The following is a 121,896-nucleotide window of genomic DNA, read 5'->3' as shown; positions in this document are numbered from 1 at the left end:
TAACCAAGAAGTGCATAGCACTGAATTCATCACTTTGGCTAGCACAGCTCAAACAGGGGCAAGGAGACTACTTATATATTTCTGTGTAGAGTATGTAACATTCATTGGTAACATCCATGTAGCAATCTACGTGCAGATAAAACCTATAACATTTTCAACTATGTCGAGTGTAGTCTGTTGTGTATATACAAAATCAGAAAAATATATTCCTTTTTTTCTTATATACACTATATAACATAGGAATAAAATCTGTAATAGTTTGCAGTAACTTAGATGAGACCAGACTTCCATGATACAGAGCTTTAGAAACTTCCTCAGCATTTTTTATCTTGCACCATTGTGATAAAAAAGTTGCAGAAAGAAAGCAGGCTTTCTGGACAGTATTCCTCAGCCACCTTTTTCTGATCAATATAATCTATGTCTTCAACACAGTCTTGAGGACTGTGTTCTAGCTTTTTTTCAGTCACAGAGGTAGCTGCTGGAGTCTGAACAACTTCTGTTGCATGACGAATTATGTTCCCTTTCACAGGACCCACTGATGTTAGTAGGCTTGAGCGGGTCAACTTGAGATGAGTGCTTCGTGGGCTTTTCCTACATACTTTAGATTTTAGGACACTTTTGGGGTCTTGACAGATCTGTTTCTGCTTCTTTAGGGACCGGGAAACTTGTTTCCAGTAGGATTTCTGGTTTGCTGCATATTGTGGACAGGTGGAAGGGTCTCCAGAGAATTCGCACCAGAACTTCTTGTCACCATGCTTGCACTCTACATGCACAGTAGTAGCATTCATGTTGATCACTGCCCAGGTGCACTCAGCATTTTCTTTGGTTTTAAACTTGCCTTTAGGAGATGATTTTCCTCCTTTTGACTTCCTCCCTTTTTCATTTTCTTGGTTAGATTCAGTTTGGTTTTTTCCACTGTCTTCTATGCCTTGTCTTCCCTTTTTTCTTTCCTTCTGTCTTTCACAGTTGGCTAGTAGCATCTGGGAGACTAGAATCAACACACAAAGAAGTCCAAAGCTTTTGATCCTCATGGTCTTGTTTTGCTTGTGTTATCTGCCTTCAAAACAAACAAACAAACACACAAAAATATAAAAACATTTTCACTTAATGCTGGACTCCATTTGACAGTTGCAGTATTTCAGACATGGTATTACACTGTTCTTTGATACCTATTGAAATGATGTTACTGGAAAAATCCTCTGTCCTTTGTGTGAATAATACCTGGTTTCTAGAACCAGTATATATTATCCTTGAGAAATCTAGATGGCTATTGAGTGAGTCCTTCTGATCCAATTACTTAGTTATCTATGCAATGTGGAATAGAAAAGAGACACTCCCAGAACATGCTACTGCCCAGTGACTGAGGTACCTTAATTAAAATCTCCTCTGCAATCAGAGAAGGAATTTGAACCTAGAATTTGTCAATCTCAGATGGATATCTCAAGTTATAACATATAAAGCCATTGTTGTTCCCATGAACTCCAATTTTGTGAATGACGATTTTGACTCCAACCTCTGGCTTTTCTTCAAAAATATGCCAGACAGAAAGAAAACAATTTGTTTCCATCATAGCCATTTCTGTAGCCAAGTTTCTGTGTTAGAAAGCAGAAATTCATGTGTAGGCATGCTAATAAGGAACCTATTTCAACATTCAGCAATCTGTAAATATCTTCAGTTATATAAAATTAGAATCTAGCAGAAATATGTAGCAGCAGATGTGAGCAGGTCCTATTTTTGCATAGTTCTTATTTGACTTGCTTCGTGGCTTATACTATACACAGAGATTTTCACCCCATAAAACCCTCTTTATAGAACATCATGTAGAGAACCGTAGCTCTGTTGCAAATACAGCAACTAATAACATTAAAGGCAAGTGGAACAGTAAGATAACCAAAAGACATACCTTGCACAGGGCTTGGAGATATCAAATGCAACTCCTGATGCAACTCGTCTCTTTCAAAAGAATCAACGCTAGTTGTAAAAGCAGTGTGGTATTTATAAAGGCAGAGACACACCTTCAGGTTTCCAGCAAGACTGTTACAACACAATAGGATACTTCAGTACTAGGTTCGTTTACCTCTGACACACCTCCTTGGGAAAGTGCCAGGACTCATTCTTAGCGGGGGGGGGGGGGGGGGGGGGGAGCTACTGTGGGGTGACAAGGTGTGTTTGCATAAATTAGATGTTACTTTAGCCAAGTCCTTCTCTCTTCATGAATAATGATAAGAACTTTATTAGAGCATGAGCTCTTCTAAAAGAGCTTTTCCCAGCCACTGAGGGATGTATCCTGCAATGCCCTCAACAAGTTGCACTACCATTGTGTTTAGCACAACTTGGGTAATGTTCAGTGACTCTTTGTGAACTGAAAACCATTCCACAAAGCATTTCAAAGTTACATTTTGAACATTTTGTTACCTCCTGGCACAAAAGGAGAACATTTAAAAATCAAAATAAGTAGTTATTCTGCATTAAGGACAGAATTCATTACAGTGAGATGGTCATAAGCTCAAAGTTCAGAAACAAATACAGGCTCCCTCAGAATTAGTGACTTGTAGGGGTCTAAGAGCAGGGATCAACTGTGCAGCACTGATCTATGCTCCTCCCTCTCTACCAGCTTTTGTGTATGTAAAGAAGTGGGTTACATCACAAGGTTTCATTATGGGACCATGTCCAATGCATATTAACCTGAAAAAGTTGATGACAGTGAAAGAACAAGCATTAGACAAATATAAAAATGCATTCAGAGTTGGGAATAGGTGTCACAAAGGATGGCTAGAGCAGCTAGTGCTTTTGTAGCTCAGTTGCTTCAGGTGGTTTTACTGGAGAAAAGTAAGTGTGACATTTGTAATATGTGCTTGGGAAATGTTTGCAAGAATAAAAGGTGGGATGCAAGAAGAGGTAGGAGTAGAAATTGGTGTAAAATATAGGCAGGGAGACAGGGAGAGAAAAGGCTGTGCAAGAGATTTGCCTTTCTGCTGCTTTGATATTGCTGCCTGAGGTCGTAGCAGGCTGGACACATGTTAGCTCTTCCCGTCTTTAGCATGTAGAAACTTCTGTAGCAAATTCTGCAGTTGAGTGCTTGTTGATATGGGCAGTTACATCTTTGAGATGATTCATCTTGACCCAGCTGGACCTCTTGCCTAATATCCTTAGATGATTTCAAAATCCCAGTAAACCAAGATTTACTTATTTAAGTGCATAAAATACAGTCTCAGCCTATGGAGGCTGGCCTGGATACCCTGCAGTTTTATTGCTATGCCCCCAGAATGTCTTTTTGTTTTGTTTTAATTAGACATGAACTGATGTTTTATGGATGTCTTTTACCTACCTGGGCAGATAGTGCATATTCATACTGTACCTCAATAATCCTGCTGGGAGCTGTCTCATCACTATCTCCAGGTGATCAGAACATTTGTTTTCTTCATCTTGAAAAGAAAGTACACAAAATTAAAGTAGGATGTCCCTTTCTTAGATGCTTAATTAACACCTAATTTTCAACAAAAAATTGCTGCAAAAACTTCTTTATAATGTGATTTCCGATAAAGTAGTTTTTTAGTTTTTTTCTGTCATGCACATTTTAAAACATACCTCAGCCTTTGCTGAGCTGAAATGCTGTTTGCTTGTAAACTGCAGGTGCAGTTTTGCCACAGAACAAACAGTGCAGACTGACAATCAAAAGACAATTTGATCCATGCAACATATGGCGAACTTGAACAGCTAATTTGGCAAGATCAAGTTTATGGGGAGCTGTTTAGTTATTAAAATAGAAAGGCACAGAAAACATTTGGCAACACTAGTAAATAAAAGTAAGTCACTGAGAATTACAAACATGGATGCCTAAATCCCAATATGAGTTTTGTATAGAAAAATCTTAATCCAGATGTATTCCTGCTGTCTTTTGACTGAACCTTGGGAGAGTTAATCAGCATTTTTAAATTTTAATTAGAACTGTTATAATTAAAACTAGCTAGTGTCTTTCTGCTGCTCAAGCAAAGAGAGGAAGAGGTTTTATCCTTATTCCTAACTGTGATTCACTGACATGGAAGAAGTACAGTATTTTCTAAATTAGTCCTTATTGCTGCTTATATATTATCCACAAATGTATGTATTTTTAGATAGGAAATTATTATAATTTGAATTATTAGTTGCGTTGGTGCATTATTTGCAAACTGAAATTTGCTTGTGGTGTCATCTATGTGGCTCCTGTTCATTTACAGGTTTTTTGCCCATAGAATAAAAAGTTAATTTTATATACAAATATTAAAAATTTAATTTACAAATAATAAATGATCAATGAACTCCCTTAACCACCTACACATATGGCTCCATATAAGAATATCAGGTATTTGTCAGTCATATGTGTAGATGTCAGGATGTTGTTCTCCATGCAAATGCTCAGGCAGAGTGAGTTAAAACAGATCCAGCATCAGAGAAGTGAACAGCTGCTTACATTTCAAATGAATGTCTGTGTGTATCGTCCTGCAGCATTCAAGCAATCCTGATGATGGAGAGTGACTCGCTGAATCAGGTAATATTCCAAGGATATAAAAGGAGGACTTGATTTTAATGGGACTCCAGGGATATGTGTAGAATCAGTCCTTCTGTCACAATTTTCCTTTTAGCTTAAACAGTTTGCACACAGGCCTCCTTGAAAACGGTGTCACCTGGCACACCGTACCTCACAGTGATTCTCTACAGTAAGTTTGCAAACTTTGTTCAAAGAACAGGATCAGGCACATGTACTATAAACCTCACTTTCTACTTTTACATGTACACTAGAAGTGAATATGTATTTGCTGCAAGACCTGAAGAAAGAATGACGTTCAGCACTCTACATCTAGAGTTCCATTAAGAATTACCAGCCTGACCAAAAGGATGAAGTTAAATTGCAGTTACTTTCAGGGGCGGGGGTGTGTGTGGGTTTTTTTGTTGTTGTTGTTTTTAATGTGACTAGCATTCCAGGTGTTCCCTGCAAGTAAATTAATACCATCAATATATGTAAAGAAGACATTTTCTGTGTATAGGTACACATATCATTAATTCTTACTATAATTAAAACTGACTAGCCTGTTCATGTGCTGCTTACTAACGAAATATAATAATGTACAGGCTGTAGGTGTACACCATTTTGCTGAAAATACCTGCTGAAAGACTAAGTATATTAACAAATGTGGCAGTCATACCCCTACCTCCAAGGGCAATACCCTTTTTACTGTGGTGGTGGGTTGTTCCCTGGCACCTCACTTGCAACCCTACACAAACAAGCTTCAGGCAAGGAACTCTAACTTTATTGACTTTCTAATTCTGTGAATCTAGTATCTACAAAAGACAGTAAGCCAACAGGCCTAAATGTTGAATCCCTCCTACATAGCAACAAAAAAGTTGTCACGTGGGCAGTGGCACCAGTGCCAGCCTTTCTGTATCTCCCTGCCTGTGCCCAACGCTTCAGAATAATATTCTACAGCCTACTGGCATTTCTCTGGAAGATGCTAGTTAATTTAAATCATGGTGATAATTTCAGTGCACTGAGATCTGCTTACTAACTATTTTACATGGGGGCAAAATTATTTGAAAGGAGGTTGAGGAAAACTCATCAGTTAACAATAATTTTCAGTTACTTCTGATCTGGAGTCAAATTCATATTAGTTAAAGAAGTATGAAAAAAAGGCACCAGTTTCTCTCTTCACTGACTCCTTAACAGTGTCCAATTATTTCACAAACTGGCCAAAACTGACAAGTGAATTTGGCAGAACCACATCCACATGAAAACTGACATCATGAAACCCAAAGAAGAAAGAAACAAACCCTAGCCAATTCAAACAAGTGCTAACTTCAAGTTAATCACAAAACAATAGAAACTGTATGACTGCTGTATATTAATTATAAGCTAAAAAAAAGAAGAGCATCTTATCTGTGAGTGAAACTAACAGCTTAATCATTTTATCCATCGTTTGTAACCCTAGTGCTAATGATTACCTTCCTCATCTATGAATTCAGTAGTTCTTGCTTGCAGTGTTATTCTTCATTTACTTGCTGCATTATGTTGGCAACATTTTGATTAAAATATCCTGAAATTCATTACTGCCAAGGTGTAGTTTCTCTTCAGCAGAGTTCTAACCCTCCTGGCGCCCAGCTCATGCCTGGCAGTCAGCAGTTGTTCATCTGTCTCATGCACTCAGAAAAGGGAGTTTGTTTTCAGACCTGCAGAGTATTGCTTTATTGTGGTAGGCAAGGACAGTGGTGTTTTCAGAAAAATATAAGTGGTTTTAATTAACGCAAGGAGATCCAAACTAATGATGGAGCATGACCACTAGGAATGTGTTTCTGAAATGATGAGGAAATCCCTCATTTCATTAGATAGTACAGAAGAAAATTCTGTGGACCACATGTATAGAGGAGGCAGAAAACTTTGATGCCAAATGGGGTTGACAGAGTGTTTTGCCTTGGCAGGAGGAGGCTTTCCAAAGCCCCCTCCAACAAGGATAGGAAAATTTTAGATGCATCTTCTCCCTTAATTTTATTGTGAAAGTATGTGGAACCAACCTTAAAGAAAGATTGCCTTGATTTTGAAACAATTCAAAGACAAAGAAGTATAAATAATTGCCACTGCTAACTAAACATGATTACCCTCTTCTATACAGGATGTTAAATGCTGATACCATGATAAAGATGATTATTACTATACAAGAGTTAGTGGAAAGCATATCCCAATCTGAGCAGATCCTAAGATTTTGGTTCCTGCATATCTGCATCTGATAGTGCTATAGGGTCAACAAAGAAGAGATGGGATTAAATAGATAAAAAAATCCATTTTTTTCCCCCTCTTCTTTAGAATTTAGCTTTCATATAACACAAAGGCTATATTTTATAAAGAAAAAAAACTTGGAAGAAAAATAATGTAAAATAGAGGGATACCACACTGAAATGTGTTTCATATCGATTCTTCCAGTACCACGAAGAACTTAACTTCAAAATCTTAATTTTACATATTTTCATTTAATTTTGGCTCTAATGGAAGTTATCACTTCTCAATCTCCATCACAGCTAAAGACTCTCCAAGCACAATCATTTCATTCTCCTGTGATTTTATTTGAGCAGGCTGGCTACTTGATTTATTAGCATAGATTCACTATATTCAGTGCATGCTCAAGTTGTTTTGGTAGCCAGGGGAAACAACTATTGAATAATTGCCATCTGAACTATTTAGTCTGCTAAGATTTTTATAGCTTAGAGCAACACAAGAGCCTGCCTGACCAGAACAGCTTCAGAAATACAATCAAAGAGTTCTCTCTTACAGAAGGATAAAATGAGTAAAATCATAAAGACATGCCATTGTAAATTACTGCCTGCCATTAGACTGCAGTCTACTCAGGGTAATGGCAAGTCATGCATATCTTTGAGAAGGAAGAGTTTGACACGTTACATGAAATCATCAGACTTGTATCGCTAGAACACAAGGGACTGTCTTATGAGCAGCACTGTTTACCATAAGCATTGAGCTTAATGCTCCAACCAAAAAATTCTTTCAGCTGTCACGAATGCCTTATCTCTCGTTAAAGCATTGAAGTAATAAATTCCCCATATGCTTATTCAGATGAATAGCTTAAAAAACGCCTTTGCATTAAGGCAATACTAGTGAAGTTACTAAAGGCACACAAGGGTAAGAAATGGGCTTCAGCCCTCTTCCAGTGCTAATGCACCTTCTCATAAAGGTAAGATTTTTTTTCTTAGTGGGAATTTGAAATTACTGAGGCACTTGTTTTAGGTTTTTTTCGGATGTATACACAGCAGTCTCAATTGAATTAGTTCCTTTACAGGCAGAAAAAATACTAATTGATCCTGCATAGGTGAAGGGAACCAAGATCAGCTGAGGGTTAGAGTATGGTTTGGAACATTTCAAATATTGACCAGATCAGTGGTGAAATTCTCCCACACTTTGGTGTGGTTGCAGAGTGATACAGGATGGATGTGAATTGAATTGAAGACAGAGTATGCACGGGACAAGATGTGGTACGTTAGAAAGACATTCTTTCCAACTGCTGACCACATATTTTGAGGTGTGTCTGGGCTTCTGTAAACCACATATGATCTGAACTGATATAATCAACAGTATTTTTTTCAATGAAGATGTAGCAATTACCTTTTCTATCTTTTACTTTAAGAAATCAAAGCAACTTAGATTTCCTTCCTGATTTTTCTCTAATGCAGTCCTGGTCAGAATAGATGGACTTTCAGAAGTCTGTTTTTGATATTGGTGGTAGCTCTGGTCTTTATCTGTTCTCAGAATCCTTTCCATAAAGCTTAAAGCTGCTCTGTAAATAAATTAAGACGTACCAATAAATATTCATGTGCATATATACACAGATGTATATATAATACAATACAATATAATAAGCATTGAATAGTTTTTTCCCTTCCATTATAGTTCATTAATATTAGTGGTTTTATTTGTATATTTGTTGAAATAAGGCATGCATATCTGTGTGTGGAGAGACAAGAATAGATGGATCTACCCTGACTAAGAAAGTATACTGCATAAACTCTTACGAGTTTATCAGTGCCTGGTAACTCTGGGGCTTTTAGCATTGGTTCCAAGCACAGCAAAGTGCTTCTAGCACTTGCTATGGAATAGGCATTCATTTCAAGTACACTTTTTAAACATAGCAGGAAAATGGAAACAGGAACCAAGAAATTGTTCCAAGAAAAGGAAACCAGGAACCAGGAATGGAAAAGCAGGAGACTCTGCTGGATCTGGCTGGGACGGAATTAATGTTTTATGGCAGGCCATATGGTGCTGTATTTTAAATGTGTGACTAGAACAGTGCTAATGACACACCGAAGTTTTATCTATGGCTAAACAGCATGAAGGCCTTCTCTGTTTCTCACTCTGCTCCTCTCCAGTGAGTAGGCTGGGGATGGGCAGGAGACTGGGAGGGCACACAGCCAGGACAGGTGACACCAGCAGACCAAAGGGACCTGGGGGTATTCCACACCATATGACATCGCACGCAGCAATAAAACTCGGGGTAGACTTTCCAGAGTAGCTGTTACTTGGTGACTGGCTGGGCACCAGCCTGCTTGCAGGAGGTGTAGAGTGAATGTCTTTGCATCACTTGGTGGTTTTCTTCCCCTCTTCCCTTCACTTATTAAGCTGTCTTTATCTCCACTGACATTTTTTTCTCTCTTCTGCTCTTTCAATTCTCTCCTCCATCCCACTGGGGAGGAGGAGTGAGTGGCTGGTGGGTGCTTCATTGCTGTCTGGGGTCAGCCCACCAGAGAGACTTCAGTCCTGCAAATACCTAACAGAATTTTTATTTCAGTGGATTCCACGTGCAGAACTTCCCTCTTGCTAAAAATACTGGTGGCCGAGCTAGACTGACACTGCCTTGGCTCCATGCCTCTAAATCACGACGGTTACCACAGCAAAGACAACAAGAAGGTACAGTCACAGTTGTGACAACTCCTTTGCTGATTTAGACTACTACATTTGAAGAAACTATTTCAGCTACATGGAAAAAGTGATCCTGGGCTAACACAAGCTATGCCTCCACAAGTCACGTCAGCCACCATAGCCTGACAGGTGTAGCCATAAAGTTTATGCTCCATAATCTTTGGGTTATCCTTGAAACATAGTATAAGCATCCTTTAAATGCACTTCGGCTGTAAGGCCCCTGGAAGGGGCTCTGAAAAGTCCTGCTAAAAGCTCAGCAAGTCAGAAAGATGGCTATAAAGGTCTGCGTTTCACAGCTACTGTGTGAGGTGGTAGATCTCGGGATTTTCACATCTGACATAAGTCTCAGAAGGCACAGAGAAAGGACAAAGGGAATGGACAAATCTTATTTGCCATTTTCATTTTACTGAGATCAACATGTGCATAGAAGCTGTTAACAAAGAAGAAGATTTCTCGACCCATCTTTCCCAGCTAGAACTTGGTTCCAAGTTAGAACTCTAGTTAGCACTAGAGTGCAACTTGTTACGGTTAGCAAAAGCTGAAAGGACACACATCCTTCAACATTTATGATGGATTTGTGGTTTGCTCAGTTAGCCAGGAGAAGATATGATGTCTCTGACTATATTGGTCTTTCAAAACTTAGTGGTTTTTCTTGGATCATTTGTAACTCTACAGCTCCTCCATGTGGAGATCATTAACAAACAAGAAATTAATAATATTAAACACTATCTATTAATACTTCTTTAAATGGGTTTGCAGAGGACTACCAGTATTCTAAATATTTAGGACATTTTTTAGAGGTATTCAACCCTGCTCGGCCATAAACCATTTTCTGAAAACGGATGAAAAGCAGTGCAGTAATTCCATACATGAGAATTCCACTGCTAACGCTGTGACATTACAATTCCAATTCTAGTTTAAATTACCCTTTTTCCTCTGTTAAAACGTGAAGTACACAAACTACCTTTTTACTCATGTTTAATTCTATTTGTTCCTGTATGCCTGTATAGGAATCTCACATCTATGTCCTACTTCATGCTATCAGGGAATTTGGGGATTTTTTCCTGTGTTGGTAAAGAGGACCTAAACCCTGGTTAACTGACCTGCTGGTTGGGAACAGGCCTGAAGGCTGTATCTAGTTAAGAACAGTTTTGCCATAACCTCTTCCCACACTGCCTGTCCACAGCCTTCAGAAACTGTGTCCTAGATTATTTAATGCTTGAATGCTTATTTAAAGTTATCTTTTAACACTTTTATTGAAGGTTTGAGGTTGAATAGGAAATGGAAGAAAATATGGAAAGAAGAGAGACTTCAGATGCTGCTACATTTGGCCTCCAAACCATCCTTTTAATAAATGTTCAATGGTCTTAACTCACATCCACTATTGATTAGTACAAGAGTGCATCTCACACATGGTGAAGCAGTCTGTCCTCATGCTTTTATAGTGTTTCCTTAAGCCAGGCCTCAGAGCAGGTAGGGGCGGTTGTGGGATTCTTTCTGTTAGCTCTGGTCAGGTTTTGACCTCAGATAGTAAAATAAATGGAGCTAGGCAATTCCTTTTGAGAACAGTATTTTATAGCTTTTTGAGTATAGTTGAACTCAGCAAAGAAAGCTTAGTCTTTCCTCATTTCAGCACCGCTAAAAGCCCAAAGCTGCTGACTGAAGCGTTCTGCCTAACTACAGTTTACGGCCCAAAAGGGCTCGATGGCTGCCCCACCACTATGGTAGGGAGAGAGATGGGGTGCACCACACAGGCTTCCTTCACTCCAGCATTAGGTTGAAATCAAGAAGAAAAATAATATTTTGACAGTTTCTGCTCTGAAAGAACAAAAAGAGATTTTTGAAGACTGACAAAATTTATGAAATGATCTCACAAAATAATTTCCAACCCATAATTTGTTTTAAAGATAGCATAAAATAGAATGACTACAAAGGGCAAAAGCAACCTTTTTCATTGCTGTCTTCTCACCATGTAGACACTTGTGAATTTTAGTTTTGGAATAATCAGTGAAATCTTGGCATTCTCAAAGGCCCTTTCCTGTTAACTCATCAATACGTACTCCATTCCTCCAGCTACCCCAGACCAGTTGCTTACTATTTGTACAAAGCTTTTTTTTATATAAAAACACAGACTAGGTTTTAGATATTATTTTTGTTCCTCTCCTTATCAGCTCTTACGCCCTTCTCTGAATCATTATATTTAAGGTAATGAACAGAAAAAATCAAAGAGCAATGGTTTTAATTAAGTATAAACACAGCTAGACCAGAGAAACACAGTTGCATTCAGGTGGGAGATTTACATTAAACTGCGGGCTGGCATACATAGGCAGGTCTGTATTCACTGTGCACACCATATATATTAATCTGCACTTTGCAGCATGACAGATTTATGGTTGGAAGAACTAATGAGATGCAGACAAACAGATATGCAAGCAGACAAAATTGTAAGCAGCAAGACCTGAGAAAGTGATGGGGTTCGCAGTGCAGAATTTAATTATTGTGTCCATATGCATAACCTACTGATTACAGCCACCGTAAAACTGTGTGACGGGCTGGCTCTGAGAGCCCTCAGTGCATGTTCAAGGTCCAAAACTGGGGCATGTGAGGGATAAATTTTGTTCCCATGTTTGTACTCAGCTAGCAGAACTACAAAAATATGTGTTAATTTTTTGTTTCTGCTTAAATACACACCTAGTACTGCTTAACGTACTGTCGAAACACCCGCTGCCAGAGGTCCCTTTACGTGCCTCTGTTTTCGAACCCTTTAAAGGTGGATAATGATACTTGTCTGTCAGAGGCATGAAAGAAAGTTACCTTTATATTTCTTTTTTGTAAACATCCTGAAATGTACAAATAGAAGGCAATGTGGGAATAAAATGTATTACAATTTTAAACAATTTCTACAACTGAGAAACTAACTTCTAGCTGAGTTCAGTATTTTGTTGTATTCAGTTTTCCCTTCCAAGTCTACAGGCTGATGAGTGATGCACTTACACAAAGCTGTTGTAGAAAGCACACTAGCAATTAAATTGTTATATGTCTCTTTAAATAGCAACAATTATTTTTGTTTTGAATAACTTTTAGATAATGCAACATTAGAAAACATAGACATGATGATGACATGGAAAATTAATTACCTGAGGATTGCCTTTGCAGATGGATTTCTTCCTCTCTCAGACATTTACAACGTGTCTTTCTTCTCACAGATGCTGAAGGCAGTCAGTTTTCTATGCTGCTCTCTGTTCCTTGACAGGGTATTTTCTTTGCTTGTGTAAATTATGCTGAAGCTGCAAAGTAGTCTTATAATGCTGTTTGCTATTCAAGTTCAACTAATAGGTAGATGTTTAAAAAGGGCCACGATAGACCCAGAAGAATAATTCATCTGGTGGTAAGGATTGAAGGTAATCTTTAATTTTGTATGCTGGGTTCTTTCCAAGTCAGAAACACTTACGACATGGTTCTCCACAAAGAAATGATTAATAGTGAGGAAGAAAAAAATTGCCTGTTCCATCAAATCACTGTGATTGATCTATTGTACTTCAAATGAAGTATGTTCCTGCCAAAGGACACTGCTGCTGCTGGTAAGGTGAAATATGTAGTGTTCTATAAAAAGTTTTATAGTTCCCTAAGCTGAAGGAAAATAGTGTTTCTGATTTCTTTCACCCTGAGCCAAGATGATGTCCAGACACCATGCGATCAGTATGAAGCAAAACCAAAGGCTATTGAATTGATTCCAACTATGTAAAAGATTTCAGGCCCAAGAAGGCAGGGGTGGCAGACGGCTACAGATGGTGTTCCTTGTTGGTGCTACTCAATGGCTCTTACCTCTTCTTGTCTGCCACATTGTGAAAAATATCTCCCGTCATCCTGCTGTAGCTTACCTTCATGGCAGATGCAATGTGGATTTCTATGGACAGCTTTTAACAACAGGTCTCAGAGCATCTTTCTGATGAGAGAAAGTGGCACGGGTCACGGGGGACAGCAGTATGTGAGGCAGGTCTTAGGGAATGACAGTGATCTTGTCCTGATGAACCATGTCTCAACAGCGGCTCTGGCATCCACCTTTGGGGCAAACTCACTGCCCCATGGCACAAGTTCATCAAAACGACTTGAAAGACATTGGTGTCTCTCCCGCTCTGTCCTCCAGTCCCCGGCAGGGTCCTGCCAGGCACACCTCCCCTGAGCACCGCTGCTCCTGGCCAGACCCTGCAGAACAGCCAAAATGCCTACATCTGCCAGCAAACCACCCTCCTCAGCACCGCTCAGGGCCCCAGAGCCACAACCCAACCCCAGCGCTGCAACATGGCGCCACAACACAACGGCACTCCCCCAGGGCCTGCCTAGCCAGCTCCCACCTGGGACACGGGCAGTTCCCTCAGGGATGACTCTCATGGAGGCCATGCCACTTTTTCCCCACGCAAAAACAGGTGCTGGTCAAATGCTTGAGCTTCATTTGTGCCATGTGAGACACCAAAGAGCCATGACAGTCTCAGGTAATGTTTTCTGCACACAGAGGTGGAAACTCCACACTTCCCTCCTGTCACGCTCCCACACTGACCAGTTTCCCGTGTTACTGCGAGGGCATCAGCTAACATTCCCCACCTGCAAACGCGAATTTGTGGATTCCCACATTAAATTTCTGGAGTGTAGAAGACAGGGGATCATCTCAGTACCTTGGCGACAGCACCCATGCGGCCTGTGCCTGCCTCGAAGTGGGGGCAAGGGGAGAATGGTGGGCAGCATGCCTGCGGGCAGCCGGCCAGCCTGCCGGGCGCCCCTGGCAGAGGAAACGGTGAGGCCCCTCTCAGAGTTCAGAGCCCGAATTTTGCTCCCCATCTCCTTTGGTGGGAAGTTTCTAGCCCTCTTCCGTTCCTAGGAAAATTCTTAATTCTATCACAGCCACGTTTGTGGGGAGACCCCCCTCACACACCACGTTACACTGGTAAGACAAAGAAAGGGGCAACCAATTTCAGCACTTGCACGTTAATTTTTACAGGCGGCAGGGACAGGTTAACCTCTGCAGCCAGCGGACCTAAAAGGACACCTCGGCCTCCCCTCCTGACTACAAGCATTGTAAGCCCGGTGGCAGCGGGAGCATACCATGGGTTGGATGCCTGTGGCGAGCAGCCGGTTACACAAACAGTTTTATAAGCTGCCAAGGAGAGGGAGGCGGGGGGGAACATGAACGTCCGCTCCAAATCAGACATCAGCTTATTTAGCTTCATTTTTTTTCTTGCTCTGTACGTACTGTAATATAGCTACTCTGGAAATCCAGTGCCCAGCCTCCAGCTGAACGTTTATGCAGTTAACTTTGCATACAGGATGTGAAATAGATTCTCAGTATGTCTGATATGACGTGTCTGTGAGACAACACCAATGTCTGATCTGCATCTGACTGACTACTGACTGCATCTCTTCCGCTTTGTTTTCCTATTCCTGTTTTTGTATATATATCACATACTTTTTGTCATTATGCAATGATCTGTGAAGTCTGATGAGAGCAATTCTCTTGACTGTAAGGGGAAGAGCAGCGAGATGCAAAAGAAGTCTCCTGTGCTGCATCTGACTTCTCTTCAGACAACAAAGTAGAGGTTGGGAAAAGTAACAGCAAGAGAAACAGGAAGAAAAAAACAAACAAACAAACAAAACTCAACAACCATAAAGCTCCTAAAGAAGCAGGAAGGGCAACCGGCAACTTAAAGAAAAACGTAAAATTTCCTGTCATCTTATTTTTGTGGAAGATCTCTGTCCCTAAAATCAATGCCATATCAACTAGGACACCTACTGAAAAATCAAGAATGCAAAACGTAAGACTGCAAACCATACAGGAGTGACCAGACAACATACCTAAACAATTCTCTCAGAAAACACCAGAGTGCACTACTGCACAGTTGAGATGATTTATAGGCAAACTAAGCAACATTAGCATTGAGGTGTGGATTTGTTCTATTTTAACACAAATGACCTACACACTGCAAACAGCGATTTTCTTCATTTCAGATACTTGATTTTAAGGCAAATAGGCCTGTTCAGTGTCCCTTAACACCTGAATTTCTTGTTGATTTTCTCTGCTGTCAAAACTGGGCTAAATAAAAGTATGTACCAAAAGACAGAGGCACTGAACATGATGTTATTCCACTTAATAATGGCATCTGCCATCAGAACATACTTAAGAAAATTCTCTCTCTCATTAGATTTGAGAGAGTTAGAACGGCTGATCCAAGAGCATTTTTTGCACTTTAAGGAGACACAGATGCTAACAGAGGCATTCATTATTAAATAACCAGAACTTTTAAGCTTTCTTCTCTGTTTCCACTGTAAATTATAGAATCATTCAGGCCAGAAGGCACCTTGGGAGGTTTGTAGTCCAACCTCATGCTCAAAGCAGGGTCACACTGAATTCAGACTACATTGCTTAAACTTTGTCCAGTTGGTCTTGAAAAGCTCTACAGATGGAGATTCCAGAGCCACACTGGGGAACTTGCTCCTGTGTTTTTCCTCCTTACAGTGAATGTTTTTCCTTATACCAACTCAGAACCTCACCCGTATCAATTTGTAACCACGATCTCTTTTTTTTCCCCATCACATAAGTCAGTGAAGAGCCCAGCTCCATAGTATCTGTAGCCTCCTCATATGTATTGGGGGGTGGCTATTAGGTCCCCCCTAAAGCCTTCTCCAGGCTGAAAAAGACCTGTTCCCTTGGCCTTTCCTCACAGGAGTGTGCTCCAGTCCCAATCACCTTGGAGGCTCTCTAATAAACTCGCTCCAGTCTTTCTTGGATCTTAACTGTCTGTTAAATGCACATCCTTTTATACACAGGTTCTCCAAAAGCATCGTTTTGCTTTTCTTCAAGGCTTACCTCCAAGAGAAGGTAGTGGGCCTGAATATCAGGGGTCTCCCTGGTTGCAGGGCTCCAGACAACATTTTTGCCTGCTCTTCCTCTGGCAAGAAAATAAAGACAAATTCCATCTCCACTTGAGCAGATTTCCTGAGGCACTTAACGTACACGTGGACTAACAGGTTAACCTACATGAATGCAACAACAGGTTTCATTAAACTCACACGCTTCTCAATTCATCCTTTCATTAATGAATAGCACTTTCATACCAAGAAGGTAACTGCAATGTCACGACTGTGTTTCTAGTGCTAAACACAATTAAATGGTAATGTAGCTGATACAGTCATAGCGCTGTTAGACTAAGGTGGAGTATTTCAGTTAACATCAGATTTTTAAGTATTTTGAAAGCAAGATCATTATCATCACCACTGACTTGCTGAGGGTGCATAGTGTTGCCTAATGAAATGCAGTCGAAGGCGTGCATCACCTTGGTACCAAAATCTTCACCTTTTTGTAAAATTTAGTGCTTAACTATGTATTTTGGATCCTGGGTATTTTACAGAAAGCATTTCATGAAAGAGGGGTCCTTGGTGCAAGACTATTTGGTTTCTGGTTTCCACTTCAACAGTGAAGCTTCAGGTGGTCATTCCAGACAACACAGTGCCAAGCACAGAGCCCTGTGCAGCAGAGATCTGCTCTACCAAACGTAGATATGAGCTCCCTAGGAAACAGAGCACTAGGAAGTATATGTGACATTGTCCCTACTAAGCAGAATCAATGATGGCCACGTATTTTAGACTGCATCATCGAGAGTTCTACAAAGCATCAGACAACTTTGCTGCCTTCTGTGCCCAGTGCATCTGCATAGAAGAGGGCACAAAGGGGAAAATTTTCTTTTGGTGAACTGATGAAACGTCCGCTTTTCTCATGCTATCAGTATGGTGGGTAACTGATTCTCCCAGACCTCTCTCTGCAAGACATTGTGTCTCAGTTTTGAGGTCATTCATGTTGTAGTGGACTACTGCAGAATATTCACTCTGCACTGTGGATTTTGCATCATACAAAAGAGGAGTTTTAAAAAATTTTAAAAACACACCTCAAGAAAACCCTCAACTTCCCCTTAACATATCCAAATAGTTCCCAAATATCACTTTGATGCGTTTTGCACATTTGCGAACCAAACCATTATATTTATCTCTACGATAGAAATAAGTGAATAGGTGTACTACTGCATTTTTTACTCACAGCACAAGAGCCTGGCAAGGGTAATTGAAGTTACAAATGAAGATTAACCACATTAGATTTATGGCTGACAAAAATACAGACTTGCTTGAGCTTGCATTTTATCAGCATTCAAGCTGTATTTCTGCCTTGTACATACAATCTTCTGCACTGATTCATTACTTGCTGTTCCTTTCCATGTATTTCAAGAGGTTTTTGGACAGAAAAATATTTCAAGTTTTTTTGGTACAAGGCACAAAGTTTAGTGATTGGATCTGGAATTATGAAGTGAGAAACACAAATCTGTGAGTAAAGTTGGAGAAGTACTTAAGTCTAACAATGCCTTGCACAAATTGTTTAACGGCAAATGCGTGGTACGAAGTTTTTCCAGTTACATCCCTGCTGTGAAGCTCACGTGGGAACAAAACGGATCATTGTTAAAAAAGAGTCTGAATATAAATGCGTTGTCAGAGTTTACAACAGGCTGTTAGGTCTTGCTTTGTGTTTTGATGAGATTTATGCAAGTGCCCAAGTGCATAGATATGAGTTACCTTTCAGAATATTTACTGAACCCAAACATTAATATTACCACTAACAGATCCTAGCAACACTGGACTCTGCAGATGCATTACAGATAAACACTTCTCATCTGCTATCTTCAGAAATGTATTCTTACATTACTCTTATTTCTCCAGTCTTTCTCCCTGCTGGCTGAAACTTCTCATTGTAATATAAATGTAATAACATTGAAAATATTAGTATTAATGAAAACATGTTCACAGTGGGAAAGTAATAACTCAGACCTGTAACTATTCTTACACATTCTACCAACAATCTCTTATGAAGCAAGTATCAAATACCATGACTTTATACAAGTAGCACCATTTAAAATCTTAAGAAAGCACACAGAGCATGTTTTCAAAAATCTATTTTTATTGTTTGCACTAACTGTAGCATCATTTACAGCTTTCACCTCTAACAAACTGAAGGGAATCAGCACACACAAAAACCTGTTCGAGGTCAGCACTATTAAAGTGGAACCCCGGTTACATAAATGCAGTACACCTCGGTGTGTAACAGACCTAGGAACAGTTAGTTCATCCTAACACTTTAAGTACAGTCACTCCAGTTTCATACATTTTTCAGGGCTGTTAAAATGTTTCTTGTTAGGGGTGCAAAGAGAAAAAAAGCTACAAGATATATAAAGATGACTCATTTTTAAACCAAAATTCTTACATCTAGATTATTAAACTACAGCAAGGACCCTTCTTCAGCTGTAAAAATTTTGCTCTGCAAAACAAAAAAGAAAAAAATTAGTCACTTGCTGTATTAAGCACAAGTAAAATCATTAGCAGCCTAAACACTTGCTGGCTCATGCTGCGCATATTCCCATTTCTGCCAAAAGTTTGCCAGGTTTAGTCACCTGCTCCTGGCTTTCTCTCTGAGCTGAAATGGAAGTGGGTATAAAACCCATCACTTCTGCGAGAGCTTTGCCTTTTGTAAATCCTGGCTGAAAACCTGAGACTTACCAGAGAAGCGCCTGCATACGATCCCCTACCACCTCTCCAGAAACAGACCTGCAAACCAAGACAGTCCATTTGGTTTTACTCATTTCTGCAAGTTGTTTATGAACTTATTTTAAAAATTAAAATGCTTAATTATTAACTAGAAGTTTTGATGAACAAGCTTTAGCATCTCAATTTCTGAATATAGCTCTAAATTGTTCTAGCTGATGCATTTATTTACCTTATTTCACTGGCTTAAATCCAAAAGTCAGCAGAAGAGGGAAGGAATGATGGAAGGTGGAAAACAAGTCCAATTCAAAGAGTTAGAACCGACATACCATAGGATTAGTAAAAGATAGGACAAACATCTTTATACATACTAAAGACCTCACCGGAGGCTGTCAAGGAGTCCTGAACTAGTAGCCATCACTGGGAGTTTAAGCTGTCCAGCCCCTCAGAAGCCACAGTAGAGGCTACGCCACGTTAGATTTTAGTAAGCGAGCCTAGAACCTCCCTGTCCACACCCCTGAGAGACCCCCAAAATCAAAATAAAACAAAACTACAACAGGATTTCTCTTAGGTATATTCTGCTGTGCTTCAAGATGGGAGTATTACCTGTAGCAAATCCTTAACCTCTAAAGATGCCAATAATGTAGGAGCAGAAGCCGTGCAGAGATTCCCAGCAATGTTCCCGTGCCAGTTTCATTGCTTCCGTTTCATTTTCAGACCCTTGACCACGCTGGGTTGGTTTTATAAGGGGTAGTATTGGAGGTTTTCCTATTTTCTTAACAGAGCTTCTCCCTGCTCCTCTCATAGAAGTGGAAATTTTCTGGACTGATTTGTCCTGGTTTGCTAGATCTTCTGGCTCCATACCAGCAGCTATTTGTTTCATGAGAGCCTCTGTGGGAGCCTTTTGGCACATGGTGGTCTTCAACACTTGTGTGGATTCGCAAGCATGCGGGAGCTTTCTAAGTTCCACGGCGATCTGATTCCAGTAAATCTTTGGATTGTTTCTGAAAGCACGACAGACTGATGGCTTGCCAGTGAATTCACACCAGTAGGACATGCCTTGGCTTTTGCATTCAATTCTAAGTTTCATCTCCTCATCCCCACTCATGCTCATTGTGCAGACATCTTTGGTTTTAGTCCGAAAATTGATTTCTTCACCATCGCTTCTTTTCTTCGGCTTCAGCTTCTGTCCCAATCCTCCCATGCCAGAGATCACTACTAGGAAAAGAAGAGCAAAATTCTTCATGGTGAGAGGAGCGGACTGAGATCCTTGAGCAACACGATCCGAAAAAATGAAAGCAGTAAGTAATTGGCTGCTCACAATTTAAAGGCTTGGTGCACAAAGAAGCCTCTTTCCAGAGAAATGCGGGATATAAGTTGGTTTGGTTTTTTTTTTTTTAATAAAAATAATAAATCACACTTCAGTAGGCATGTACCCATAATATATAGCCTGAGGGAGTGTCGAATAACCTGTGAACTCCCAAGAAGGTAACAAGACAAATCTTGTGAATGCAGTTAAACACAGAACGATAGTTGTATAACCAAGAAGCACATTCCTATCCAGGATGAACATGTCATATTTGATTTTTATCATATATTTTTCATTCTCCAGCTGCTTTAATAGTTACTTTCATGCCAGAGCTTGTAAGACCATATGGAAGTAAAAAAAGAGAAAAGTCCCAAACCAATCTATGCAGCTACATCTGCATGATTATAAATGTGTCCTATTAATAAAGGCTGATTTGTGGAACGGGTTTTCTGTGGATTTGCACAGTAAGGATGCAACTTGAGTACTTAATTTTGTCAGCACGTGGTATACAGTGGGGACACATGGAACAATCTACACATTCTTTGAGCCATGAAAGATTTTTAGACTTGCAATATTTAAGCAAGATAAGGAATAAAGCTTTAGCAAATTAAAGTATTACAGGTCTATAAACATAAACCAAACATTTGGAAGTTTTATCATAATTGTCACACCATGGGTTGTTTTCAGCCAACAGAGCAAGACAACAGAGCTAGCTTATCATGGGTCTCAGCAGCAGGGTATAGACCCCGGAGCATGTCAGACATATTTGTGCTTTATCAACTTTCTTTTTTTTTTTTTTTTAAATAGATATTTTCCTGTTCATAATGAGCGAGCTGTAAAAACGCCATAAAACAAAGGCAAGAGAATAGAAATATTTTAGTGCAGAATCCTGTACTAGCAGTTTCTGCTGCAGCAACTGAAAGCAGAACTAAGGAAAATCATGGTAACTCCCTTGGCATTCAGGAGGTCATGAGGAAAACATCTCTTGCACGCTGTTGTAAGCCACAGTAGTTTTCTGGCTAATAAGACCCCACTAGGCACTTCTTTTGAAGACGTGTATGCTACACCCAGCCTAACCTGAACAGCTTCTGGAAGGGGTATCATATTATTTAGGTATGCTTGAATGACTGTGGGGTGCTAGAAACCCTGGGTTTAAGAATAGCCATACATAAGGGAATAGAATACACAAAGTGGTATCTATCCATTCAATAGATATCACTAAAGAAAATACCAAGGCACAAGCATTAATTTAACACAGACAGTGAAGCAGAACACAAAAATAGAATTGAAAAAAAAATGCTTCTCTAATACTTGACAATAGAGTTCCTAACTGCTGTGGCACCTCAGCTAGTCTGAGAGCTGCCTGTTTGAAGACGGAGCCACCTGGAACAGCCACTCTAGGTAGCCTGAACCTTGATCTTCCAGTGAATGTGTCATGAAGTTCCCCATGACTAAATACCATTTGATGGAGAGAACAACATTGTTTTCCTATCAGCCCCTCTCTAAGGCTATTTTAGTAACATTTTTAGTAGAGGTCTCAGTTCTAGCTTCTTGCCATTTGTTCCTCCTGACTGTCTCTTTCAAAGCACAGTGGTGTGGCTCGCCAGTCAAGCCTTAGGAGAAACAGCAATGGTACAAGTCTACTTAAGATTTACAATTCACTCTTCTGTTGTTTTCTCGGGAGTCTTCTCACCCATCATCCAGACAGACAGAAGAATCTTGTTGCCCACCTCACACTTCATTTCAAGGATTTAAAATCCGTTGAGTGCAAGCACTCAAAGAAGTCCTAATATTTGACTAACAAATGATGTATTATTTACACTTGGTTATGCACAACAGCACTGACAGTTCCTAGATTAGAAACTAAAGGCGTTTGTCTCTCTTGTTCTAATAATTGTTAAAGAGTTCAAAACTACTTAGAAGTTACTTTATACCAGTTTCAGATCTCTTATTCTGAAAAATTTTAAAGTGTATTCATGAAAACAAATCAGACTACAAGGATAAGGACAAATACCAAAGCTTGGGCTCAAAAGCTCCGGTATATTTACGTATTACAGTTAATATGTTACTGCCAAGTGTTTGTCTCACTCCCATTCAACGTTTGTGTCTTCTGCCTGCCTGTGCTTCAGATGAAACAGTTCGTGGTCTGTTTTATCAGTGGAAAACAATTGTCCTTTTACATGTTAAGATAGGATGCCAGCAGTAAACTATGGCAGCTGAAGAACTGGCAAACGTTTAATTTTGCTGTCAGTGCTACAGAAACAACAACAGAAGCAGGCAGTAACACCTTGAGTACTTGCAGGGTATGTGGATATCCTCCACAACTCATTAGCTTGAATCCTACCATCTTTGCTTAAATCACATCCTTTGTGGAAGTCGGAAGTTCCCTCACCCAGAGGCAATGTTCTTTCAGTCCTTCCTGCTCCAATTCTTGGTCTCTTATCTTGCTTAAGCTGAAGTCGTCAATAAAAGTAAAATATAGCAGAAATTTTTAATCAGGATAAAAAAATTAATTTTCATACAATTTTAACTCAGTACAACTCTTCTGAGACAGGTCTACACAAGAAAATGACTGAGAATTAAACATCAGGTAGTTAAGCAAGTTCTTTTTTATTTAAATGAACTGGGAACATTTTCTCAAATTAAAAATAGAAACTTTTAAAAATCTGCAGTTCTGAACATTACATATACACATATGCTACATACTGTCAATTAGAAATGTTTCCATATATGACCTAAAAATGAAAAATTTAAGGTTATTCCAGATTAAAGACTGGTATCACTTTTCAGCATTTCTTTAAAATTATATGACTGATTTACAGGATTATCCCTACTTCAATACAATGAACCTTGTTGGAAACAAAGTTTACAATACTGATATATGAAGAGACACTATTTTAGATCAATATAGCCCGTTACTTCACCCGCCAAAATGTTTTTACACTATTAACATAGGTACTTTTGGCCTTGTTGATGAATTCTGCTGTTAACTAATTCAGCAATGCAACTGTATGCCTAAATTCACGGCAATGATTCTAATAGTACAAATGTTAACTCCAATTACTAAAAATGTTTGAATTTCAATATTGGAAATAATATTTTGAAATTATTTAGCACAAATAGTATCACAGCCCTCTGAAAGGGCCACAACTTAACAGAGATACTATTAGGACATTACAGAGATGAGTGTGAATGAGGAAAAGGGAGACAAAGTAAAGCATTCTAAAAATCACCAACATATTATGTCTCTCATGCTCTTTTTGAGTACTACTGAACTCTAGAAAGCTTAGCTTTTTTGCTATATTACACATCACATACACTCCCAACCCTCCCACCCAAAGAGTTTCAAAACAAACGTCTCCAGAAAGTCTCTTTTAGGTCTATATTGCAAAAAACACGAAATATTAAATAAGTAAAAGAAGAGGGAGAAAACAAAACTGCAACTGAACTTTTCAGAGACACAGGGAGACACTGTGGATCCCATTACTTCAAATTTAGTCCAAAGTGGTCATTGAAGAGCACCAAATAGCAACACTGATCATGCTGGTAAATTCATTTGTGAAGAATATTATACAATATTAAAATCTTAACTAAACACTTATAAGTGTTAAGAAAAATGTATATACAAAAGTCTCTGTATATAAAATGTATTTTTATGTAAACGTGTATGTAGTGTACTTAACACAAATCAACAATTTAAGATAAAAACTTGACCAATTGTCAGAGGATTGCTAGGCAAAGACTGTTAATCTAGTTAATTTATAAATTGTGATGTAAGATAGAAAGCCCAGTGTAAAAAAGTAAAAAACAAAAACCATTTTAATTCAAGCCTTGAACAGTGGTATTTGAGAGGCAGTGCCCTGATCACAAAGTATTCTGTACAGTAGTTTATGGCATAACATTCAATAGTACATTTGGGATTTACAGTACAGGTGACACAAGTGGCTCAGGATTTGAAAGATGAATGCCAATGCCAATACACTTGGAAGAACAATGATATATTCCCATAGAAGTATCTTGAGTCTCATTTATATAGCCTGAAAATAATCACAAAAGCAATTCAGGAAAATTTGATTAAGGCAGAATTATAATGTAATTTAAGCAGAATGAAGGCATAGATTTTCATATGAACATCAATACGGTTCAATAATTTTTTTTATTTTTTAATTTTAAACCTTACAGCACTCATGTTACTGAAAGCTAAGAAGCCTTCTTAAAAATAGTAAAGTAGTAAGAGACCTAGTAGTAATAGACCTAGAATTGACTTTAAAAGCTTATTACTTACCCCTTGATGTTTCCAGTATGTGTTACCACTGTTCCACAGAGCTATACAAGAAAAAACACAAACCAAACCCATCATTTTCTTTTGTCCGCAAATGGAACAGAAATACCAGGTCTAACTAAGGTGAGACTAAAAGCTCAGTTGGCACAAACTGCTCTCAAACTTTTACCCATTTAATCAAGAATTTTTCAAACAAGAAGAACTAGAGTCATGGTTTTCTCCACCAACCTTTCTGGTTATCTTTGTTCCATGATAGAAATGCTTGGATTACCTATTCAACACCACTCCTTTGAGAACTTAATCCAACCTCCAATTTTGCTCTCACAAAAATGGTGGCTGCATTTGAAGCTATTTGTATCTTCAATATGTATAGAAAAACACCTGTGTGAGATATCTATACAAATATAAATATATCTCATATAGATCTCATACTTGTATTTACATATCTTATATTTATAAAGAAAGATATTTGCATCTCTTGCCAGCAAAATAATCCAGTTGATTTCAAAGGACAAAAAAACCCTATGCGATTCTTTATACCTGCAAAAGTACAGGTGTACAGAGATGTATTTGAAGTTCTATCTCTCAAAGTATCTCCCACAATAATTTGAGGGAAATGAGAAAAAGCAAGGATAGCATAAAAGCAAAGAGTTTGCTGAAATGAAAATTAAAAACAAGACTCTATTGCTATGGGAATCCCAGGCTGAGAAATTCAAAGCACATGTATCATATAATTACCAGTTTTTCAAATTATCTCAGCACATCAGAAAACAGCATTGCTTCAAACTGAATCCTTACATTTTATTATAGAAGGCCATTTTGAGTAACTTAAAATTTAGGAAAAGGAAGTCAGGACCAAACTAGTGGGTCTTTGTTTAAAAGACTATTTTATGTTAGTGATTTTTAACTTATTCAGGAACATTGTGTTAAACTACTCATCAATCACTGAATATCACAGAAAACATGCTATGAACCTCAAGAGTATTAACATTCATATTAAAGATTCAAAGATCAGAAAGGGACTTCTAAGGCCTGAGCAATTATTAGTTTCCTCTTATGTAAAATATCCAAAGTCCTTAAAACTGAGTCATTAGATATGCCAGTGGAGAGTACTTTTGAATTAAACACCTTGTAGGTTAATTTAGGGAGTTCCCTTAAATTGCAGAACAGACCATGAAAATCGTCATCATAAATATCACTAAAAACATTGTTATATATAAATACTTCCTTCAGAAGGAAATGCAGAATCAAGATCTGGTCAGTAAATAATTCTTGTAAAATACAGTTCTAATAAAGAATAATATACAACTGATGCAGCCATAAAAACTGGCAAGACTTCCAAACTTTGAGCTCTCTTGGGATTTACCCACTACTAAAAGAATGGTGGTATCTTACTTTTCTGCCACTAGTCAACCTATACTTTCAGTCACGAAGTTGCAAATTAAGGCACAGTGAGCTACAGATTTCAATCATAAATTAGATCCTTCCTTAAGCAACTCGGATATTTTGGAAACCCAAATTTTGAAGTTGTGGGACATGCTATATTACCCCTATGGAAACTGAGTCTCTCAACTCGCTACAGTTTTACAGCACAAAGGTTTTAGAGACAGGAAAGAACCCAAATCTCCTTTTTAAACATAACTGGAATTTCTTGTTTTGTGATGTTATACTAGTTCTACCCATGCAGAAACACGTATTTTCTCTGTTCATGTTTTGTGCATACCCTGGATCACCTGCCTTTTGCACAGGAAAAACTTGTCTCCTCACCATCTAAAAAACAAATCAGCTCATCCTATCACTTTCAACTGCTATCAGATTATTTTAATATGTTTATCAATTTAGGATCACCCACTGTGCTAGATAAATACCCAATTACCTGGATTTTAAGATCAAATTTAGGCAATTGCTTTGTTAAGTTGCTGGAAATTACTACGATATCTGCTGTTATGTAAAGAATAGTTGAGAAATATATATCATACAGCATTTGCTGTAGTGAGTAATCATGCAAAAAAACATAAATAGAGAACTAATAATTCACTTTAAAATGTGCAGAAAACTAGACAGGTGATTAATATAGCAGATTAAGTAAGGACACGTGAAGGCATGCAGTTTCAGGCTTGGTTTACCTTGTAAAAACAGGATTGTGTATACCATATAAATGCTCTTTATGATAACCATTATTACCATTTTCTGTACTGTAATAAAATAAATACACCAAGAAAGACCATGTTAACTATAAGACGTACTATGTACAGCATGGCTTCCAAGACATGTACATGGATGATGGTATTATATGCAAAAATAAACTGTGTCTGTACAATAGAAGATAACTTTTCCTTTGTAACATTCAGGAGTTATGGCATAATTATAATTTTACATTTTTAATATTTTTATATTGCCCACAAATTAATTAATTAATTAGCTATTCTGGTTGAGTTGGATACTCTAATATAAAGTCTGGTGAAACAGAACGTTACCTCTCTTGAAGTAACAAGTTGCATTAAAAATATAAACCCTCCCACCTGAATAAAATAATTTTAACAAATACCAGAAAAAATGTCTTACATTTTCATGGGTATAGTTTTGACACTAAAAAACACAGAAAAGGAAGAGTAATTAACTGGACACTAATAAGTGAGTAATTTTAGCTGTACGTGCCTGTTTCTGCTCTCCTGACTTGTGAATGTGTAATGAAAAATGACCAGTGTGAAATTTGAGAAATGCAGTGCACAAACTAACTGAGCAATGAGCAAAACAAAGCATAGAAAAGAAAACAGTAAAAACAAAACCGATGGAAAAATATGTAAGAACAGTTATCATAAAGTAAAATGCCAAGTCCCTGAGACAGAGGAACTGCAATTGAAAAAGGAAAGACTGGTTAGGAATAACTAAGACAGTAAGAAAGCAAATAATTAATTCAAGGAGATTACAAAGCAGGCATAATTCACCTTAACAGGTCATGTAGCAAAGCTAATCACTGGCACATTTGGAAGATATTTATATAAACACTGTACAAAAAGCTCTGAAGATCTCATTCTGAAATAAGTTTCTCAAAGTCAGAGCTGGCAACATCTGCACAGAATCACGGCAAGTCAAGGCAACCAAAGCCCACCAGCATGAAGCACTTTGCAGGCACCAACCCAAACCTGCAGCATTTCACAAGAACATCCAGTTCTAATCTGACAGCACACAAGGTTTAAGGATTATAAGCGCTTTCATGTGAGACACTAGAAAAAACATTTCAATTCATTTGCCATTTAGCTTACTTAGGAGTATATACTTACTCATCATATACATCCTCTGTATCCATTCTACGATAGTGTTTGGAGAGTTTTACAGCAAAAATGATGGCAGGAATTAAAAATATTGAAGAGCCTCCCAAACCAAACCAGAAGGTATTCTGAAACAAAGCAAAATCCAGGGAAAAAAGATCACAGAGAAAATTTATCAGAAAAGTCCTGAATCCTTGCTTGACACTCTAAGCATTGTTACTGGAAGAACACATTAGAAATTAGTGGCACTCAATCTTGTGGACTGAGGCTCCTTATACTAGTGTGGAACAGAGCACGTTAAGCATCCTCCACCGTCAACGTGAACTAAAGAAAGAACACCACTGTCTTACAAATGTAACCAAACAATATGTCCAAAGTTGCTCAAAGCTACAGAGCCACAGTAGCCTAAGAAGTTATTTCAACATCGTCAGCCTTGGACTGGAAAGTAATTTTGTGTTTCAGCATTAATTTACCAGCCACATTATTTCTTTTTCCATGCTTGAAATTTTAAAGTATTTGACTTTCTTGCTGTTCTTGTCAAAATCTGAGTTTCCAGCACTTTCTCAATGTACTTTTTAACTTGCTAACTGCAGCCTGTTTGTGTAACTAATTCCATTATCATACAGTTGAACTGAGTTATCACCAGATGTTAAAATAATGATTTTTCAAATTTGATTTGTATTGGCTGGAGGCATTTTGACTTATAAGTCACTCAGCTAAGTTCTATCATCAGGAAAATCATGGTCCATCTCCCACCAGATGGTTAGTGGCTACACAAAGGAGAACAGAAGCTCTAAAACTTATGAGATAATCACCGAATACAACATGATTCTGGCAGGTTAGGAGGTTTTCATGGCTAAACATTATCAAAGTTAAGCATTTCATGGTTAAACAGGATCAAGGTTAGAGTGCTCTGGCTTTGATTACATGCATTTACTGTTGGTATGATTAGAACCTGGCTAAAAGTGCCATAAAGCTAAGCAATAGCTAGGAGAGGTTTTAGGTGGTTTCCAGGCATGTGGTTCCTTATTGTATTTTTAATACAATACAATTAATTTTAATATTTTAATGCTGTCCTCTTTCCAAGCTCTTTTGGCAAGATGAAAAAGCTAATATTGCCCTTATACACTGCTACGAATCATGCTCAAAGTCTCCACTGTACAGAAATGAATAAAGACCTGTCTGCTACAAGTCAAGTGATAAAACCTCATTCAGGTTTTCTAGATTCCAGGAAAGGCAGTTGAGAAAGTTTTTCCTTGGTATTTCTCACTCACTTCCTGCCCCCATCCCCATTCCCTTAAATTAGAAGTGGTTACAGTTGAAATGTCAGATCTTTATGCTTTTCCATTTCAAGGTAGTTCAGAATCAAGCAATCAAGCTGAAATCCACCCTTTCCAGAATTTTTATGCCAAACCAGTAGTACCATATTTACTTTGCAATTCAAGCTGGAAGAAATTTAAGAACAGTTAATTTTACAGAATTCTTGCTAATAGAAACCTGAGTTTAATGGGAACCTAAAACAAGTCCAGCACTGGTTTGGCTTTGGACTTGATCCAGATCAGAACATATTTTCCTTGCATAACTTTGGATGTGATACTTTATTATCATACCTCAGAACAGTCTAGCCAGAATAATTAAATGCAGATTTATGTTCAAAGAATTTCCCAGTTGATGCCCCAATTTTGAGTAACAGAAAATATTTCTTACCACAGAATCAGTTATATAGCTGCATAAAAAAATATCTACTGCTGTATCTATCACATTGGCAATAGGCTTGCATGCTGCTACCTCCATGGCAATCTGAAAGACAGATTAAAAAAAGGTACAGTTTGAAGTATCTAACAGAATAAGGTAAGAATCACAAAACTTGCTTACACTTACAGATACTGTTTACTAAATTGTTATCTCTCACCCTATCCAAATTCATAGAATCATGGAATTGTTTAGGTTGGAAAAAACCTTTAAGATCACTGAATCCAATCATTAACCTAGTCAATGACTAAAACATGTCCCCAAGCACCACATCTACAGGTCTTTTAAATACCTCCAGGGATGGTGACTCAACCACTTCCCTGGGCAGTCTGTTCCAATGCTTGATCACCCTCTCAGTGAACTAATTTTTCCAAATATCCAATCCAAACTTCCCCTGATGCAACCTGAGGCCATTTCCTCTCATTCTATCCCTAGTTACTTGGGAGAACTGACTGACATCCACCACGCTACAGCCTCCTTTCAGCGATAATGTCTCCCCTCATCCTCGTCTTCTCTGGACTAAACAACCGCAGTTCCCTCAGCCGCTCCTCGTAAGACTTGTGCTCTAGTCCCTTCATGAGCTTCGCGGCCCTTCTCTGGACACGCTCCAGCACCTCAATGTCTTTCTTGTCATGAGGGGCCCAAAATTGAACACAGTATTCGAGGTGCAGCCTCACCAGTGCCAAGTACAGGGGCACAATCACTTCCCTGCTCCTGCTGGCCACCTGATACAAGTCAGGACACTGTTGGCTGCCTTGGCCACCTGGGCACACTGCTGGCTCATATTCAGCCAGCTGTCAACCAGCACCCCCAGGTCCTTTTCCACCACCAGGCCACTCTTCCCCAAGCCTGTAGCATTGCATGGGGTTGGTGTGACCCAGGGGCAGGACCTGGCACTTAGCCTTGTTGAATCTCGTACAGCTGGCCTCGGCCCATCGATCCAGCCTGTCCAGGTCCCTCTGTAGAGCCTTCCTGCTCCCAAGCAGATCAACACTCCCACCCAACTTGGTGTCATCTGCAGACTTACTGAGGGTGCACTCAATCCCCTCATCCAGATTATGGATAAAGAAATTAAAGAGAACGGGCTCCAATACCGAGCCCTGGGGAACAGCATTTGTGACCAGTCACCAACTAGACTTAACTCCATTCACCACCAACTCTTTGGGCCCAGCCATCCAGACAGTTTTTTACTCAGCGAAGAGCACACCCATGCAAGCCACGAGCAGCCAGTTCCTCCAGAACAATGCTGTGGGAAATGGTGTCAAAGGCTTTAGTGAAGCCTAGGCAGACAACATCCGCAGCCATTCCCTCGTCCACTAAACGAGTCGCCTTGTCATAGAAGGAGATCAGGTTCAAACAGAACCTGCCTTTCATAAACTCATGCTGACTGGGCCTGATCACCTGGTTGCCCTATACATGCAAAATAAATTCCAGTGGGATATGCTATCAACAGAACATACACATCTTTAAAACATCAGCTTACTTCTCTGCAGCTGAAGAAAGAAAAATAAAACAAGACGCAAATTACATCAATTTGAACTAAGCAGGGTCAAGCTCAGTGCAATATTAGCACAAATGGTAGATTTCAGGCTAGCCCTGGAAAAATGATATTATGTTAAATTTCCATTTTATTCCAATCAAGACAGCTCATAGTTTCGATTCTACTTTGCACACAACAAAGGTATTTATAGAAGTTTTCCCCGTCATAAGTACAAATATCTTACAAACTGAAACTGTAAAAGACACCATCAAAGTAACATTTGTATTATTATTTTTATTGTTTTTATGTTTTTTTTAAATGCAGCTTCTCTCAATGAAGTAAATGCACCTTACCGACTGCTTGACCCACTCAACGTATTGCTCAAAGTAGCCAACTACGGTATCCATGAACTTTTTTGTCTCCTAGGAACAGACAAAAGTAAGTGAACAAAAGTAAGTGAACCTCTATCTCCACGACATCATAAATTAATGTACTTTAATCAAATAAAGCTTACCTGGACAATAACTAGAGAAGCGTTGTTATTTATGAGAAGCTGGGCAGCATTAACAGCGCTAATGACATTTTTCACCTTAACCTGGAGAGGAAGAGATGGCATTTAATATAAATAAATACCTTTCAGGCTGTTACAATGGCTCTGCAGCCATTGTCAGGAACCTCTTGATAAACCAGCGTCACTGTCCTGTCAAAACATGCAATTCCAGTAGGAAGAATCCAGCCACCATGCAGGCTGGTGGTGACAGAAAGCTTTGCTGACAGAAAAGTAGCCATCCTGTTATTTATTCTCCCAAAGCTGGCAGAGCATGAAGGCAGCTGTTCTCACTGTGGTGCAGGCACTAGCTGCTACTTCGAGGGGAAATGCGGGCTGCCCTGGGGAAGTCTCTATACAGATCCAGGTTTCCACAGCGAGGTTGATGCTGCAGAAGCAGGAAGGTAACGAGTACAATGCTAAAGAAACATGACCCCGTGGGAGTTGGACACTGAGTAAGAGGTGGTTAAGGATGTGAGTCACAAAGCTCTCTCTTCTCAGTTGTACTTTTGCATTTGGTTTCTTGGTTGTCCCCACCAAGTTTTACATTCAAGGATTCTAGAAAAAACAACTATATTTTTAGGAACACGAATAACACAATCTATGGGACTGTACTGAAGCCTATTTTATTGCGTGACAATTAAGTTTACAATTAATACTTCAAAAAATATCCCAAACGTTGTTTTTTTTCTTCTTTTTTTTTCTCCTCTATAAGGATGGGAAAGCTAGGGTAAAAAAAAGCTGTGCAGAACAGCTATCTAAATCCTTGTTACTACCTCAATGCATTACAATCTCTTCCAATAACACAACAGCTAGAAATAGAAAGAACCGTACTGAAAATATATGCCCTGCATGTAAAACGGATGGATTTAACACACATAAAAACATTCCTGTTGCCAGAAAGAAAAGCTTACCATAAGTTCAGATGACGTCCTCTTCAGTAACCTAACGCTCTGATTTAAAGTGCTCTATTAGAAAAAGGGTGGGTTGGAAAAAAAGATTCAAGTCATTACTACAGGTAGGAGCCCACCTGTTTTAACATTATATGCATGCTTTGACCTTCAATAGACTATTTTGTTTCTAATACAACATATCACATTATATATAGTAACAACAGTTGTATTAAAACTAATATATTGTGGGTTTAATTGTTTAATCAGTATTTCACTGACAGCACTAAGTAGTTATGAATGGTATACTGGAAGACTTCAGGTTTAACTAAAGTTAGTAGCAACAAACTGAGTAAGACTTATTTGGAAGGAAGAGAGAACAGTTAAAATCAGAACCAAGCGTTCAGAGAATTCTGTGTTGTGCAATTTCAGAAGGGAAAAAGCACTTACCCTAGCTTTAACATATTTCTTGACAGTCAGTTTTGTGAAAGAAAAAAGAGATTAGAATAATTAGGAGTTAATTAGGAAAGAACAGCATAGAATCAGAGTGGAACAGAAGACCTAATGGTTTTCTACAAGGCGGCCTTTGATAGGGGCAGAAATACTGCATCAGATGCTAGGATAAACTAGAAGTCTTCATATTATGTAGAGGAAAAAGCAACACCTAGCATGTATGAGATCCGCAGCTTGGTACTATACAAATGAGTGCCTGGCCAATCAGGCAGAAGCAGCCCTTTCACATCTTTTATCACATCAGTCAGAAAGATTTATCTTTGCCTCTAAATACTACTGTCAGGAGTTTCCAATTCCAATACTGTTAGGTGATTGCTACCTCCAAGAAATAAAGTGTGAAAGTGAGAACCATTTTTATTACTGAAGACAAATGGTAAGCAAAAAAGAAAATGAGCAATTTAGGATTAGAACTTTGTAAAGTTCTCCCCTGTTTCCTCTTCTATTCATACGTAATCACAAATAGATACAGAAAAAATGGGGAAGAAAAAGGTCATGATTTTAGACAGTATTATAAAGTGTTAATATTATATGTAGGATAACTATTTATTAAACACATACTTTAACCAGATTACTCTTCAGTGACACAATACAAATGCGATGTGTGCTTATATAATTGCAAAAGTCCAGCTTTCCAAACTGTATTTAAGAGATTTAGAGATTCATATTTCCTAAAATTATGTTTTAATATTGCTTTAATATTTTACCATAGCTTGCTCTAGCGGAACAACTTGCTGGCTATGAATCATTCGAATGTTGTTTGCGTGTCCTTTTAAGGCATTTTCCAGTGCTCCTTTTGGCTGAAAAAAATGCAATTATGCAGTATTGTTCAGTAGTCTCAAAGCTTTCCAACAAAGCAAAAAACAATGAAAGTTGCACATGATACTCATCCACTGCATAACAACTGATGCTAACAATGGGATACGGCAAACTGAATTCCTCAACACAAGGAGGGGAAAAAAAACCACCATATTAATAACCCAAACCTCAGCAACCAAAACAAATATATTATACTGCTTCTCTGGCTATGACATTATCAGCACAGATTTAACTTAAGAGAACTTTCACATGGTGCATTAAGTCATTTTAAATACAGAAGAGCAAACACATCCTCCTCTCACTTCCCACAAGCCAGACTTCATTGCAAGAACCCTGCAGCACTGAACCCCGTCTGGGATAAGCATTTCCCAATCATGGGTACTCACTTTTGTTTTGGTCACTGTGGACATTGCCCTGAGGCACTCTCTGCTTTCTAGGGGGCACAGAAGTTTAAATATTTTCAGCCAGTAACTTAGAAAGGCATCTGTGAAGGCTCTCACCTTTCAGTCAGAAGGTATGAGTTTGTGCTCTGATTTTCAAGTCCAAATGCCTGCCTGGAGCTCACACTTGTTGCAAAATACTGTAAAATTTGATTTTACTCTCAGGAATAAATTTCTTTTCCATTTCCTTTCGGTGGCAAAATCACTTGGCTCCCTGCATACACAGTGCTAATTCCATTTTGGAAATGTAATAAAGGCAGACCTCAATGCTCTGAGCTGCGTTTGCTTCCTGTGAAGTGTTCACATAAGCGGTCAGCTGTGGTCACTGAGCAGCTTCAGGATGCTTCCTCTGCTGTACTGACAAGCTGAATCCACTTATTTAACACCTGGGAGTGGTATTGCGCCCTCCTCCATACCCTGACCCTTGGTTTGAAGTTTTATTCCATCTGCTCCTTCCAGTGTAAAAACATACCTTCAACTCTGTGTAAGGTGCCAGAAAATGCAAACTATACACCCAAAGTTAATTAATTCAAAAATTTTTAAATTTATTTTTTAAATGTATTGTTCTTGTAAACTTTAAGAGCTATCACTAACAACAAAGGGGGATTATAAAATATCCTTGGAAACTAGTATCAATTTTGAAACAATCTAACTTTTGTAATACATCGGGGGTTTGGGGTTTTTTTTTGGCAATGTGTGGCTCACCCATGGTGCTTGAAGAGAATGCTAACTAAGATATAAAAAACCCCATGAGCAGCCTAACCTTGACATGAGTGCACATGTGGCAGAAAATAAAAATGCAATCGGTGTGATAAAATTATGCAAAAAGCTGGAGTAAATACACCAGGAGCCTCTACTGGTACCCTCCTCTCCCTGTAGGAGGGACGGATATCTGATGAATTCCAAACAGCATGGTGTCACTCTGCTGTCTGTATCCCTTAGTGATCAAAGTGATCGTAGTATGTGTGCAGCATAACTCTTTCTCCCATATCACAATGCAGGAATCTGTCTTGGGCCAGTGGCCAAACTATGACTCTCATTTTGAAAAGTAAATATAATGTGACCTTGACATGCATACAAACATATCAACTGAATATTCACTATCGGTTAACACAGCTGTGTCAATCTGCAGATGCATTTGCAGGCAATGTTGTTAGCTATACCCTCTGAACATTGTCCATGTGTCTGCATTCAGAAAGCCCTTCAGAACAGACAGGATCTATTTTGTGCATTCTCCCCCCACAATGGAGCCCCAGTTCTCTTTAGAGCCCTTATGAGCTGCCACAGTATTACTTTTATTGTTAACGGCAAAATCTTCTACTCACTAACCAAAAGAAAATTAATTCAGATCATCTTTTCCATCATGATCTAACCAATTTTTCTTCCAACTGGGACTGTAAAATATAGACAGCATCACAGGAAGTACTCAAACGAAGTATTCCCCTCATTTCTTAAGCAAACAGTGGAGTTTAAGAAATTATACTTCCAAAGCAGAAATTGTACAACAGTTAGCATACAAAAATCAGTAATTAGCAACGTTTAAAATGCAGCTTATATGCAACATTGTTCTTCAAAGTTTTTCCTTACGTGACGATGCATCATGTATTATAAGTACAAGAATTCTCCCATAGGAAGTCTAAATACTTGGCTATGTAGTTATATAGTATATAAAACAACACATTTTATGTATTATTGTATTAGTGAATTATACTGACCAGCTGGTCTGCTCTTGCTTCTAAGTCATTAGCAAATGACAGAAGATCAACCTTGGTAACACTTTTGTTGATCTGAAACAATATGTGAACAGTAGGGAAAGAAAAAGAGCATGTTATTATTGCATATACAGACTGTTTGCACTTAAACCATGCCACCTACTTGGTGTACCCTTTATTTCTGTAAATGTTTATTGATCTTAACTTCTGAAGTGCTTTTGATCCAAGTTTTGTGATTCCTCAAAACATGCCATTTCACATAAAAGCAGATTTTTCTCCGGCTTGCCCATTGTTAAAGAAACGTTTGAGTTTATGCTTTGTCCCAGTTTTGCCTCTAGTTTACTCCAGTCTCACCTCTGTCAAATATGCTGCAAAGTTTATCCCTTCTATTCCCGAAGAGCTGAAATTCAGAAGATTCTCCTTCCCAATTTCATCCAGCAGAATGATCTTGCTGAGGTTTATCTGAATATGTTCAATTTTAAGTGCTACATCTTCTGTATACTGAAAGGGAAACAAAATAAAGCATAAAAGTAGTTTGCACCCAGCGCATATTCATCTATAGCCCCACCCTGCCCCAAGCATCTTACTTTTGCTGACTCATTACTTCCATGAAGAAGCACATATTAATTTTGGTTTATATCAGTTATTATTAGTTATTATTATTCAATTAACTTTGATAGAATCCACCAGGTAATGTTCTTCCCTTCCCTGCAGTATCCACACAGTCTAGCCATGCCATGTTCTAACCCACCTATGCATCTTTCATACCAATTAATTACTTGCCTTCCATTATGTTTTAAGCAGGCTTCTCTGAATAGATGTTAGTCCCTCCTAAGAAGAGACTGAGATAAAACAGAATTCTTTTTCCCTCCAGAAGTGTTATCCTTAAAAATTTTAAAGTTCCACCCCTGGCCCTAATCAAGGAAAACTAGAGAATTCATTATCTCAGCTGTGGCCAGGACAGACACTGTCTGCTTTATTGGCCATGGGACTGGATGAGACTCCTCTAAATATGTTTAATGGTGACTAAAGGTGACTTGCTTATTGTTACCTGAAGTCTTCCTGCACTGCATCCAAAACTAAAATGTCATCTGTCCTGCACAGGTCACAGAGCAATAGATGAGGAATCTGGAAACCTGACTTCCTTCCCAGCCTCCATCATCAGTCTGTTGCAGAAACTCAAAATAATTTTCCCTCTTTGTGAATCTTCCCTGTTCATTTTAATTGTATATTATTTGGGGCAGGAACTATATCTATTAAGTGTGTGTACAGTGCCTGGCAGAATGGAATGTGGGTCCCCTAGGGGTTGCTGTAATGAAGATCAGTATTAGAGGCAACCCCAAAATTAGTACAGTCATGTAATGACAGTGCAGTCATCTATTACTACAGCTTAACTGAAAAGATTTTATTCTATCCCAACCCTTCCCATCAACATCAGAACTATTCTTGGGAGCACAGCATATCACATCTTGGATCAACATAAAACTGATTGGAATCAGAAAAGAACACAGCAGGAAAGGCATTTATATAAAGACCAAGATTCTCATCAAACACCGTAAGCAGCCTTTGAAAGGTGCTCAATTTGAACCTTCCAGCCAAGTTTCAAAATTAAAATCAACATCATTACCAGCATCCATTAAAAAAACATGTCAGAAACCCTGCCATGGCCCACTGAGACTGGTAAAGAACATCTTATTTGTAAATAGATTTATTTCTTTCAAATTAGCTTGGACAGTTCTTGCCTCCTTGCAGGATGTATTGTATATAAAAACGAAAATCCCATAAAACCCAGACATTCTATACTGTGTTCAAAAGCAAACACCACTCCAGCCATCAAACAGAATCATGAACTCACTCATACTTCTTTACTTACCACACTAATATTTAGAAATTCATTGATGTTGAACAGGTGTTCTAGGTGAAGAGAAGTATATATTCCTTTGTTCTCCTTGCAATCGCTATAAAAATAAAAATACATATATCAGCCTAAAAACCACCTTGAGGACCAAGTGTTAAGAGAATGATTAACAATGTTTTCATATTCTAAGAAAATCAGCCCTTTAAAAAATAAGTTCTGGCTATATTTTTTGAAGTCAGTCTATAAGAAAGCAAGTAATTAGCAATTTCTGCCAGTCTCAGAAGTGCAAAATACTTTTTCAAAGAGCTCAAATAGTATCGTTATATAATATTACTCTAAGACTACATATAATAACTCATATATAGGAGAATATTGCTTTTGCTAGTGATTCACTAGAAAATCAGAATGTCTCCTGGAACACGTGCTATTTCTGCATGTGCTTGAAATATGAAGCATGGAAGATACCACAAAAACAGTACGTATAAATTGAATTAAAACTTGACCGTAACTTTACTACCTGTACACTTTTTCAAAAGTCAGGTTAATATTCGGATTTTTAAACAGGATGCCAGAAAGATAGTTTTTCCAGTGTTGATTTAGTAAGTAGGGAGTATCCAAAACCTAGAAGACAAAATTCAGTAAAGTTACTATAATTCTGAGTTTTCAATTCATTAATTTATTCATACACGATCTTTTAACACATACCCACATTTAACCTTATCACCCACTAATGGAAATACAAGCAAAAAAGGCGAATTCAACCCCTCTGGTGAAGAAAGTGAGTATTAAAGCTCCATGTCACCAAGAAATGCTGAATCACAGAAAAATTTATCTCCAAAGGAAGACAAGCATGCAGTATTTACACCGCAAAGTAAGTTAAACCAAGAAAGGATGAATGTCTATTCAGTGTGTAAGGGGAAAGGAAAACCCGATCCAAATTCACTGGGAGCCTCCCATAAAAAATAATACGCTGTACATAACTGACAAGACCATTGGGACTCATGGGGATTCTATTCATTGTTTAATAACAAATAACTTCACCTTGAATAAACTTCTATCTTCAAAGGGCTCACAGACCAGTTTTTCTACATTTCCACCCGTGACAAAAGTGAGCACCACTACAATCATCAGCACCCAGGAGAAAAGAAAACTGAATCCAACACCACTGAAAAAGAAGTAAGTCAAGTAAGCTTTTGCTTTTTAAGAACAACATATATATACTTCGGGCAACAGTGAAGCCAACAGTTAACACCGATAACAGAGATATAAAAACTGGCAGATGGTTGAAATACTTCTGTTTTCCAAATATGTTCCTGCCCTCTGAAACATATTATGCATTTCAGCCCTGTAAAATCTTCATCTGAAGCGCATCTAAAATGCTCACATTTGCATTGGGCGTGCAAATTCTTTTACGAGTTAAGTTTAAGAGCCACAAACGCATACAGTTTTCTTTTTTACATTCAACTCTCTAGCCTTGTGCTCTAAAAGGAGTTTTAGACAGATTTCAGATGCAACAGAAATTACATCAAATCACTACTGGGAACTTCCAAGAGCAATCCCAAACCTCCTAAAGTGCTCTGAGAAAGTCAAGTGTTTGTCTCCTCGCATGGCTTTTTTCTGTTGAGCAAGTGCTTAAGTAGACTAAAAGGCTACAAATATCCTTTATATTTTCAATTATCTGTTTCCAGTTTTTGCAGTTTCCAAATGGGCTTACATAAAAATTAATTAGCTACAGCACTCACCTTAAAACAGTAGATTGAGGGTTTTATCCTTCAGCTATGATCCTCAATGAAAGAGGAACCGGAAATCCCCAAGTCCCTCAGTGGAAGTACGTGAGATTAATATTTAATTTCATTCTATTTTTTTTCAGCACATATACACACGTAACAAAACAAATTCTTTTTATACATACGTCCATCAAAATCAATAAAAACAACATTCTACAGATACCTTGATTTTATTTTTCACCAATAAGTGAAACTTACGCCATAAGAAAATTTCCTCCAGTGTTGGAGATGCAGCCTCTGGTTGTTGGAGAAGAATGTTTATCATAACCACAGGTGCCACATAGCAGCCCAAGATAGTAAAAGACCACAATCAGGACCACCATGCAGCACAGAATGAGACAACCCAGCCACCTAAGGAGTAAAAGCCAAAGTGTTTGATTATTAGCATGCAAAAAACACACCGGAGACCTGCAGAATACATCAGGCAACACTATATTCCCAAGTGGCCCACTCTTGATTCTGTTTGAGCGACAAATGATAGCAATGAAAAAATGATTTTCCTACACTAGCATATATTTTGGGCCAGAATATAGTCGCTGTTGGATTATAGACAGCTGCTACTGAAGGGTTGGGGAACAAACATCACAGGAACAAGATGTTCCCAACTCCAGTTACTGCAGGTGGTCTGTACCGAATTGCTCCAAGTGGAGCAAACAAGGACTCAGAGGTAGGTGCTCAAACAGTAATTTATTCAAGAAGCAACAGAGGAAATGCAGAATGTGGACTGGCCATTGGTCATGAAGTACATAACTGCTCATACTGTAAGGCTTACTACTTTTTGCACACAGTGTGTTAGGCTTGTAATTGTAAATAACTATTTAAGGCTATTAAAACCTAGGCTTTGTGTGTCTGTGGTGGAATGCTTTCAATGTATGGAGAAGTTAACAGAACCTGATCAGGAGAAAGACCTTGGATAGGAATTGAACTTTCATTTTTATGAATTAAATCACATAACAGTTCTATCTGTCCACATACTTGGAGCCCATCCATTTATTCACACATTTTATATCTCATTCTAGCCTTTCACCCTCTCTTAATTCTCTCTACTCTTCCTTTTCCTTTTTGTCATCACTTCTCCCAGCCTGAATTTCTTAAGTTCCCTTTTCTCCTCCCTGTACCTTTATGGAGAGAAAGCAGGAACCAGAAGAATCAGAGAAAAGAATATCATAATGACTATGCACAGCCAATAAAGAGAAAGAAAAATATTAATGGTGACAGGCACATTCATAAAAGAATACTTAATAAGAACTACAAATAATGCACCTGTAATTAAGAAAGGGATGGATAGAAAATAATTTGGACAACTACAGGCTTGTTGGATTCATTTGTACTTCAAGCACTACTACATTAGGTTTGACAAGAATGGGTATTTAAGTAGATGAGATATATTTCTCCACTTCTTTGAATCTAAATACAAGATTAACAGAGGCATACCATAGCAGAACAAAGCAATACATTTATTTTGTCAAATGCAATCTGAGCTTCAAAGAAAATACTGTCAAATTTCTCAAATTAAGGCTCACCACAAAAACTCCCAGGTAAGGAATAGGCTAAAGGTAAGGTTATAAGTAAGGTTCTTAAAGTTCATTCTTCTGCTCACTTTTATTTAACATTACATTAAAGCCATTAGCACACACATTTTGTAGCAGTGAAACTGGTTATAACACAAAGACAGAAGCAATAATCAATAAATGCGATGCTACAGGCTTGGAGACGAGTGTCTGGAAAGCTGCCCAGAAGAAAAGAACCTGCGTTGACAGCGGCTGAACATGAGCCAGCAGTGTGCCCAGGTGGCCAAGAAGGGCAACAGCATCCTGGCCTGTATCAGCAATAGTGTGGCCAACAGGAGTAGGGAAGGGATCATGTCCCTGTGCTCGGCACTGGTGAGGCTGCACCTCAAACCCTGTGTTCAGTTTTGGGCCCCTCACTACAAGAAAGACACTGAGGTGCTGGAGCGTGTCCAGAGAAGGGCAACGAAGCTGGGAAAGGTACTAGAGCACAAGTCTTATGAGGAGCAGCTGAGGGAACTGGGGTTGTTTAGCCTGGAGAAAAGGAGGCTCAGGGGAGACCTTATCGCTCTCTACAACTACCGGAAAGGGGGTTGTAGTGAGGTGGGTGTTGGTCTCTTCTCCCAAGTAACAAGCAACAGGACAAGAGGAAACAGCCTCAAGTTGTGCCAGGGGAGGTTTACACTGGATATTAGAACAATTTCTTCACCAAAAGGATTGTCAAGCACTGGAACAGGCTGCCCAGGGAAGTGGTTGAGTCATCATCCCTGGATGTATTTAGAAGACGTGTAGACATGGCGCTTAGGGACATGTTTTAGTGGTGGACTTGGCAGTCCTAGGTTAATGGTTGGACTCAATGATCTTAAAGGTTTTTTTTCCAACCTAAACAATTCAATGATTCTACATATGATTAACTGAAGCATCAAAATGTAGGTAGAACTTGATACGCTTGAGGACTGAAATAACTAAAACTGGAGTAAGTTAAATGGTATGAAATGAAAAGCTTTATGCTCAAAATAAGAAATTATTACTCAATTATGGGAGTCACACGAGTCTCAAATAGGAAGAGTACGTCTTTCTCAAAGTACCATCAACACATGCATTCACAGGGACAAGTACTACACCAGTAGGAACAAGCAGGGCTGCGCAAAGATTTACAAGGTGTGAAGCACAATCCCTGCTACTCCTTCTCTGTTGTAGAAAGGATGCACTAAAAAGGGGTTGGTTTCAAGGTCTCTCCAAGTCCTATGTTCTCGCAACTTACTTGCAACTCAACAACAAGAAGCCCTAAATAAGAAGTTGCCCTGGCATTGTGAAACAATCCATTCCTTTATGCACTACATCTTTGACATCCACTTACATCTGTCCTTCCTGAGAAAGGCCTGAAGGCCTACAGAGCAGAAACTACCTCTTGCTCTGTAGTGGAACAGCACCAAGCTGTCGATTAGCTGCATCTTTGGCTTTTACGAAATGCCAGTAACAAACAATTGCCTTATAGCACCTTTGTTTCACTGTGTTCATCATTAATAGTTTAGTTGCCTTTGCAGAACATTAGAATATTACAAAGTATTAACAACAGGTAGTGTTTCACTCCTGCCTTATTTCCTGTACATACCTGTAGAAATCGTACTGCTCCACTACTGGAAAATAATCTTGAACGTATGCTTCACTCTGTGTAAGATATATTGTCAAATCTGCTAAAGTCTTCTGCACAGGGAGTGTTTTTGTGAAGGTAGTGATATTTGAACCAATAGATTCCAGCACATTTTTGATATCTGAAAGAATAACATTATTGCACTGTTACAGATTTGTAGAGGAAATCTACATTCCACGTACGCATTATAAAATGCTGTTAAGCCATTTGCGACAGGTAACAAGCAAGCCATGAAGACAAGCGTGAGGAAGACACAAGCAGGCAACAAAACACTGAACTTCAAAGTAACACAACTGCATTTTAAAACACGCACTTTATTTTTAGCATTCAGTTTAATGATGAAAGATGTAGATGTCGAGCCAGAGTTCTCTCTTTCCTTTCCTTATAATGAATGTGTCACTTTTTATCTAGCCAGATTAAATCTTGCTTTTCATGCAATATTGCAAATGGTAACACCAAGCAAGACAATTAGCCACTAAGTTTGCAAAGGAGAAGATCAAAACCTACTTAAACTCCATCGCTTGGGAATACAATACTGTGAAAGAAATTAGACTGCCTATATTTAGAATCTATACTAGTTATTTTCAATCTTATTAAAAAAGGATTACTTTAATAAATTCTTTCCAATTAGTTAGCAACACGCTTGAGATAATGATCAATTAAGCCATTTTTTTCCCTCAAATTATGAACGAACATGCTACCCTATACTTACAATTTAGGTACAGACTATTTAGATACACAAAGACATGATTAATTCACTTATACATATTGTCTATCTGTAAAATGCAGTTCCTGTTTACTGTTCCCCGTCTTTCAACTTGGAACATACTTGAAACAGCAGGATGTATAACTATAGGTTGCTATTTGGTAGTAGGCAACACCTTCCACTTCCTCAACCAACCACCGGACAAGTTTTTGGCTGATTGTTTTGATGTTCACTCTTCTAAATTCAACCAGAATTGTTGAACTACACACTCTTCTTCTAAAATTTTACAAATAAATGCTTTTTTTTTTCTAGTAAAACTGTTATTTTTAATTTGATTTGTAACTCAAACTCAGTTTTTATAAAAACAAAGCCTCAACAATTTACAAATAGATAAAATAAGATGGCCTGTCTGTGTTTATGCATATCAGCAGATACTGAAAATTACTAAATCTGCACTAGATTTCCTAATGAAAAGCGTAACATCACTTTTAGAAAACTGCCTCATTTTCGGCAAGTTCACACAGTATACTATGCTTGTATACATACTGTGTTTCATTTTGCCCAGGGGAAAAAAAAAAAACAACAACAAATGAGAAAAACTTACAAGGAACAGCTGTTTATATATGCAGAACAGGTCCATAATGCAAGCACAAAAATTAAAACAGATTAGTATACACACACTATACTACATTTTATTCAAATGTCAAGTGTCCAGGTACTGTCAAAGAGTAACATTCTAAAACCCAAGTAACAAAACAACTAAGACAGACATTTACATGACCCTTAAGGCATGTTTTTACCTCCCCTTTGCGATCCACTACATTTTAATACAGCAGCAGGCAGATTTAGTTTTTTTAACATCACACTCCTAAATATGTCATAGACACATCGGTCAAGGAAAATTAGCTTTTCAACCAAATAAAGACAAAGCGTCAATGTGCAGGTGGGATACCAAGATTTCTCATTACCTAAGCAGTAAAAAGCCTAACGAATAAAACTCCTCCATAAAATACCATGTGGTCTATTTTTAGATTTAATTTGGGTCCTCATTAAGACAAGGTTGCTTTCTATGTTTTTTTGTGGCACCAAATTTTAAAAAAAGTTGTTTTACATTTCTGTTTTTGATGATCTTTAGCCCAGAAAACACAGTATCAATAAAAGAAAACAAAAACATTAGTGTTTACACTGTTACATCAGTATGTGATGTAAAAACATCAACATTAAACAAAGTGAAAAGATAGTTTGTCCTCACCTGATAAAATGTTCCTGGTTTGATTTACCACTAAGTCTGGAGTATCATTAAATGCTGCATAACCCTAAGAGTAAAAGTTGGAAAAATTATAGTAAGTTTCTCATTGCCAAATTACTTGCAATTTTTTTCCTTTTATACAAGGAGTAAAAGTATACACATGCTAAAACATACATGGTAACACTATGAAAAAATACATTGTTATCACCACACATTAGAAAAGGTCAAAGCAAAATAGGAACTCAAGTATATTTCAGATTCAGTTTGCTATCCAGGATATTCCTTGGAAAAAAAAGAATCTACATTTATATATGCGTGAACCAGTCACAATCATCTCAAACTTTATAGTACTGTTGCTTGTCAGATCTATCTCATACAAAACTGAAAACGCACATATGAAGACTCACCAAGTGAAAGGAGTTACTGCGTACCAAACACTTTCAATTTGCAATTCTATGCCTTCTTAACATGAAACGCGTGTTACAAACCACGAAATCCAACTGCCTCTAAAGATATTGCAATGATTTCTTTAGTGAGACGGGGAAAGAAAGGGTCTAAACTGTGGGGACCAAGCTCAGTAGCTCATCTGGACAGAAAGGAGAAGCCACTGCAGTGGATGCTTGAAGTCTTACTTCCTGCAGGCCTGATCACTTGAGAAGCAAGCAGGGGTCTGAGCCCCCCATACACAGCCTCTGGTTTCAGAAAATGCCTTCTATTCCTAGCAAACGTTTTCAGATTTTTAAACTGCTCAAACCAAGCCATTTTTTCTAGGTTAAAATCATGGTGTTGTGGATTGTCTTGCAAAAATACTAATAGTAATTACATTAGGTCCATTGCACCAGATTTAATATCAAATATGCACACAAAGAATTAGAAAGACATATTTCAAAATAGCTGGAATACAATACAACTAATTACAAGAGCATAGTCTTTTTTTTTCTGTAGTTTGAACCAAAAAATATAGAGCATGCTAGCAGATCTGTGTTTCTGCCTTTTTGTCTTTTAAGGATTGTTCTTCCAAGCAGACAATTAGCAATACATTTTTGATCTCTAGTATCCTGGGGATATAAAGCACTACATTCATACTTTCAAATATTAAATCTTGGCCAGCAATGGGAAAAGAGGTATTCACCATGAGGCAGGATGAGGCGAGGACAAGAGAATTCTGCTTGAGAAAGCCAAGGGAAAACAAGTGATACATAAGCATCCCAGTTTATTAATTAACAGTTTACAACCCTGTCAAGAAACGTACCTTTTGAACCAGACTAGAAAGGTCTATTTTAAGGACATCATTGACCTTGGCAAGTTGCGAGCTCACTCCTGGCAACTAGGAAACAAAAAGCATTCTTGAGTCAAATCAAAGTAGTAGTCTTGCAAATTGACTAAATATTTGAAAGATAGGAGGGAGGGTAAAGAAACTAGAATGACACTCCTGAAACCTTTGCTGTACAAAACCAAAGCTTAACCTCAATATTTTTGGGAGGGCAGATTATTTCACAGCCCTTTAATGTAGCTGCTTGACACACACTTTACCCTCTTCTACACAGAAGATGAAAACAGCGACTGGAATTACCCAGAAACACAGAATAAGGGAAGGTCACTTATCTCACAAGTGGCAGCACACACTAAGCCATTAAGTTGCAGAGATACTATTGGGCTTATTCAAGGCAATCACACTGCAAGAGTCTGAAAAATATTCTCTTACCCCAGTAAAATTGGCATTGATGTTCAGTTGATTTAATGAATTCCTGATGATATTGCAAGTTGAGGCAGCCTGAGCTGCAGAGCATGCAGAATCATTGAGGGTATTGCTTAGATGTGTTTTAACATCTGTCAAGTTTGCATGAAGCCTCTCTGTTCCCTCCTGCAAAACCTCTACAGAGACGCTCACATTTTCCAGTGCTTCCTTCGTTTCTCTGATGGCTGCAAGGATGTAAAGTTTTTTAAAAAAGATTTAGTTAGAAGTCAGTCTATAGATACAAAGAGAAAGGGCACATGCATAAATGCTATGATATTCTTAACAATACTGATTTAAATAACCCTGCCTCCCTCCCAGAAAAAACCTCTAGCACAGCATACGTATTTATTGCACATAAAAATACTTCACGTGTATTCTCCTACAAACAAATAAATGTTCTCAGGCTACTTTTATTGAGATTCTATCCACTTCCCAGATTCCTCTTTTCTACCCTTTCCCTACCTCTCCTTACCCAGTGGTTTCAGTAAAGAACTTTAAAACTTGGTCATTAGAAATTAAAAGACAGTCCATATCCACAAAACAGTATTTTCAGTAGTTTGGTTATAATCCAACTCAAATTATGTAGCTGCAAGATGAAAGGGAAAGAGATCATGTTTCATCAGCAAGCATTAATGAGTGTTCAACACTGTCAGCAAGCATTAATGAGTGTTCAACACTGCCTGGCTTTTAGAGTTCATCCCAATCACACCAAACAAAAAAACCCAAACAACCACTGGACAGGTGTTTAGTAGACAAAAAAAACCACACAGCTACAACTAAAAATACACGAGTTACGAAAATAAAGTGCACTTCACACAACACAAGGTTTTATTGTATTTTTTACCTTTGATAGCCCTTTCCACTTTGACTTCAAGACAAATAAGAGAAATAAAGCAAAAAAGGAGAACGATGACGAGTAAATGAGAAAGAATACATGGGTAAAAAAAAAGCCAAAATGACTCAAGTTTAGGGATGCCTTTCCCTTTGCTCTATAAGCTGCAACTGATTCCTGAAAAAAACCCTTAAATAGAAAAAATAATAAAAGAATATTTTCTTTAAAGGGAGACAGAACTAACCGTGAGCAATGCTAAACTCAAAGATATAATGAAGAAATGATGGTTAGCACTCTCATAACAGGCTTTGCAGTGTACAGCACAGGACCATTGTATGATCATTCCCTGGCCTGTCGAAGACTAACCTGCAAAGAGCTATGGGCAGCTCAAAGCACAGTTTTCCTAGTCTCCCTTATATTCAAGGGCAAGGCAAAACCACCTATAGCGGGGAATTCAGATTTCATCCCTCTTCAATGACTGCTGAAACTAGGTATCAACAATGGCACATAAATCTTTTAGTTTTTAAATATATTTATAAACCTTAAAATACCTGAAATCCTCAGTTTAAAAGAAACATCAAGGCATGTAGAAAAATGTTAAGTTAAATCACAGTACTGCATAAAGCCATCCCATGCTGTGCACTAGAAAGATGATGCCTGTCTTACCATGGCAACAGAATGTTAATACAACAATATGTACATCTTTACCTCCTGCCATTGTTAGAGCCGCATCAAGTGCGGGACGCACTTCTTTTCCTAGCTGTTCTTGAACCCGACTTCCAAGCAAAGGTCCAACATCTGTAGAATGGAGAGATTAAAAGAACCCATTACACACTAGTTCAATTTAAACTACCTCTTAGCACAGGTGCTGTCAGACTCTTACTTAAAGCACACATATATGATTAAAATTTCTCTAAGGCCTGACAGTCAGAACATTGTGACAGAAGATAACGCAGGAAGACGGTTCTCCTTTAGCTAGCTATCGCCCTATAAATGAAAGCAGTAAACCAAAATATGGCAGAGAATATTCACTAGCACTTGACCATATAGGTGAAGACACATTAACATTTCAAACTCCAAAATATGCATTTCATTGCATTTACTACTTTTTTGGAAGTAGATTTTTTTCCCCACAATCTATCTTAAAGAGGTCCAGCATCTGGACAGGAATTTTGTGGCATACCCTTCCACTACACACTATGTTTTTGTAGTGCATGAGAAATGAGAAACAAGAAAATGAATTCTTTTCCTTTCTCCTGTTTCTCATGTATCCAGCAATGTCAAGGTCACCCACAACCCAGCCATCTCTTTGAAATCCCTTAAGCATGTTAAGCACACGTCTGCCAGTCCCTGCCCGCTCAGGCGGTGCATTCAGCACTGATGCTTACAGCGCTGGCTTCACGCTTCCCCACTTGTCCCACCTCCAAACCCTCCTCTCCCACTGCCCACAAACAGAAATGAAGCTTAGTTCAGTAAGACGACAGACGAATGCCAAGCAGAGTTTGGTGACGCATCTTAATGTAACATATCCTTTAGGTAGTTGCTGGGTTCCCCCCATTTTCAGATCATGGTAAACTGCTTTTTGACTTTTTTGCTCTTGATGAGATGGGAATACTGCATGGTACAGAACCATCCATTACTGTCAGCACTGTCACATCTGGCTCCGGATGAGAATTTTTATCAAGGAGAAAACACTTTTCAGCATTTTCCTAGGTGGGGCAAGCTGAATCTACATTTCTCTTGAGCTTTGTGATTGAAAATGTAGAATTAAGAATGAAATCCTTAAGAATGAAATCCTTTTGTCCCCAGGTGTCACACATTTAATTCTGGTATTTCAAGAAAATAAAAGCTATCTTTATTTATTGATGAGCACTCTCACCACAGATCCAGCTAGGTTCCTGTTAACTAACGCAGATTGACATTGAGAAGAAATAAATATTTAATTTGAAATTTCGTTTGGAGTGCCTGGGAAGCTACAAGCTATTACTTGAAATGCAGATGTCACATTATTAGTATTATTATAGACTTAAACACAACACATTTTTTTTAGACGAGAGTGTTCCCGTGTAGTATTAAGTAGGAAGACTACTACTACTACTTTCACAACCACATTCAGTGTGCTTTAGTAGCCTCATATAGACAAGACACATTGGCCTCAGGGTATGCCAAGCTGGCTGCATTAAGAACTACCTTTAAAATATGTTTTAAACCTAGATGTGCCTAGCAGCACAGATTCTGGGCACTATCAATTCATGATACGTGGCATGCTGCCACAGTTGCATAGTTTGATCCCAGCAACAATCCTCTTTCAAATCAGTTTTGGTATTTCTGTATTTTACTTCAGTCTGAAATGCAGACCTGTACACATTTATTAAGACCTGCTAACCATGCATCTTGAATTCTAATCTGCACTGAATATGGTCAGTCCTTTCTATTAATATGAGTTTTGGAAAGTTACGCTTAAATTAAAAAAAAAAAAAAATCAGTGGTTTAGTTGTTTCTGTTTACTGAGAGCTTTAAAAGGTGACGCCTCGTATTCTAACTGTGATGAAGGGGAACGTACAGCAGTTGTATTTCAAGTTTTATCTCCTGCTCTTCAACTGCTCATTCTGAAATGGCAAATAAGCTAAGCAGCTTTAGAAAGAAGATAAACTTACACCTCAAGTTCTAGCTGGGTAGAGACAAAGGTATAACAACAAAAATAAACAAATACAGAGAGATCTCACTCACTGGAATCATCAAAACAGCTAGTAGCTCTGCTCCTTGACATTTGGCTCCACAGTTAAAAACTGGGGAATAATATTCTAAAAAAGCATTAAGTATTAGTGTTTACTGAACTATGAAAAGGAAAATCAAATATTAGCCTGACTTATTGTATATGCAATTTAATAAAAGACTTTTATTTCAGGAAATAATATGCATTACATCAGCTCCAAGACATTTTATGTGAAATGAATTTTAGGTTTTAGTCTCATTTACCACTGAGAACAGCACTTCTGCTTAAAAACCATATTCTCATAAACAAAATTTCACTTTGCATTATGAGCTATCTACATCATCATCTTACCGAAGTCTTTAAATACACATTGCTAACCTCCGTTAAATCAAAGTACTTACTATTTAGGTCAGAGAGTGCTTTATCCTTAGTTGTGTTGTACTGGCTCACCAAGTAGTCAATTTGCTGAAAAGATGATCGTAAAAAAAACTGTTAAAATGACTGGGAAAAAGTAACACTTTTAAATAAGAAGTCAAACTGCCACTTTGAAACAATCAAAATATTTGTGCAACCCCCTCAAATCCTCTACTGTTTTCAGTTAACTAAGTACTTTAAGACCTTGCTTGGCTGAACTGCATGTAATAAAAGATGTGCTTAATGGGGAAATCTACTTAATTGGAACATCTCTGGGGCAAATGATTCAGCTTAAAAGTGTTATGTAGAAGGAACTGTGGCCTTACAAAGGCTTCAAGTCAGTCAGGCCAATAAGCTTTTGCATGTCTTCATCTCTGTTATTTGATTTTTCCAGTGGCATTAGTTCCTCCACGGAGAGGCACGTAGCAACTTAATGGAGTGGTAATTTTGAAGCAATCCACCAGACTGGCTTGTACCTGGGCAGCCTCTCAGAGCTTCTCTTGTGGAAAGGAGATGGCTGCTCTGTCTTAACCGAAATGGTTTTCCTTACCCCCAGTGGATTTGGCCAAGTCACAACTTGGGCTCTACCAAGACACTGTAACAATATGAAACAGCAACTTAAGTTATCACCAGATCCTGGGTTTGGATCCAAAAGAACCATCCCAAGTGGAAATCTTACTATGCTAATTTTGAAAAGACATTAAATAACCTTCATTGATTTCTGCATGTTTAAAATAATGCATTATGAATCCTACCCCAATTGAGTTAAAGTAATATAAAAGTTAACAGACTTGACAAATGGGGTTCCAATTATAACGTGACTCAAACGTGCACCAAAAAGCGTACCTGGCTTGCAGTCTCAAACTTTCTGTGGAGTAAAGAAAAAAATAACATACAAAAAAGCCACCCTCAAACGAACCTATCAATCATACAGCAGTGGATGTAATTAAATGACAAAGTATGAGACAGACCTCCTTTCTCTAAAAAAGGAGAAAAAAAATTGAGAGCTTCTTACCAAGAAGGCTGTAGGTATATTTTTGTTTGTTTGTTTGGTCTTCCTAGGCTAACCTGAGGACTCAAATTTTGCAGGGCTACAGGCGTTGCATTGTCTCCAGCAATGCCACAGACAAAAGGCAATTCTGTGTAACTAACAGTGTTATCACTCAATACTCATGATGTGAAAACCTTCTATGACATGAACTCTTAACATGTGACTTCTTTTTACAAATCCTCTTATGTGCTGTACACCTCATACTGATGAGTCAAGGACATCATTTAGGATTTCAGAGCTGTATAGTCAATTAGTTAGACACTACAACTCTTTCAAGAAGCTCAAGTCTTCTCATATCCTTAAGAAATTCTTACAAACGTGTGTATAAATGATACCCATGTACCTTGTCTGGCAAAATGACTTAGAAGATATATCTGATGACTGCATCACTAAGTACCATCAAGTCTGAAAAAGAAAAATTAATCCCCCTGCACAGAAACTAGAAACCTACTACCTAAGACTTTGAGAAACCCCTGGTACAAATGTTCAAGTCCTGACACCTTTAAATTCAATCTCGGGCATTTTTATTAACTTTTTAGCTAGTGTCTATTTTTTTTCTCTATTGAAATAGTTACTTCTATGTAACAGATTTTCTACTCCGACGTTTCCCGTTGTCGGCACTCAGCGTGCTGTGAAGGGGGGTCTGGCGGTTTCTGAGTCAACTGGATTATGTCTTTCTGTGCCCTGAGTCAGCTCCGGATTGACGAAAGGCACTCTGTTTCAAGAGAGACTGTTGGCATAACCTCCACGTCCTGCCATGTACCTTCACCACCAGACTGTTGCAACACCATGCGCAAATGAGTAATTGTATAGGGTACAACTCCAGATATGGAAACATTTAATGGCATCGCCCGGGTGTCTCCTGTTCTCATACAGTCCTGTCAGCAGAAAAACAGCTCACAGGTTATGGGAGCCCAGAGTTACTGCGACTGGGATGCTATCACACTCATGGATCCCACATAACTGTGTGAATTCCACCTATTTCAAATGTATCAGCCACGTGCAAGTAAAACAGATTCATTAAATTTAATTAATTAAAATTAATGAAAGCCAAGAGGATACAACTGTTGGCCTTTTTTTTCATATTAATGCATAAAGAATTTAAATTTGTACATGGGAAAGTTTACAAGTCTTCCTTACTAGCATTTCTTGTTTTCTTTCAGTGGAAAAAAGACATGCAGAGGACTGCTTTGGGGGCTTTAAGGAACGTTTGAAAGTAGAAAGGAGAGATTTTTTCCTGTTCAGCATGGCACAGTGTGACACTGGTTTAAAGAAAAAATAGTCAAAAATAATTCTGGAAGAGAAGTTATTGTAGCTCACTCCCAGAGCACGTACAAGTAAGTTCAAAACACAAGGAAACAGGAAAGAGCAACAGGGAATCCAAGTTTTCAAGTAGTATCTTTTTTTATATGTATTCCTTTTAAAACTATAGTTTTTCCAAATGATTCACCTTCTGCTCATGATCTACACTCGTTCAGTAGGAGGAAAAGGGCCTACAAGCATCATCACAGCATACTCCAGGAGTACAGCTCAAAGACACTCAAAGGATGCTGATCCATCAGGGTAACTCCCAAACATTTACCGCTACGTGAAAATATCTTACCTTGCATCATTTATTCTACTTCACGAGACTGACACACAAAGAATAAACAAAATACCACAGGTGTGATTTATACCAAATAGAAAGGAACAATTGTTTTCTGCAATACTTTTTTATACCTCTTCCCCCCGACCCCCATTCCCCATAAACAAAAAATTCTTTACCGCTGGAGTGTCGTTAAGGAAAAGTTTCAGATCTTTAAAATTACTGTTAACCAGTTTCTTTGCTCCTCGGACTTGGTTAGTTAAATGCTGGTTGGCAGCATATGCACACAGTACTCCAACACTACAAAAAATACAGATAAAAGATATTTCTTTATTACTGTAAATGACCATTCCGACATAAAATAGAACTAAAATATGACACCAAAAAACCTCAACATTATCAAAATAAAGGTCTCCATAAATTTACACACACTCTTTTTCTTACTACAAGTTCTCATATGCACGAGACGGAGTAGAGGAATTAGCCATAAGGGCCACTGTTGTACTACTAATTCAAAAAAAGAAGGGAAAAAGCAATGATAACCCAAAGTCTTCAAAGGTTAGTAATGTATAGCTACCTATCCATTTGCACTGAAATGGTCAGAAAATGTGTATTGCCTGGGTAAATTGTACAAGACTTAGAAATGTTAGGCACTTTTAGAAGTATCATTATCCTTGACACAGCTACAAGCAAATGCTCATAAAATAACTGTAAAAAGAAATATTTTACATTTGAAAACTTCAACAACATTTACTCATAATGGCCCATTTTATTTACATAAATGCATAGACATTTTAAAAGCACATGGATAATCCCTATTAACATTAAAATAATATCTAAGCATTTCCTGATAGTAAAACAAGAGGTAGAAAGTGAAACAGACTTCCAGTCGGCACTGCTGCTGATTATTTTCTATTTGATCATTCCCTGCTGTAAAATTCTAATTACAGCATGGCAGATCTGCACAGACAGTAAGTAAAAAGGCAATTAAAAGTCCCATGAGAGGCTTCAAAAGCTCTCTCATGACCCTTAGTTTTTAGTTTAGTTTAGGTGTAAAATAGACTTAAACAGAAGGATGACTTTTTGTTTTTAAACATCTCGCATTCACAACAGCTAACCTTTCAGACAAGCACCAGAAAAATCAAGAGTAGCCACCGGAGTGGTAATAGCCTCAAAAGCAGATGACTACAAACCCACTTGATGGGTTAAGCACTAACTTTCCACAGATTTAACTGGCAGACAGCACAGATCCACCCAACGCAGGCATGACGCATCCCCAAAGGGCAAACGCTGCCTCAGGGGCTGCGGTCAGGTGCATCACAGGGAATTGCTGGAGGGCACAGTTGTTCAGTCTCTTATTTTGTGTTGTAGTACAACTGCTCAATGCTAGAGAGGCAGCACCCTGAAAGGCCATTATGGACATCCAAACAACAGGATAAGGGAGTCAACAACATAAATGGTACTGTACTCTTCCCAGATTGCCAAACTTCCTGAGTTGGGGTGTCAAGGACCTAAATACTAGTATTTTTAAATAAGACCTAGAGAAAATCCATACTAGGCTCCCTACTGGGCAAAATAGATATGGTAAGTACGATTCTTGCTCTGATTAATGTATGTTCAAAGGAAGCCATAATACAGCCACATAAATGAGAAATGAGTTGGTGGAGAGCAAATGGGTACCTACAACAATATGATCTGCATATCCTGGCAAGATAGGAGCAAACACCCTGATGATGCTCATCTCCTTTTATCAGTGATCCAAAACCAAACCTTCACCTTTATTTTGTTTTTCCTATTTTAGCTTTCCCAAACAAGGTAAAGGCTTGTTTTCCTGGTAAAAATGTTCTCAAGTATAAGAATTTTTGCTGCTCTGACAAATACTCTCAATAGGAAAACCCTGATTTCAGAGCGTGATACAGGGAGAGATGGCAAGACTATAGAGTACAGGTGCTGGTTTATTAGGATTGCTTCACTAACATTTTGTTCTATGTCCAAAAAATATTCAGAACATGTTGACAGAGTTTGACATAAAGAGGTTGCTTCTCTACCCAAAGTTTCAAAGCTATGTCTTCAAAACTGGCTGTTAACTACCTTCCCAGAAGTCACTAATGAACAAAGGAACACCAACATTTATCTTACTACTTATTTAAACTAACAGCAAATGCTGTAGTTTTATTTCCACTATGACCAACACTTGAGCAGCCATTACCATCAGCTACTACCCATGAAATGAGAACTCAGAATGCATAAAATGCCAGGAAACTAACTTTGAACATAAGCAGAAGTAAGGGGTTTAATTTTGGACACATGCAATATATTATTTCTTTTCACTCTACAGTGATGATGATTGTTTTTAAAACTTTTTTTTTTTCCTTCTCAGAAGACAAACTATCTTAAGCTATCTGGAAAAGTAAACATTTGTATATCACGCTCAGGTTCAGAGTTTATAACAACATCCTTGCCCTTTGGACAGACAGCATTTTTATGTCCTTTCAATGTCATGCTCACAGAGCAGAAAGGTCAACTGGAAGCTAACAAAACAGTACTTTGTTAGACTTGAGGACAATCATTTTTCTCTTCAGTCTCCTAAATGGAAGGAGTGGGAAGCAACAAGACGGTGGAGATGCTTCAAGCAGACAAGGCACTCGGAACAATTGCGACTACATGCTGAATGTAACTAAACAAATACACAACATGAGAGAGGAAAAATCTGTTCGTCATATTAATTGAGCCTTGAGTCAACATTCAATAAGCAGCTACAAGGAGAGAGGCATAGAGCAGGAATAAAAAGGACAAGCCTTTTCTGTAACAGATTAGAGACCTCTTTAAACAGTTTCTTCGGGAGTCCAACCCTCCACACTTGATTTCCTGTCAGGTTTCACAGACCTATATAAATGTTACTGATCTAGTTGCAAGGGGGGACCCAAGCTTTTTGATGAGCAAAAAATTTCAAGACACTGAACAGAAACCCTGAATAGAGTTACATACTGGGGAAATGCCACCTTCCTCACTACTAGTAATGAATTTAAGAAAATAATGGGCTAGAGATTTCTGTACCAACTTTTTCACCAATTCTTTCAGATAATGTTGATTCCCAGGTTCTGAACAGGCATTACTAATTTCACAAAGCCAAGAGGCCTTCAATGAAGCCTGAATGAGGTACTTGCCAAGATACCAAGTACCATTCCCTTCCTCCAGACATGGCTTTCCCTAGCTTCATACACAACAACGTAGGTTCTTTCTTGAAGCTGTGGATAACACAAGCTCTACTGGAAGGATAGAAAAACGAGTATATATTTTTCTATCTAATAGCTGGGACACTGTCTGTCACCAGTATTATATTTGGTATCGCAATGTACACTTTCTTAAAAATAAAATGTCCCTTCCTTGTCTTTACGATGTAGTGGAATTAATGAAATTACATTTCTTTCCCAGAGAAAAAGTGTGTTTGCCTAAGCTTGCAGATGACAAGGAAATAAAATGAGATAGCAGCTCTCTGTTCCTAACTCCCAGTTAACCTTTGAAGAAAAGCACATAATTGTTTTAATGATAAATTTGGAATATCAAACCTACTCAGCTACCTGACAGATTATTTCTACACCCTGTGCTCTTAAACAATAGAACCCTACTTTGTCTGACAACAACCTTGTATAAAACCTGTGAATTACCAAAAACACTGCATGTATTTCTGACTTAAGCTACCAAAAGAAATATATCAAACACAAACTGCATCTACTGGAAATGACACACTTAATGCCTATTAATTTTAAGATAAACAACTGTATTTATCACAAGACTTCTGACTTGCTTCTTACACCTCTCCTTGAGGAAAGCATACTTCCCATGTACGCCTCACCTTCAGAGAACACATTAAGCTAGAAATTTTTTTTAATTAAAAAAAAAAATCTGTCATCTTTGTGTTTCCTTTACATATTATTCCAGTAAACTTAGTATTAAAACCTCATTCTAATTATTAAAGCACTGTATCAGTGGAAAAGTGAGAAGAAATAATGATCCTCGTGAGTAAAATCTATGTTGAAATCTTCTAAAACTTACATTACCAGCATATACATGTCAGTGTGACCTTGCATGCTGACACATAGAAAAGCCACCCCCACGTACGAGAGTTTTCAAGAGTTGTTACCTATATACACACAATCTACTGCAAGCTCCATGTTTGGCATCTTTCCCCTACTAATACTTTCTACCATGCATTTGACCTGTCTTTCCAGCCAAGAAAAGACAGCTTGGATGCATCTTTCCATACCAAGGACTGAAAAATTTTACAGAAAAAAGAAGAAGAAAAAATGGCTCATGTTTACTGCTTTTCAAAGTTGTGATCCATTGACTGAGAGAATCCCAGAACAGCTGGCCAGCTGGCACTGCAATAGAGGTGGAGAGAAGATGCAGGACATACACTTAGATGGTACACTCTTGTGCTGGTTTTGGGATAAAGTTAATTTTCTTCATAGTAGCTAGTATGGGGCTATGTTACGGATTTGTGCTGAAAACAGTGTTGGTAATACAGGAATGTTTTTGCTATTGCTGAGCAGTGCTTACACAGAGTTAAGGCCTTTTCTGCTTCTCACCCCACCCCACCAGTGAGTAGGTTAGGGGGGCACAAGAAGTTGGAAGGGGACACAGCTGGGACAGCTGACCCCAACAGACCAAAGGGATATTCCATACCATATGATGTCATGCTCAGCAATAAAACCTGGGGGAAGAAGGAGGAAGGGGGGACGTTCATAGTTACGGTGTTTGTCTTCCCAAGTAACCGTTATGTGTGATGGAGCCCTGCTTCCCTGGAGATGGCTGAACACCTGCCTGCCCATGGGAAGCAGTGAATGAATCCCTGGTTTTGCTTTGCTTGGGTGTGTGCCTTTTGCTTTACCTACTAAACTGTATTTATCTCAAGCCACAGGTTTTCTCACTTTTACTCTTCCAATTCTCTCCCCCATTCCACCATGGCGGAGTGAGTGAGAGGCTGCATGGAGCTTAGTTGCCAGCTGGGGTTAAAACATGACAATCCCGAAACCGACAATCCCCCTACTTCCCATGCCCTCTAGCAGCCCTCCACATGTACATTCCAGTGGAAGGCCTTTAAAGCAAAGCTCTACTGGTGGAGATGTTGGGTTCAGGGTACTCTGATGAATGCATGCCTTGCTAAATGCAGCTTCTGAAGTGGCACAGCACTTGGTGAAGGAGTCTATGGCATTCCAGGCACCTGGCAGAGGTTTGGGAGACAGACTCCCAAAGAAGGCCCCCAATGCTGCATGAACTCTAAACTACACCCTAAGCCCACCTTAGTGATTTCATAGCACGTCTTGATGTAACCCTGTATTAGCAGAGATCATTCAAGTTCTTGTTCCTTTGGCTCTGTCTGCAAGCAGCCATAAGCATTTTACTTGCACAGGACTAAAGTCTTTCGATTATTGTCACAGCCTATGTATGCAGCTGTTGCACAGTCCTTGAGACGTGTGGTTTTGGGAAGAACTACAGGTAAATCTTCCACCTAAGCTGAAATTGCATCGCAACTTGGGGAAGAAGTTGAGAATAAATCCGAAAGGAGACTTAGTCTGAGTACAGTATAAGGAACAGAGAAATAGTTTTAAGTAGAACTCAGGCTTTCTCCATTTTTTTTTTTTTTTTTGCTGGGGTAATGGCTACCAACAAGACTGTCCTTTTGTGTTTCAGCATAGCAGTAAGCAAGCTGACATGGGCTTAAATAGACCCAGGCATGGCATCTTCTCTTCCCCTGTGAAAGATGATCCAGGAAGGGCAGCAGAACCCTGCTTTGTATGAAGATGTACCGGAGACCTGAGCACTGTCAGGCAGGGGTCAGTGATATTAGCCCTGTGAAGTCCTACCTTGCCTTGCACAGCACTCACAGCATTAGTGCTGAGGAGTCATATGAGATTACCTCCCCCTGTGGAAACCTGCAGACAGAGCTCAGGCCAACCCCTCCCTTAGGGTAAGCTTCTGATACTGCTGATGTCTTATAAAAAAGGACCAAAAAAGGATGAGTTAAAGAGGCAGTTTCCCTAGTCCTGGAAAAGCATCTTACTGATCATTGATCTCCCAGTCATCGCCTGGGAAGAAGCGTTTGCCAATGCTGGGTTTGCTTAATACCACAAGAATAGCTGGCAGCAAATGTACAAGTTAGAGACCAACAAGCGGGACAATCTCCTAATTTCTCTGCTGACAGGCAACATTCCTCAGCCATTATAACCAGAACATAGTGTCCTGCAACACAGCATCCTGCAACATGGTGTGAAGATAGCTGGCAAGCTCTGTGAGCTACCTTCAGTTTTGGCATGTGGAGAGGAAATTGAGTAACTTACTTTCTTTGAGGGACCATTGTACTAAGAAGAATTTCTGTCCTGTCATCATGGCAGGGATGCACCTATCACCTACAATACCATTCAGCTTTCTGGTCTTCAGAATACTTAAGTGTCATGTCTGTTAGTGATGCCTGGGGAGAAAAGAGCATGTTCCCGTACCTGATATCAGTGTAGACTACATTTGAGCATAGGCAAGGTCTCAATTTGTCATGACAAACTTTAGTAAAGATAAAAAAATTCTAGACTACAGTGAAGTGACAAAGTCAATCCCACCTGACTGAACAGTCACACAGTATAGATCAAAAGACTTTTTTTTTTGTGATACAATCACAAAATAAGGATAGTAGGCAGGTGAAAATATGAAGAAGTTGAAGGAAAATAAAAAACCTAAAAGCAAACAATGTCTTTTGAAAGCATCTACAGGGAAAAGAAAAGACTGTAGCCCCTCATTACCCACCACACAACCAGCACAAAACAGCAGTATGCTCCTAACACTAATAGCGCAGGAATGTCTCCAAACTCCAGGATTTTACAGTGAGTGGCTGCATGGTTTAAACAACTCAGTGCCCGAAAGAAAACCCTTTATTTTGAACTAATAAGCAAATCTGGAGGACAGCAAATACTAAAGGAGTTCACACAATTGCTTTTCTCACCACCACTACACTATCAAGAACAAAGCAGTATGTTGTACCTCAAGTTCTCTTTGGCACGGTGATTGAACATAGGACACAGCGTCTTATGTTCATAAGTTTAACGTAACATTCTGCAATTGCCATTTTGAGACTGGCAAAAACTTCATTTGCCAAATTCAAGCTTAATTTTTTTGTTGTTTCACACCTACATTCTTCTCAAGTGAGTACATAATGTCCTGTGGATAGCAATGGTAGCAGCATTTTTATAATGCAGTCACATTTTCCTTAATAAGCAATAACATTACTTAGTCTAATAAAATCATTTCTGTACCTGTAGGCTAATACAGTAACATTATTTGTCATATGACACTGCAAAATTAGTGCTATACCAAGCTTCATATTGTTCTCTTTATCACACTTGCCTTATTATTAAAGAAGCAACAAAAAGAAATGTTGCAAAACAGCTCCTCTGACAGTCAGCATTTTTCTTCTGTCTTTGATGCATTTCCCCACCACAGTTGTCACAGCAACGACACATACAGAAGCAAAGTCCCACAAGAGGCAGTAACAAAATAAATAGCAATCCCAAGGCTGCGCAGACTATAAAACCGATTTCATAGTAGATGGCCTGTAATTCAGACAAAAATAGTGGTAATAGCAGATATCATACAGTAACTGCAATCAATATAGAGCAAGTAATTAAAAAAAAAAAAAAAAATCACACTACAGACTAAACCATCTACTAAGCTACCGAGGTTACGGATTTGGTTTATTTTGTCAATAATTGACAACTTTTCTAACGAAAAGATACATAACATTGTCTATACTAATAGCTAATAATTATTTAGCTGGAATATTAGCCAGGTAAACTACAGGAGTGAGTGCTAAGAGAGGAATATGCTCACAAGAAACGAATGTGAATCGATGCAATTGAAATGGGTTAAAAATGAACACATTTGATTTCCCAGGCCACAAATTTACTGCTTCCCACATCTGTTTCCAAAAAGGCTCCACAAATGTCAGCAAGGCTGACCAGACAACACTTCATCTGGGAGCGGGGAGGGAGGCTCGTTCTCCTTTTTAATCAGTTACGAGCGTAAAGGCCGGTGAGAACTGCGCAGGGAAGGACTTCACCGGATGACTGACGGCAACGGCAGAGGGTTCTCCAAACTGCTGAAGTAAAAACTGCCTCGGGACTGGAAAACATGGAGTGGATTTTAAGCTCTCTCAGGTAGAGGCATTTGTCCTGCTGCCAAACAGGAAGGCGGCAGCAACTAACAGGACACTTTCAAAAGCTGGAAGGAGCGAAAGGGAACGATGCAGCGCAAGGCCCTAACTAGCTCTTAGGCTGGAAGCGGTGCAAGCGCCCCGGGACCAAGAAGCTGGGCCAGGCAGCCCTGGCACAGCCCCGCACAAGGCAACATGGCTTCCGGGGACAAGCTGCGAGCTGGCCATGCTGTCTCCCTCGGCTGCGAGCGCAAGCCAAGACGTCCAGAATGGTCTCAGGCAAGCGTCCGCGCACGGAGGTAGACAGCACGTTGTGGGCACGCCCCAGCGGTCTGTCTTCCCTGGTAAATCTCTCTTCTCCTTCCCTTTCCCACTTTTAGAGCTAATTCTCACACCACTGCTCTCAGCCCTCTTCTCTCTCGCTAATGCGCCAGCACAAGGATGCAATTGAGGCTGTGCATTGTCCTGCAAAACGTTACAATTCTCACAAGCTATCAGTCGTGCTCCAGTTCCAGCTTTGCTGATGCCCTTCCCCACAATCCCTAATTACCAACTGATCCCAATACAGCAACCATCACCATTAGCAGAGTTGCAAATTCCTGACCTAATTACCAATTCTAGGATGAAACCTATTTTTTTATTCTTATTATTAACTGCTGGTTAAAAGCTGTTAATAATGACTTCTGAAGAACACAAATTAGATGCTTGGAACAGGAACTTGGCTAGATTTTGCAAAAGAATTACCATTTTCTAGTTAGCTGAACGCTTCAGAAATTATTATTTGATAACATACATTTTAAAATAGGTTAGATGGAAAACCACATTCTAAATAACATCAAAAATAGTTATGGATGTTTTAATAGAAGTTGTGCGTACAGACATGGTTAGTTTCTTTTCAAAGCTGTACATCTACCACAAGACATTACCTGAAGAGTCAGGACAACATTTTCTGGCTGTGGAAGTCAAAACAAATGGGAGAATGTGTATAATACACAGGCAGCATGCACAAAAACAAATCACGTGAATAATGAATAATCAACCATGACCAAAACAATTAACAACACAGAAACAATAATAAAAAGCCACTAGAGTACAATAATACATAGACACACCATTAAATAATTATGGAAAATATTTACAATAGAATACACAGCAGATAATTTCTGGTTTCCTGGTAAGTGACAGGAATCTAGGATTTGTCCAACAAATATTTCCATCTTAAACCAACAACAGACCAGTTATTTCTACACTGAGCATCTGTTTCATATAATTCCCAACACATCTCACAGAACAGAAGGCCAGAGATTGAGTTACTCTATGGGTTTAGCGATTTCTTCATGAATTCCACCCTTCATAATTGACCTGTGATAATCCTGACTGATTTTCTCTTTTCAATGCTTATTTTATTTTGGCATAAAAGCAGCAGTTTTCGCAGCAGTTTTGGGACCTTAACACATTATGCACAAAACTCACCCTCACTTTTAAATAATTATGTAGATGTTTATTTTAAAACATTCAAAAGTAAAAAAGAAAAGGCATTTAAGAAAGACTGAAGAACTCTGTTTATCAGGTTCTTAACTGATTCTTATTTGTAATTCCAGAAAAACACTGAAAACTAAATATTCAATGACAGGACTTTCAGAAGAACCCAATTTTCCCTTTGTTTCCACAACGGATATAGACTTTTATTTTTCCACTTCATTTCTGTATAGCTATTTCCCAGCTGATAATGCTTTCCCCTTTCTCTTAAGCTGAAGAAAAAAGGGAGGCGGACAAGCTAAAGATGGCAAGACCCCTCAACACAAAGTCTGATGTGTGAGAATCAGAAACGTCCTCAAGTTTTAGGAAGTTTTTTTCAGCATCACACATATCTTCATGAAACTTCTACTGTAGAATATGCTTAAAGTGTTCAAAATTATATTTGGAACTATACTTTTAATGGGAGGAAACCAAACGCTTACCCTCCCTTAAAAATTTGGTACCAAGTATGATTTTGAACGTTCGAAGCAAGCACATCTCCCAGGAGCAGCGAGCTGGCTCCCCCTGAGCAGGCATGGCGGCTGTGCTCAGCTGCCGGGCTGTCCTGGCAGATTGCAGCCCCGACAGGGGATGGGGAGACGTCGATAATAAGAGTCCAACTGGGAACACGGGGACATGCAGCACAGAAGTAGGAGGGGTCCCCAGGGTCACTGACACATTCTACAAATAGGTTAAACAAGAAAAAGATACAGAGGAACAACAGTTGGAATTTAACCGGATAAATACCAGAACCAGATTTCCTGTTCTCGCTATTGCAGGGCTGTTCTGAATGCTTGGTGAACTAGTGAGTCTTCTTACATGCATGCACACATGGTCCCTTGCTTCTGTGGTAGCACCATCTTTTGCCCACACAGCAGTTCTTTCCTCCTGATGTTTCCTCCCGTATATACTTATAAGGAGTAATCAACCCCCTTATCAATTATTTTGCTAAGCTAAGCAAACTCTTCCAGTCTCCTCTGAAGACTTGTGTGTTTCCCAGATCATCCCAATACACACTGTCTGAACCCATCCTACTCCGAGTTCATTCTCCCTGAATCTGAGTGATCAAAACCACAGGCAACATTTCTAACTACTTACCCACAGCCTTCAGTGATATTCAAACTTCCTATCCCCACTGGAAATTCCTCCAGGAACCCATCTACAGCCATGCTGGCCTCTCCACAGCTACCTCCCATTGATGCTTCTGTCTTCCAAGGGACTCTACACTTGTGTTGACAGATTTTCCTTTTCCAAATTTGTTTTAAAGTTTTGCATTGTATTCAGGTCAAAATTAGGACCTATAAATGGCCTGTATCTGTTTTACTTCCTAAGCACACCTAAACATTGTATTTGCTACCCTATAATCACACAGTATTTCAACAAGCGTCTCTACTACACAGGATTACAGGTGTCACTTAGCTTCAAATTTCTCGTGATTTACACAGTAGTTACTAAATACTATACTCGCACTCATGTATACCACCCGTGGTCTAACGGTTTTGCCCAAAGACGCTGCCAACTGAGTCCACCCTACGTTCCTCCCTGGCCACACAGGCACAATCTGTGATGCACCCCTCCCACAGAACCCCACCCAACAAGCATACGGGATCAGCAGGAGTCGCTTGATGCAGCGTAACGGCAACACCCACACACTCAGATGTCTCGCAGAGGCTATCAAGCTATCAGAGCCATAGGTTCAGCGTTGGGAAGACATGGAAGCACAAGGCTTTCCCCCTTGAAATCCCAGCATCACCCAGGTCCCCCTGATTCAAGGCAATAGCTCAGCGCCTGTATGCCGAGTCCCATGCTCATCTTCCTGACAGGTACACCATACTGCAGGGACTACAAGCAAGCAGCTCACACAAAGTAACATGTGCGTTCTGTGGGCCTGGTTCAAGTTCCTATCGCAGGCACTCAGCCTGTGACGTTGTTTCAAAGATGCAGCACTGTCCTTGAGAACAGCCTAAAATCGGATCCATGCTACGTTCTACCCTCTCTTGCTACCAAGCACCCTTGAATTTCAACTGTTACAGGATAATCACAAACCTAAGAGAGAATGGAAAAATATCCTTGATGTAATTAGCACATTATGTAAACTAAAATATATTTTGTAAGTAGGCTATGGAAACTTCGTTTTACAAAGGCACCAGAACCAGCATATAAATTCAGCTTTTGAGGACAATAGCTGAAGCTAACATGAGAGCTAAGAAGTAATGGTTCTCTCTAAGCTTTTTTAAATAAAAGCAGTATTTTTCAACACAAAGAGCCTTCAGCCTTTGTGCAACAGACACCACAATCATATTACAACTGGAATTTATAAATGAGCCTTAACTATGCATAGCTTCTTTACAGTGGCTTATGAAAATTTCAAAAATATTTTTTGAAAGTTTTTGGTCCCAAATTTTGCATGAAACCATCATACACATCACTTACAAATTTCATTCTGGCATCCTGTTGTTATAGCTTTAACATGTATTTTCTTATTTTAGAAACAAAACTGAATTTCAAAGTCATTCTTTTCATTATTTTATGCAGATACACAATTTACCTTTTGATAATCGCCCTGTGTATTTCCAAACTTCTGCTGTGCTAGTCTTCTGATGAGATCTGAAAATAAGCAAGAATATTCCAGAGTTTTAAACAACATAAAGAATAAAAATGGGGGAAAAGGATGGTATGAATTCTACTGTTAGGCAGGCAAGTTGAAATTAAGGACAGACATCAACAGGACAGGCAAGCACCTAAGTGTTTCCATAAACCTGTCTAGTAACAACGTTTTTAACCAACTGTGTATTTTCTGAGCTCATGGGAAGATACCCAGGTTATCTATCAATTAATCAATTCCTGCGGAAATACAGTGAAGGTTTTCCCAAGGTCATCCTCTGTACCATAGCATCATTACTAAAAGTGAATCCCAGACTTACCAATTAATCAGACAAAGTTCAGGTATCCGCTTTGCTTCATGTTTATGACAAGTACATACATGCATGCATATATATATATGCACACATATGTGGAATTAGACAATGTGCAAAACAAGCATGTTAATCATGACTTCTTGACTGAATGTTATATGGAAGAAGGCCCTTATTCTTGCCAACATCATCCCAATATTTTTTCTTTTTCTTTTTGTGTCTCTGGAACAACAGACTTTGCATGAGAGGATGCAACTCCGCCAAAACAAATGAGAAAGCCTAACACGTGCCAACTTACTGTGTGTGCAGCTCCATCTAACACTCTCATTTCTAACTTATTCATAATATAGACAAAATACAGCAGCCACCAAAAAAAGAAAGTAGGAATTTAACAAAAATAGTGCCACTTAACATTATAAATATTGTTTCACTACACCAGTTTCTTTCAGTAAACACCAGCAGCTGCAATGAACGGACCCCCTTTTTGGGACACCACCAGCCTATCCTTAAGGACGTTTTGCCAACCCTATGGGAACTTTGCCGGGAACTGCGGCTCCCGGCCATTCCGTGACATCCTGCGCTTGAAGAGGGGCAGCCTGAGCTCTGCAGACCCTTAGCTCTGCCTCAGAGGGGCATCAGCAGCTCTGGGTATGCTCCACGCTAGGTTGCGCAAAAGCAGCAGCATTTGGATGTTTGGGAGAAATGACTGACTGAACTTTTGGTCTTGTCTGATGAAGAGGAAACATATCAGGAAGGAGCATGCTACACCTGAAGAAGAGGCACTCTGCCCCACATGTTCATGCAGAGCTGCATTCCATGGCACTATTGCCCGGTCATTAGTCTCCCCATATGCAACTGAATATACTTGAGAAAAACCTCCAGTAAGTTACCTATGCTGTGGATCAATAGAAGACCTGTAGGTTCAAAACTGACTGTTCACCTCCCCCAAAATCCAAGCCCTCTCAGAATTTATTGTAGCAATTGTGAAATATGTTTAGTGAGTTCACAGGGGATGTGATCTCGCTCCTCTCAAATCCTGCATGTGGCTCGGGAAGATAAACCCCTAAGCTAACAGTGCCCATAGTCTTCCCTCCCCAGCACCCTGCGGAGAGAGCATGGACTCAACTGATCCACAAGCTGAAGAGATCCTGAAGAGTTCCTCACAGGAAACTGTGCCCAAGGAGAAAAAACACACAACAGTGAGGCAACAACTGCTGTTTCAAGGAAGGCACTCCTTGCAAGGAAGCTGCAGCCAGCAAGACTGCCAATTAAAAACTAATTAAAAAAAAAATAAAAATCTGTTTTATCACAGAAGTTTCACGCTGCAAATCATCCACAGACAGGAAGTATATTCTAAAAATGCAAGAGGAGTGCTAGCAGTAGATGATCACGGACTCCACAGTGAGGCAACCTCATTTTGGAAAGACAATAAATACACTAGAAGGTAAGGCTGAATCCCACAGTAACAGAAGTAAAGCCAAAACATATGTAGAATAAGCACCCAGGAAGAACAAAAGAGTTACGATCCCTGCAAATCCTTTCAAGCTCTGCACCTTGAGAGTCAGGAGACCGCCAAAGGAAAGGGCACACACCACTGCACGGGCAACAGACAACGGCAACAGCTCTGAGACATCTTGCACACTGGGACCAGCAGAGTCCGCCCTCCGTGGAGCCCATGCCAGAGAGCATCCATGTTTCTTGGGGAACTTCAGCGGCAAGGCAGAACCACATAAACCCCAAAAGAGTAATTCACGTTGGCTGTTAGACTTTTTTTCCTTCTTCATCAGAGGCAACATTTCCTTCTTCTTGTTTATATCTACATACCTACCAAGTAAGTAAATTTAAGAAACACTGGTGCATAAAATACATATTGCAATTCATTTTCTCTACAGCTAGATGCCTTTTAGCACACAGGAGAAGAAAAGGGCTAAAATAACCCTCTTGTTTACATATTTATTCAACCATTTGGCATTGTGTGACAACACACCACAGAACAGCCGCTAGAGAGAAATTTCCACCAACTTTAATCAGAATGCAGTGGGAAGGAAGAGAAAGGAACAGCTTCTGTAATCCTCCGTGGCATGAAGCGGCACAGATCGTCTGTGTGCGGGCGGCCAAAACACGGGAGCCGACTGCCCAGGACCCTGTGGCATCACCCTCCTTGCTGCTACTCCGAAGCCAAGCAGGAGAGCCCCCAGCAACCTGTCCTCACTCTAGGCTGCTCCTAACTTGGAGGTTCATCTTGCTTTTGAAAAGGGTTGGACCCAATGACCTCCGGAGGTCCCTTTTGATCTAAATTATTCCAAAGTTATCCTACAATCAGGCTGAGTTTTTATTGTAAATTATTTAATGGAGGAGTGAAAGCCCTGCCAGGAAGCATGTAAGAAACCTAAATTTTTTTATTGACAAAAGCTTCCTTTAATACATTTCCTACTGTCAGGTATCAATACAAGATAAAATTTTAAAAGCATTAGCCTTTCCTGTTAAATAGAAGTTGAAAGTTTTTACCCACTCTTCTAGTTAAGTGTCTGTCCCAGTCATAAATTAAAATGAAAATTAAACAAGAAAATATTTTACATCAAGTTTTACATACATCTATACAACATACATATTTATGGCCAGCTGTATGTGTATGCATATGTAAAACTACTTAAGAGAAACAGAGGACAGCTGAGGCTGAAAGGGACCCCCCAACATCGTCCAGTCCAAGCTCCCGGCTCAGCACAGAATCACCCACCGCAGGTTACTCAGGGCCATGCCCAGTCAGGTTTTCAGTATCTCCAAAGAGAACATCCAATACTTCAAAAAAACAAACCAAAACAAACACAAAACTGCTCTGATTACATGCTCAGAATCTTCCTGATTCACGTTTTTTTATTTATACTGTTTCCATAATTTATAGCCTGTCAGTCAAAAAAAGACGACAGAAATCAACCTGAATACACTATGACAAACTGATGCAGAAAACAGTGTTTTCAATGTGTTTTTGAAATTCAGAGCCTCTAAAAAGCCTGTTCATCAAAACTAAAACATCTTTAGGTTTATAATAAAAAAGAAAGCCTGAATATAGGTACAAAAAGTTCCCACATGGATTGAATAAGTTAAATAGTGAGAACAATACAGGTTTCATACATAGCACAATAGCCAGTATTACACAGCCCATTTTTTCCATTAATTTTCCAGAATGAGGGATTTCCCTGCTGAATAAAGATTTACTACTTACATTACTTTGTAGTAATTTTTTAGAAGTAACGTGAAGCTTCAGGGTGTTTTTCTCACCAGGCAGCACACAGTGATTGACCAGTCTTTGCCATGAATTAACTATTCCAGAAGCCTTCAGTATCAACTGGATGAGACATATTCCCAGTTAATTAATTTCAAATAAATGTGAAGTCCTATAATATATTCCCATAAAAATAATTTTTGCTATAATTGAATGTGAGATTACCTGCAGTTATTCACCCACATGTCTGTAAGCAAAAACTTGCCTTAGTGGTTTTGCAGAATCAAGAATCTCCCTATTAGTTTCTATACACATTGAGAGTAAACATGGTTACTACTGCAGTGCTTAAGGGTTAAGCAGGGGAATGTCCTGTGACACGTACTGTGTAAACACAAGCATCACGTTTTCAGGTATGGCTACACTGCTCACTGTAGCACAGTGAAGAGACACCTCAGCTGACATTTAACTCAACCTGTGATTTTGGTTTGCTTTCCTGAAGCACCTTTCCTCCCTAGCTAGAACATCTCATCTCTAGCATTCAAATAAGTTTTTATTTACAACTGAACTAAGGTAACTCTACACGATTCTCTCCTGCATTATTGGTAGAGTACCACCTTGAGGCTGATTTCTGTTTCAAATATAAAAGTGCTAGGAAGGTGTGATAAAAAGCAGTGTCCTCTATTTTCAAACTAATGGGATTGCTTCTGAAATCTTGGCTTGACCAGCTGCACACATTGTTTCACAGGACCAGTAATCCAAGGCTTTGGCACAGAACACATTTTATCACTGTGGTTAAAGAGATTTACCTTGTGAGGCTCATTTACACTGCTAATTACATTACTGCTTTGTCTGTCTCCTTCCTGTTCTCATCACATGCGAAATGCCATCTGCCCTAGTAAATCTAACTAGCCAGATGAGCTGTTAATTTACCAATGCAATTTGTGATGAAATATTAAGCACCCCTGAGAAGCCCTGGTTAAGAAAATGTAATCACCAACTCCTGCACTGCACACGTATTGTGTACATACACTCAATATCTCATTACGCAGACAAGAAAATGAGGTTAGCACTAGGCTTGCTTCTTAGAACTGCTCTACAGAAAAGGATAGCAAAAATAATAGAGATTTAAAAATAAGCTGTCTGGTTATTAAGTACCAACGTAAATTAGTTACCAACTCTTCTGCCAAGAAAGCTTTTCAAATCTAGGTGACAGGAAAACAGTTGGAGTAAAACCTTTGGGAATCCTACACTTCATCTTCACTCAAACAATTCCACTGAGCCCATTCAGTTATAGTGCAACTCCAGCATTAATCAAATTATGTGAGAAATTAATTTATCTTTTTATGCATAATATAACATATTAGGCTTCAACTCTGCAAAGGATTTCAAGCAAACCAGTAAGAACCATGACTGAAGCCTTCATGTCACATTGAATGGAGATTTTTCAGAACAGGAGAGAATTACATAGATAATATACAAGATAAATTAATAACTGTTTTAATGCTATCTCATTCTAATGCATATCATAGTATTTCATCCCATCCCCTTCATCTAGAATAGGGTCAACAGACTGCACACACACTGAACAGTTCAGCATGTCTCTGAATATCAGTCAGTTTGACCACATTTAGTGTCATAAATGAGTAGCAATAATTAGTCTGAAATTAATGAATTAAAATTACTTAAAGCCTGGGTTTTTTCCCTCTGTAATTATGACTCAGACTAATTAATAACTCTTGCAAGTCCAAGAAAAACAGGAAAGCTATATTACCCTTTCAGATATCATCAGAGATAAAGATCTTCCAGGTATCTTATAGCAAGTTTTACTGCAAGTTCACTTCATGGACATTTTAAAATACTTTCTTTGACTTGAGTGGGGCTTTGATTGCTTCCCCAAAGTTAGGAAGCTTCTAGCCATTAGCCTTTACTAGTCAGATTCGGCTCACATTGAAAAGGTCTCCTTCAGTTGGTAACCCAGAGTCCTCCCCTCTATTGCCACATGACTACCTAACAGTTCTGCTCACGCTGTCCCTAGCCGCACAGCGATCACTTGGCTCTGGTTCCACTGCAGAGCAAGGTGGGAGCTCAGTAATGTTGATGGCTGAAGAATCCACCATGCACGTTGGTGCAGAGACTGCAGAGAGGTTCCTGCCGCACTGCTCACCCCACGCAGTCTGTCCTCTTTCCACAGAGCAAGAAGAGAACTGTAGGACAAGTGGGAAGTCTCAAGAGATGAGAACTTCCCACTTCCCACACAATAAGAAGATGCTTTAGTCCACAGAGGACGAGTGTAATCCATGCATTCACTCAGTCTAGCCTGTTCCTTTCCAACTCCAGATTCAGAAGGTTCACTACCCTCCCCTCTTCACAATGTCTCCCTCAGACAGACCTGGGCCATAACCCTTGCCCACAAACTAAGAAAAAAAACAAACCAAAACAAACAGCCTTCTCGGACAAATTCTCCCCACAACTTCTAGACAAGCTCTCTCTCAATACAATTCCCAGTTTTTTTTACCTTGAGTTACAGGGAACATCAGGCTGGTTAAGCTTCTATCCTCCTGTTCCTTGCAAGAGACCATTCTGGCCTTCTTCCTTTCAAGCGCAATTCCTGAGCGACAGCTACCTTCCCTCACTTCTGAAGCCCACACACAAGACTACCTACTTCCACTACAGAGATGGTGACAGGAAATTCTCTGTTCAATCACCTATTTATTCACCTGCAGTAAAGAGATAATGTGCAAAAACTATAACCTTAAGCCATCAGCCATGCCTTTGGAAAAGAAAAAAAGGCAAGTAATAAAGGAGCCTTGCTCTGTACCTCACCACTGACATGCAAAATGAAGACCTAGAACCTGTTATTCTACAATGGCTGGAATAAATTGTTTGAATGGAGGTAAAAAAATAAACAAATACACACTAAATTACTTAAAATTTAACTTCTCATCTCATCTGCTACGTCAATCTGCCTTTTCAACCTCTTCCGCCTTCAGTATGCTGCTTCGTCTCATCAATACGATCGTTGTCTGTTCCCCTTCTCTGACTCCACATTCTTTAATTCATGTGGATCAAAAGCAAGAGAAATATGCTTATCCTACAGTACTCTGGCTCAATCTCAAAATCCCACAACACACAATATGACACAAGCAAAACCATAGTAAATGCATTTTTAAGGTTTTGGCAGACTTGTAAAGCACATACTGGTTTATTCACAATTGAAAAGACAAGCTATTAGACTACCTAGAAATGAGTCTTAGCTTATACTGGATGGAGTGAGAATCACAGAATCATTTAGGTTGGAAAAGACCTTTAAAATCATCAAGTCCAACCATTAACCTAGCACTGCCAAGTCCACCACTAAAACATGTCCCTAAATACCACATCTGAACGTCTTTTAAATACCTTCAGGGATGGTGACTCAACCACTTCCCTGGGCAGCCTGTTCCAATGCTTGATGACCCTTTCCATGAAGAAATTGTTCCCCATATGCAATCTAAACCTGCCCTGGCACAACTTGAAGCCATTTCCTCTTGTCCTACCGCTTGTTACTTGGGAGAAGAGACCAACACCCACCTCACCACAACCTCCTTTCAGGTAGTTAAGACAGCAATAAGGTCTCCCCTCATCCTCCTCTTCTCCAGACTAAACCACTCCAGTTCCCTCAGCTGCTCCTCATAAGACTTGTTCTCCAGACACCTCACCAGTTTCTTTGCCCTTCTCCGGACATGCTCCAGCAACGCAACGTCCTTCTTGCAGTGAGGGGCCCAAAACTGAACACAGGATTCAAGGTGCGGCCTCACCAGTGCCGAGCACAGGGGCAAAATCACTTCCCTACTCCTGCTGGCCACACTATTTGTGATACAGGCCAGGACGCTGTTGCCCTTCTTGGCCACCTGGGCACACTGCTGGCTAATGTTCAGCCGGCTGTCAACCAGCACCCACAGGTGCTTTCCTGCCAGGCAGCTTTCCAGCCTCTTCCCCAAGCCTGTAGCATTGCATGGCGATGTTGTGACACAAATGCAGGTCCCAGCATTTAGCCTTGTTGAAACTCATATGATTGGCCTCAGCCCATCGATCCAGCCTGTCCTGATGCCCCTGTAGAGCCCTCCTACTGTCAAGCCGATCAGCGCTCCTGCCCAACTTGGTGGAGCAACGTGAGAGGGAGTAGAGCTCCAATATGAAGTAATGAAAAAAAATTAGCTATAAGCAGGATTAAAACTGTAGGAGTGGTTTAAACAGGGTAAGCTTTAACCAGAGCACAGGTAGGACTAAGTACAGAGCAATTGCTGAAGATGAGGAATTGCAGGGTAGCAACAGCTGCTGAAGGAACCAGGATGTTTGCACCTTCACGGACAGAAAACACCATTGATCCACTGAAGAAATCACACAACAGTGCATCAGACAATAGTAACAGTCAATGAACTTCATTTGTGCACACAATAAGTTCCCCAATTCCCCCAAAACATGGATGAAACAATGTAAGTTTTATAAATTTAGCTTCCTCAAGGCTGATTATTAGTCAGGAAGACCAAACAGGTAATTTAAGTCTTCCACAGCAAACGCTCACACCGTACAGTTGCCCCAAACTTGAGTTTATTCCTTTAGTGCAGTCACATTTTCTGTTTAGGCACATTCTGCTTTCTATCAACATGCAGAGACAACATTAAAGAGCCTGGTCAGGAAAAGGCTTAAAGGAAAAAAGAAATTGCCACAATATTAACTGTTACAGGACACCTAGAATGAGAGACTTCTTTGAAAATAACCTTTGCAGGGACTTTCTAGTTGTTCTTTGCTACAAAGAAAGTTCTGTTCTTGCTGCAGTTGTGGAAAAACAACAAAAAGAGAGAAGCCTTTAGAAAAATCTTTGCTTAGGAGGCTGCAATAATTTTGCATATATCATATAGACACAAAGTCAAGGAGAAAGCTTTGAAGAAGTATTCCATGCAGAAACTATGTTCTCTCATTTTCTGAGGGCAACAAAACTTCTGTAGCACATTGTTTGTGCTGCGGCAGCTATTTTTTGCCACTTACTTTGTTTGCAATAGTTACCTAAAATTCTCTATAGGCCACCATCTGGTAAGGATTTACAACAGATTACGGGCAAAGATTTAACGTGGTGCACTGTGTATGCTTGTCTGTTTTAGCACACTGCAGAGACTGAGCAACTTCTTCTTAGTGTAGATTGTGTACACATCTTGGACTTGTAACTTTGATCAAATTAGTAAAAGTTTAGACTGTATGAACAACAGCATTTTTCCTACGCCTTTATCTCCTCAGAAGTTGCTGTAAACTAAGGAAAGCACAGAAAATCCAAAATATTGCATAACTTCAATTACTGGAAATATGAACACAGATAATTGTGAATGACACGCTTCAGCCCTGCTGGCCCCAGCTTTTAATTACCTCAGTGACTGGTGTTCTGGCAGCTTCACTGAGCTTCCTCAGAATTCCCTCTCTCTGTTTTCCTATTTCTGCAAGGGGCACAATTTTCCACATATGTTCGATAACTGTGATCGCACATACTGGTTTGAAGTACTACAGACATCACCACTTCACTCAAAAATCAATGCAGAAGTAGAAGTTGCTACTCTAAAGAAAGTAAATTAGGCCTCAAGTTTGTATTTGTTCTGTACAGGTATACTCAGGTATCTTTCAGCTCAGTTAAACAGCCAAGGCGATACTTAGTAAGAATATTCACAACTGTAATCACTGTTTAACTGTCACAAAAATAAAATTATTTGGTGTATTTTCAGAGAAAAGAAAGATCTTGACTATCTTAGGATGCAATACAGGTCATAATTTAATTGCAGAACTGTTTTTAGACGAGAGGAAAAACATCTGCATATTGCAAAAAAGCATCAAAGAAGGTTGGCAGGGGTTAGTAACTGGTAGGCTTACACTAAGATGTATCTACTGATAGATTAGTCAGCTTAAACTACAACAGTTGACATATGTGGCAGCTGGTTTCCCTTCTAACAAGAAGGTAACTAGCTTATGGAAAAGGAAGAAGTATACTCAAAAGCTTTAATACCAACATGGAAAGATTTAATACTGCTAAAAGGATGACAAAATCCACTAAAATTAATACTTACACATTTATTTTGCTCCAGCAAATTTTTAATAGTGCATATTCATTTAGAAAAAAGCATCACTTTTGTTAAGATCTAAAAGTTACACAAAGCGTCTTGAGAACCAAAAAAGAGTCAGAAAGAGGGAGAGGAAAAATTCTAATTTGCATTATTTTCAATGTAATTAAACACTGAACATGAAGACTGTGGAAAGATTTGTTGCAAAAGTCTATCAAGTTCTTATTACTTTGGCTGACCATTCAAGAAAAAGCCATCATTGAATAAGACCTAGGAGTTTATTGCTCTGTAAATGACAGTCTAAGCAAATTGTCAGACAAAACATGAGAGCGCTAGGCTAATGTTACCCAATTATGATGGTCTATAACAAAGAAAAGAGAAAGTCAATGACTGCTTTTCCAATAACATGCAGTATTCATACAGTATCTCACATGATTAACTCAAAATGCTTAATAACAGCCAAGATGATGAAGGAATTGAGAGATCCCTTCAAGGCTTGTGAAAACATTATTCCAGCAAGTTCAGGAACAGATCCCCTCTCTCCCCATCAATTCCATCAACTACAAATTAGAATAGACAATGATGTTCAGCACTATGCAGATAGAGAAGTTTGTAAAAATTAAATGACGGGGAAGGATGAAGAGTAGAGTAGTTGCCCTGTCAACAGAGGGAGGGACACAAAGAACTGTCGTCTTCACATGGTGTAGTCTGTGATTGTGCACTGGCATCTGAAAGGCAAAACTTGGGCTTTGACCAAGTTGATGCTCAAGTTGCTTATCTCTTTGCTAGGAAATACTAAATGGGATGGGCAATCTTTTGGAGAAGTTAAGAAAAATGAATGCACGCAGAGCTTAATTCAGTGTTTTGCTGTAATTGCTAGTACACAAACACCATGCTACATTCAACATATCTAACGTTACCACCCCTAGCCCCAATACACACACCACACAGTAGCACTAATTATGTAGATACATACATTTTTAGGACATGGTACCTTTGCTTTTTTTTTCTTTTGCTTTTTGTATATATATTTATATACAAATATATTCTTTTTGTATATTTTTCTAAAAATATACAAACCCTATCAATGAAACTTCTTTACCTTGAATGATGAACAAACAACAAGGTCACCTTCTGTCACAACACCATCCTGTACCTCCCACCCTTCCCTTCCTTGTAGTCGGCACCCCTGGATTTAGCTGCGCCCAGAGCTCATCCCCTGCGCACTGAGGCAGGGAACGCTGCTGATCAGCTCTTTGGTTATACCTTAACGTCCACACACGGTTTGGGAAATACGAGCTGAGTCTCAACACCACACAACTGTAGGCCCATTTTGTTATTATAATCTAGCCTCCAAGCAGTATTACTGCTTGAGGTGCCCTCCAGCCTGTTACCACAGCCACCTGTGGTAAAGCCCGTTCTGAACACCCTCCCCACAGAAAGTAAGCCAACTCCCTCAAACCCTGCTTGAGGTTCATTTTCATTAGTTTCTCCCTTCTGTCCTAATAGTGTTGAAATCATGAAGCTGGATTGGCACTTTCCAATTGCTGTCAAGGCAAGTTTTTTTCTCCCAGGCACAGCTGGCAGACAGTATTAAATCAGATCAGTGCAAGGACTGAGGATACCATAGAGAAAGGATTCCAGATGTGTGTATGGTGCAAGATTTTCAGATGATCAGTTATGCTACACTGATTAAAAAATGACTTGCATATTTTCCACATAATACCTGTCTGCAAAAGAGATTCCTTGTTTACATAATCCAAAAGAAGTTGTCAGGAAGACATCAGATAAGTGTTAATGTCTGCAACTGTAGTTTTCTACAGTAGCCTCTAGTAGATAATCTGTATAAGCTTCCCCTCCCTAAAACCTCTGTCTCCTCCCTGTCCACAAAAAAACATTTTGACAAGCAATCTGTTACATCGTCTGCAGTTTGGAATAGTTCAGGGAAAAATGAATTACTCTTGTGACGCCTAAGAAAATAAAAAAAGCAAGCCTTAAATCTGCTTCCAAAACGTCCTCAGTGTTCCTTGTTTACACGGGTATGTCATCAAGCAGAGCATCTTTTAACTTCCCAGCATGAAACGAGCAATGATTTTTTTTAAACACTATTTCCTTAAATGTATATGAGTGGGCAGAAAAAAGAAGAGGCTTATTTATCTTGTATTTTTCCTGCTGCTCCATCTTCCCCAGTGTTTCCAATGTTAGACATATTTCTTATGTACACCATATTAGCAAATAAAGGAGCACTAAGTCTCCCATCTTATCCCAGTTCTACCCAAATGACACCAACCACTACATGCTATATGTAACCTCTGTCACTGAAACCCGCACTTTGATATACACACTTCAGCTATTACTGTGAATTCACACCACAGCTCTAGCCACAGTGCTGGGAAAAAAAAAACCAAAAAAGAAACCAGTTACAGGGATGTGGTGAAGGCACTGACTCTACAGTTTACTGAAACTGTCATTTCACAATACAGCTTTGCCAATCTAACAGCTAAGTTACTAAAGGGCAGGTCTTGCTCTTCCTCCTTTCTTCTCAGTTCCGGCACCAGCAATTGCATCTGTGCTCCCAAACCAGCTCCAGGACATAAGCTTGAAGAAAACCAACCCACATACACAGGGGGATAGCTGTCAAACACTAGGTCAAAAAGCAGTCTATCACATCAGTGCAATTTCACACCCAAAATAAAACTGAGACTTCACACAATTGGAAAAAGGATATTGTAATTTAAGTTTTTATAAAAGGTCACAGAATGGTTTGGATTGGAAGGGACCTTAAAGATCATCTAGTTCCAAACCCCCTGCCAGGGGCAGGGTCACCTTCCACTAGATGAGGTTGCTCAAAGCCCCATCCAACCTGGCCTTAAACACTTCCAGGATGGGGCATCCACAACCCCTCTGGGCAACTTGTTCCAGTGCCTCACCACCTTCATAGCAGAGAGTTTCTTCATCGTATCTAATCTAAATCTACTCTCTTTTAGTTTAAAGCCATTACCCCTTGTCCTAAAACTACACACCCTTGTAAAAAGTCCTTTCCAGCTTTCTTGTAGCCCCCCTTTCAGTACTGGAAGGCTGCCATAAGGTCTCCCTGGAGCCTTCTCTTCTCCAGGCTGAACAAGCCCAACTCTCTCAGCCTGTCCTCAGAGCAGAGGTGTTCTATCCCTCGGATCTTTTTTGTGGCCCTCCTCTGGACCCGCTCCAATAGGTTCATGTCCTTCCTGTGCTGAGGGCTCCAAAACTGGATGCAGGACTCCAGGTGGGGTCTCATCAGAGTGCAGTAGAGGGGCAGAATCCCCTCCCTTGATCTGCTGACCACACTGCTTTGGATGCAGCCCAGCATACGGTTGGGCTTCTGGGCTGTGAGTGCACATTGCCAGGTTATCCTGAGCTTCTCATCAACCAACGCCCGCAAGTCCTTCTGGGCAGGGCTGCTCTCAATCCCTTCATCCCCCAACCTGTATTGATAGCAGGGGTTTCCCCGACCCATGCGCAGGACCTTGCGCTTGGCCTTGTTGAACTTCATGAGATTCGCACAAGCCAACTTCTCAAGCCTGTCAAGGTCTCTCTGGATGGCACTCCTTCACTCCAGCATGTCAACCACACAACACAGCTTGGTGTCATCTGCAAACTTGCTGAGGGTACGCTCGATCCCACTGTCCATGTCAACGACAAAGATGTTAAACAGCACTGGGCCCAATACCAACCCCTGAGGAATGCCACTCGTCACAGATGCCACATTGACATTTCTTTGAGTGTGACCATCCAGCCAATTTTTTGTCCACCGAGTGGTCGAACCATCAAATCCACATCTCTCCAATTTAGAGACAAGGATGTCCTGCAGGACAGCATCAAACGCTTCACACAAGTCCAGGTAGATAACATCAGTCACTCTTCCCTTATCCACCAACACTAAGTCCGCTGTAGAAGGCCAACAAATTTGTCAGGCACAACTTGCCCTCAGTGAAGCCATGCTGGCTGTCACCATCCACCTCCTTATTTTTCATGTGCCTTAGCAGAGTTTCCACGAGGATCTGCTCTATGATCTGGCTGGGCACAGAGATGAGACTGACTGGCCTGTAGTTTCCCAGGTCTTCCTTTTTTAAAAATGGGAGTTATGTTTCCCCTTTTCCAGTCAGTGGAAACTTCACCGGAGTGCCACAACTTCTCAAATATGATGGATAGTGGCTCAGCAGCTTCATCTGCCAGTTCCTTCAGGACTCAGGTCCCATAGAATTGTGCACCTTCAGGCTCCTTAGATGGTCTTGAACCTGATCTTCTTCTACAGTGAGCAGTTGTTCATTCTCCCAGTCCCTTCTGCAACTTGAGGAAAGTGGCTTGAGCACATGCCAGTGAAGACTGGGGCAAAAAACTTGTTGAGTACCTCAGCCTTTATCATAATTGCTTTGGGTACCTAAGCTGAACTGCAGCATCTGCACCTAAGTCAGAGCTCAAGTCAGAGACAAAGTACAGTTCTTTCACTGCATGCTGGTGCAGACATGCCCAACGTTCCTGGGAAAGTCTCAAGTTTAAAAACAAAAGGGCATTACCAGCTATGCGTAGCTGAGTTTAGCTCCAATGCTGCAACATCCAGACACATGCATTTTTTTTGTAGTGAAGTTGTGGAAGATTTATTACTAACAGGAAGCAAAACTAAAGTAGAAATGGACAACTAAGAACTAAATAGTTACAAAAGGAAAAGTTAGTTTTACACAGACAAAAAAAATTCTGACTTACTGAGGTTTTTAACTGAGGGGGTGATAACGTGTTTTATTTGCTTTAGAACCTCACATCCAACACAACTAATATATTGAAAAAAAAAACAAAAATCAACATCCTAGGAGCTCAAACTTACCTTCTACATCAGGGTTTTGCATATGCATTTTCTATTACAGCTATACCAGCTAGACATACACTGATTATTTTTACATCATTACATAATTTTTAAAAAGTGTTAAAATGTTTTAATTGCTGAACACACACATGTGAGATTAATTGCAGAGATAAGACTAACTTGCTGAACTCCACAATTTGCAGCTGACTTAAAGGCTGACCAGGTGAGGAGAAAAGAAGACCAAAAGGGGTCAGACACAGGACTTTGCATTAAAATAGTCAAGTCCTGATCCTCAGTCTTCTGCTCAAACTGTTCAACAAGGGAGACTCCATAAACAGAAGGAATTGAGAGGTGTAGTCCAGGTCTAAAACCCAGTTTGTTCTTGTTCCCAACAGGCAAACAGTACACTTAACTCTTCATACTATGTTTTACTCAGGAAGCACCTGCATTCAGCAGTTGATTTTGATGCTAAAGGTTTATTCCTGCTTCAGCAGAAACAGGGTGATCCAGAATAAAAAGCAGAAGCTGGAACAAGGCAGATGTAACTTAACATAAGCGGCACAGTTATCCTGCCATACGTTCAGGTAGAGTAAGGTAAACAGGCCTGTAAGTTTTTATCTTATTTCACCTAAAAATAGGAGCAGGACCTTTATTCCCAGATTATTCCCTTTGTGAACTCTTCACATTTTTGTTACAAGACGCAAGCTGTGAAGTCAAAGATTTGTTGTGCACATCCTGCTGGCAAGCGGAATCTCAGATTAACATCATCTTACTGCAACTAACAACTGGTTTCCATGGCAACAAAGACAAAGCCGTAAGATATTCATAGCAGTCAGAGGATCATACTGACCATGCCTTGCCTATACCAAGTTCACATCTGAAGGTCTCCGACACAACAGGTGACATGCACCATGTCACAACCATGAACCAACTTAACTTCATTAATAAATCAATGCTTCAGTTTACAACAAATTCTAAGTAAGAGAAAAACTGCCAATTTGGTTTTTTAGATATCCTCTTATCTGAGTGATAGAAGCAACTTGTAATTTTCCAGTTATCATCTATTTATTGCAAGGGGTGCTATTAACAGGAAAGAATTATGATGCTCGATCCTACACAGTCCTCAACAAAAGAAGTAGTAGCACCGTCATCTTCATTTTACCAATGGATAAACCAAGGAACAGAAAGATTAAAGTGACCTACTGAGCCTCACATAGCAAATCAGTGACAAAACACAGTCTTTTTCACTCCAGTGTATCATTAACTCAAAATGAAGGCTGTTTCCCTGCATAACAGTTTATGCTTGGGAGTAAATTCATTCCCATTTACACCAGTACATCATCTAGTGATGACCAAAGTATTTGACTGATGGAGTTGAAAGCAGAATCTATTTAAACTCACTGGAGCATTGCAATCAGATATCCTAGTTCATTTTTTAAACTACTTTCTTGCCATTTTCACAAAGCACAGTGCTGGTCGTAAAGATTCAGCAATTAAAAAAAAAAGGCGCTACAGTTCCTTGCCCTGGTTCTGTTACTGTGCTTTACACAAGCACTATATTTAATCCCATTAATAACCTACCTATTAAATCTAAACTTAGATTAAGTTGTATGTGCACAAACTGGATGGGACAAACAAATTTATAAATAAATTATTCACTTAGAATTAATTAAAAAAAAAACCCACCAAAATGTACAAAATATTTCTTGAGAGATTTTTTCTTTACGTGATCCCTTTCAACTTTTGAGTTACATATAAGAATATTTAAATAAATGTTAAGACCTAGCAGCATGCAAATACTTTAAGAACAACGTTTTCCAAAAACTCTGATGTTGTTCTTATTTTGCTTTATCATACTAGCTTTCTTCCTAAAAAGCACACTTGGGACTGATGGAGTATGAATGTTATACTGTAACATACTCACGTCCATTGAAGCACTACTGCAAGCACAAAAATTATTTGCAAAGGCAATTAAACAACACTGTCACTTTTTTCCTCCCAGCTGAGAGTACTAACAGTAGATTGGAAAACAAAACATCAAGTACCTCCAAGTATTAGGAAAAAAAAAAAAGACTACTAAGATGAAAGGTCTAAGTGATTGATGCCAAGTCCTGCACACAAATCACACTTCTCCTCTGTGCTATGGTTATATGCAATACACTGGGGCATCAACCTGGAACTAACTCTTCTGAAGCACCAGCCCAATCAGAATAATGAAGTTTTGAGTTATAAACATCAAAAGGCTTGCTTTCTGTGCCCATTTGTGACTATGTTTATTTTCATCTCTGAACCAGAATTCACTCTATCTCAAGTTGGCAGGTTAAAAAAAAAAAGCATTTCAAATATGTAACTACACCATCAATACACTGAATGTGAAAATAGAACAGCATATGGCAAAAGAGATTATGGGGATTAACCAATTAAATGGTATGACTCAAACCAACATGATCCGTCAAATCTGTATTTGGGAGTGAGTTAGGTGGGGGCACGGGAAAAGGACTTCACCTAATGCAAACACTGAAAGCCAAACTTCTAAAAATAACTGATTTGGCAAAAAGTATCTGTGAGGAAGGAAGAAGAGTTATGAGATGTTCAAAGCTTACAAGCTAAGAACAAAGGATTTACTTCTGGATGTCTCCTTTCTCTTTAATACTGGATTCTACCACACCCATTTAATGCAGAACTTACTACAGGCAGCCCCACAGGACTATAATCTTGATCATAAATTCTATACTCAATGATTATTTACATGCTTAGGACACATAATAGTAAATTTGACATACAAGGTTACAAACTAAATTCCTGCTACTATAAAGACAGAGTAAACATCTCACTGAAATCAGGTTTCCGCAATTGTAAGAGAATAAAATAGTCAAGCAGGGCTTTAGGCAAAACGAAGGCCTGTTGCTAAGAGTTGAACGCAGATGGCAATCCTAACATATCAGGTCTTGCAGAGGGGCAAATAGTCCATTTGCATATTTAACGAAAGGGAAGAGACCACAAAAGCAGAGGTATCTGGAAACAGTTCCTCCAAAAGGTGACATTACTGTCAGCTTCATGCAATTGCCCTCCTTACACCTTGTGTAAGACCACCCACTCAGATGAAAGATCCTGCCGGGAACAGGCCAGGTTTTCACTCTCCAGGTTAACAGCTGGGACTCCGGGCACTTGCCTAAATAGAATTCATTCATTCAAGTTCATTTGAGCTCATTCTTCTACAGCTATTGGAGAAATGTCAGAAATACAAGCAAGTTAACAGTTCGCAGGTATCATACAGGTACATGACTAATGAATTTAAGATTTTAAATTACTAAAGGTTTTTATATATAAATTGAAAGATGTACTACAAATATGAACTTTTTATACACAGCTACAGCTAAACCACCAGAAGGAATCAACAACAAACCAAAGCTGTTCTTAGATTTTACTAAAAGGTCACCTCAATATAAGTTTAAAATTACAATACTATTCAAACACATTAGCATTTTCTTTTAAGAGCTAAATGGAAGAAAAAGCATGTTGGAAAGTTAAATGGATACCACTACTACATCTATAAACACACAGAATTCCCAAAAGCACCTTTTAATCAATGCAATCTCAATAAGCACACACTTCTCTCATATATTAATTGTTTCCTTAGAAGAAGAGACAACTTAGTAGGAAAGGAAAAAAAAACCTCAGTAAAACAAATGCAGTTTCAAGTCTTAACTTCAGCTCACGAAAGAACAAGAAGTTACACGTGGCTGTGTAATGGAACTGTCCTTATATAAAACTTGACTAGGCTAAATATCATATCATAACCACCTGATTTATAATAATACGCAAATCTCAGAGGTGTCTCTTATAGATTTAATATTAAATTGAAAGCAGTTTATACTATACCCCTATCCCATGCTTCTGAGCATACATTAGAAAAGTTTCAGTTCAGGAAAAAAAGCCTCAAATGCATCAGTGACAGCTTTGAGATACATGAGCAAAGTTCTGTGAAATTTCATCAACGTTTCATTTTCATTAACAATCCTACACACACACACACTATGCTTAGCAGAAAAATGTTAGTTTATATGAGACTGTACACATTTCTGGCCATGACACATGCTATTAACAAAGCCCTTCATATCATTTAGTTCCGGATGACAGTCTTGTTATCTATAACAGGATGAACATATCAATAACAAATCTTTATTTAAAAAAGCCAAACAAATGTTTATCTACTTACCTTGAGGAAAAGAATTTGGCTGCACTAAGTACAGGAATGCATGTACTATTTTAAACAAAATTCCTATTGGCCCAGGTTCATGGTATGCACCTGTATCATACGTCTTGGCTGGTACAAAACCAAAATCCAAAGTCCCGGGAGGTGGTTTGTATATAGGCTGTACCTCTGAAATAGTACTTCCACAAAACAGCAGCAGCAGCAAACAGAGTTCCACAGCCATAGCTAGCAGTATTCATAAAATTGGAGGTAGAGATACTTGTCCCACCAAGTCTAGAAATCTTCAATACATTCACTTGGGGGTTAGCTTTCTAGACAGGAAAACACTGGTGCACCCTCACACCTTTTCTTCTTTAATGTATTCTTGCTTCGAAGCGGTACAGAAGCCTCTCGTAGAAACGACTCAGCACATTATATCTGGCAAAAACAAGAAAGCATTTGTTAAGGTGTGTGCAAGTAAACAGGAAAGTGCAAGACAACCTACAATCTTCTGTGGAAAATGAACATATCACTAGTTGCAAAAGCCAGCCAAATAGGATAGAAACGAGAGAGAGGGGAAAAAAAAAAAAAAGATTGAGGTCTGTGAGTAATATGGTCTGCTACATACACCGTACTTGAAAGAGGGGGGGGGAAAACAATTATGCATAGTTCCAGGTCAGTGAGTTTTCAAAAACAAACAGAGCACAGCACTGGGACAGCTCCAAGGGAAACAAAACTAAAGGAACAATGTATGAATTGCACTTCTGACTAAGTACAGTATGTCATGTCACAACAGTTACACAATGCATTTAATCAGCCACCAGATGTTACCGTAGTTGATGGCAATTATTGTCAGTCCTATTCTGTAGTGTCTTTAATCTCAACCTTTCAGTAAAACCTTCCAGGTTTAATCTGTAATCTTCCCCTTCACAGGGCTCCGCTTTCCTTCCCCGTGCGTGACCTAGCAGGCAGCACCCTTCTGACACCTGCTTCACAGCCAAGGCCACAGATTCCACCTCAAGGAAGAATTTAAGATGCCAGCCACTCCTAACTGTCCTCCAAGCCTGAGGAAATAAATTACTCATCACTGAAAAGTTAACAAAAACCAAAAAAACCCACAAAACTTCACCCTCCTGACAGGTGACAATGGGTGTCAGCTTTCTATCAACTCAAACTACCTCAAGGCTCTCCTTAGGAACTGGAGAAGTCAACTCAACAATTTTTGTTTCATAGCTTGCTGAAGCTGAGAGGCATTAACATGACTTTGGATGCTTACATATGTTTAAGAACATTCTGAATCTACAAAATCACAGCAGTTTAATCAACCACCACTTAAGGAATGTACACAGAAACCCCCTCGGGTTTCCAACAAAACAACTGACCACATCTTCCATCTGCCTGGGCCTAGGTAAGACTCCTTCCCTTCAGTATGGGCCACGGTGGCCCCCAAGGAAACAGACCAAAAAAACCCCAAACAGATAAAAGGTAACAGAAAAACATCTGCCCCTTTCTGACTTTGAAAGTTGCAAATCCTTGGTGAGTGTGCTAGCCATCACTGCACTGACTTTCCCACCCAGACTGGTTTATCTGTGAAATGTCTTTGGTGATCTACCAGAGTGCCACTGGTGGGGACACCTGGGAACACACTGCCCATGCCAAGCCACCCACTTCAAACTGCAGAGCACCCAGCACAACCTGCCTTTGCCTAGCACAGTTGTGCCTGTTGCCTGTTTCAGCAATGCTACCCAATACAAATGCTCTTAATCTCCACCTTGGTGTTCAGACCATTCAGTTGCAAGAATGACAGCAAAATACTGCAAATACCTCACAGCCTCAGTCAGCCCAATTCTACACCAATACCTTGACTTCCAAGGTGCTTTCCAGTTCAAAGAGATTTTGACGACAAAAGACTTAAAGATCAGTAGTAAGGTGAAGGTGAGACTTCAGTATCTCCCACGCTTTACAGTCTCTGGTAAAACACAGTCTATCATTCTGAAAACCAGTGTTGACTTGCAAGAAACCATGCTGTGGGCTTGTTTAGTGGTCTGTGCTGCATTCAAAGGACAGATCGAAACCAAGAATATGGAACAAAGGAATACAAGACTAGATCAAAGACCCAAAGACAGTTTTGTTTCCCTGAAAGTTCAATTTGTTTCACTGAAGTCCAATCTAGTTACAAAACCTCAAAGCTATCTTTCCCCCTCATGGCTAGTGAAAAACAAGAAGAATGAACAGTAATAATGCTACTAATAGCAGAATTATCCAAGCCTTATTCAAAAAGGCAATGCTAGCAACTACTCTAAAATACGATGCTCAACACAGGAACATAAGAACTTAGAACACATCATACCATGAGATTTTCCTACCTGGAAAAGAATGTTTTGTTAAAGAATAATGAAAGAAAAAAAAAGTCCAGCTCTAAAATATTATTTTTCCGCCTTTCATTTTTTCTTGAGACTAGTTTTTTTCAGCCTAGAAGATATTTTTCAGTGGAATATTCTTTTATGCACCTATTACTCTAGGGCTGAATGGTCATAACCTGAAAATTGCTTAGGCTGCAGTTTATTATCAAACCTACAGAAACTCTACAGGACAAAACAGCACAAGACCAGAACTAAATGAAAAAGATCAGACCAGTGAAGAGCATGCAGGTTTGATGCAGTACAGTTCAACTTGGTTTTCTTAAAAAAAAAACAAAAAAACAAAAAAACCAAACCAAACCAAAACAAAACAACAAAAAAACCACCCCACAACTTTTTTATTTAAAAAAAAACAGAACTTTTTCTAAGTTCAGTTTTCTGGAGATTTCTCACGTACAGTTGCAACACTTCAATGAGAAAAAGCTCACACATGGTGACTGAGCCTTGATTCCAAGAGCTAAGGAAACAGATACAAAAGCGTACAATACAGGGAAATGCTCGGTGTGCTTGTGAAAAAAAGAAAATTGAGAGGAAGATGGCCTCCCTAACTCGTGTCTTTTGGCAAAGCTAGAAGACAGGGCATGTCCTCTGTAGTGTGTTCTGTTATACTAGAGAGAGCAGAAGAAAATACATACAACTTTTTTTTTTTTGTTAGTCAGATTTTAGGTTAAGGACAATTTAAAGTGTATCTAATTGTACAAATAGGCAAATAAAGCACTATCAAAATGTCCTCCCAATAGAGGAAAATAATCACTATGTCTGCTAGAAATGTGAAGTCATGTATTAACCAAGACAGAAAGTTGGCAGTTCTAAGACAAGGACACTACTGAAATTGCAAGGACATTACCTGTAGTGCAGATACAAACAGTATCTTGCTAAGTGGAGACACACAACCAGCTTTCAATTCCAAAGACACTACTGAAATCTCCAACTCTACATAATTTTCAGTTAAGCTTTTATAAAGCTCGTGATTTTTCAGCAAAGCAGGTGGGTTACTTGCAAATGAAAGAATCTGCAGAATTCTGACCATCTCTCTTCCTCTCCCTTTGTTGGCAAATATATCACAATAAACATGGCATATATAATCTCACCAAGCAATTCCTCCAGGCTGACACCAAATCTTCTCTATACTACATAAAACACTAATGTATTTTCAAGGTTACATTAATAGTGTTTCTACAAGTTCCTGATCATTATTAAACCTATATATAACTCAGAGTACCTCTGAGCATTCAAGATGTATTCAACCTACCTAAAAATAACTCAGATGTAAAAAGCTCACAGCAGTTACCCTTATCTTGATATCTAAAAGAAACTTAGCTGGGAGCATACCAGTGGTTAAATATGCTAGACAAACAGTATTAAAAAGAAAAAAGATCCATCCATGAAATTTGCAATTGTGAGAACTGCACGAATGACATACAAGTGACACATACAAAGAGAACTACATAGCAGCGTATGGCACTCTTCATTGCAGCATGTAGCCATCTCATTTCCTCAGAAGCAGCATGGCATCATTGCAGTCAGTGAGCTACAGTAACTGCCAGCACAACTCTCCCCAAGTTCAAGTAAATAGTCAATGAAAAGAAGCTGTGTGAATCTTTGAAGTGCTTACATTAATTATCAAATAAGATATCCATTTCATTACCATGTTTCAGTTAAAAAAAAAAACACAAACCCTCTTAAGTAACATAATAAGATATACAATAATGAAAGCATGTAATTTATTTTCTGTGTGGTTTCCAAGTGTCCATCTTTAAAAGACTAGAGCTTTTGCTTTTTATTCCGCAGCTGTCACTAATACTCTACATGTACAAATCACTAAACATAATTCCCAGGGTTTTAACCATTATCTGTGGAGAACACCATCACCCTGTTACCAAGGACGTTGCAGTATTATTGTATCCCCGATATATGTTACTTATTTGTAAAAATATTCTATTACTTTCCAAAACCAATAAAGCTTCAGCAATTCCACTGCAAGTTTAAGAGGGGCAGAAGAGACAGAGTGAGAGATGCAGAAGTTCAGCAATCACTTCCATGATACATCAACTCTAAATAGCAGAGCTCAGAAACAGCATGATGTCCAGCTCTTTGTTTCAACAGGACTGGCCTCCTCCTGTTTAACACTGCAATCCATGCAAATACAACTCTGCAGTGCAGTGATGCAACGATGATTAACCCTGTGAACTGGAATTCAATCAACCCGAGGCTAGACTGCTAAAGCTCAATGGGGGAGCCTCCTGGCAGTGAACCATGACGAGATGGGATGGTGGAAGATGCAGTTGTCCATAGGAAGCCCACACAAAGGATCTGGCTATGTCTGTTATATTTTTTAATTAGTCATTTGAAAATCCAAGTCCATAATCCCCTTCAGCGAGGTTGCTCCAGTGAAAGCAACCACCAGAAGAGCAAAATGAATTAAAACAGCCACAAAACAGATAGTTATAGGTAGACTAAAACTCCTAAGTATGCATTAAAAAACAACAACAAAACCACAACACCACCTTCCCATTCAAGAGACATAATACAACAAGCCAAGGCAGATGCTGGCAAGTTAAAAAGATAGTTTTCTGTCACAAAATCTGTCCTAAGCCTACCAACAATTACAACCTGTTGCCATAGGAGGAGTAGGAAACAAATAAGCCTAATAAGCACTGGGGACTGCAGAGTCGTCTGGCAGCACTGACAAAAAAACACAAGGTAGCTTCAATATGCACCTGACATGCTTGCTATATGCTCAAAATGAGTAAGTGCTCAAGTCAGGGTAAACCGGATATTCAGTACCCAGTCAGCTTTGAGCAGCTACTTAAAAATTCCGAAGTAAATTTTAAAAAGCAACACCAAAAAATCCTGCTGCTTTACAAGTCACAGCTATTTGCAAACAACAGAATCAGACCTGTAAAAATTCCAAGTGAGCAATCTTCCCCAGAACATCAGCAAGTCTGATTTTTAGCTGACTGCCTAAATGTTTAAAGTATATTTTCACTAAGTGAATTTAAAAAAAAAACCCAAAACTTGATTTTAAGTGGTGCATTTACCCTAGTATTCGTCGAGCATTCCTTGTGAGAGCACTTTTCAGCATCACATAGCAAATTTTAAAACACAGTAAAGCCAACCCATAAACTGGCAGGGTTTTTTGGGCAAATGTGAACTGATGAGGGCTGAGGACGTGTCCCAACACCAAGGTACTGCGCCGACAGACCCCGGGTACTCCCACCGGCAGCTGAGACCATGTCTTTCCTTCGTCTTCTTTCCAGTGACTAAAACCGTAGACACCTCTTCCTCCACCACGCTGCTTAGTCCCTGATCTGCAAACTGCACAGCAGCACGGGTACCGCAGCTCTGCCTCTGCGGGAACACCGACCGACTCGGTAGTTTCCTCAGTCGCTCCCCGGCCTCTGCGTGCCGAGGAAGGCACGGCCGGCGTGTATCACAACTGCCCCTTCGCCCCCGCTCTCGGGCGAGCCCCCAGCTGACAGCGGAGCTCACCTCCGCCGAGAAAAGCGTTTAACCATGCGGGCTGGGCTGGCGCGATCTGCCCCGGTGCTCGCCGAGCAGCAAGCCGCCAGCAGCGCCGCCTCCATTAACCCCTCCGCGGCGGCATTCGCCGCAGCGCGCCGCCGTACCGAGGGGGGACCCCCGGCGGGAGCGGAGGGGCCCCCCTCCCCGCTCACATCCACGGCTTCCCCGCAGAGCCAAGGCAGGGCTTCGTCCCCCTGCCTCCTCCGCGCCTGACCAGCCGATTTGGAGGGCGGCACGGTGTCCCCGTCCCCTTCCCCGGCGCCGCTCAGGCCCTACCGTCCGCTTCCCCCCTCCTCGTCCCGGGCAGGTGCCCTCAGCGGGCGCCCTCCTCCTCCCCGCGGAGCGGCTCCCCCTCTCCCCGGAGACCTCCGGGGCCGTCCCCGCCTCGCTCCCGCCACTCCTCTCTCTTCAGCGGCCGGAGACTCACAGCCGGCCCCCAACCCCTCCGCAGCCGGCCCCGCCACACACGGCCCCTCCGGCGACGAAAGCCGCTTCACTGGCGGCTGCCGCGGCCGCCGCCCCGCTCTCCCCAGCAGGCGGATCCGCCCTCGCTCCCCGCCGACCAGCACACACCGCCCCGCCGTGCCGCAGCCCCTTCCCCCCCGGCCAAACCCGTCCCTCCCGCAGAGCTCCTGCCCACAAGCCCGCTTCCCCGGCTCCCCTCAGCACAGACCTGCCCGTCGGCCAGCCTCTCCGCCCCCGCGCACCCCGCGCTTTCAGCGCCGCGGCTCCCCCGCTCAGCGTCTCCAGCCCGCCGCTCCCCGCTCCCACAGGTCGCTCTCCCAGCCCCGACTAAGCCCCCCCGGCAACCCCACCGACTCCCAGCCCGCAGGCAGCCCCGCTCCCTCGAGCACTCGCCTCCCTCGACGGGCACCCGCCCCGACCTCACCCGGCTTCCCACAGCGGCCCCCACCCGCCGACACCGCTCCTCGCGCGGGGAAAGGGCCCTCCTGCCCCGCGGCCGCACTCTCCCGGCCAGGACCTTCTGCCTCCCGCAGCGGGAGCAGCCGGGGAAGGCGCAGGAGCCCCACCCCCGGTTGCTGCCTCCCGCGGCCCCGCCGCGGGCAGAGCGGCGACGAGGAGCGCTGCCCCGGGACCCCTCACCTACCCCCCGCCCGGCAGCACTCACCGATCAAGCGGGGAAAGCGGGGGGGGAGGCGGCGGGGCGCGGCGCGGCGGGGCCCGCTCCGCCTGCCGCCTCAGAGCGCCGCGGCGGCGGTGGCGCCGCCCGCGCATGGATTATGGAGGGCGGGCTCTGCCCCGGGCCGGGGCTGCGGGACCACCCCGGCAGGCTGGGACTGGAGGGGGGAGGAAGAGGAGGAGCGTGAGGGGTTTAACCCCGCAAGGACCCGCCGCCCTGGGGAGCAGGGAAGGGCTTCGTGTCGCGGCTGTTTAAACGCGACCGAGCGGGTCGGGCGGGTGGCAGCATCCAGCCACCAGCAACTTGTTGCTCGCTGGGCCGGGCCCTCGCCCCGTCCGGGAAGGTGCTCCGGCGCGCCGGGACCGACGGCCGGCCTCCGCTGCGGCACACCGTCCTTCCCGCCGCCGCTGCGGCCGCACCATCCCTCTTGGGCGGTTCCGTCCGGGGCTTGTTTGAGCTCAGGCGGGTTTGCTTTTCCCATCAAGGTGACTTACCCCATTAGCTTTTGGAAAAATACCTTGCTTTACCCTTTCCCAGGGGTGTCGTTATTTTCTGATGGGGTTATAATTTCTTTTAGGGCTGGTATCCGTGTTCCTAAGTGGTTTTTGTTTGGGAGGGCCAGTGATTTATTGGAAAAATGAGAAGCACTTTTCCTACAGGTTGTAATACAGTAACAGACACTTGCAAAGGCTCCTGCACTTGCTGCCTTCTGCCCTTTGTGATTTTTATTTGCAGCCTTGATATTTTAATATGGTTTCCTTATTGCAATATTAAAACATGAACATGATTCCTATCTCTCTTACTAGACCCTCTGCTGTTCAGCATCACAGACTAAGGCAAAACAAGAATTTGCGCTAGAGACCAAGGTCATGCTGGGTCCTTGGAAGTCCTTAAAACACTGATGGAGAAGATGGTTAGTCTCCCTTTTGGCAGGCAGAAAGAAATCAAGGCTACAGCTATGACAGCGGTCTGCATTGCTAATGCAAGTGTGGTCAAGCATTGAACAGTTTTCCCACAAATGGTATTTGGTATTGCTGAACTCTACCTGTATTTCAGTTCAGGGCATTTGCCAGTAATGCACATCAAAGAACAAGTTGCCACATCGTCTGCACATAGAAAGAACAATTATTCTGACCACAGCTAATCCTGGACTTGTTCAGCAGGAGGATACGTGGTGGTACAATGCAAAACGCAGTGGCACAGAGCTCAAAGAAAAGCTCTCAACCTAGTTCTTGTCATAGTTCTCATATGCACCCTAAGCCGTGTGTCAAAGAGGGGCAATGGTGTAGTCTTGGGGGAAAACACAGAACGTCTAGACATGAAGGACAAATGTATTACATTGGCCAGATAGTCCTCAAATCCAGAAGTACCGCTCCTGTCTTAAGCTTTGGATGAAAATTGCTCTGAATACAAGAGAATATTACTTCTAAATAACGGGCTGTGAGTGCCCAACACTATCAATGAGATGATGTGGTGGATTTGACTCCCTTGCTTCCATACAGGGTTAAAACAGAAAGGCCAAATCTCACTGGTCTCATTGACTGATTTTAAACTGCACAGTGAAGGCATATGGCTACAGTGATAAAAAACTGCAAGGGTGGAATAGTCTGTAGGAACTTGAAGAGAATGTGGAAATGTGGAAGAGAACAGCACGGAATGAAGTTTCAGGAAGTCTTGCCTTCCTGTAGCCAAAGACACTAAGATTTTCTTTTGGGTTACTAATTTATACAAGTTATAGGTTTACTACCATTTATGGTAGGCTACCACAGGACTTCTAGATGAGAAATGTCTGTAGTTTGCATAAATAAGGACATGCAACTAGAGTTGCAGGAAAAAGATACTGCCTTTCAGAGAAGAATTTAGATTACACCAAGAGCAACACTATTAATGGAGGCATTTCTTCCGTAGACTAAGGCAACACCTATTTTCTTATTAGCATTATCCATGTGTAACAGCTTTCCTGCATTTTTGTGGATGATGCCATCTATATAAGAAAGCGTTCCAATCACATCTGAGTTTCTTTGTACTATTGGTATCTAGCCTGATACAAGGAATTTGCTTAAGGTCTCTGGAAGTGACTGACTTAAGATAATTTATGTCGTGTTAGGTACTGAAAATGTGTTCTCTGAGTAGCACCTAGTTAAAATGTCAGAGCTTGTCACTGTGAGATGGTAAATGGAAGCATGACCTCTTCAGCTGCCTCCCATTACATTGCTGGCAACCCCAAGTATACGTCTGACCTGAAAGCGCTCTAAGCAGCTGTTGACCTTTCCTTGATGTTTCTTCTCTGCTAACTGCATGTCAGGTAGAGGTGGACAACTGTGAAGTGGGAAATACTGCACCAGTCTGCAGCCCTTTCCCTCTCCCCGTCTCCCTGCCATCCAAATCACAACTGTGTCCGGGCTCACTCAGCTGCACGCTTACCTGCTTGATGTTTGGCTGTGGGCACTGCCAACAATGCGCTGGTATGTGGTTTGCATGCACGGTGTCACATTAGAGTCACATGTAGTCACATTATTGAAGCAAAACGTGTAAAAATGGTGTGGAGTCTTAGCAGGATCAGAGAGCATCAAGAAAACTTGTCCTCCAGGGACTGCACCATCTTTTATCTATGGTCCTTTGTGCCTTAGGGCTATTGGGCTAAAATTAATCAAGATGCCTTCTAGCTTTATCCTTTGTGGCCAAAACTTTTAAATGATCTCAGGTCTCAGAGCTGCCGTCAGGTTCCAGAGACAGCTAAACCCCTAATTGCTCACATAAATGAGGAAGCGGTCTTTCAAACCACAGCGCAGTAGGTGCTAAGGCCTTTGAAACCCTGCTTTATAAACATCCAAAGCAGGAGCAGCTGGATGAAAAATCCTGGCCCGTACTCTGCGGTGAACATTTGAAAATCTGGCTGTGTATCAATCATCTCTGTTATCTCAGAGGAAAATCTTCAGATAACAGGAAGATACATGAGATTTAGAGCTTAACTATAATGGTTGTATCATGTAATTGATTTTTAAGTAGAGCTCGTGATTAAAGGTCTATTAGATAAATAGCCTTTTTCGTTAGTTGGAGTTAAGCTAGGCATAGTATTTCCTGAAGAGATCTAAAATCGTAACTCCAAGCTTTCCACCTCCTAAAAAGAAAATGTCGAGGTATATTATATATTATAATATATATTGTGTGTATATATATATATACACAACCTCTTATATTGTGTTTAGGCTTCCTTTGGCTGTTTGTTCCCTGAGTGCATGTTCAGAGAGAGAAGGGTGCATAGAAGTGGGGGAGAGGAGCAGCGTGCCTTCCCTGCACCAGGGCTACGGAGAAAAGTGATTTACACCCTTTGCCAAGAACATACCTAAGAGTGAATTATGCCAACACCCCAAAATCCAGCTAGTCTACTTACCCTTTTGTCAGCTCTAGCCTTCAGCCTGACGCCTGCCCACTTTGCCCGGCTTTCTGTGGGTTATAACCTCCGAGTTCTTCCCTGCCCTCCGCCTCCGTGCACTCTGCCCACCTCTGCCTTCCCTCCTGCCGCCTGATGCCACCTTTCCCTTCGGGTCTGGCTTAGCCCTTTTTGGGTTCTGTCAGCCCTCCCAATTAGCTAATACACCCATCAGCTACCTGCATACCCCATGCCCTCCTTCTGCTCAGCTCCCCGTTGGCACTGTTTCTCCCCTCTCTGACATCCACAGCTGCATCCTTCCTTGTCCTTAATTCTCCTGTGGGATGCAAAGCTCAAGGGATTATGGGCTGTGCGAGTTCACAGCCCGAACTCCGAGCTGTGAACTCTTCCCGGCTGGAGCCAGGCTAGCACAGGCTCTGCAGGCTCTGGAAGAGCAGGGAGCTGGGGTTATAGCAGGCAGGGACAACGTGTTGCTGTATTACACACAAAACACATAAAATTTGAAAGAATGATTAGGATCCATAAAAATGGTAGGAAACAGCACAATTGTTGTGTGCTGTAGCCTGCCATGTGTTTGCTTAATTTCTTACCCTTGAGGGAAAATAAAAAAAAGGAAATGGACAATCTTACTCACATTCATTCTCAAACTTAGAAAACAGCATGACATTTCATTGTAGACCTTTGATTCATGCCAGTTTAGGATATGATTTCAGTGAGGATTGCCTTCATTTGAACGGAAGATTTATCCTGCTGTATATCACTTTAGGATGCCTTCAAAGAGCTGATGTTTTGTCAGCTACACATGTCTTGCCATTACACTCCACTGTGCCCCCTTCTTGCGACTGTGCTAGATCTGCATGACAAGTCGTCAAAGAACTTAAAAATTATATTCATCTCGTTTCATCTAAGGAAACCACTAGTAGTTGCTATAACAGATTTCACAGCTAAACAAAGATACAAAATGACAGGGATTACGTGATGTATGTACTTGGAGCTTGTAGCTTCTTTTATGAGCTCCCCCTACCCTATTTTTCCATCATCTCTGTGTTTTATTTCTGCTTGCAAGTTTTGACACTTGACATCATGATAAATTACCATGTCAGGAATGCCTGAAATTAAAATGGGAAAGGTACATCTCTTTTTGACACTGGAACAAAGAGAGCGCGACTTGCTTCTGGTGCTCTTTGATATCAGACTGGGGAGTAGTGGCCAGCTACCACCCCAGATTTTGGTTCCAGCTCCGGCAGCTTATGCTTCTCTGGTGACATAAAGGGCCTGGACAGCAGCTCCCAGGTTCTCCCTCTATGGGAACTGTATGTAATGAGCCACCTGACAGAGGATGTGGCCACATCAGCCAGGGCTTTTCAGTTCGTTAGAAAGCCTTAAATAAATGCTTTCAAATGTATTCCTGAAAACCTCCTGCACAAGTGTAATTTCACCTTATAGAAAAAAGAGATTTTAAATAAGGATGCTCCTGTTTACCAAACTTGCACACACACCATTTGGTGCCTTTCCCCTCAGAAATGAGGGTATGGCCATGGGGCATGTCTCTTCTCAACTACTGGTAATTTCTTGCTTGTGACCAGTTAATTGCCGACTACCACTATGGCTGCTTCTTGTGGTATACTGCTATCTAGAGAGGCACATAGGGGCTTCATCCAGGCTGGGTCCCACAGGCACAGTCACCAAGTTGAGTCCTGAGTAATGAAGTCACGCGTGTGTGATGCAAGCGGCCAGCAGCTGTATGTGGTACAGCACCGAGCCTAACCCGCGGCCTTGCCATGGGCTACAGTCATGGGCACCTGGAGAGCGTGTGGAGGACCGATGGAGCCTTTGTTCTCTCTTGTGGGTTATTGATTTGATTTGGTTTTGTTTTAATCGATGCATTTATTCACGTCTTCTGTGAGCTAGGACCCGAGCAGTCCGAGAGGCAAGAGGGCTGTAATACACGGTTTAAACAAGCTATTCATCTAATAAGAGTATCTGTATGTCAGTAGGAACAAAACACTACAGACATAATTCATCGTCTGAACCAAGTACACCCATGAAAGCTAGCACAGAAGCAAAGTCATTGATCCAGTTGTCAGGAAAAAAAAAGATCAGTTTTCGTCTCTGTTTGTGACCCTGTGATAAGCAGAAGTCCTCTCTGCACAGGGTAACTCTCCCATGCTTCCCGCAAAATGTAATCCCACCTTAGGAGCTTAGCTGCGGCAATGACCTTCTTTTGTCTGTTTGCTCTGGAGTAAATTCTGTCTGACATGAGTAAAGAAGATTAGAAGAAGGTTATTTTTAATATCAGTATAAAATAATCTGTAGCACAACAAAATACAAGAAGGGAAGGCATCCGCTCGTTATGTTTTCAGGGAGAATGACACCACCACCTACAACATCTTGCAGGAAGCGCGAAAACAACACACATCGCAGGATTAACCTGGCAGGGCTCCTTCGCTCTGGTTTCTATTATTAACTTGAGACCTAGTGCAAGTCTCCTCAAATGAACTATATGAGGTATAATGATTTATCTTACACGGACTGTACCTCGGCTGAAAATTTATTAGCAGGATAGTAAGAGGCCTGGGTTTTGTATGCCCTTCAAAGAAATGTGCTGAGTATCCCATCCCTGAGTTTCTTATAGAGTGGGTAGAGAACAATTTTATTGTTACCTTGTCCAGGCTTCTGGTCTAGATGGTGAACTTTCCCCTCCCTCTCCTCATGTTAAACTGCACACTTAAAAAAAAACAAAACCATTTCTGTCTCTCCCCATCCCAAGCCCCCACTTTCCACTGAATGGTTGGGACAGCAGCCTACTATCCACAAGCTGTTATCACGCAAAACAGGAGTGCGGCGTCTCCGCTTTGCCACCTCACAGCTCCAGCTCCCTCCTTGGTCTTCTCACATTTGGCGCTAAAATGCTCGTTACAGCTGAGCAGAAGAATGCAGCCCTGATGATAACATGCTCCAAGCAAAATACCATTTTTACCTCTGTAATGTAATGGTTTTTGTTGGTTCGGTTTTTTGTCAAGGAAGGTGTTTTTAGGATTTTATGGAGGAGGTGGGCTTTTTTCCCCTTAATGTTCTCATTAATTTATTATTTCCCTTATTCTACCTCCCTGCTGATTAAAGTATGAGAGACAAAGAAAGGGAAAAGTATTTCTGCTGTTGAATCACACAAGACAGAAAAAAGATAAGCTGACCTTTAACTCTGCTCTTTTGCCTTTTTGCACGTCAGAATGTCAAATGATTTTCCATATTATACGTATTTCAATGGCAACACTAAGCATTTAAGAACTAGGAAACATTTAACCTGCCAGAGCACACCTGAGGTTTGTTGCTTTAAAGTTAAACCTAAAAAGTTACTCTCCTGAGTAGGAGGTAGCACAGAGCTGTATTTGTGCAGGTCACGCTCCAAGAGCCGCAGTGTGCCTCTTGGTTCTGCCCTGCTGCGGGCTACAGCTTCCCTCCGCCTGCGCTTGACTTCACAGCCGTTCTGATGAGGGCAGCAGGGGTGCTTCCACGTCGTCATGCTGGTTTGCTCTTTGCTCAGGTTGCCAGCCTCTGGCTGCGTAAGTATTAGTTCATGTGTAGTCTTCAGGCTGGCATGGTTCAAGGGGCAGTGAAGCCTGGGGTGCAGGTTGCTTACTTGAGCGCATCCCGCAGTCCGCACCCTTTGGCCTGGGGATGGAGGCCCACACAGGCGTAGAAAACAGAGACACTGCAGACATAATCTGGGCAAAACAAAGCCCAACTTTCATCATCGTTATATTTACTCATCACCTGCTTTCATAAAAGGGACTGCAGCAAGTCATGCACTCTTTAGTCTGCTCTGTATCCAGTGAAGAAATGAATAATCGAGTGTTTTTTCATAAGCTCCTTGATTCACAGGGTTGGGGTTTTTTTAAGCCAGAGAGGACTGTTCTGATCATCTTGCATGTGATTCATATGCACAACATGCATGAAGCCAGGAAGACTCACGTACTAGTTTCAACATCAAGCTCATCAGGTACAGCAGACTTCTGGAGAGAGGTACCTAGGTTTCATGTGACAATATATCTTTGTTAGATTGTCAGCTCTCTCAGTGGCCATCATCTATCATTATTAAAGATTACAATTTTAGTCTTCAGCTGAGCTCTCTAGTTTCAGCTTCCAATTTCTTTTCTACTCTTTTGAACAGCTTCTCAATAGTGATGAACAATGTAGTGGCTCCACAACACCAAGCCATACCAAAGATTTAGGTGTGGTACTACTCAGTGGTGATACTAGTCTTCAAGTCTACCCTTCACATCTTAGTCCAGCTCTGGTGCCACAAACTAAAGCTGTTACAATAGCACCAGTCTTGATGAGAATCTTGCTAAGTATAACTTCCATGCTTTTGTCTCCTTTTCTGAACCAACTATTAGAAAGAACTACGTTAAAGAATGTGTTTTAACACCCACCAGCACTGGTGTTGCCTGGCCACTTGATTGTAATAGTGCCTGTCATTGAATGTTGTTGGCTTTCCCTGCCATCAAGTATGGTACAAGCTATACAGAAAAGGAGGGACTGTGCTTGGAAGAAGCAGTGCTCCGAAGTGGACATGACAGATAAAAGATGGGGATTTTTGTGACAATTCCAACTAGAAAGCTGCAGTATTCTCTTCAGCATGTAAAGCCTGAAAATCCTACAGAGCTGCTGTCGTGGTTTAGCCCCAGCCGGCAACTAAGCACCACGCAGCCGCTCACTCACTCCCCCTCCCGCAGTAGGACGGGGGAGAGAATTAGGAAACAACAATGATAATACCGACAAAGGAATGTACAAGAACAAGTGATGCCCAATACAGCAATTGCTCACCACCCAGTGATTGACAGCCCATCCCCGAGCAGCGATTTCCATCCCCCGGCCAACTCCAGTTTATGTGCTGGGCATGACATCGTATGGTAGGGAATATGTCTTTGGAACCAGCCCAGAACATCAGCACATTATCAACAGTTTCTCATCCCAGGTCCAAAACACAGTCTCACACCAACTTCTGTGAAGAAAACCAGCTCTAACCTGGCTGAAACCAGGACAGCTGCTAAGGTAGAAAAGGTCTTTTGACAAACCTGGAAGCCACTGTTTGTTACTCTAATGCTTTATCTATAAATCTGAACCTAACTCATATTGTGGCAGTCTTTCTGCTCTTTCATCTCCTGAACATTGAATTGTAGACATTTGAAGAGCTGGAGGTCTTATAGACTGAGCTTAGATTGCAAACTCCTGTTCCCACTCCTCTCACTAAATGGACACTTCATTTAACTCCTCTGCACTTCATCCTGCCTATCTGAAGAGGCAGGCACCGAAAGTCCTTACAGGAAAATCAAGAGCAGCTACCTGCCAGGCAGATTATTCCCACAAACGTAGGGACTTTGTGTTTTTTTGTTGTATTTAACATTACAAGTCCAAACAATAGTAATTTTCACCATATCTTGGCAAAGCCTTCTGAAGGCTACCAGATCTCAGTTTCTGTTGCACCTTGCTCATCCTAGCATTTGCCTCTGTACAGGCTTAAATATTTGTTTCTGCAGCTTTGTCGTATTTACCCTCTGCTATTTGTAGTAAGGAAAGGAAATAAATTCCCAAATCATGCTTCAGTTGTAGAAGCAATGATCGTATAAAAAGTAATCCACAACACACTGCACTAAAATATATTAGTTTATGTATTCTATATGAGCTATCTGAGAGTTGACACAGTATAGGCATGCAATTAAAAATTGCACATTAGATGTATTTTAAGCTTTCTTTAGCAGCTGTTTCGTATTGTCTAACATGCACATTGCAGTGGTTTTGTAATTGGATTTAAGTAGCTTGCAGAATATCTCAATACACAGAGCAAAACCCAGCAAAACATTATAAAGAAATGTGCATAGTAATTCCACCCAAGAGTTGCCAATGCAAGAAGAGAGACATCACATGAAAAATGTTTCCTGCCTATGTGAAATCTGTGAAAATTCCCAGAAAGACTAGGAAACAAAGTCTGCCCTGGGATGGGAATACAGTTTACATTGAACCCAACAAGATGTGTAGCTGTCAGCCAAAGCTGAATTCTGGTATACAGCAGATGTTATTGGTTTGTACTTAGTGACACAACATACCACATACACTTGAAAAACCCTTCCAGCTGAATTTCCAGCCTAAGTTTGTGTATATTATAACCATTCAAATACTTATTTTCTGCAGTCACTTCGCAACATCTGAGAGACAGTAAATTAAATAACTCATCTTTTGATTTTGACTGAGAAGCCCAATTTATTTTTTAATATTGAAGTTCTGCTGTGATGGAGAAGGGGGCATAGTATTTTTATAATTGGATGCTTAAAGATTTTAAGTGTACATTTTCTCACTGATTTTAAAGAGGGGGAAAAAATTCTTCTAAGACATTTTTGCTGCTGAAGCAGCATTTGCAATACTACCAGGGACTGCTGTTCTATTTGTGAGCTGATTACTCTCAGCAAAATGGCTGAGCTCCCCGAAGTTCTAAAAATTCCCGCTATGCCTTTGCCAGATTCACAATAGTCTTGCATTTGTTATTTCACTAAAAAGCAAAGAAAAAGGAAAAGCATGTGCATGGCAAAAATAAAAAGGAAAATGATGTGCATAGCTGAAAAGTTTCAAAAGCATCTCCACAGAGCACCTATGTGCTGAAGAGTTCAGAGGATCATTTATTGCTTAACCGGGAGCTGTGTATCCCGAGGCTTGGAACAAAAGACGAGGGGGTGGACATTGTGAAGCTAAAACCTCTCTCTATGAACCTGTCCCCCTCCCTCTGGCCTTGAGAAAAACATTGTACTTGCTGCAGTTCACTTTACTGACTGGCAAAATGGTTATAATAAAACTTGCGTTTTTCACAGGTTTCTGTCAGCGTATATTTTGGAAGTGCCTCTGGAGCCTTGTTTGAAGAGCACTGTTCGGTACAGTACAGTGTCTTGGGAAATCAGACAGATGTATGCCATGTTTAGAAATGATTTCTCTGTTAAATGAGATCATAATTGGTTAAATGGCTGGGTAATTAAGGAATTTTTGCTCTTCTTATTAGATAAACAGGCTTTTTATTGCAAACAGTTCTCGTCTTTCTAAATCAGTTCCAGGAAACCCTATAATGTCAGTCACTATTAGCATTTGGAATAGCATTAAGAGCTTTATACGAGCTCATATTAATCTGTCTAGGTTAACCTTTGTATCCAGGCTGCCTCAGTTACTGTATTTCAAATCTGCAGAATGTCAGTTCTCCGTGGGCAGGAAGAGGTTTAGCACAGATTTAGCAGTGCTTTGATCGTAGCATGAAGTAATTTTGAACTTATTTGAGACCAAAAAAATTTTTCTGGAGCACTTTTATTCAGTCTTATCAATTGAGTTGCTTAACCAGTTGGAGGAAACTTTTAACTTCTTTTGCTCTAGAAGCTGCTATGAAGACCAGATGAATGCTAAGACAAATAGCAGTATCAGGAATATTACATTTGGGTACCGGATCTTAGAACTTCAGAAATACCATGCAGGCATAGAAACAGAGTGGGAAGGGTCCACAGTTCCCTCTCCCAGCTGCAAAGTCTTCGCAGAGCATCCCAAGTCACGTACCCAACCTGCACTCCAGCACCTCCCGCAACAGCAGATTCACTGTGTCCTCAGGCAGCCTGGTCCAACACTTAATTATGCTCATAATGAAAAAGTTTTCCTAATATCTAACCTAAATGTTCTTTGCTGCAAATTAGGCTCACAGGCTCATTTCTGTTTATCCTGCCCTCAGGGGACACGGAGAGTAATTGATTGTCACTGGTTTTGTAACGTTGTTTGAAATACTGGAACATGTGCTGGAACATGTTACCACATCCTTCCCCTGGTCTTCAGTTTTCTGGATTGTCCTGGTTTTGGGTGGGATAGAGTTAATTTTCTTCCTAGTAGCTGGTATAGTGCTGTCTTTTGGATTTAGGATCAGAATAATGTTGATAACACACTGATGTTTTCATTGTTGCTGAGCAATGCTTACTCTAAGTCAAGGACTTTTCAGCTTCTCATACTGCCCTGACAGCGAGGAGGCTGGGGGGGCACAAGAAGCTGGGAAAGGACACAGCCAGGACAGCTGACCAAAACTGGCCAAAGGGATATTCCATATCATATGATGTCATGCTGAACAAAAAACTGGGGGGGCTGGCCAGGGGGTGGTGGCTGCTGCGTGGGGACTGGCTGGGCTTCAGTCAGCGGGTGGTGAGCAACCGCATTATCCATCACTTACTTTGTGTACTCTTTTATCATTATTATTATTTTCCCTTCCTTTTCTGTCCTATTAAACTGTCTTTATCTCAACTCACAAGTTTTACTTCTTTCCCAGTTCTCTCCCCATCCCACTGAGAGAGGAGTGAGCAAACGGCTGTGTGGTGTTTCGCTGCCTGCTGGGTTAAACCACAACAGGATCAAAGACCCATTCCTTTAAAGCTGTCCTGAAAGTCATGTTTTAATTTGTGTCTTGTGACCTCTCTCCAATTTCCACATGTCTTTTAAAGCACGTAGTTCCCCTGTGTAAACACTGACTCCGGCTGAGGGTTCCCTACCTGAGGAAAGCAACCTAATGACATCCCATACCATACACACAACTTTCTTCATGCACTGCTGAATCTGCCTCCTTGGTAAGATCATCCAATCCTTGGTGCATACTCAGTGTGTGTGTCAGTCCTTGCAATATCTGGAATCTCTTACCCACTACTGCTGCCCAGGCAAATATTGCCTGGGGTAGGTATTTTTTGTGTTTGATTCTTTTCCTCCTTTTCACTTTGCTTTCTTTAATTTCATACATTTCATTTAGGACTTTTCCAGTTAATGAAGATTATTTCAAATAATCCTGTCTCCAAAATGCTTGCTGTGTCTCTCAAATTGGCATCAGTTGCATATTTTGTATGCATCCTCCACTCCCTTGTCTGTATCATTGAGGAAATATTGGAAGGCACAGAATGGGGTCCCAAAAGACCCCGCTTGAAATCCCTTCACAAGCTGTCACCGCACTGTTGCTATCTAACCATCCTGTTGCATAAAATGAAAAGATCGACGTGCCATCAATTTTCTTGGCTGCACACGGAGCAGGGTTAAGCATGGTTTTGTGGCAATAGCAAAAAACTACGAGTCAGAGAGTTTTGATTTTTTTTTTGTTCATTTTGTCCCCAACTTTTAATAAATGTGTTAGAAAGTTATTATAACCTCTCTTTTCATTGCTTTTTTTGTCTGTAGAACAGAAACAAAGGTATTTGTGAAGTGCATGGCTCCTCAGGGGGAAGATGCTATTGAAGTGCAGAATATAAATGATGGTGCATCAGGCCCTGCCGTCCCTCACACCAGCTGAAACTAACACTGCTGAACCCAGTGAATCTGCAGGACTTACACTCACGCTATCAGAACCCAGGTCTGGACCGTGCTGTGGTCTTCTCGGGACGCTTTGCTTCGGTTTGCACCTTTGGCAGCAGGACGTGCGTTTGTGCTTGGCTGGCAGCAGCGCTGTGTGAAACGTGGCTGGAAACAAATCCGAATTACAGTTCTCTGTGTGCACCTGGCACAAACCTTTGCACCGTTAAAATGTACCGTAGTCACCAGTGGAAGTGGGGTGTGGGACGGCTCTGTGTTAACGGTCGTTGCTATGTGTTTGTAATCCATATTAAAATAGTTCTTTCCTTTCTTCTTTTAAGCTTCCTGGCAATGATGCAAGCCATTTTTTTTAAAGCTTATTTGCAGCAAAAGGTTGTAATAATACAACAGCTTGAAGCCGCAGTGAGATTTGGAATTGCAGAGGTAAACAATACTTGTTCCAAATAAAAATGCACCGAAATGCCTGCTCAGTGCTGCGCACAGCACCGGGTAACCGGCTGAGGGGGCTGAGCCTGGGGGAAGGGGACCCGCTGCTGTGCCAGGGACTTGCATTTCGGCCCTGAAGGGGGTCCCGGGCTCTGTCCCAGCCTCCCGGACCACTCCCACAGCCCGCCTGACCATACCTGGCTTCTTCCCGCTCGGTGGCACCGAGGTGACCGTGATGCTGAGCCTTTGAGGGGAAAAGAAGAAATACAGATGATCCCGGAGGGATGGTAAAAAAAAAAAGTTGATGTTTATGATGCTGCCTGCTTGCTATTTAAACATGCAGGGAGACATCTGATAAATATTTAAGTAGCACCAATTTATTTAGTGCTGTACATGTTTAACAAGATGAATACTAAAGAGGCTAAATAGATTAAGATTTCTGAAATGATTGTGCTACGTGTTTTTTTACTTCCGGCCTCTGTGTAGCAAGGATGTTTCCACCAGTGTAACTCTCTCTTAATATATTAATAAATCTTGTGCTTTGAAACCCCAGTGAATACATCCTGCACCAAGGTAGCCAACACTGAAGAAAGCAGTCTGTTGTGCAACTGCAATGCATCCATGGTGTATCTGTACCAAGAAAACAACTTCAGGTCAGACCAGGCTGGGGATTCTGCAGCTCTGCTCTGGCTGTCACCTTTATCCTCACCTTGAAAGGCTTTGCTTTTGCATGAAGATGGTTGTAATGTTTAATATTGCCCTTGCATACATGCACACTGATCTCACCAAACTCACAAGTAAATATATGTTTATATACATGAAACATGTGGTGCCTGTGTATTTCTGTCTGTCACATGTGCTGGGGAGCAATTTGAGTGTGGAAGATTATCCTGAGTACTTTATAAGACATATAAAGCCTCACTGAATCTCACTTGATCAGTTCTCCTGTCCTGACCCTAATACAGAGGTAAAAATATTTAATGGCCTGTACTAAATTAAGTAACACCAGACTGTGACTCGTGTGCATGACTAAATCTAGTTTAGTGATTCTTATGCTGGAAGTGTGTCACCAAGCTACCCCAAGAAGAGAATGGCTTAGGTAAACACACCATGGGATCAGCTTGCACTGAGAGAACCACTTTTGAATGTTTGTTTATAGAATCATAGAATCATAGAATAGTTTGGGCTGGAAGGGACCTTTAAAGGCCATCTAGTCCAACCCGCCTGCCATCTGCGGGGACAACTTCAACTAGATCAGGTTGCTCAGAGCCCCGTCCAACCTGACCTGCAATGTTTCCAGGGATGGGGCATCTACCACCTCTCTGGGCAACCTGTGCCAGTGTTTCACCTCCCTCATTGGGAAAAATGTCTTCCTTATATCTAGTCTGACTATACCCGCTTTCAGTTTAAAGCCATTACTCCTGGTCCTATCACTACATGCCCTTGTAAAAAGTCCCTCTCCAGCTTTCCTGTAGGCCCCCTTCAGGTACTGGAAGGCTGCAATAAGGTCTCCCCAGAACTTTCTCTTCTCCAGGCTGAACAAGCCCAACTCTCTCAGCCTGTCCTCAGAGCAGAAGTGCTCCATCCCTCGGATCATTTTCATGGCCCTCCTCTGGACGGGCTCCAACAGGCCCATGTCTTTCCTGTGCTGAGGGCTCCAGAGCTGGACGCAGGACTCCAGGTGGGGTCTCACCAGAGCAGAGCAGAGGGGCAGAATCCCCTCCGTCAACCTGCTGGCCACACTTCTTTGGATGCAGCCCAGGATATGGTTGGCCTTCTGGGCTACGAGCGCACGTTGCCGGCTCATGTCCAGCTTTTCATCCACCAGTACCCTCAAGTCCTTCTGAGCAGGGCTGCTCTTAGTCCCTTCATCTCACAGACTGTACTGATAGCGGGGGGGTTGCCCCAGCCGAGGTGCAGGATGCTGCACTTGGCCTTGTTGAACCTCATGAGGTTCACACAGGCCCATTCATACGAGTCATCATAACCATGCAAGAGCCCTCTGGCAGTGATGTGCTTTTGTTTCAGATAGTAGAATATCCAGTAGAAATTATTACAGTATCAGCATCATTGAGAGCTTTTTCCTTTTGTCGTATTTTGATTGAGGGAAAGCCTGCCTTCAGAGTGACACCATGCAGCTACCATGGCCATTGACATCAGGGCAGGTATATATATCTGGCACCACTGGATATATATATCCAAATATATATCAGCCATCATTTCATACTTCTTTTTGCTCCCCCGCAACACCACAAAAGCCCAGCTGAGATCAGTGTCGTGGTTACAAACGCAGACTTGTGTCCTGCACAGAGGTTCAACTTCACGTGGGTCAGGGTGGGACAAGGCCAATGCCAGTCTTCTTAACGAAGTAGACGAGCCTGAAATCTTTCTTAGCTATGAACATCTCTCCGATCCAGCTCCCACTGAAGAATGGGGCAGAGCTGCCTCTGCCCTGCCACCAGAGGTGCCCCTGCCCCACGCAGCCAAAACCTTCACCAACAGCAGCAATTCCCCTTCTTGTAGGCAAAGGCGGCAGTGGCTGCCTCTTGCAGGCTTTTTGCTGTCCCTGTCACGCTTCTGCCTTCAGCAACTGTCTGTTTTGCCCATGTATTAAGCCCTTAAAGGAGGGGGAGTGTTTCTACATGGTCTGGTGAATTCTCTTTTGAGCAGAACTGTAGCTATAAAAACCTTAAAAATGCTTTAGAAACTATGCTATTGTGTATGAGAAATATAGTCCATCCATCCACATATATAACAAGTTTTCATATTAAATGCATTTATCCTCATTCTGTCACCCACACAAAGTTATTTTCACCATTAAAGTTATGCGTGACAACTTGTTTATCCATTCTGAATGCATGGGACAGGAGCTAGTTTTCCGTATCCGTAGCAGAACATACATCATCTCCAAACATGAATATCACACCTATTTGAGATGCTTGCTGGAAGATTTAATTCTTTAATCAATTCTGTTAGGCAGCGTTTCGGAGAAGGACAGAGCTCTGGGTTCTGTACTGTGGTTAAATCTCCCATTGGTCTTACTAACACGCAGTAAGGGAAAGGCTGCTGAAGCTCTCTCAACAAACAGCAAGGAAGGGACACTTTGGCCAGTGAGGCAATAAAACACCTAACGGGAGGCTACCAAAGCCACAGCATTATTTTATTTGGGAGAGTTTTGCCAGGATGGCAGGAGTCCTGGTGCCTCAAAGGCTGGAGGCTGAAATAAAGACCTGAACACTGCTGTCAACTGGAGGAAGACCCAGGCTTTCAACTAAGTCCCCCCAGTTAATCTGTGGGGATCAAAGACAAGCAAATGGGGTTTTCTTGTCCTCTGTAATTGGAAAAATATGCAGTGGCGGTATTTTCTCTGAATTTCACAAGACTTGATTACTTTTACTTACCAAAACATTACAGGATGGTCTGAAGAAAGACTCCCCAGTGTGTGGCCCCACTTTGAAAAGGGACAGTTCTTCATGCTCCCACCAGGCAGGGTTACCTGGGGCTTCCTCCACTGACAAGACCACTGCAATTACCAGAGCAAAAAGGCAGTAGATAAGATACCGGCATATAGAAAAACTAGTTGCCTACTGCCTTCTGTATTTACAATTGTCTTGTCTGAAATACAAACACTGTGATCTACTGCAAAGAGCCATTTAGGGATGTAGAAGCAGAGGAAGAGCTCAGGGTAAATTTCTGCTGCTTTTGAGTGAAGGTTTCAGTAGCATACAAATACTTGCAACGCTCGGTCTCTTGCTGTGAATGTCTTTCTTCCCTAGTCCTGAGGTGAATTGCAGTATGACATACAGCCTTTAGAAAAACATTAATTAGTATTTCCAATCCACAGCATCTAGCTTGAGCCAGCTGTTCTTTTAGATTCATCTACAGCACATGTCCTTCTCTGAGATTTTATAAATAAATTGGATCGTGTATGTACTTGTTTTCAGTAGCACACAAAGAGGACACACATTTTATGTGAATTTGCCCTCTAGCAACTGTAAAGTTCAGTATCTGAACAAGTCGTGCATTGGAAGCCCCCATCCATTTAGTTACAAAAAACCCCACGTGATGAGTGGGGGCAGGAGGGGAGAAGTGATCATCAAAATACAATTCCCAAATTGTCAGTCTGCCTTTGTAATGGCTGCTGGGAGCTGTAGGTGTTCATGTGGCCTAGAGATTTATTTTGAGCATTATTGTCGGGCTCTTCCTGGTACGTTCTCTGTTTCAGAAGCAATGGGTCAGAGTTACTAAGTGTACGTACATTATTTACACATCGGTTCTCTGCTTTTCCATCCTCCACCTACAGAAAATACCCAAATTCAACAGCACACTTGTCTATTCATTATGCATAACTTTCCAAGACTTCAGGCCATGCTTTCCTACATAGATTTCTTGCGTTTTTCTATATACTAATTTACTCCTCCTTTGCCCTACAAATATATATAATTCATTTTGAATATTTTATGCAAAATGCAGTACTAATGGGATTTGAGTCTTGCTGATAAGGATTCAGGTTCCATAACTGGTATTCATACAAAACTTAGTCTCTAGGTTTCAAAATAGATGTGATTCACAGTGAAAAGCTGCTTAAAGGCACAGCAATAACAATGTTTAAAAGGAAAAAAAAAAAAGACTAAGTGTCACTCATGCAATTCCCTAAGAATTCTTCCTGAGCAGGAAGAATTTCTTCTTCCACAAGAAAATGACAATGCTGAAACCTCTCCCATTACCTGTTTGGAAGAACATGATGAAAGAAAATGTTCATCCTCAAGCTGGCAGCTGGATCTTGCTGCAATAGAGTCTTGTTTTGAGTGTTCACAGTGTTCACAGCCCAGTCTGTAGCCAGCTTAAAGGGGGAAGATGAGATCCTACCTCCTGTGGTTTGGAGCAACATGTACCCTGAAGGCATACAAAAAAATTGGTTCTTTTAATTTCTAGTTGCACAGAAATAGAGATATTTTTGTTCAACCTGGATCATTCTCTCAGTATTTTCTGGGTGCACCTAGTTATAATATGCCACGAGGAAAAAAAAGATTTTAACTATTTAGCATCTCATCCTCTATGGCTGTTTCTTTCTCTCTAGCTGCAATTTGGTTGACCGGAGAAATCTGAGTTTTATTTGCAGTCATGTTAATAGCCAAAGCAAAAGTAAGGACACCTCTAAGCAAAGATCATTCAATGAAGCAGTGTCAACACCACTGTTGGACTGCCACACCGGGCTACCCTTTATTCGCCAGCGCTTGTCATGGAGAAGACCCACACGAAGGGATGTCTGACATCCAGAAATCATCAGCCCAGTGCTCTATGTTTACCTTTGTCGAGCTTCTAAGAGACAGTCAGAGCTTGTGCAGATTTTGGCAGAGCAGGACTACAGTCCCTTTTACTTGAAGGAATCCAAGACTCATTCAGACAATTGTGGTTGGGCAGAGTTACACCGAAATCCCCTGTAGGGCAACTGTAGCTTGAAAACAGAGAAGGAGGTTACCTGGCAGAAAATTACACATCCCAGATGCAAAGAGTCTGAATTTTTCAGAACGGAATATGTACAGAATATGTACAAAAACATTGGGAATTGCCTGGGTTTCTTGTCAAAATAACACGCTTGTTTTCTGAAAAACTTCTCCTTTTTTTATTTTTATAGAAACCTCAGAGGAAATAGTGATCCTAGTAGAAATAACTCTCAGATATTCATCAAAAGAATTTCTGGTGATAATAGCGTTTTATGTTTCAGAGTTGGACATCAAACAACAACTGGACAGAGTAGTACACAACCCTGGAAAATTTCTTCCCGGAGTCCTTCACAGATAACAGATTCCAGCTCAGTCTCTCAATTATTGAAAATCTGTAGGGATTAGATGAACTACCTCTTGCTTGTGTGTGTGCAAGTGTCTTCCCTGATCATTAGAGCTATCAGCAATATTACAGGGTCTGGGGGACAGAGACAAATCCAGCAGGATGGGTCCCAAGAAACCTCCCCTGGCAGAACTCCAGCAGCTCTGTTCAAACACTGCAACAGCTTGTGCAGCACTGACTGAGTCTCCCTGCAGAGTTCAACTTTCCAACGCATGGTGGCCATAAAAGGGCACAAACAACTTGCACTAATTGTGCGAGAGAGAAATAAGCAGTAAAAAAATGGGAAGATCAAAGAGGGAGAGATTATTAGTATCAACACCAGATGTTCTGGAAAAAGCAGTCCCAAGCGACTGGACATGAGAAATTCTTGACGACCCTGTTTGTGCACTACTTCACTGTTGCGTTTATCGCCATCTCTTCACTACTGCCAGTGAAGCAGGGTCTTCTTTGGAAAGGCAGCTGCTGTTTGGTGTGCTTGGGCACTCTCCTTTTCCCTGATGATCAACGCACTCTGCCATGGTTGGTTCTCCTCTAAACCCACAGGGGGAACCACTGGGTGAAATAAGACACCATTAGGTTAAATGAGATTATTCATGTGTTAGAAGGGCCTTGTAACAGGAGACAAACACACTGAGACAGATGAGGGGCTGGATGTTAAAAGGAGGGTCATGGTTTAGGAAGGAAATTGTGTGGTGAGAGATGGTGTGTGAAGCCCCACAGCAAGCCTTGGCAGTCTAATTCAAACTAATTTCTTTCCGTCAGTTACCAGGGTTTACCCCATTTAAACCATACCCAACATGGGAAGAGGACTGCTATGGTAAAGTGGACGTGTTTTCAGAAATGGTATCTGTTTAAAGAGGAAACCCTCTATGAATCTTATTAAGTGCAAGGCTAAGCCACGAAGCTCACTTGGGCATTGCTTAAGTAGGTATGAGCACAAGAGAAGGAAAAGGAAGTCAGAGGAAGCCAGTGGGGACTGCCATGGGTACAACTGCAAAAGCACATGTAGCAGGACCCTAGAAGAAAGTGTGCAAAGACAGGGCTCTATGCCAGGGTGCTGGCTGTAAGGGTGGTGAGGCATTAGAAAGGAAACGCCGTCCTGTTTGATCTTTCTCAGGCTCTGCTAAACAGCGCCAGAGTCTTTGTTAACAAGCATTAAGGATGCATCCCACGCTCAGTTTCTTCCTGCAGTTAAAACAGTTTGAAAGACCTTTCTGATCTTTCACTGTCTTGGTTCAGTTCTGCAGCAATCCAGAGTGAAACCTGTGAAGATGTTAAGTAATTCCCATATGAAATTTGCACAATGACCTTTGCAGCTCTAGGGCTTGTCATTGCATTATCATGAACAAGACAATGAAGATGAGCATTACTCTGCTTTTAGACTCTCTTAAGAAAGCTTCCTAAGAAAGCCCTCTGAAATGAATGGAACTTTCAGTGTGTTTCCATTGAGGAATACTTAAGAAACAGCATTTGTTTCAAACAGTGCTACTAAATCTTTGATCAGTTCTATACGCTAGAACCATACAGAAGTACTCTTTCTGGATTTTGAAACAGAAATGTTTGATTTAAATTTTGTGATTTTTATTGAAAAAAACAAATTGGAACTACAGCTTACTCAGAGAGTTCATTGAGGAGAACTGGCCTCTCAAAACTCCAACCTAAATCTAAGTTAAATAGTTTCAACTTACTTTTCAATAGAGTAATGAACAGATGAAAACTGCCTGGTTTAGCACAAGAGACATGGCTGTGGTTTTTTTATTTTCATGCTTCCGTTCAACTTCTACAGGAGAATACTGCCAGAAGCAAATGGTAGTCACCTAAGTTTCCAGATCAGTTACTATCCTCAACTGTCTACACAGCGATGGTTATTCCCAGCGCATGTTTATAGCTCCCCTAACGCAATGGGACCTGAACGGTGGCAGAGTGGTTGGCCTCAACTCGGTACAGTTATAGTTATCAAATAACAAACGCTCCTGCTAGTGAGGGAAATGCATTCAGAGCACGTCCTCCACGCATGTGACCAGTGCTGAATTTCATTACCTTTTTAAGAACAGGCCAGGATCGGGCAACAGACATACAGATCAATGTGTTTTGGAGGGTGTTGGTTGAGTTGAATGAAAATAGAGAAAAGGTGCTTTTTCAGTACTTATCCAATCTGAATTCTACTGTTAGCTTTCTACTACAGCCAATGACACTTCTGCCAGATGAACTGAGGAGCTCCAGCAGAGTACTGCTGCCACAGTCAGCACTTAACTACTTGATATGGTTAATGTATACTTCACCTCACCAAAGCAGTACAGTTGTTTTTAGACTGCCGTACCAAATTTGGTCCAATGGTACATCAGATCTGGAGCAGACCTGCCTTCCAACCTCTAATTGTACCATTCAATGACACTGAGAAATCACGAGGTCAGGAAAGAGGAAGACATTTTCTTTAATGAAAAAGACTTAGATTTAAGAATTCTCAGATATACATTAAAGAAGGAAAGAGAAAAGTGTTCACTGCATTATCAGATTATTATTAGCTCTAGAGAGCTGTATGAGACTGTAAATTCAACAACTTGTGACAACTTTTCAGTCAAAATAAATTTTTCTGCAAGGCAAATAGAGCTAACCCTGTTCATAAAAAAGTCTATTCTAAATGCTGCCTTGAAATGAAGCTGCACACGCCGCTGAGGCAACACTCACTAGTGTGCTCATGACAGAGATGGGAATTAGGAGTTGCTCAGTTCTTACTATGATTGCTCTTAATAAGCCCGTACAATTATAAGGTAATACGATGTGAAACTTCTGTGGTTCTCTGCAGTAGAGGAGCATTTCACCCCGGGAGAAAACGTTTAGTTAAGGTAGCAAGCCTCATTTTTGCACTGCAGTCCTGCCAGTTTCACAATACTCGCACTTGCTGTATTTCCTAAGGCTGGAACTCCTGGGGTCTTCTCATTGTATGACAATCTGCAGTTTATGAATTTATTTTGAGAAAAATCCTCCAAGAAAAGAAAGTGGTGTCCACACCTTTTGGGGTTTTATATCTTATGGTGTGTATCAATCATGGTGCTTCAGGGAGGGGTGACCCTGCTCAGAATTGTATCCACGGAGAATGGATAATCCTGAAGCCTAGGCTTGAAATACCTTTGCACATTCCCTTGATCAAATCCAACACAGTGACAGTAGAACAAAGAGTTTCCTTTGCTTCAGGGCAGTGCTGTTCTTTAGGATGGACCAGCGCTACAGTCCTTCTGGGCTTGTTCCTTACTATGAGACACATTTTGGGTCAGTGAGCTAGATACCCTGTAATTCATTTCATGAATTTCTTAAGCAGAAATAGTCTTTTGTGTCCCGCTGTGGGAGAAAGTGCTGCTGCGAAGCTTAATTGAGATTTATTGTTTTTGAAATTATTGGCTGAAATGTGAAAGCATGGTATTATATTTGCACAGGGATTTATTGCACCTTTCAAAAAGCAGAAAGGATTGTGGCTTAAGTGAAAGCTGTTATAGAATTTGGGGTATACATTTTAACGTGTATATCACTTTCAAGCAGACACAAGCTTTTAAGTAGTGTCCATTGTTTGCTAGAGGAGTTGCCTGGGGGGAACTATAGTATATTTCCTAATTAATTACTTCAGATTAAAGGTATCTTTAAATGTTACTGCATTGAAGAACAAGCTATAGCGGTGCTTTCAACTTACAACCTAGGAATTACTAACTGAATTTGTTTTAATTAGGAAAAGTCAGCTAGAACTGAGGAGCTGCCCCACACAATTTTGAAGACTTCTGTAAACTGCAGTGCTCTGGAAATCGCTATCATCTGCCTTAAAAAGACCGTGGGGTGGATTTTGTAGGGGTTTGCGTGATTTTGTTTTTGTTTTGGGTTTTTGTTTGTGTTTTTGTTTTGTTTTTTAAACAAGTATTTGACTTCAGGTTTTTTGCATTAAATGTTACAGACATGAGTGGGGTCTTTACACTAAATTAGCACTGTATAAAATACATTCATCGCACAGGCAGCCTGTCAGGGTGAAGTACGTGTCTCTGATTCTTTGTGGTCTGCTGGTATTCCAGTGAGAGTACAGGCTCAGAGACTGAACTTCTTGCCTGAAGTATCTTATTTCAATTCTCATCCAAAAATATACCATCCAAATTTCTGACACCTCACTGGAAGTGTAAATGTAAAGATTATTGAAGTACAAAGAAAACCAGGCAAAGCTTGCACCTTTCATCTGTCCTTCACAGCACTACATCTAGGATTTCATGTCAAGATAGTGACATTGTAAGTGGAGCTGATATTGCATCTTAATTGATGGTCTTGAAAAAAAAGTGACTTTTGAATATCTGTAATCAAGGCATCAGGGTCCCAGAGCAAAACCATTAATCCATATTTATGGCTATTACACCTTAATAAAGAGAAGTGACAATCACAATAGAATATGCAAGAGATCAGTTTTCTAAAAGTGTTCAGGTGCCTAAATAAAATTAATTAGCATCTAAATCCTTTTAAAGACTAGCCCAGACTTGGTGCAGTTGGCCATGCTGCTACATGGGAAATGTCCAAAGTTTATGCTGACAGAGACAACTTAATTAAAGATTTGCTTTATCAACTATAAGATACATTAATAGGAGCCATAGCATGGAAAGGAAATCATTATTCTGTTGGTTTTGTTCCCAGTGAAGCCTGGACAGGAAGACTGCCGCCACTCCTGGGGACGACACTTCAAAGGTGCAGACAAATTATGGAAAGTCTAGAGGAAAGAACATTAAGCTACTTTAGTCTAGTTAAAAAGCTGATCAAGAAGAGGTATAACAACAGTCTTCCACTAAAAATATTGTTATGAAGAAAGTGATTTGTTGCTTGCTTTATCTGCTATGGTAAGGAGAAAGGAAATGAACATATCGCAGGCTTCCTCTGCTTCCACTCTTAACAGGTAGCCACCAGATTAAAGATGGTTTGAATTGCTGCTCTAATATCCTGCCAGCAAGTAGGGATTCGCTCCTTTTTGCAGAAAATAACAAAAGCCTTGCCAAAAAAAACATTTCACAGCCATCACAGCAAGGAAAAAGCACCAGGGACTGGTGGACTTCCAGCTGGGAGTGATAGAAGGGCTCCTGCCCAGGAGATGGGGTTATTGTTGGCACCCAAGCCTCAAAGGCACTGGAGAGGCAAAAGAACAGCCAAGAGTCACGCACCAAGTGACCCTGGCTGCTCAACTAAGAAACTTTAAAGTAAGGAGAGAAAGTACCAGTGATGTTGCTCTAGACTTGTGAATTCTAATCCTTCTGCTCAAGGATCAGGTGGAGCCAAATGCTTCTTGGAGATAAGCGCACAGATGACGTTTCCAGGACGGCTTTGTCACCCTCAGCCATGGGGCAATGTTGCATGAGCTGTTGAGGAAGGTGGGAATCCTCTTGATGACGAAAGCCTCTTTGTCTTTAGCTTTCCAGGATGGGGAGACATTAAGTAAGATTCGGGAGGGAAAGAGTAATAGGAGCCCATTGGTAAGCAGTAACAGCTTGATCAGGACTAAAGTCTAAGGACCAGAACAAATCAGGTTGTTATTGTAAATCCAAAGAAAGGACAGGAAGGAATATGGGGGAAACCCTCCACTGAATGTTTTAGATGCCTGAATACCACCCAAGCTGCATGCTGCTTCCTCTCCCCGAGCCAGCAAAGGACAGGGATGGAGGCAGAGCTGCAGCCCTCACCCTGTGTTTGAGGGTCATAGTGGAATGCTGCCCTGCCTGGCTGACTTTGACATGATTTTCCTTTCTTGTTTCTCATCACTGGACATTGGACATCACAAGACACTTCAGAATTTTATCTCATTTCTTCCCTATTCCTCCTTACGGTCCTCCAATAAACATCGATTCTGGTGACAGGTTAGCACTTTCCTCTTTTTATCCCTATGCGTACTTGAAGGCACATTAGTAAGGCTTTGCACAGCATATTACGAGAGCTTACTAGATTCATATCAACCTTCTTTGCAGGAACACAACATGAAGACAAAACACAACAGTTACAAACCCACCACTCTCCCTACCAAATATACCACTGGCAGTTTCATGGGCACTTACAAGGATCCTGGCACATCAGTGCTGAAGTATGTGAGATTTTTCACTCAGCTTAGGTCTTACCCTGGGCACCAAACCAAAACAACTCCAAAAAGTGACTAACAGAGTTGTTAGTGGTTTTCTTGTGATTTTAAAGAGCAATCTTTAGAACAGGGGAAAAGAAATGATAGATCAAACCAACTGCAGTCTTCCAGAATTTTTCTGGGCAACTAATCAGATTTGGGTTTTGTTCTTTTAAGTGCTTGAAGAGTAGCATGATGATGAATGAAAGACAACAAACGTGTCAGATCATTTCAAACCAGTGCATTTCCCTTCAACAGCGTAATACACCATAAGGTGAGAAGCAGCAGATATGACGTTGCTTTTCACGATGTTTTTGATACTCCCTCACATGATATTCCCAAACTAAGGAAACATAGTACAGCTTGAAATTGCTTAGAGCAGTTGACAAAGCTTGTTAGGAAATCCTGCTTGGGGAGTATTTATCACTAGTTCATCATCACACAGCAGTAAGAGTCTGCAGAGGTTTCTTCACGCTCCGTTGCCATTCAGTGTTTTTAATCAGTAGGGTTGTGCTGGTGCCAGAGAAAGGTAAAGGAAGGACTGTGAATACACTACACGAGAGGAGTTCAGAACAAACTTGACTAACCACAGAAACAGATGGCAAAAACATTAGACCGAATCCGCTCCAATACAGGATTTTACGTCTTGGCAGCACTACACTACAGCACAAGTGCAGGCTTGGGAACAATTAGGCAGTTCCATAGAAAGTATACAGATCTTGCAGTGCATTCAAACCCTCCTGGGTCAGAAGCGGCATCCTGTTTTTAAGGGGTAAATCCCACACCAGGATATGGCAAATAAAAGCTGACGGATGTAATCCTCAGGCTCAGCTCTGCTGGGTAGGAAGGCATCAGCTGGAGTTCTGTGCCCAGGACAAGCGTGGGGCAAGCCGTCTGCCCAAAGAGAAGCTGAACGCATTGGAGGGGTTTAGCAAAGGAGCCCAAAGGGGAACATGAAGCAGTCTCAGCTGCCAAGGATGTAAAAGAAAAAAGGGAGAGGGAGGAAGAGGTGAAATTTATTCTCTGTGTCCAGGATGAACAAAAAGCGGGGGTGTGTGTTAAATTTTGGTAAGGAAGACTTAAAGCAGACAGTAGGAAGCTTTCTACAGGTAACAACAGCATTTGCAGTGTACATATTTACTGTTCAAGAAGGTTGTGGAATCTCTGTCATTTAAGATTGCGGAAGATGCTGAGCAAATATCAGGAGGTACATGAATTGTACATGCATTGGACAAGACCTGAGATAGAATAAACAGCCATATCCAGCTCCTGATACTGTGAAACAGGGTTGATTAACAAGGTTAAAAAGAGTAGACAAGTAAAACAAGCAAGTGCAGCAGTGAGTACTGCAACAAAACAGGCAGAAAGCAGCTGAACAGCTCAGAGGACAAACCTCAGCCCTGGCATCAAGCTGCTTTCTGTGGCTCTCATGACAGGGAACCCAGCCACCAGTGCTGGACTACATGATGAGCACCAGCACAGAAGAACAAGGAGGATACAACAGAAGAATAAAACCAGAAAGATCCAGATTATGCCGTTAGCCTCCCAAAAGACTCTAGCTGCTCTAGCCTAGTGTACTGGACTGTCATCCCCGATTCTTTAAAAGCTGTGACTGGTCTGTGTATGCATGGCCTAGTAAGGCAAGTAGCTTAAAAAGGTCCAGTAGTGGAAGGGCTGGAGCTGCTCTACTTGTAGGATATCTCTTATAAATGCCTCCTTTGCCTTCTACTGGCTGGAGCTCAGATGGGGTCCTTTCCCCCATCTCCCACAGCGTATGCCAGGCTGCTACGTGCCCGCACACGAACCCACCCCATTTTACATGGGGCAAGTGGAACAAAGCCTGTCTGCTTTCTTCCTGTGCCAGTGAAATCACACCATCATCATCATCACAGCCACAGCAGCATCCCTCGCCCCTCCGCGGGGCGCTCAGCGGTCGGCTTTGAGGTGCAAGGGAAGTCTCTCTAAATGGTTGTCTCTGGACGCAACTGTACCGTTTACTTATTACAACATGAGGTCAAGTAGGAAACTTCTGTACGGTGACACAAAGGTGCATTATTTACGGTTACAAAGGGGCCTTTGACAAAGGCCTCCATTTTCTGCTCTGCTCTCTACATGCAATCTACATCCAGGAGAGCCTGTCAGAGTTCACATCGGGCCGTTGGCACCCATCAGCAGAGGGAAACCGTACCTGGCCAAATTCCTTGTAACAAAGGAGAGGAAATATCTGCTCTTATAGGGTGCCCAAAGCCGGGTGCGTCCCCCCACCCGGCCCCAGCGAGTCAAGGCTTACACCGACCCATGAACACGAGGGTTTGTTAACATCTCAGGTCGTTTGTTAACACACTCGGATCTTGCTCTACGAGGGCTGCTCCTCTGGTATCTCAGAAGATGCTGCTCAGAGGAAGCCCTTCCCCGTGTACCTCTGCAGAGGCAACTACGTGCGTCAAAGACCCGGCATCCCGCTGGGGGAACAAAAGCACCAAGTACGTACTGTTCCAGCCGAATTTCGTTCAGGGACCGTTCGGTTGATTTGAAGGGGCTAGGCTGACTGTCAGAGTGACAAAATGGCACGGCTTAGGAGTGTGGAATGACAATGAAAGATGACATCACCCTACACTTTCTCCCTATCCTGTGAACATACACAAATGCATCTCTGGAAATGTGCACCCAAATACAGGTCATTCCTAGTGTTATACTTCACGTATGAAGTTCTGTATTTGCAGAAGCTATTTTCAAATATTACAGGTTTTTTTCTTCCTATTGGTGGAAGCTATTTATCAGTCCCCTCCTTCCCTTCTTCTTTTTTAATAAATAAAATCACATATATATATTCTTTGTAGATCATCAGCAACCATATAAATGACACAGGCTTTCAAAGCCCAAGCCTGCTGAGCGTTACCCCACAGTGGGCTGAAGAAAAAAATCACTGATTATTTTTTTCTGGGAAAAACATTATCCTGAACAATTTCTTTTCAAGACACTAGGAAAGACTTTCAAATGCTCCACAATATGCTAAACGGAATTAACAGGTTTCACGTGGCTTTTAGGCCCAGCTTCTTGTTAATTAGGGAGCTCTGGTTTATAGCCTTTGCAGGATTTATTTGAAGGTTACCAGGTGTCCTCGTACTTGTATTATCCACTAGTGAAACCATAATGCTGCTAATTTGATACCCATCGCACTACTCACCACAGGCTGCCGACAGCTGCTTGGAATTTTATAGCAAACCCAAAGCCAGCAATTATCTTTAGAGGAAGAAAAGGTAATTACTGTAAAAATAAGACGACCAACATTTTTTAATAGCCCAAGAGCCCCTCCTTTCTCAAGTTAAACTCCAGTGAGAATATTTTCCTCTACAGACAAGATTTATTCAGCCTTTTGTCTTAAAAAAAACCCCAAAACAACTGCAGATTATGGCCTGCATGAACACTAGAATAACCAATGAAATTTGACATATCCAAAATGACAGCAAGTTGACCAAATTTAAGACCTAGCTCATCTCCTTGGTGTTTAAACTGGAAGGAGAATTTACAGGTAAGCAGTAAGACCTGCAAACCGAGTATGCTGTGCACTGTCTTACTCACAGTGCTCTTGCTGCTCACACCAGAAAAAAACAGAGATTAGCTTGCTCCCTACTGTGGTTATGTGAAGCTATGAAGTTTGTATTTTTGTTTCTTAGGGTTTGTAGTTTGTTTAGAATATCAAGAGCTGAGCACACCTATGGCCCTCAGGCCCCTTGGGACAAAAATCCACATTACTCAAAACTGGGGTACTGTAATTTTAATGTTTTAGAAACTAAACTTGTCAAATCAATTAAATAAACAGCAGTAAAAGAACCAACGCGTATCCAGACCAAAAGCTGAAACTTACCTCATGCAATTTGCCATTTTGAACATAAGATGTACAAAGCAGGTAAATCAATTCCACAAAATTGCTCTGGTGCCATTAGCTGAACATCTACTCTAAAGAGCTTGTTAAATATACACTGGGGATTTGGTCCTTACTTCTAAGAAATGAAGGTCTAGCACAAAAAGTAGCTCAAGAATTTATTCCTGCCTGCATGGAGGCAAAACAGCATGCGGTCACTAAATGGCAGAATAAGCACCATAAACCATTACCTCAGGTGGAGCAGAATTTGCTCTGCCTCTCCCGTGCTGCAGTCATTTTAAAGACAACTCACATTTTCAGATCAGCCTAGTGTTCTCTGCTACTGTTTTCAGGACGCTGTCTCAAATCGGTAGCTGTGCCAAGCCTCAATGCAAGATCCCTTTTCATTACAGCTACGCCTTGCGGGAGTCCGAAGGGCACCGAGCGTTAACTGACCTGAAAACAAGGTCCCGTAGCTTCGAGGTTAGATGCATATACACCTGATAGTTCAAGAGCTGTTTCCAGAAGAGACTAGTTTAGCACAGCTTTTGCTGCTTGGCTATTGGAAAGAACTTGGCTGATTGCTCTATTGCTGCCTTTAACAAGAATGTCAAGTTCAAATCAAACCAGCAGGAAAATTTTGGACTGACAGTCAGTCCTGTCACTAGGATTGTACTTGTTAGCATCAACTCAGATACCTTCCATTTTCATCTGGTGTACCGAGCCTAACAATGTGCTGTCCAGTGATGGATTTTTAAGTTTCGTTGCCACGTTGCCCAGTAAATTAGAGGCATTGCTTCTCATGACTCCACAACTCTGAGTTACCTATTTTAAACTGTCAGCATCAAACAAGTGATTCCTGAGCTACCTTGATACTTAATTTTCAACAGGAACAGAGGATAACAGCATCTGTCAGGACTGGGCATCACAGGAACATATTCCTTCCAATATTCAAAGTAGTCAACATACATAGAAACTTGTCACTCCTTTTGTCCAACAAACCAAGTATGGATGGGAAGAAGCAACACCAACATAAAACCCGAGTCATGCTTGATCAGGAATTGGTCTATTAAAAATATACTTAACCTTGCGATATCGCTTTCATACCACCAATCTAAGATTAATACGAAATTCCTGATATAATGTGGAAATAGTAAATACAGTATGTCTAATACATGCAATGTGTTTGCCTATTCAATACAGGATTTATTTAGCAAAGTTTACAGTACAACTGCACCAAAGTCATCCTAAAAAAATTAGAACCCAAGGTTAGTGCTGCTGCAACCCCCATCTTTTGTGCTCACAAAGAAACTACTCTTCTCTCCGTCTCTTCCCCCCCCCGGGATGCTCAACGCTTTCCGCAGTTCGGCTGTAAGACAGAACTGCCTCCAGTTAAGAGTGAAGCCTTGGCTCTGCCGGACAGCATTACTCTCCTGCAAAGCAGTAATTACACAGCCTAAACCAGTAGCTGTGTAGGTACAGGTGGGCAGCATAATTGCAACAAGAGCAGATTTCAAAATCTGAGTTTATTTCATCGCAAACATGGTAATAGTGTTTTGGTCAAAATTGAGAAATATTTTAAAAACCCATTATCATTTTGGGTATTTCTGTTATTAAAGCTGTGAGCTTACTAAAGAGTGTTCTTTGATCTTACATATTCACGATCCCTCTTAAAACTCCTCTGTTGG

At 40.6% G+C, this 121,896-nt stretch overlaps 3 protein-coding genes across 3 annotated transcripts; all 3 read right to left on the bottom strand.

Moving 5' to 3' along the window:
* Positions 1-314: 314 nt before the first annotated feature.
* FGFBP1 (fibroblast growth factor binding protein 1) lies at positions 315-1,070 on the bottom strand (the record flags this gene model as incomplete). The annotated part of the gene is made up of 1 exon (XM_081999291.1): positions 315-1,070. Exon 1 carries the CDS (start codon positions 1,029-1,031, stop codon positions 315-317), a length of 717 nt encoding a protein of 238 aa, XP_081855417.1. The 5' UTR covers positions 1,032-1,070.
* Positions 1,071-19,643: 18,573 nt separating this feature from the next.
* On the bottom strand, positions 19,644-20,665 carry FGFBP2 (fibroblast growth factor binding protein 2; the record flags this gene model as incomplete). Its single annotated transcript, XM_081999383.1, has 1 exon — positions 19,644-20,665. Exon 1 carries the CDS (start codon positions 20,268-20,270, stop codon positions 19,644-19,646), a length of 627 nt encoding a protein of 208 aa, XP_081855509.1. The 5' UTR covers positions 20,271-20,665.
* Positions 20,666-27,431: 6,766 nt separating this feature from the next.
* Positions 27,432-84,350, bottom strand: PROM1 (prominin 1; the record flags this gene model as incomplete). The annotated part of the gene is made up of 26 exons (XM_081999587.1): positions 27,432-27,468; positions 27,900-28,015; positions 29,595-29,687; positions 31,473-31,541; positions 31,634-31,714; positions 32,581-32,634; positions 33,007-33,024; positions 33,774-33,866; positions 36,041-36,112; positions 36,392-36,538; positions 37,911-37,995; positions 38,413-38,516; positions 38,937-39,060; positions 39,881-40,033; positions 42,806-42,965; positions 44,803-44,866; positions 46,052-46,126; positions 46,505-46,722; positions 47,382-47,405; positions 48,078-48,167; positions 50,487-50,550; positions 53,315-53,435; positions 60,525-60,736; positions 62,262-62,288; positions 65,402-65,460; positions 84,131-84,350. 26 exons carry the CDS (start codon positions 84,348-84,350, stop codon positions 27,432-27,434), a joined length of 2,580 nt encoding a protein of 859 aa, XP_081855713.1.
* Positions 84,351-121,896: the final 37,546 nt, after the last annotated feature.

Source organism: Phaethon aethereus (genome assembly GCF_964289735.1).
Source record: "Phaethon aethereus genome assembly, chromosome: 4".
Classification (NCBI taxonomy): domain Eukaryota; kingdom Metazoa; phylum Chordata; class Aves; order Phaethontiformes; family Phaethontidae; genus Phaethon; species Phaethon aethereus.
Note: the sequence above shows the minus strand (reverse complement) of the source record. Positions and strands in the feature narration are given on the sequence as shown.